This window comes from Schistocerca serialis, chromosome 1 (genome assembly GCF_023864345.2).
Source record: "Schistocerca serialis cubense isolate TAMUIC-IGC-003099 chromosome 1, iqSchSeri2.2, whole genome shotgun sequence".
Taxonomy (NCBI): domain Eukaryota; kingdom Metazoa; phylum Arthropoda; class Insecta; order Orthoptera; family Acrididae; genus Schistocerca; species Schistocerca serialis.
Genome location: NC_064638.1, coordinates 96,131,096 through 96,275,274, shown reverse-complemented (window position 1 = coordinate 96,275,274; position 144,179 = coordinate 96,131,096). Strand labels below are relative to the sequence as shown.

Genomic DNA, 144,179 nt, shown 5'->3' with positions numbered 1-144,179 from the left:
GATCCATTTCTCCAAGACAATCGGGGAGATGGACCAGTGTTATTTGGGAGAGATGGGCCACTCGTTTTAATGTGCGAGACGAGGAACACAATTATATTTAGCTTCCAAGTACGTGGAGTAATCCCACTGAATATGGCCGCAGTCCCACGCTATGCTTGTCGGAAGATACGCCTGTAGCAACAAATTAATGAGGAAGATCTCACACACTGGCCTCCGAACCACTTCAAAGCTCATCCAAAGACCTAATGATCCCAAGCACATCAAAACAGGAGAGCTATCTGCACAAGTAAAATTCCTTCACTGACACAACTTCGGTCTCCAACTAAATCTAAAATTACCAAGACTGCCATTTCAAAACTATCTAGTCTAAGCCAACACAAACTTTTCGAAGAAATTTCTACCGTTCCTTCTACTGACCAAATCATGATTTCTAAGAGGAAGGCAGCAACTGTATCCAAAGGTCTAAAGTCTGCTGAGAATATTGAAGCTGCAAAGAAAAAGAGGGATAATAAAAGGGAGGAAACAAAAAAAAGCCACAAAAAATCACCCAAGAGAATTACTTGTGAAGCAAAAAATAGACTGAAGAAACTAAAAAAGAAAAATACTGCAAGTAGCTCACCATGTTCATGGAATGCAGGTATTGTAGAAGATTACCAAAATAGCTTTGAAGAGTGGGATGAACATCAATGTCTTGGATGTTCTGAAATCTATTACTAAACTAATAAAAATGACGATTGGATTCAGAGTGTTTTCTGTTCACAATGGTCACGTGAATATTGTTCAACATTTGGTAATAAATGTAACTGCGGTGGTGAGAGAGAGACAGGCTAATGCTTCAACAAAACCCGCTCATTAGAAAAGTCAATATTCAGTCATGATTTATAATAATCTGATGAAACTGTCCAGACTAAAATAATTACAAGTATAATGCGTGTCTTGAAAGGAGGATATAAGATGATCAGCAACAAAAGCAAAACGAGGATAACGTAATGTAGTCGAATTAAATCGGGTAATGCTGCGGGAATTAGATTAGGAAATGAGACGCTTAAAGTAGTAAATCAGTTTTACTATTTGGGGAGCAAAATAACTGATGATGGTCGAAGTAGAGAGGATGTAAAATGTAGACTAGCAATGGCAAGGAAGGCGTTTCTGAAGAAAAGAAATTTGTTAACATCGAGTATAGATTTAAGTGTCATGAAGTCGTTTCTGAAAGTATTTGTGTGGTAGAGACACATGGACGATAAATAGTTTGGACAAGAAGAGAATAGATGCTTTCGAATTGTGGTGCTACAGAAGAATGCTGAAGATTAGATGGGTAGATCACATAACTAATAAGGAGGTATTGAATAGAATTGGAAAGAAGAGAAATTTGTGGCACAACTTGACTAGAAGAAGGGATCATTTGGTAGGGCATATTCTGAGGCATCAAGGGATCACCAATTTAGTATTGGAGGGCAGCGTGGAGGCTAAATATCGTAGAGGGAGGCCAAGAGATGAATACACTATACAGATTCTGAAAGATGTAGGTTGCAGTAGGTACTGGGAGATGAAGAAGCTTGCACCGGATAGAGTTGCATGGAGAGCTGCATCAAACCAGTCTCTGGACTGAAGACCACATACACATAATTCTGTATTCATTACAACATATTCCAAACAAAAGAAATTAATTTTAACTGACTATTTTCTTCGTGTATAGTCATCTTTATACAGTTATATTGTCGCAGTACACTGGCCTATCTGACCCATACACCTTTGGGCGAGATGGAGCACTCATGTATATTTTCATTTTATCATATAGCTTGTACGAGTATTTTAAGTCGTAGTGCCACTATTATATATTGTATATTTGTTTATCTGACATACTATACGAACATGCTGCCATTAATTTAAAAAATCAAAAATACACAAATTTTCTGCTGAAGGAAAAAAGTGGTCCAACTCGCTCCTACTTGCCCTAAATCATCCAGTTTTTATGAAATTTTAATCAGTTGTTTCACTGTGCACGTACATCATATCTACCGATTTTCATGTCATTCGGATAATTTCTTCGTGCGTCTGATTTTTTTTTTGGGGGGGGGGGGGAGGAGGAGGAGGTGGGGAACGGCTTAGAATGTGTTTACGCGAAACACACGACGATGGCGAAATGGACGAGTACCGGGTAATGGAACTGACTGCGGGTCACGTGCTCTTGTACTCGACAAGGAAAAAAGTAAAGAGAAATCGAGTTTTTAAATAAAGGAATTGCTTCTGAAATACTGTGAGCTGATACTAGGTATCTTACATAGCTTTTCCAGAACGCGGAAACAGGTTTTGAACACACCATTTAAAAGGAATTGTTCTGGGAATTGGCAAGACCAGAATCAATGGGGCGTGAAAAGATATGTGTAGAGAAATTGGACCAACAATAATAATGTCCTTCCCCAAATTTAAGGCTCTGTATGTAGAGGGTGTAACTGGTATAAGTGCAGAAATTTTTATACGTGATATCTGTATATTTCTTTCCACCCTGTGTTTAACAGTCTTGCTGCAAAGACATCACATAATTTACTAGCTGATGCTATCTTTGTAGTCATAACTGCACCACTAAGTGGAGGACCACGCCTGTAGGTATAGAGTAACAGTTCTACGCCCACGGATCCACACTTCGACACCTGACCTGCACTAATGGCTTGCTCTTGCCACGGAGATACTAACCAACCTAAAATCATAAGATTTGTAATACCTACAATTACGTTCGCAAATAACGTAAATACTGATGTAATGTTGTTCAGTACATCATCCTCAGAACAGAAATATCCGCACTTATATCCGTTACACCCTGTATTATTTTCTACGCTCCTTAGCTTTCGTCGTAGATGTACGCTCATTTTTATGGAATTCTCAGCTCCTGTAGGGAACAATGAAATTAGGTGTCTGCCTATGCACGGGAAATTTCGGACTGAACCGAGATAATATTGTTTCGCGTGACTTGGTGCCGATCACTTTCGGTGTAAGAAAGAAGAAGCATAGCTCACAGACAAGGATAGGTATTAGAATTATATTAATACCGTCAGCTGCTGATGGGCGTTTATATACATCAACGGGGACGGGTGAAAATTTGTGCCCCGACCGTGACCCGAACCCGGGATTTCCTGCTTACCTGGCAGACGCTCTATCCATCTGAGCAACTGAGGGCACAGAGGATAGTGCGACTGCAGGGGCTCTCTCGCGCACGCCTCCCGCGACACTCACATTCTCACCTTTTATGTCCACACACTACATTCGTAGTGTCCCACCCCAACGCACTCATTACTGGTGGAAGACGTTCTTACCAAGTCCCGTAAGAGTTCGGGGAACATGTGTGCATCCGCACAGAAGAAGAAGGTCATGGCCGGTATTGCCAGAACATGTCCGAAAGAACAGACACCATATCCATATAAGTATATAGTTCTGGCAATACCGGCCATGTGCGGATACACAAATATTCCCCGAACTCTTACGGGGCTTGGTAAGAATATCTTCCACTAGTAATGTGTGTGTTGGGGTGGGACACTACGAATGTAGTGTGTGAACGTACAAAGTGAGAATGTGAGTCTCGGAGGAGGCGTGCGCGAGATAGCCCCTGCAGTCGCACTAACCTCTGTGCCATCGGTGGCTCAGATGGATAGTGCGGTGTCACCGCCAGACACCACACTTGCTAGGTGTTAGCCTTTAAATCGGCCGCGGTCCGTTAGTATACGTCGGACCCGCGTGTCGCCACTATCAGTGATTGCAGACCGAGCGCCGCCACACGGCAGGTCTAGTCTAGAGAGACTCCCTAGCACTCGCCCCAGTTGTACAGCCGACTTTGCTGGCGATGGTTCACTGACTACAGACGCTCTCACTTGCAGAGACGACAGTTTAGCGTAGCTTTCAGCTACGTCATTTGCTACGACCTATTCAGTTACTATTGATATTGATATTGTGAATCATGTACCGTCAAGAGTGACGTTCATCATTAATGGATTAAAGTTAAGTATCAAACTACTTACGTCCGCTTTCAGAATTCTAATTCCTTGTCATGTTCCAGACCTCACGTCAGTATAGTTCTTCCCTCCTCAAGCCAGCCTGCGTGAGCTAAAACGCGTGCATTTCGGCCTCCTCTAGTAACACGGTGTTGGCTCTTCTGCCAACACAACAGACAGAGCGTCTGCCGTGAAAGCAGGAGATCCCGGGTTCGGGTCCCAGTCGGGGCACACATTTTCACCTGTCCCCGTTGGTATATATCAACGCCCATCAGCAGTTGACCGTATTAATATAATTCTAATTTCGTTCTAGAGCGCTGCAGGTCATCAATGGTGTCTGCTCTTTCGGACATGTCGGAAAGAGCAGACACCATATCCATATAAGTATAGGTATGGCCTGGCCATACAAAATATTCCCATCCTTAATGGAAAACACCAACGACACTTCCGCCATGCATCGGCAACTACCTGCGTTTCCTGCTTGAACAGCAATACTGCCCGGACATACAACAATATTGCCACACACAGCAGCCACATTGCAGCAATGTTGAGTGCAACAATACAGCGGCCACATATTGCCGTAAAACATGGCCCGTTTAAACGCACTTTTACTCTCAGTGTTAGTTTGGAAACTAAAACTGATGAAGCAATATTGTCGTGCATTGCAGCCACGATGGAGGACACTGATCGCAACACTATTGCGGCTACATGTTACCAGCGAATTATCGCCCGTTTAAAGGCACCTTTAATCACATATTTCGGAAATTAAAGTTTTTAATAATGTCACGAATGTTGGACCCATCTAAATCAAACTACATACTGAAGCAACGTAACCTTGCATCCAGTTAAAATTGAAATACCTAAAACAAAGACGCGCTATTACAGCACAGTCTATGGAATAGGTAGGTGGAAAATGGCTGGAGAACGCAAAGTAGCGGTCCCGGTAGCTGTACGGCCGGCGCCTGCTGAACCAGCGCGTCGCAGACCCGCGTCAACGGCCGGCTGCCACAAAGCGCTCCACGCTCCGTGCTGTGCGCAGTGCGCTCTCCTCTCGCGCCGCGGCGGACAGGGGACGCCACCATCCCTCCCCCCCTCTTGTCTCCCCCCCCCACCACAATAAGGCTGGGGATGCAGCAGCGCCACCCTGCACCCCTCACCCCTCACCCTCCACCCTCGGCGGTGTCGGGTTTCACCAGCTGCCGCTGCCTGCCGCCAAGCCAGCAGCAACGGGATGCGCCGCTGCAAGCGCTCCCAGCCTCACCTACACGCCGCGGGCCCCAGCTTGCTGCTGACACACATCCAGTCCCGAGGACTGAATACGGTCCTAGAGTATAACAAGATTCCCAGTCACATCACCCATGTCGAGGGTACTATTTAGACAAATGAATACAAGGTGCACAACTTTGAACATGGCTGACGTTTGCAGCAACCATATACACAAATTTGAAAAATATGCAAAAATCTGCCAACCGGTTGCATAGGTTTTCTATATACCTTGACCAGATTTCGTCACCTCTAAGGGTGACTTCATCAGAAGGTAAGGTAATTACCTAAAATGAATATGTCAGATTAAATATTTCAACTAATAAAAGTTTACATTAATGTAAACGAGTGTAAAACAAATAGTACTTACATGAAGAACATATCGTCAAAGACGTACACTGGTTTAAGAGCTGAGTTGCTCAAGTCATACATCAAAATATAAGACATCACCAGTATGGTGTGAGGAGACTGACTGTGTGGCAACTAGTCATGCTGTCAAGTAAACGTAATGTGGGGCGTGCCACAAGCGGGCCACTAGCAACGTGAGCAAAACAATTTTGTATGTTACACATTTTCTGAAGTAAATCATACGTATAGCCAATATAGCTTTTAACAAAAATTAATTTTACAAATTATTGAGTAACATTTAAAAATGAGCTTCAAACGGGATAAATCAGTACAAAGTTCGCTACGTTTTACGTAGCACAGGTAGAACCAGAGTTAAATACGAATGGAATTACAAACGTAATGAAGAACATAAGTTCATTATATGACACAAATTTGAAAAGAAAGCTTGCATAACTAGGGCACATAGGTCGACTGGTGTGTTAGTAATGAGCGTAACTTAACAGATGGAAAATAATGTTTCTGAAAAGGAGGAGATAACCTGGATTATAAGTATCATTTTAATGTTTGACTTTTTGAAGAACATTATGTATGACTTGAGTAACTCAGCTCTTAAATGACTGTACATCTTTCACGATATGTTCTTCATGTACTATTTGTTTTACACTTTACACTTTCATGTACTATTTGTTTTACACTCGTTTACATTAATGTAAACTTTTATTATATAAGATATTTTATCTGACATATTCATTTTAGGTAATTACCTTACCTTCTGATGAAGTCACCCTTAGAGGTGACGAAACCTGGTCAAGGTACATAGAAAACCTATGCAACCGGTTAGCATATTTTTACATATTTTTCGAATATGTGTCAATATTTGGAGAGGTGACAGTAATTATAAAAAGAACAAAAAAAGTTCAATAAACATACATCCATTATAAATATTAGTAGTCTGCATCATACTGGAATTACCGTGATAGCTTTATACCAGCCGGCCATTGTGGCCGAGCGGATCTAGGCGCTTCAGTCTGGAACCGCGCAGCAGCTACGGTCGCAGGTTCGAATCCTGCCTCGGACATGGATGTGTCTGATGTCCTTAAGTTATTTAGGTTTAAGTAGTTCTAAGTCTAGTCCCATGGTGCTTAGAGCCATTTGAATCATTTTTAGCTTTACATCCACGCATCGTGCACCTTGTATATCACATGGTCATTTAAATTGTAATTTATTTTTACGTTCAGCACCTTCCCCTCTTTCACGTCCCGCCGTTCTGTGAACTAGCTCCACTTTCTCTAGCGCCATCTCGCTCAGTTTTTGGATACCGCGGCCACTGCAGTTTTTCTCATGGCTATCTGCATAGCTAGTTCAGTGTTCCTTATGGCCGTACCCACATCGCCTCCAGATAATAATATCGTATGCTTTTACTGGAGAAATGATACAGGTCGGATTGTAGCCTATCGCGATTGCGGTTTATCGTGTCACGACATTGCTGCTGGCGTTTGTCGAGATCCAATTACTGTTAGCACAATATGGAATCGGTGGGTCCAGGAGGGTAATACGGTACGCCGTGCTGGATCCCAACGGCCTCGTATCACTAGCAGTCGAGATGGCAGGCATCTTATCCGCATGGCTGTAACGGATCGCGCAGCCACGTCTCGATCCATGAGTCAACAGATGGGGACGTTTGCAAGACAACAACCATCTGCACGAACAGTTTATCGACGTTTGCAGCAGCATGAACTATCAGCTCGGAGACCACGGCTGTGGTTACCCTTTACGCTGCATCGCAGACAGGAGGTGTACTCAACGACGATCCTGGGTGCACAATGACAAAACGTCAGATTCTGTTAACAGCATACTGATGGTCGCATCAGTGTTTGGCGACATCCCGGTGAACGCACATTGGAAGCGTGTATTCGTCATCACCGTACTGGCGTATCACCCGGTGTAATGGTATGGCGTGCCACTGGTTACACGTCTCGGTCACCTCTTGTTGGCATTGACGGCACTTTGGACAGTGGACGTTACATTTCAGATGTGTTACGACCCGTGGCTCTACCCTTCATTCGATTCCTGGAAACCCTGCATTTCAGCAGGATAATGCACGACCGCATGTTGCAGGTCCTGTACAGGCCTTTCTGGATACAGAAAATGTTCGACTGCTGCCCTGGCCAGAAGATTCTCCAGATCTCTGACAACTGAAAACGTCTGAACAATGGTGGCCGAGCAACTGTGTGGTCACAATACGCCGGTTACTACTCTTGATGAACTGTGGTATCGTGTTGAAGCTGCATTGGCAGCTGTACCTGTACACACCATTCAAGCTCTGTCTGACTCAATGCCCAGGCGTATCAAGGCCGTTATTACGGCCAGAGGTGGTTGTTCTGGGTACTGATATCTCAGGATCTATGCACCCAAATTGCGTGAAAATGTAATCACATGTCAGTTCTAGTATAATATAATTGTCCAATGAATACACGTTTACCATCTTCATTTTTTCTTGGTGTAGCAATTTTAATGGCCAGTAGTGTAGTTACAAAGTGCTGCGCGGTTTGAGGCGCGGTATCACGGTTTACGCAGTTCGAGTACTCCCTCGAGCTTGAGTGTATATCTTGTCCTTAGCGTAAATTAGTTTAAGGTAGTTTAAGTAAAGTGTAAGTCCAGGGACCGATGACCTCAGCAGTTTGGTCCCTTAGGAATTCACACACATTTTTAGTTGCAGAGTGAAGACCAACAGTCAATATTTGGTCGAACGAGTGGTTTGTAATTCAGTTCTTTCTTTCGTATCAGTTTCTCAGGATTCATCCAGTCAACCTCAGACTGGCACTCTCTTTTTCTAGAACTAGTTTTATGTCTACATTCCACTTTATTTATTTTTATTTTTTCATTAAGTCCGTTTCTCACATAGTCTGTTCATTAAGTTTAACATAAATAGTAATATTTGGAACCAAGCGTCGTCAAGTCGCGGGATCACTGAGTAAACAAAATATAAGCAGAATACACCAAAAAATTATAAAGTTCCAAGTATAAATACAAGCAAGCCACCTGTGCAACGTAATTAAATACCAAAACAACAATATCTAATTGTTGGGACTAAGTCGTAATTAATTTACACCGAAAAATTCGCGATCCCGACAAAATCGTCAACGACTCCTACCCTCACCCGATTGTCCGTCCTGGTCGCCGCACTTGGTCACACCCCGCGTGAGTTGGTACGCTGTCATCAAACTACTTCAGGATCTTGGCCACGTAAGACAGATATAATGCTTGAAACTAAGCTCATGCATGACTATGTAAAAATGTGATAAAAATAAATAGGTAACTAGATTCTTTAATAATGTTAGGGTAATTAAAGCAGATTGGTTTTCATATTTTATATGCAAGGTGACAATTATTGAACTATATGAAATATAATCGTCATAACTCCTGAAGGTTTGCGTTGGAAGGTTCAAACTGCACGGTCGGCCGCAGGGCATGACGAGAATTACCATGCGCCGTATGGTTTGCGTTACCGACAAAGCCCATTTTCATTACGATGGGTTCTTCAGTACATAAAATTGGCACATTTGCGGGACTGGGAATCCGTATTTCGCGACTGAGAAGTCTCTCCACCCTCAAAGGGTGGCAGTGTCGTGTGAAAAGTCGTCACGAAGTAATCGGTGACTACCGAACGGTACGTGATGGTTTTGGAACATGATTTCATCCCCATTATCCAAAGTGACCCTTATTTCGACAAGATGTGGTTCATTCAAGACGGAGCCCGACCCTATCGAAGCAGGAGGGTGTTTGATGTCCTGGAGGAGCGCTTTGGGGGCCGCATTCTGGCTCTGGGATACCCAGAGGCCACTGGTATGGGTCTCGATTGGCCGTCATATTGTCCAGATCTGAACACATGCGGAACCTTTTTGTGGGGCTATATTTAAAGACAAGGCTTACTGCAGTAACCCGAAAACCACTGCTGAGCTGAAAACAGCCACTCAGGAGTTCGACAGCATCGATGTTCCGACGTTTCAGCGGGTCATGCAGAATTTCGCTATTTGTCTGCCCCACATCATCGCCAATGACCGCAGGCGTATCGAACATCGCACAACCTAAATCCGAATTTCTGCAGAGAAGTTTACATGTTGTAACTAGTTTACGTTACTTCACTATACAGGGTGTCCCAGCTATCTTGCCCACCCAAAATATCTCTGGAACAATAACAGCTATTGGTAAACGACTTTCACCGGTATCAATGTATGGCTGGGGCCCATTAATGTACATATTTGGAAACATTCTAAAACGAAAACATATGTGTTTTTTAACACAAACTTATGTTTTTTTAAATGGACCTACTGTATTTTTTCTTCAGCAATCCACAGCATGACAAAGCACATACACAATGGCGTTGATTGCGTCGCAATATTCCCATTGCATCCCGAGATATTAAGACGCGAAGTTGACGCTTGAAACACCCGACATGCGCTGCTAGCGCACGTCCTGAGGCTCAGGCGTGAACCCCATGCTGCCCGTAATCGCGATGTGATTGACATGTGTAATCACACCTCCATACTTATCAAGAGGTCCGAAACGAATAATACGGTCAGCTGCCATCAACTCTCATAATCACATAATGGTGAGCCTCAGCCCTACATTGATACCGGTGAAAGTCGTTTTCCAATAGCTGTTATTGTTCCAGAGATATTTTGGGTGGACAAGATAGCTGGGACACCCTGTATATTTTGAAGTGTGGATGCGAGACGTCCAGGACTGGAAGATACGATACCGAACAGAAGAGACTTATGGCCAGCAATAATGAAAGTGACATGTTCTATAAAGGACAGCTGCTGTTAATTTCTTACTTTTTTCTAATTTAGCTAACTGTCCCCCAGCGAGAGGGTAGCTGGCTCGAAATATTACTACTTATTAAACTTTATAGAGTTTTTGCCTTTTTTTTAAATTTTCAATTTAAGTTTTATGCTCTTTCTCGCTTTCATTCCTTGCCCTTCTCTCATAATCAGACACACACACACACACACACACACACACACACACACACACGCAGAGAGAGAGAGAGAGAGAGAGAGAGAGAGAGATGTAGCACGTGTTGACGTACAAGTTTGCATGTTCTAGTAACCCCATTGACGAAAATATGATATGGAGCAGAAGGAAGACAAGGGACGTGGGAACGTCGGACAATTAGGCCACTGCTGTGGGAGAAGGGCACCCTGTTATGGGGGAAAGACCCCAGCTGGCGCTAACGAGGTACGTCGACCTGGCGCTGCGTCAGAAGCCGTATGCATGTTTTTTAATCATTATGCAGCCCCCAGCGTACCTACAACTGCCCAGCTGACGAACGCCGCTCACCTTGTTCCTTCGAGCTACACATTTTAAAGCTAGAGGTCGGTTCACGATTAAATACTTACCAATCAGTAAAATTAACAGTCTCTCACAAAAGGCAGAACGACAAACGATGCACCCACTGCTTGGAGTTTTGAAGTTGGTTCTTCGACCTTCTTAGAATCACTATGAAATAATAAATAGCGTATCCATTTTTGTGGTGTTCATTTACTCTCATAACGGTAGGCTTTCACGGCCGGCCTCTTCATTAGTTGAAAATTCTGGGCTGAAAGGCCGTAGCCGATCTGTAAAACTTCTTCCTGACGTTTCGTTGCCAACTGCGAGCAACATCTATCGAGGTGATTCAACGACTGGCCCCCAGGCCGTGGAGGTCCCGATTATATAGAGCACATCTAGGGCAACACCATACGTCACGTGGGGCCGACTGTAATTCTGACTAGCGTCATTATTCGCGATTGAAGGTAGTCGATCGTCACATCGTTGGTACAAAGTTGACCGCCTTGTCTTGTCAAACTTTAAGCCTTCCTGTTTCTGAATCTCTATAGCTTCCCTATACATACGGGCATAATAGTGCGTTGTCCTGGCTAGCACACTCGTATCACTGAATTTTATTACATGATGACTGTCTTTAAAAAGAAGTTCCGCTACAGCAACAATATGTTCCGATAAGGAACACCTGGGGTGTATAAAATTCCGAGTAGCTGTTGGAAGGTTTATATTGGAACAACGAAAAGAAGTGTCAATATCCCTCTTAACCAAACACAAAAGGAATTGTGGACTAGGACATACCGACAAATCAGTTGTAGCAGAACATCTTTTTAAAAACGGTGACCATGAAATAAAAAGCGTGCTAGGCAGGACATCGCATTATTATGCACGTATGTATCGCGAAGCTATAGAGATTCAGAAACACCACAATAGTTTTAATAGAAAAGAGGAAGGCTTAAAGTTAGACAAGACATTTCAGTCGACTTTGCACTGTAAGTAGGCTGTTTAGGTTTTTTTTATTGGTAACGCCACCTCTGTATGAAAATCACTGGCTGTGCTGTGTGCAGTCTGTGTCTAGTTTGCATTGTTGTCTGCCATTGTAGTGTTAGGCAGCTGGATGTGAACAGCGCGTAGCGTTCCGCAGTTGGAGGTGAGCCGCCAGCAGTGGTGGATGTGGGGAGAGAGATGGCGGAGTTTTGTAATTTGTCATGAACTGCTATATATATTATGACTATTAAGGTAAATACATTGTTTGTTCTCTATTAAAATCTTTCATTTGCTAACTATGCCTATCAGTAGTTAGTGCCTTCCGTAGTTTGAATCTTTTATTTAGCTGGCAGTAGTGGCGCTCGCTGTATTGCAGTAGTTCGAGTAACCAAGATTTTTGTGTGGTAAGCGATTTGTGAAACGCATAGGTTAATGTTAGTCAGGGCCATTCTTTTGTAGGGATTTTTGAAAGTCAGATTGCGTTGCGCTAAAAATATTGTGTGTCAGTTTAAGCACAGTCTTGTATAATTGTTCAAAGGGGACGTTTCAGCACCAACCATGAGACAGCCGATTAACTTCAATCGAGAATAATGACGTTAGTCAGAGACAGACTGACAATCGGCCCCACGTGACGTATGGCGGCTCTACGTAAACAAGACCTCCATGGCCTGCCAGCCAGTCGTTGACTCACCTCGGAAGATGTTGCCCACAGTTAGTAACGAAAGGTCAGGAAGAAGTAGTTTTACAGATCAATCACGGCCTTTCAGCCCGGAAGTTTTAACTAATGACGACTCTACTCTAAACACCTATCATTACCGTCATCTGCGCTTAGTTCAACTTCACCACCCAGGGCTGATACTTGACGAAGGAAAGTGCCTGCTGGCTCGAAGGATACGAAAAACCTTTCCGGTGTGGTGGCGGGGAACCTCCCCGCCATTCATCCCATACAACTTTACTTTTACTACCTCGATCCTTGACAACGGTTTCAGTTCGCCAAGGGTTTCTTCGGGTGCGACATACCTAACTGAAGCCGTTAATTGGGATTAGCTCCCACAGTGTTATTAAACTGCTCGGATGTTTATCGATCTGTTTCAGCCGATGTTTCAAATAGTGCTAGATATTTTCGATGGGATTGTTATGGGATTTCGCAGGTCAGTCAGGAGTGCCTGAGTGTTACTTGAACCAGGAACGTATGCGTGGGCCCTGTGAACACGGCTGTGGTCACGTTGTAAGAACACACAAATGGTTACGTTTCAGTACGTAATTTCACTGGCGCATGAAGCAGATAAACTTAATCATACTCCAGACCGATATAATGTTCATGTAACTGTAGAGTACCTGATAATGACTGATGGTGACAGCATACTGCCGAGACGGGATGCTAATAACTATCGTTAAAAAGTTACTGTAGCATAAAAAAAATTATAATCGATTTTGCTGCATCCATCTATATCTACATCTACTTGGTTACTCTGCAATTCACACTTCAGTGCCTGGCAGAGGGTTCATCGAACCATTTTCATACTACTTCTCTGCCATTCCACTCCCGAATGACGCATGTGAAAAGGGAACACTTAAATCTTTCCGTTCGAGATCTGATTTCTCTTATTTTATTACGATGATCATTTCTCCCTACGTTGTGGGTGTCAACAACATATTTACGCATTCGAAAGAGCGAAAAATGTGATCCAACTAAAACATTCATATTTCTTTACGTACTACACGAATATGTAATAAAAATGGGGGTTCCTATTTTAAAAAACGCTGTTGATATCCGTTTGACCTATGGCAGCGCCATCTAGCTGGCCAACCATAGCGCCATCTGGTTTTCCCCTTCAAGCTAGACGATTTTCGTTTTTTGTAGTTTTTTCGTTTGACGCTTATTTCGTGAGATATTTGGCCCGGTCACGATCAGTGGACCACCCTGTATATGTATGTGTGTGTTTGTGTGTGTGTGTATGTGTGTGTGTGTGTGTGTGTGTGATGGAGAGAGAGAGAGAGAAATAAAAGAATGATAAGAGTGCTTGAAGTCTATTGATTTTCTTTTTTATCGAGGGGTCCTTCTGCCGTCAGTCTTCTGCAGACATATCTCTAATTAAGGATATTCCAGGTGTTCATGCGGCATAGGATCTCTTTAGGCATCCTCATTGCAAGTGTATCTTGAGGGTAGTTGTTACTGGGGGCAATAATCTACACGCTTTTCACAACTGAGGTGGCTGGCTGTAGTGGCTGAGCGGTTCTAGGCGCTAGAGTCTGAAGCTGCGCGACCGCTATGGTCGCAGGTTCGAACCCTGCCTCGGACATAGATGTATGTGATGTCCTGAGGTTAGTAAGATTTAAGTGGTTCTAAGTTCTAGGGGACTGATGACCTCAGAAGTTGTTCCATAGTGCCCAGAGCCATTTGAACTATCTGAACAGGTGACGTGCCAGTCACAGGCCGTATCAAGCTCTAACAGAATGCATCCAATTTTCGCGCTACACGGAGGCTTTCAGAAGAATATGAACACCCGGAACATTGGCCAACACCTCACGCAACCACTGGGGCCCTGGTGTAGTTTTGACCAACTCCTCATACAATGACTGGGTCCTGATGTAGCTCCTCTCTTTCAATGATGATAAAACTCAAACCATTTCATCAGCTGTCGGTACATCAAGCCATCCCACACCACATCCACGTCTATGGAAACACAGTACAACAGAACTGAGTATTACCTGCAATGTAGGACATACTACGTGCATGTAGAGCATTGAGTCTCTTTGCACGCCACCATTTCTCGTGTGCGTAGTTGGAAGTTGGTAATGGGGCCAATTCTCTGCACACACTTCATATCTGATCGACGAATCACAAATTGGTCACTCGGTTAAGGAGAACTAGGGAGTAGCGGGGCTGGATGGTCTCCAGCGCCTCTGTCTGCTGTTGCACTCAACAACTACGATATCAGAATTCCTCGGTGTTATCCAGTACGTCACCACTGTCATGTGAGAAGAAACTCAACAGAGTATCACACACGAATCTCTTAAGGCGATTTCACAATCTTTCAGTGTGACTGGCACATCACCTGCCACAGGATATCCCCGCAGGGCACCTGCAACAAGTCTAAGCGGTCCTTCTCAGTGAGCGTTTTCGGGAGACGGCAGTATTCTTTTATGAAGAGCCAGGGCACACCTGGAAGCGTCATATACAGTCCCTTGGAGACAACCCAATGTAGTGCAAGAAAGAGGTGGCCAGATCTATTGAAATATTCCAGCCGGGAAACGATAACAAACTTGCATGAAAAAACTTTTTATAATCAAGATCGTATTAATTAAATTTAGTGTTGACGACCAATTTCGACAGTTGAAGTTACTATCCCCTAATATAAAAAAATATTATGTTCCATTATGAGTTTGTCACTCATTATGGTGGATAATATACAGCACATTATACGTAGGTGGGACATCCCTTTGTGTAATGTGCTGTTTATTCTCCACGATAACGACGACATGGTATGAGTGACAAACTCATAATGGATCACAATATTATAACCAACAATATTTTGAAGATCAGAAGATGACAGCTTCAGCTATCCAGTTGTCAATAACAAATATTGATGAACTTATTTTTGGCTACAAAGTTTTTTCTGGTGAAATACTGATTGCTCTTTCCATTTTCTCAATATGAGAAACTTCAATTGAGCATGCAAATCCTCGCACACCACCGAGGGCGCTGCCGCTGCCGGACACCAGACACCGCCGCGAGCGCTGCTCTCATCTCCTTGTGTCTCGTGCGCCACGCCTCTCGGTCCCCACGCTCCAGCACTTTCTACACCACAGATCCAGCACCTTTTGTTTATACATCTCAAAGAGTTTTCTGCAGTCATTTAGTTGATCTTTAAGCTCTCCCTAGAAATTTCTTCCCCATTTTAATTACACATTTTGCTGACTTGTAGAGTTTCATGATACTTCTTACATATCCTTTTTTTTAATTATCCTGGCCACAGCAACTCGAACAACGTCTTTAGTGGCACCGTATCATATGCTTTCTCAAGATCTATGAAGAGCAAATGTCTACTTATATTTCTTCCAATATCGTTTCCATAACCTGTCTTAGGGTAGAGATGTCATCTACGCGTGATCTGCCTCTTCTAAAGTCATTTTGTTCTTGCTCTTCATTAACAATTTTCTCCATTGTCGATTTTAAAATCTTTCCATACAGCCTTCTAATTCAACTTGTCACACTTAACTTAAGCCGTGACAATTGCTTCACACTCTTTTGCTTCCATTTTGGGGCTTAGATATGCTCTGCTTGAATTTACTCCCCATTCCTCATACATATTTTAAATAACATGCTCAGATGTTTATACATAATAATTACGCCATGCCTCCCTGACGCTGACGGTACATTTCCAGGACCTGGGAATTTCTTGTTTTCGTTAGTGTAGCTGCCTACTGTAGCTTTTCGTGGTTCTCTCTCTTCTCCCACTTTCTTGTCTCGTACTCTGTACTTTCTTCTGTTGGCAGACCTTTAAGATGCAAAATGCTTCTCTCATTCTATCAGGTTGATAATCCGAAAGTCTACTCTTTCATTCTCCTCTTTCTATACATTGCGGACATTTTCCATGGTGCCGTCACTTTTGTGGCACTCCCCTCCCTCGTCTCCCATGCTTCTACCGACTTCCATGCATTTATCTTCCCAGATTTAATTTTTCCTTTTATAGATGTCCTTTTTTACTTCCGTATTCATTCTAACAAACAGAGTTCAATCATGTTTGTCCTTTGTTCTCAACCGATTATTATACATCACCCTTTTACGTTAATCTTTTCTTAAATGAATTCAATCGACTACTTTGGTCGCCACTTTCCATCTTCTGTTTGCTACCCACATGCAGCTTCGTGTATGAACTTTTAGTTCCTTGCTACATATGCTTCGCCGTTCCTTCTTCAAGGTACCACAGTTTGTCTGCTAACTGTAATTTATAAAGAAATTGTGCAAACTCTTGTTTCAAAGAATCTAAGTTGTATTTCATAGTACGCACTGCCCTCACGGGAAGATTTGCCTCTTTATTTTACTTTGCCCCTTAGATGTTATTCCCATCTCCTCATCTAACAAGAAGTGAACTGGACCACGTTCTGCACTTCTGCAGACTCTGATAGTATTGTCGGAATTTTTATTTTCAATAACACAGTTTATTATTAACTTGATATTTCTGGAAGAGCTCTGCCTTGTATACGTGTCTACTTGTATACGTGTCTACTTGTATACGTGTCTACTTGCGAGGGAAAACATCATTTAAAATTTTCAGTTACAATGTCTTTCATATATCAACTAATATTCTCCATTGCCATTTACTGCGTCATTACCGTATCCACCCACTACTCCATTTACGATAGCTATAACTGCTTTTGCATTAAAATGTACCATTAAACTTTTTCTTTGGGGAAACATATGGTCTCTAGTACCCTTGTTACTTTATCGTAAAACCCATCATTAACTGTACTGTCATCGTTATTTGCAGGTGCTTCAGTGCCAACAATGATAATTTTGTGGCCCTATTTTGAGATTTCCAGTCATAATCCCTTTATCTGTTTCCTTCCAGCATTTGGTATCTCTTCTACGTTTCTTATGGACTGCTATTGAAATCCCTCTCTGGTTTCTATCCTCCTTTCCAATCCCACTGTAAAAATATATTTAATGTGCTATATTTTAATTTCCCTTCCCCTTCACCTTTGTTTCGCTGAGAACAGACACAGATCTAACATGAACCTCCTTGGTTCCTGGAATGCTTCCCTTTTCCTTTTGCTCGAGCCATTCATATTCCATGATGTTATTAACATAGTCCTTTTCCGTATACTGTAATATTTCCGAGGCTTTGACTGAGAAAATATGTTATAGAAGTGTTGCGGAGCTGGCCCAACGATTCAGGCCCCACGCTGGAGGACCAGGCAATATTTCGGGTTGCCCTCGCCTAGGCAGACCCTCTTCCTAGGGCTTCGAGCTCTGCTCGCCCGAAATACTAGAGAGGAGATATCAGGACCGGATGAAGGAAACACGGGACGCCTCGTAGCCCTACAGAGGCCTGGCCGGGTTGGCAGACCCTGCCAGCAGCTACGCTACTGCCGGTATGGCCCTCCTCTTCAATTAAACACGCAAACCTTTCGCCTGGATGCATAGTGCTACGGTAAGATGTTGTCTCCTGAGAGGGGGAGACAAAACACAATGACAGGAAGAAATTCTCGTGTTTGGACGTGCCCATGACTACACAGTACATGATGTGCCCCGATTTGTTGATGTAACAACTGCTCATAGTGTCTACAAGGAATGTCGATCGTAAAAAGATCCTAACGCACAGAAACCGGAGATTAGTATCATGCCTTGTCAATAACAATCGGATGAAACCCGAAGGCATTTATGATGTCAGTTAATGCAGGCCCTAGCGAACATTGCGAAGGGAACTGCATGGTATGGATGTTCGCTGTCAGGTACCTCGCATACAGCACGTGAGTTTACGGGATTAACTGTGGTGATTGCGAAAAATTTTATGGAGGACAGATAAGTAGATCTTTCAAAAATCGTTTTGGAGAGTATACGTATGACAACAATAAAGACTGTACAAAAAGGCATCTGATACGAAAGAACTTAGAATTACTTAAACCTAACTAACCTAAGGACATCACAAATATCCATGCCCGTGGCGGGATTCGGACCCGCGAACGCAGCAGCCGCGTGGTTCCAGACTGAAGCGCCTAGAACCGCTCGACCACAACGGCCGGCTGGAGCAGTCTGAAGAAGAATACATGGACCAAGGACGCTGGAGGAGGCTGATTGGTGAGGCCAAAGACCGAGTGCGGTTTGTGCGGCCAACGCAGTAAGTAAGCAACAGCCTACCACGCGCTTACATCTTGCAGTGTTAATCTCTGAAATATGTTACGTAGACAAACGTATTCCCAGAATTTCATTACTCTACATAAATTCTGTTTTGCTGTAGCGACATTTTTCAGTCAGTGTGTAATGGGTATTGTTTTTTTAAATAGAGTATTTTGTGTTATTATTCGAGCCCTGCTAAAAGTACAAAGAATTTGGCTACTTTCCCAGAGTATTTTCTATTTGTAAATTGATACTTGGCATGTTTAATAAATTGTTGTTAAAATTGACCCACGACTGCACAACCCCCTGTCCGAAACCCACTCCACCTTATCCCACGCATCACGCTTTAAGTCATCCGCTCTAAATCCCATAGTAATTGCCGGGGACTATTTGGATTGGCGATCGAAACATCATAGTCAACATCAACCCATTCCGGTAGCTCTTACGACATCTAATGATGAGTGAGTTTCAGCTGGATACGGCATAGGTGAAAAAATATGTGAACTCTCTTCCAAATTTTGGCCATTGTGAAGACCAGTGTCGGTCATACAATGAATCAGAAAGACGTCTGCTGGGACTGACTAACTTTTTTGTTGGTCGTACCTACATAGCTTTTCAGTGCAAAGTACTTGTTAATTTCGCGGACAATCCCCAAGGATCTACATCTACATGTACATCCATACTCCGAAAGCCACCTGACGGTGTGTGGCGGAGGGTAACTTGAGTACCCCTATCGGTTCTCCCTTCTTTTCCAGTCTCGTATTGTTCGTGGAGAGAAAGATTGTCGGTATGCCTCTGGGTGGGCTCTAATCTCTCTGATTTTATCCTCATGGTCTCTTCGCGAGATATACGTAGGAGGGGCAATATACTGCTCTATACCTCGGTGAAGGTATGTTCTCGAAACTTCAATAAAAGCACGTACCGAGGTACTGAGCGTTTCTCTTGCAGAGTCTTCCACTGGTTTATCTGTCATCTCCGTAACGTTTTCGTGGTTACTAAATGATCCTGTGACGAAGCGCGCTGCTCTCCGCTGGATCTGCTCTCTCTCTTCTACCAAACATATCTGATACGGATCCCACACCGGTGAGCAGTATTCAAGCAGTGGGCGAACAAGTGTACTGTAACCTACTTCCTTTGTTTTCGGACTGCATTTCCTTAAGAACGAATCTCAGTCTGTCATTGGCTTTACCGGCGACTAATTTTATACGGTCATTCCATTTTAAATGGCTCCTAATGCCTACTGCCAGATAATTTATGGAATTAACTGCTTCCAATTGCTGACCTGCTATATTGTACCTAAATGATAAAGAATATTTCTTTCTATGTATTCGCAGCACATTACACTTGTCTACATTGAGATTCAATTGCCATTCCCTGCACCATGCGTCAATTCATTGCAGATCCTCGTTCATTTCAGTACAATTTTCCATTCTTACAACCTCTCGATATACTATAGCATCACCCGCAAAGAGCCTCAGTGAACTTCCGATGTTATCCACAAGGTCATTTATATATATTGTGAATAGCAACGGTCCTACGACACCCCCCTGCAGCACACCTGAAATCACTCTTACTTCGGGAGACTTCTCTCCATTGAGAATGACATGCTGCGTTCTGTTATCTAGGAACTTTTCAGTCCAATTACACAATTGGTCTGAAAGTCCAGATGCTCTTACTTTGTTGGTTAAACGACTGTGGGGAACTGTATCAAACGCCTTGCGGAAGTCAAGAAACACGGCGTCTACCTGGGAACCCGCGTCTATGGCCCTCTGAGTCTCGTGGACGAATGGCGCGAGCTGGGTTTCACACGATCGTCTTTTCCGAAACCCATTCTGATTCCTACAGAGTACATTTCTAGTCTCCAGTAAAGTCATTATACTCGAACATAATACGTGTTCCAGAATTATACAACTGATCGACGTTAGAGATATAGGTCTACAGTTCTGCGCATCTGTTGGACGTCCCTTCTTGAAAACGGGTATGACCTGTCCTCTTTTCCAATCTTTTGGAACGCTACGCTCTTCTAGAGACCTACGGTACACCGCTGAAAGAAGGAGGGCAAGTTCCTTCACCTACTCTGTGTAAAACCGAACTGGTATCCCATCAGCTCCAGCGGCCTTTCCTCTTTTGAGCGATTTTAATTGTTTCTCTATCCCTCTGTCACCTATTTCGATATCTACCATTTTGTCATCTGTGCGACAATCTAGAGAAGGAACTACAGTGCAGTCTTCCTCTGCGAAAGAACTTTGGAAAAAGACATTTAGTATTTCGGCCTTTAGTCTGTCATCCTCTGTTTCAGTACAATCTTGGCCGCAGAGTGTCTGGACATTTTGTTTTGATCCACCTACGAAAATTTGTTAGGATTTTCTGCCAAGTCAGTACATAGAACTTGCAGTGTAGCCAATAAGGAAATGAATAGGAAGACAATGCCAAATCTGCGACTATATTCATGAGATATGCATCCGAGTGGAATCGGATAGGACGTAAATAACGCCAAGGCGTCGGCCCGAGGCGTACGTTTCTCTGTCGCTGCGGAACAAGGCAGTGGGCGCTACCGGTGTTTGGCAGGACGGAGGCAAATCGCCGACCGCTTCTCCGGTATCGGCGACACCGTTCGGCTTTTAGGGGACAACCGTCCGCCTGCCTCCTGCATCCCGCCGACGCTATAGGGGAAGCGGGTAGGGATCGCCACCGGCAGTGTACTGATAGCGAGAGACACGATACGAGCGCCCGGTGCAGAACATTCTACTGCACACTGCACAGTGCTGACACCTCGACCCGGATTACGACGTTTTTATACACTGAGGTGGCACACGTCATGAGATAGCGATATGCACATAATCAGATGGTGCAGGGATCGCGTACACAAGCAATAAAACGGCGGTACACTGGTAGAGCCGTCATTTGCACTCAGGAGATTCATATGAAAAGGTTTGCCACCAGACTATGGCCACGCGACGGTAATAAACGGAGTGTGAACGCAGAGTGGTAGTTGGAGCTAGACGCTTGGGACATTCCATTTCGGAAATAATTAGGGAATTAAATATTCCAAAATCCACAGCGTCGAGAGTGTGCTGAGAATACCAAATTTCGCGCATTTTCTCTCACCACAAACAACGCAGTGGCCGACGGCCTTCACTTAACAACCGAGAGAAGCGGCGTTTACGTAGAGTTGTCAGTACTAACAGGCATGCATTGCGTGAAATAACGGAAAGAATCAGTGTGCGGAGTGCGATGAACGGATCCGTTGGTGCAGAGTGGCGAAATATGGCTTTAATGGGGTATGGCAGCAGACGACGGGTGCGAGTACCGTTGCTAACAGCACGACATCGCTTTCAGCGCCTCTCCAGCCATATCGGTTGGACCCTAGATGACTGGAAAACCGTGGCCCAATTGCTAATAGCTGTTGGTAGGATTCGAGTGTGGCACCGACCCCAGAAAGCCATGAACCCAAGTTATTAATTAGACACTGTGCAAACAGGTGGTGGCTCCATAATGGTGTGTGCTTTGTTCATATGGAATGAGCTGGGTCCTCTTGTCCAACTGAGCCGACCATTGACTGGAAATTGTTATGTTAGGCTACTTGGAGATCATTTGCATCCATTCACAGACTTCACGTTCCCAAAAAAAGATCGACTGTTTATGGGTGACTATGCAAGCTGTCACCCTAGACGACTGGAAAACCGTGGCCTGGTCAGAAGACCAGATTTCAATTGCTAATAGCAGTTGGTGGGATTCGAGTGTGGCACCGACCCCAGAAAGCCATGAACCCAGGTTGTTAATGAGACACTGTGCAAACTGGTGGTGGCTCCATAATGGTGTGGCCAGTGTTTATATGGAATGAGATGGGTCCCCTTGTCCAATTGAGCCGACCAGTGACTGGAAATTGTTATGTTGGGCTACTTGGAGATCATTTGCAGCCATTCATAGACTTCACGTTCCCAAAACAAGATAAAATGTTTATGGGTGACAATGCAAGCTGTCACCCTAGACGACTGGAAAACCGTGGCCCTGTCAGAAGACCAGATTTTAATTGCTAATAGCTGTTGGTAGAATTCGAGTGTGGCACCTACCCCAGAAAGCAATGAACCCAAGTTGATAATGAGGCACTGTGCAAAGTGTTGGTGGCTACATAATGGTGTGGGCTGTGTTTATATAGAATGAGCTGGGTCCTCTTGTCCAATTGGGCCGACCATTGACTTGAAATGGTTTTGTTGGGCTACTTGGAGACCATTTACAGCCATTCATAGACTTTACATTCCCAAAAAAAGGATGGAATGTTTATGGGTGACAATGCAAGCTGTCACCCTAGACGACTGGAAAACCGTGGCCTTGTCAGAATACCAGATTTCAATTGCTAACAGCGGTTGATAGGATTCGAGTGTGGCACTGATCCCAGAAAGCCATGAACCCAAGTTGTTAATGAGGCATTGTGAAAACTGGTGGTGGCTCCATAATGGTGTGGGCTGGGTTTATGTAGAATGAGCTGGGTTCTCTTGTCCAATTGACCTGACCGGTGACTCGAAATTGTTATGTTGGGCTACTTGGAGATCATTTGCAGCCATTCATAGCCTTCACGTTCTAAAAAGAAGATGCAATGTTGATGGGTGACAATGCAAGCTGTCACCCTAGACGACTGCAAAACCGTAGCCTGGTCAGAAGGCCAGATATCAATTGCTAATAGCTGTTGGTAGGATTCGAGTGTGGCACCGACCCCAGAAAGCCATGAACCCAAGTTATTAATTAGACACTGTGCAAACAGGTGGTGGCTCCATAATGGTGTGTGCTTTGTTCATATGGAATGAGCTGGGTCCTCTTGTCCAACTCAGCCGACCATTGACTGGAAATTGTTATGTTAGGCTACTTGGAGATCATTTGCATCCATTCACAGACTTCACGTTCCCAAAAAAAGATCGACTGTTTATGGGTGACTATGCAAGCTGTCACCCTAGACGACTGGAAAACCGTGGCCTGGTCAGAATACCTGATTTCAATTGCTAATAGCTGTTGCTAGGATTCGAGTGTGGCACCGACCCCAGAGAGCCATGAACCCAGGTTGTTAATGAGGCACTATGCAAATTGGTGGTGGCTCCATAGTGGTTTGGGCTGTGTTTTTATGGAATGAGCTGGGTCCTCTTGTCCAATTGAGCCGACCATTGACTGGAAATTGGTATGTTGGGCTACTTGGAGATCTTTTTCAGCCATTCATAGACTTCACATACCCGAAAGAAGATGGAATGTTTATGGGTGACAAGGCAAGCTGTCACCTTAGACGACTGGAAAACCGTGGCCTGGTCAGAAGACCAGATTTCGATTGCTAATAACTGCTGATAGGATTCGTGTGTGACACCCACCCCAGAAAGTTACGAACCTAAGTTGTTGATGAGGCACATTGCAAACTGGTGGCGGCTCCATAATGGTGTGGGCTGTGTTGATATGGAATGAGCTGGGTCCTCTTGTCCAATTGAGCCGACCATTGACTTGAAATTATTATGTTGGGCTACTTGGAGATCATTTGCAGTCATTCATAGACTTCACATTCCCAAAACAAGATGGAATGATTATGGGTGACAAGGCAAGCTGTCACCTTAGACGACTGGAAAACCGTGGCCTGGTCAGAAGACCAGATTACATTTGCTAATAGCTGTTGGTAGGATTCGAGTGTGGCACCGACCTCAGCAAGCCATGAACCCAAGTTGTTAATGAGGCACTGTGCAAACTGGTGGTAGCTCCATAATGGTATGGGCTGTGTTTATATGGAATGAGCTGGGTCCTCTTGTCCAAATGAGCCGACCAGTGACTGGAAATTGTTATGTTGCGCTACTTGGAGATCATTTGCAGCCATTCATAGCCTTCACGTTCTAAAAAGAAGATGCAATGTTGATGGGTGACAATGCAAGCTGTCACCCTAGACGACTGCAAAACCGTAGCCTGGTCAGAAGGCCAGATATCAATTGCTAATAGCTGTTGGTAGGATTCGAGTGTGGCACCGACCCCAGAAAGCCATGAACCCAAGTTATTAATTAGACACTGTGCAAACAGGTGGTGTCTCCATAATGGTGTGTGCTTTCTTCATATGGAATGAGCTGGGTCCTCTTGTCCAACTGAGCCGACCATTGACTGGAAATTGTTATGTTAGGCTACTTGGAGATCATTTGCATCCATTCACAGACTTCACGTTCCCAAAAAAAGATCGACTGTTTATGGGTGACTATGCAAGCTGTCACCCTAGACGACTGGAAAACCGTGGCCTGGTCAGAAGACCTGATTTCAATTGATAATAGCTGTTGGTAGGATTCGAGTGTGACACCGCCTCCAGAATGCCATGAACCCAAGTTGTTAATGAGGCACTCTGCAAACTGGTGGTGGCTCCATTATGGTGTGGGCTATGTTTATATGGAATGAGCTTTGTCATCTTGTCCAATTGAGCCAACCATTGACTGGAAATTGATATGTTGGGCTACTTGGAGATCATTTGCCGCAATTCAGAGACTTCACATTATCATAAGAAGATGCAATGTTGATGGGTGACAATGCAAGCTGTCACCCTAGACGACTGGAAAACCGTGGCCTGGTCAGAAAACAAGATATCAATTGCTAATAGCAGTTGGTAGGATTCGAGTGTGGCACCGACCCCAGAAAGCCATGAACCCAAGTTGTTAATGAGGCACTTTGCAAACTGGTGTTGGCTCCAAAATGGTGTGGGCTGCGTACATATGTAATGTGCAGGGTCCTCTTGTACAATTGAGCCGACCAGTGACTGGAAATTGTTATGTTGGGCTACGTGGAGATCATTTGCAGCCATTCATAGACTTCACGTTCCCAAAAAAGATGGACTGTTTATGGGTGACAATGCAAGCTGTCAACCTAGACGACTGGAAAACCGTGGCATGTTCAGAAGACCAGATTCCAATTGCTAATAGCTGTTGGTAGAATTGGAGAGTGCTGGCCAGTGTGGCCGTGCAGTTAAAGGTGCTCCAGTCTGGACCCGCGTGACCGCTACGGTCGCAGGTTCGAATCCTGCCTCGGGCATGGATGTGTGTGATGTCCTTAGGTTAGTTAGGGTTAATTAGTTCTAAGTTCTAGGCGACTGATAACCTCAGAAGTTAAGTCGCATAGTGCTCAGAGCCATTTGAAGCATTTGAACGAATTCGAATGTGGCACTGACCCCAGAAAGCCATGAACCCAAGTTGTTAATGAGGCTCTGTGTAAACTAGTGGTGGCTCCATAATGGTGTGGGTTGTGTTTAAATGGAATTAGCTGAGTCTTCTTGTCCAATTCAGCCGACCAGTGACTAGAAATTTTCATGTTGGTCTACTAGGAGATCATTTACAGCCATTCATAGACTTAACGTTCCCGAAAATAGATGGAATGTTTATTGGTACAATGCAAGCTGTCACCCTAGACGACTGGAAAACCGTGGCCTGGTCGGAAGACCAGATTTCAATTGCTAATAGCTGTTGGCAGGATTCCAGTGCGGCACCGACCCAACAAAGCCACGAACCCAAGTTGTTAATGGGAGACTGTGCAAACTAGTGGTGGCTCCATAATGGTGTGGGCTGTGTTTATGTGGGATGAGCTGCTTCCTCTCGTCCAATTGAGCCGACCATTGACTGGAAATTGTTATGTTGGGCTACTTGGAGATCATTTGCAGCCATCATAGACTTCACGTTACCAAAAGAAGATGGACTGTTTATGGGTGACAATGCAAGCTGTCACCCTAGACGACAGGAAAACCGTGGTCTGGTCAGAAGACCAGATTTCAATTGCTAATAGCTGTTGGTAGGATTCGAGTGTGGCACCGACCCCAGAAAGCCATGAACCCAAGTTGTTAATGAGGCACTGTGCAAACTGGTGGTGTCTCCGTCATGATTTGGGCTGTGTTTATATGGAATGAGCAGGGTCCTTTTTCCAATTGAGCTGACCATTGACTGGAAATTGTTATGTTGGGCTACTTGGAGATAATTTGCAGCCATTCATAGACATCACATTCCCAAAAAAGAGATGGAATGTTGATGGGTGACAATAAAAGCTGTCGCCCTAGACGACTGGAAAACCGTGGCCTGCTCAGAAGACCAGAGATCAATTGCTAATAGTTGTTGGTAGGATTCGAGTGTGGCACCGACCCCAGAAAGCCACGAACTCAAGTTATTAATCAGACACTGTGCAAATTGGTGGTCGCTCCATAATGGTGTGGGCTGTGTTTATATAGAATGAGCTGGGTCATCTTGTCCAATTGAGCTGACCAGTGACTGGAAATTGTTATGTTGGGCTACTTCGCCATCATTTGCAGCCATTCATAGAATTCACGTTCCCAAAAAAGATGGAATGTTTATGGGTGACAATGCAAGCTGTCACGCTAGACGACTGGAATACCGTGACCTGGTCAGAAGACCAGATTTCCATTGCTAACAGCTGTTGGTAGGATTCGAGTGTGGCACTGACCCCAGAAAGCCATGAACCCAAGTTGCTAATGAGGCACTGTGTAAACTGGTGGTGGCTCCATAATGGTGTGGGCTGTGTTCATATGGAATGAGCTGGGTCCTCTTGTCCAACAGAGCCGACCATTGACTGGAAATTGTTATGTTGGGCTACTTGGAGATCATTTGCAGCCATTCACAGGTTTCACGTTCCCAAAAAAAGATGTACTGTTTATGGGTGACAATGCAAGCTGTCACCCTAGTGGACTGGAAAACTGTGGCCTGGTCAGAAGACCTGATTTCAATTGCTAATACCTGTTGGTAGGATTCGAGTGTGGCACAGCCCACAGAATGCCATGAACCCAAGTTGTTAATGAGGCACTGTGCAAATTGGTGGTCGCTCCAAAATAGTGTGGGATGTGTTTATATGGAATGAGCTGGGTCCTCTTGTCCAATTGAGCCAACCAGTGACTGGAAATTGATATGTTCGGCTACTTGGAGATAATTTGCAGCCATTCATAGACTTCACATTCCCAAAAGAAGATGCCATGTTTATGGGTGACAATACAAGCTGTCACCATAGACGGCTGGAAAACCGTGACCTGGTCAGAAGACCAGATATCAATTGCTAATAGCTGTTGGTAGGATTGGAGTGTGGCACCGACCCCAGACAGCCATGAACCCAAGTTGTTAATGAGGCACTTTGCAAACTGGTGGTGACTCCAAAATGGTGTGGGCTGTGTTCATATGGAATGAGCTGGGTCCACTTGTCCAATTGAGCCGACCAGTGACTGGAAATTGTTATGTTGGGTTACTTGGAGATCATTTGCAGCCATTCATAGACTTCACATTCCCAAAAAAATATGGATTGTTTTTGGGTGACAATGCAGGCTGTCCACCTAGATGACTGGAAAACCGTGGCATGGTCAGAAGACCAGATTTCAATTGCTAATAACTGTTGGTAGAATTCGAGTGTGCCGGCTGGTGTGGCCGTGCGGTTAAAGGCGCTCCAGTCTAGACCCGCGGTGACCGCTACGGTCGCAGGTCCGAATCCTGCCTCGGGCCTGGATGTGTGTGATGTCCTTAGGTTAGTTAGGTTTAATTAGTTCTAAGTTCGAGGCGACTGATAACCTCAGAAGTTATGTCGTATAGTGCTCAGAGCCATTTGAACTATTAGAACCAATTCGAGTGTGGCACTGACCCCAGAAAGCCATGAACCCAAATTGTTAATGAGGCACTGTGTAAACTAGTGGTGCCTCCATAATGGTGTGGGCTGTATTTAAATGGAATTAGCTGGTTCCACTTGTCCAATTGAGCCGGCCAGTGACTGGAAATTGTTATGTTGGGCTACTTGGAGATTATTTGCAGCCATTCATAGACTTCGCGTTCCCGAATAAAGATGGAATGTTTATGGGTGACAATGCTAGCTGTCACCCTACACGACTGGAAAACCGTGGCCTGGTCAGAGGACCAGATTTCAATTGCTAATAGCTGTTGGTAGGATTCGAATGTGGCACCGACCCCAGAAAGCCATGAACCCAAGTTGTTAATGAGGCACTGTGCAAACTGGTGGTGTCTCCATAATGGTTTGGGCTGCGTTTATATGGAATGAGCTATGTCCTTTTGTCCAATTGAGCCTACCATTGACTGGAAATTGTTATGTTGGGCTACTTGGAGATCATTTGCAGCCATTCATAGACTTCACATTCCCAAAAAAAGATTGAATGTTTATGGGTGACAATGCAAGCTGTCACCCTAAACGACTGGAAAACTATGGCCTGGTTAGAAGACCAGATTTCAATTGCGAATAGCTGTTGGTAGGTTTCGAGTGTGGCACCGAACCCAGAAAGCCATGAACCAAAGTTGTTAATGAGGTACTGTGTCAACTGGTGGTGTCTCCATAATGGTGTGGTCTGTGTTTATATGGAATGAGTTGGGTCCTCTTGTCCAATTGAGCCGACCATTACCTGGAAATTGTTATGTTGAGATACTTGGAGTTCAATTGCAGCCATTCATAGACTTCACATTCCCAAAAAAGAGATGGAATGTTTATGGGTGACTATGCAAGCTGTCACCCTAGACGACTGGAAAACCGAGGCCTGGTCAGAAGACCAGATTTCAATTGCTAATAGCTGTTGGTAAGATTCGAGTGTGTCACCGACCCCTGACAGCCATGAACCCAAGTTGTTAATGAGGCACTGTGCAAACTGGTGGTGGCTCCATAATGGTGTGGGCTGTGTTTATATGGAATGAGCTGGGTCCTCTTGTCCAATTGAGCCGATTAGTGACTGGAAATTGTTATGGTGGGCCACTTGGAGATCATTTGCAACCATTCATAGACTTCACGATCCCAAAAGAAGATGCAATGTAATGGGTGACAATGCAAGCTGTCACCCTAGACGACTGGAAAACCGTGGCCTCGTCAGTAGACCAGATATCAATTGCTAATAGTTGTTGGTAGTATTCGAGTGTGGCACCGACCCCCGAAAGCCACGAACACAAGATATTAATCAGGCACTGTGCAAACTGGTGGCGGCTCCATAATGGTGTGGGCTGTGTTTATATGAAATGAGCTGGGTCCTCTTGTCCAATTGAGCCGACCATTGACTGGAAATTGTTATGTTGGGCTACTTGGAGATCATTTGCAGCCATTCATAGACTTCACGTTCCCAAATAAAGATGGACTGTTAATGGGTGGCAATGCAAGCTGTCACCCTAGAGGACAGGAAAACCGTAGCCTGGTCAGAAGACATGATTTCAATAGCTAATAGCAGTTGGTAGGATTCGAGTATGGCACCGCCCCCAGAAAGCCATGAACCCAAGTTGTTACTGAGGCAATGTGCAAACTGGTGGTGTCTACATAATGGTGTGGCCTGTGTTTATATGGAATGAATTGGGTCCTCTTGTCCAATTGAGCCGACCAGTGACTGCAAATTGTTATGTTGGGCTACTTGGAGATCATTTGCAGCCATACATAGACTTCACGTTCTCAAGAAAAGGTGGACTGTTTATGGGTGACAATGCAAGCTGTCACCATAGACGACAGGAAAACCGTGGCCTGGTCCGAAGACCAGATTTCAATAGCTAATAGCAGTTGGTAGGATTCGAGTGTGGCACTGTCCCCAGAAAGAAATTAACCCAAGTTGTTAATGAGGCACTGTGCAAACTGGTGGTGGCTCCATAATGGTGTGGGCTGTGTTTATATGGAATGAGCTGGGTCCTGTTGTCCAATTGATTCGACCATTGACTGGAAATTGTTGTGTTGGGCTACTTGGAGATCATTTGCAGCCATTCTTCGACTTCACATTCCCAAAAAAAAGATGGAATGTTTATGGGTGACAAAATTCAAGCTGTCACCATAGACGATTGGAATACCGTGGTCTGGTCAGAAGACCAGATTTCAATTGCTAACATCTGTTGGTAGGATTCGAGTGTTGAACCGACCCCAGAAATCCATGAACCCAAATTGTTAATGAGGCACTGTGTAAACCGGTGGTAGCTCCATAATGGTGTGGGCTTTGTTTGTATGGTATGAGCTGGGTCCTCTTGTCCATCTGAGCCGACCAGTGACTGGAAATTGTTATGTTGGGTTACTTGGAGATCATTTGCAGCCATTCATAGACTTCACGTTCCGAAAAAGAGGTGGAATGTCTATGGGTGACAATGCAAGCTGTCACCCTAGAGGACTGGAATACCGTGGCCTGGTCACAAGACCAGATTTAAATTGCTAATAGCTGGTGGTAGGATTGGAGTGTGTCACCGACCCCAGAAAGCTATGAACCCAAGTTGTTAATGAGGCACTGTGTAAACTGTTGGTGTCTCCATAATGGTGTGGGCTATGTTTATATGGAATGAGCTGGGTCCTCTTCTCCAGTTTAGCGGACCAGTGACTGGAAATTTTTATGTTTGGCTACTTGGAGATCATTTGCAGTCATTCATAGACTTCATGTTCCCAAAAAAAAATTGAATGCTTATGGGTGACAATGCAAGCTGTCACCCTAGACAACTGGAAAACCGTGGCCTGGTCAGAAGAACAGATTTCTATTGCTAATAGCTGTTGGTAGGATTTGAGTGTGGCACCGACCCCAGAAAGCCATGAACCCAAGTCGTTAATGAGGCACTGTGCAAACTGGTGGTGTCTCCATAATGGTTTGGGCTGCGTTTATATGGAATGAGCTATGTCCTTTTGTCCAATTGAGCCTACCATTGACTGGAAATTGTTATGTTGGGCTACTTGGAGATCATTTGCAGCCATTCATAGACTTCACATTCCCAAAAAAAGATTGAATGTTTATGGGTGACAATGCAAGCTGTCACCCTAAACGACTGGAAAACTATGGCCTGGTTAGAAGAACAGATTTCAATTGCGAATAGCTGTTGGTAGGTTTCGAGTGTGGCACCGAACCCAGAAAGCCATGAACCCAAGTTGTTAATGAGGCACTCTGCAAACTGGTGGTGGCTCCATAATGGTGTGGGCTGTGTTTATATGGAATGAGCTGGGTCCTCTTGTCCAATTGAGCCGGCCATTGACTGGAAATTGTTATGTTGGGCTACTTGGCGATCATTTGCAGCCATTCATAGACTTCAAGTTCCAAAAAAAATATGGAATGCTTATGGGTGACAATGCAAGCTGTCACCCTAGACGACTGGAAAACCGTGGCCTGGTCAGAAGACGAGATTTCAAATGCTAATAGCTGTTGGTAGAATTCGAGTGTGGCACCGACCCCAGAAAGCCATGAACCCAAGTTGTTAATGAGGCACTATGCATATTGGTGGTGGCTCCGTAGTGGTTTGGGCTGTGTTTTTATGGAATGAGCTGGGTCCTCTTGTCGAATTGAGCCGACCATTGACTGGAAATATTTATGTTGGGCTACTTGGAGATCATTTGCAGCCATTCATAGACTTCACGTTCCCAAATAAAGATGGACTGTTAATGGGTGGCAATGCAAGCTGTCACCCTAGAGGACAGGAAAACCGTAGCCCGGTCAGAAGACATGATTTCAATAGCTAATAGCAGTTGGTAGGATTCGAGTATGGCACCGCCCCCAGAAAGCCATGAACCCAAGTTGTTAATGAGGCAATGTGCAAACTGGTGGTGTCTACATAATGGTGTGGCCTGTGTTTATATGGAATGAATTGGGTCCTCATGTCCAATTGAGCCGACCAGTGACTGCAAATTGTTATGTTGGGCTACTTGGAGATCATTTGCAGCCATTCATAGACTTCACGTTCTCAAGAAAAGGTGGACTGTTTATGGGTGACAATGCAAGCTGTCACCATAGACGACAGGAACACCGTGGCCTGGTCCGAAGACCAGATTTCAATAGCTAATAGCAGTTGGTAGGATTCGAGTGTTGCACCGACCCCAGAAATCCATGAATCCAAATTGCTAATGAGGCACTGTGTAAACCGGTGGTAGCTCCATAATGGTGTGGGCTTTGTTTGTATGGTATGAGCTGGGTCCTCTTGTCCATCTGAGCCGACCAGTGACTGGAAATTGTTATGTTGGGTTACTTGGAGATCATTTGCAGTCATTCATAGACTTCACGTTCCGAAAAAGAGGTGGAATGTCTATGGGTGACAATGCAAGCTGTCACCCTAGAGGACTGGAATACCGTGGCCTGGTCACAAGACCAGATTTAAATTGCTAATAGCTGGTGGTAGGATTGGAGTGTGTCACCGACCCCAGAAAGCTATGAACCCAAGTTGTTAATGAGGCACTCTGTAAACTGTTGGTGTCTCCATAATGGTGTGGGCTATGTTTATATGGAATGAGCTGGGTCCTCTTCTCCAGTTTAGCGGACCAGTGACTGGAAATTTTTATGTTTGGCTACTTGGAGATCATTTGCAGTCATTCATAGACTTCATGTTCCCAAAAAAAAATTGAATGCTTATGGGTGACAATGCAAGCTGTCACCCTAGACAACTGGAAAACCGTGGCCTGGTCAGAAGAACAGATTTCTATTGCTAATAGCTGTTGGTAGGATTTGAGTGTGGCACCGACCCCAGAAAGCCATGAACCCAAGTCGTTAATGAGGCACGGTGTAAACTGGTGGTGGTTCCATAATGGTGTGGGCTGTGTTTATATGGAATGAGCTGGGTCCTCTTTTCCAATTGAGCCTACCATTGACTGGAAATTGTTATGTTGGCTACTTGGAGATCATTTGCGGCCATTCATAGATTTCACGTTCCCATAAAAAGATGGAATGTTTATAGGTGACAATGCAAGCTGTCACCCTAGACGACTGCAAAACCGTGGCCTGGTCAGAAGACCAGATTTCAATTGCTAATAGCTGTTGGTAGGATTCGAGTGTGTCACCGACCCCCGAAAGCCATGAACCCAAGTTGTTAATGAGGCACTCTGCGAACTGGTGGTGGCTCCATAATGGTGTGGGCTGTGTTTATATGGAATGAGCTGGGTCCTCTTGTCCAATTGAGCCGGCCATTGACTGGAAATTGTTATGTTGGGCTACTTGGCGATCATTTGCAGCCATTCATAGACTTCAAGTTCCAAAAAAAATATGGAATGCTTATGGGTGACAATGCAAGCTGTCACCCTAGACGACTGGAAAACCGTGGCCTGGTCAGAAGACGAGATTTCAAATGCTAATAGCTGTTGGTAGAATTCGAGTGTGGCACCGACCCCAGAAAGCCATGAACCCAAGTTGTTAATGAGGCACTATGCATATTGGTGGTGGCTCCGTAGTGGTTTGGGCTGTGTTTTTATGGAATGAGCTGGGTCCTCTTGTCCAATTGAGCCGACCATTGACTGGAAATATTTATGTTGGGCTACTTGGAGATCATTTGCAACCATTCATATACTTCATGTTCCCAAAAAAAGATGGAATGTTTATGGGTGACAATGCAAGCTGTCACCCTAGACGGCTGGAAAACCGTGGCCTGGTCAGAAGATCAGATTTCAATTGCTAATAGCTGTTGGTAGGATTCAAGTGTGGCAGCGACCCCAGAAAGCCATGAACACAAGTTGTTAATGAGGCAATGTGAAAACTGGTGGTGGTCCCATAATGGTGTGGGCTGTGTTTGTATGGAATGAGCTGCGTCCTCTTGTCCAATTGAGCCGACCATTGACTGGAAATTGTTATGTTGGGCTACTTGGAGGTCATTTGCAGCCATTCATAGACTTCACGTTTCCAAAAATAGATGGAATGTATATGGGTAACAATGCAATCTGTCACCGGGCCACAAATGTTCGCAATTGATTTGAAAACACTCTGGACAATTCGAGAGAAAGATCTGGCCAGCCTGTCAGACCGCCCAATATAAATCTAATCAAACATTTATGGGACATGTTAGTGAGGTCAGTTAGTGCACAGCCACCTGCAACACTTTCGCAATTATGGACGACTGTAGAGGCAATATGATTAGTATTTCCGCTGGGGACTTCCAACTACTTATTTGGTCCCTGCCACGTCGAGTTTGTGCACTACGTCTAGCAAAAGGAGGTCCGACACGATATTGGGTGGTATGCCACGACTTTTATCCCCAAAGTGTAAACAATAAAATTGATCGTTTTTGTTTTGTGGCTGACTTTAGCTTATTTATTTGTGTCTTGTAGATGCTGCCTTTGAGATCTTTATGTGATAGTTTGCAACTGAATTTTCATGTTGTGTTTGCTGGTATTTTTCTCCTTTATTATGTGTATCTGTTGGCAGAACGATTCTACTGCCGCCAACACACATTTCTCGTAAGGAACGCGAGTATAAGAGGAATTACGGCTCATACGGGCCACGCGGAGTGGCCGTGCAGTTTGAGGCGCCATGTCACGGACTGCGAGGCCCTTCCTGCCGGAGGTTCGAGTCCTCCCTCGGGCATGGGTGTGTGTGTTGTTCTTAGCATAGGTTAGTTTAAGTTAGTTTAAGTAGTGAGTAAGTCTAGGGACCGATGACCTAAGCAATTTGCTCCCTTAGCAATTCACACACATTACAACAGTTTGGCCCATATTGAGGCATAAAGACTTTCCTTTTTTTACCCGCTCTAATCACAAGAAAATTATTAATAGTGGCACAGTATACCCTCCATCACACACCACGCATTGGCTTTCGGAATATTTAGATGTAGATATGAATATTATGTGTATTATCTGAATTATCCAAGTTTTTAAGTATGTATGTCTTCCACACGCATATTTTCTGTGCTTTACCCAGAGAGATTATTATCTACATTTACATTTATACTCCGCAAGCCACCCAACGGTGTGTGGCGGAGGGCACTTTACGTGCCACTGTCATTATCTCCCTTTTCTGCTCCAGTCGCGTATGGTTCGCGGGAAGAACGACTGTCTGAAAGCCTCCGTGCGCGCTCGAATCTCTCTAATTTTACATTCGTGATGTCCTCGGGAGGTATAAGTAGGGAGAAGCAATATATTCGATACCTCATCTAGAAACGCACCCTCTCGAAACCTGGCGAGCAAGCTACACCGCAATGCAGAGCGCCTCTCTTGCAGAGTCTACCACTTGAGTTTGCTAAACATCTCCGTAACGCTATCACGCTTACCAAATAACCCTGTGACGAAACGCGCCGCTCTTCTTTGGATCTTCTCTATCTCCTCCGTCAACCCGATCTGGTACGGATCCCACACTGATGAGCAATACTCAAGTATAGGTCGAACGAGTGTTTTCTAATCCATCTCCTTTGTTGATGGACTACATTTTCGAAGGACTCTCCCAATGAATCTCAACCTGGTACCCGCCTTAACAACAGTTAATTTTATATGATCATTCCACTTCAAATCGTTCCGCACGCATACTCCCAGACATTTTACAGAAGTAACTGCTACCAGTGTTTTTTCCGCTATCATATAATCATACAATAAAGGATCCTTCTTTCTATGTATTTGCAATACATTACATTTGTCTATGTTAAGGGTCAGTTGCCACTCCCTGCACCAAGTGCCTATCCGCTGCAGATCTTCCTGGATTTCGCTGCAATTTTCTAATGCTGCAACATCTCTGTATATCACAGCATCATCCGCGAAAAGCCGCATGGAACTTCCGACACTGTCTACTAGGTCAATTATATATATTGTGAAAAGCAATTGTCCCACAACACTCCCCTGTGGCACACCAGAGGTTACTTTAACGTCTGTAGACGTCTCTCCATTGATAACAACATGCTGTGTTCTGTTTGCTAAAAACTCTTCAATCCAGCCACACAGCTGGTCTGATATTCCGTAGGCTCTTACTTTGTTTATCAGGCGACAGTGCGGAACTGTATCGAACGCCTTTCGGAAGTCAAGGAAAATAGCATCTACCTGGGAGCCTGTATCTAATATTTTCTGGGTCTCATGAACAAATAAATCGAGTTGGGTCTCACACGATCGCTGTTTCCGGAATCCATGTTGATTCCTACAGAGTAGATTCTGGGTTTCCAAAAACGACATGATACTCGAGCAAAAAACATGTTCTAAAATTCTACAACAGATCGACGTCAGAGATATGGGTCTATAGTTTTGCGCATCTGCTCGACGACCCTTCTTGAAGACTGGGACTACCTGTGCTCTTTTCCAATCATTTGGAACCTTCCGTTCCTCTAGAGACTTGCGGTACACGGCTGTTAGAAGGAGGCAAGTTCTTTCGCGTACTCTGTGCAGAATCGAATTGGTATCCCGTCAGGTCCAGTGGACTTTCCTCTGTTGAGTGATTCCAGTTGCTTTTCTATTCCTGGGAATAGCGAAAGTGTCCAAAAGGAGAACACTGTCCCTTACGTTAGAAAACTCACCACATTCTCTTCTATAACTTAGTGAAAACCACACTTCGACATATTCAGTCATTCTGTGTATATTGGGCTGGTCGTCTCTAATGTCTCACCTCTCACGCCCCGCCAGGCCTTTCACATGCAAGGCAGATCATACGTCTCATCAACGCTAACGACTTACTGTCTTATGACTTGAGCATATTTAGCGAGGGAAAATTATTGTCTAAATGCATCAATTGCGACCATGTCTCCCTCATTCGTGAGAAATAAGATCGAGTGGGCGTAACTGCACACTGTCTTCCTCGAATACAGGTTCTTTAAATTTTCCCAACAGCGACGTTTTAGAAGAACTTGCCTTTCTCCCAGAATTGCAAATTTAAGCCTCTGACGCCTCTGTCCGATTTTTATGCGTGCCATCTTCTGTTACAATTGTATCATCGCGTTTCTTCATTCGTTCGAAGTCTGATGATATACTCATTTGATAAGGACTACATATGGAGAAATAGTAGAGTGTAATTTGTCGTGCCGCGAATCATTAGAGATGCATTGCAATTTCTCACACCTATTGCAATAAATTAAGCCTGCCATCCAACTTCGCTGCTTCCGCGGTGCATCCTGTTTCACAACGCTGTTCATCGTTAGCGTTAAATACTTAAACGATCTGATGGACTCAGTAAGTTAATATCAATCTCGTAATAGGATGTTACCGGATTCTTTCTCCTTCTTTCTGACATCCTATTGCATTTATCCATTATTAAAGACATCTGATACTCATTACACCATCTCTTTTTAGATTTCACTCCGACTGCTCAACAAGAATACCTTTTTTATGTAGGCAACAGACTGGACAGTGAACCATTTGGGAGTACTGTTCACTCCCATCTAACTCATCGTATATGCATACTGTCAACGTTAGCGGTCCTATAATGCTTTTAATGTTGCTGTCAACCAGTCGCTGTATTAGGTTCTAACAGTCAAAAATTCTTTGCTCCACCTTATACCTTTTTAGATTCTCATCATCATCGTAATTTGATGATCAGTTGACAATATCTGCAAGTGTTAAACCCCTTTCTCAAATCCTGTGAGTCAGAATCTGTCTGTTCACCAGCATGTACTGTTTACAGCATAGGGCGTGCCACATAGATTCATCCGATCTTTTAGGACCGTTGATATCATTAAAAATATCGGGAATCAGATACATAGATACTTAAAAAATATCATTATCGTCACTCGACAATTGATAAAAGTTATCGATATATCGATTGAAAAAGTATTGGCCTACTGGTCTATAAAAATATCAGCTGCACATTTTAAATATGCTGCCGGTCTTAGAGCTGTATATTTAAGTATTGATTTGTTATTAGATATTCTGTACATCAACACTCTATCAGCCTGCTTCACCCCCTTAGAGCAAGAATTGAGAGGAAAACAATGCACGTTCGTGCTTAGCGATAACGAAAATGCCACAATGGTAACTGCATGTAAGTGCCACAATAAAAATGTGTCCCATGCGTCCGTCGTTCCGTTTCGTCACAAATCGAATTCGTCAGGAATACTTCCCCGTTTTTTAATTCCTGCAAACGCCAGCGAACTGGTTTTGCGACATCAACATTGCGTGGTGTAGTTGTAGTTTCTGTTGGTAGCGCCAACCTGCCACCGCAAAGACCAGTCATGTCATTTAGATTTTTTGGCTTCAGCCACTGTTTTTGAAGAATGCCAACGTAAAGAAATAACACACTATCTGCGTTAAAAATTGTTTTTATCGCAACAGACGTGTTATTTCTTCACAACGGAAATCTGGTTGTTCCATTCACGCCGCCACCTGTCAGTGCCTCAAGACTTCTTCTTTGTGCCACCTATATTTGTTTCACACAGTTAAAGAAAGAGACTGGATATAATGAGATCTCAAAAATTCGTAAGACTCCTTCACGCAGTGAAAGTAAAATTATGTTGCACTAAAACTTGAAAAGCACGATTTCAAATTTTTGCGAAAAATATAATATAATATCAAAATATCGAATTCGACATTGCCATTTCTATATTGATATACCGATATATCGGTGAAAAAAATTTCATGGTGTATATCGGTTACACCAGTGAATATTATTGATGAATCGATAATACAAAGACATAGCAATTCAACGTTCCATTTCTATATCGATATAACGATATATCGGTGAAAAATATTCGTGGTTTATATTGGTTATTACTGGAATACTTATCGTTAAATCGATATATCGATATTTTATCAACTTCCCTATTGTCATGTCCATGAAATCAGACAGAAACGTCAGTTAAATTGTACGATGGCACTTCGAAAAGCAAGTTGCACATTTTCATCACAGGCTACATACCCTATATGAATGTTGTACTACACGTCGAAATGACTCAGACCCATGGCACTAGCCACTGCAAACAACGAGCCGAACGTTCTACCAAACGTTCGGTGCCCGGCGAAAGAAATTCCCTCCTTCGTCAGACTTCTTCGAGAACTGTCTTGTGAACAACGTCGTCGTTGGAAAATCTCTTTCCCATCGGATGTTCTTTCAGTTTGCTAGAAATATATAAATCGCATGTTCCAAGACGCGGCCTTCCCGATCAGCAACATGGACGTCTGTGCGACCTTGGTCAAATTATCGACACCATTTCACTGCGGCTACACGCCACATTTCATTTGATCCATACACCCCCAGAATTTCCAGGTGAATCTGGGTGCAGTTTAAACGTTTTGCCCACAAGAAATGTGCTCTACGGGCGTACTTAAACTTTGGAATATGTTTCCAGTTACAACTCGATTTCAGCAGCACACTTTCACGCACCGTTATCGGTGCCGTAGCAGAACTGTGTCAGTAGGAAACCGGTAACACGTACGGTCTTGTGACAACGCACCACTCTTGTTCAATGGTCTTAGCATAGGAGGGCGTGAGTAACTTACTTGCTGAAGTCCCTAGGTAACTTATACATAATAGTACAAAGCTTTTATTTTAAAGGGACAACTCTCTGTTACAGTGGCATATTGTATGTTTTACATCTTTGCAGATATAACATTGAGTTACCTTTTACAGTTACGTTTAGGTTCAAAGATATCATTTAATTAACATAAATGCTCAAAGAATCCTCCACCGAACACTCGACAAACATCCAGACGATGCGAGCACGTCTGGAGTTTTGCATTAGCTACTGATGTACGTTACAGTTCATCCACAACTGTTGGAAAGAAAAATATATAGACGGAGTCTTCCGCTAAGCCCCACACAAATATCACATACTGTGACATCAGGTGACATTGTAGGTCAATGGTGCTATGCTAGACCCGTACGCCAATTACGCTGTAGGAGGTCCAGTGCCGTACTCTCTGCTGAAATCACGCATTTGTTACTGAAATGCGCAATTGCGCCCATTGAAGCAGAGAACGCAAAATATGTTTTGCTGGTGTGTTGTCTCCAGATCGACTCGATGCACTGTGGGTATGGATGAGCGTCTGTAGGAATCACGCTGACACACTTACCACATAAGCCGGGAACCTACGGCTACGAATAAAGTAAACTACGTGTTACACTCCTCGTTCTGCTTGAAAGGATTTATTTTTCTCCAGTACTGTCGTAGCTGCGATGACACTTTCTCTAAGAGTGGAGAAATTTAATCCATGAAGGATAAATACAACATATGAACCATCTGAAGTTCCCAGATTGCAGGTATAGTCTTGCCCAGTGGAGCTACTTCGATGGGGAACCACTATGTGTCTGTGTGGAATGTCTAACCGGACGACCTGCTATTGACATACCGAAACCTCAGCACAAGCTGTACCCCGCTGGATATACAGCTAGCTAATGATAAGGTCATTTCTGTAGCCGCTTATTGAACAAAAGATATTTTAACTTTAAATTCTATTACTGGTTACTTATACAAAATTTTAAAATATTGTGTTCCGGACACCAGTTTATTATAATTGACTTAAACTAGATTTTAATGTGTGGTGTTCTGAATACTGAATAAGAATTGTCTGAGGCAATTGAAAACCTAGAGAAAACAAGGAGCAGGAAGTGATAAGATGCCAGGTCACAAAAACTGGAACCCGAAAAGACTATTTTTTTAGGCGTATTCCCAATAGTTATTATGTACTGAGAAACTGGTCTGAATGTAAGCAAATGGATAACACAATTTTAGAATTAGAAATTGAACAGCTTAACTTGAGATATCCAGCCATTCAGTTTCATACTGCTCCTGTGGTTCTGTTTCAACATAGATTAAATTAAGCAAAGTGTAAACGAAATCAAAAAAACCTTGCAATTAATCAGTGTCCCGCAACAATAAATCCTACAGTAATAAACATCAGTTACCAGATCAGGACAGGTAATAAGCCACTACGGAGGAAAATAGTGGAAACAAATGGGCATCGACAAAAGATGTGTTAATAAAATTTAAAGAACGAAGCCCAGTTGGCTTCGGCGGCAAGTTATAAAGTTAACCCTGAGTACAAAACCCAGCCCAAAGAAAACTGATTAATTAGAAACCGTGCTCTAACCTGATAGGTAGAAAATGTATAAATAACATCTGAACGAGAACGCCCTCACTGATTCACTTAAGACAGGAAAATTTGCGTTTGCACTGAGAACACAGTAGGTTACAGAAGCAACTCATACAGTATTTATAATTTATCAACAGGGTCTAAAGCCAATAGGCACAAAATAACAGTGACGTAAAAGAAATTTGTAAGAGAAAGTTATTACTTTCGGTAAATTCCTTTTAAATAACACTGGGGTTAACTAAAGCTCAAAACACACATTATGAAGAGCACTGCGGCACAATGGATAGCTCCTAGTAGCAGGTCTTACAGTCCTCACATTAAGGTACTCGCCAAACAAGTCCATACGGCTAAGCCATTCCAATTTGCCCGTGGTTTCTGTAGATTCCAAACAGCAGACCGTCTTTCATCAAATCTGAGCGATGTGGTTCCTAGGGATGTAAACTGATACACTCCTGGAAATGGAAAAAAGAACACATTGACACCGGTGTGTCAGACCCACCATACTTGCTCCGGACACTGCGAGAGGGCTGTACAAGCAATGATCACACGCACGGCACAGCGGACACACCAGGAACCGCGGTGTTGACCGTCGAATGGCGCTAGCTGCGCAGCATTTGTGCACCGCCCCCGTCAGTGTCAGCCAGTTTGCCGTGGCATACGGAGCTCCATCGCAGTCTTTAACACTGGTAGCATGCCGCGACAGCGTGGACATGAACCGTATGTGCAGTTGACGGACTTTGAGCGAGGGCGTATAGTGGGCATGCGGGAGGCCGGGTGGACGTACCGCCGAATTGCTCAACACGTGGGGCGTGAGGTCTCCACAGTACATCGATGTTGTCGCCAGTGGTCGGCGGAAGGTGCACGTGCCCGTCGACCTGGGACCGGACCGCAGCGACGCACGGATGCACGCCAAGACCGTAGGATCCTACGCAGTGCCGTAGGGGACCGCACCGCCACTTCCCAGCAAATTAGGGACACTGTTGCTCCTGGGGTATCGGCGAGGACCATTCGCAACCGTCTCCATGAAGCTGGGCTACGGTCCCGCACACCGTTAGGCCGTCTTCCGCTCACGCCCCAACATCGTGCAGCCCGCCTCCAGTGGTGTCGCGACAGGCGTGAATGGAGGGACGAATGGAGACGTGTCGTCTTCAGCGATGAGAGTCGCTTCTGCCTTGGTGCCAATGATGGTCGTATGCGTGTTTGGCGCCGTGCAGGTGAGCGCCACAATCAGGACTGCATACGACCGAGGCACACAGGGCCAACACCCCGCATCATGGTGTGGGGAGCGATCTCCTCCACTGGCCGTACACCACTGGTGATCGTCGAGGGGACACTGAATAGTGCACGGTACATCCAAACCGTCATCGAACCCATCGTTCTACCATTCCTAGACCGGCAAGGGAACTTGCTGTTCCAACAGGACAATGCACGTCCGCATGTATCCCGTGCTACCCAACGTGCTCTAGAAGGTGTAAGTCAACTACCCTGGCCAGCAAGATCTCCGAATCTGTCCCCCATTGAGCATGTTTGGGACTGGATGAAGCGTCGTCTCACGCGGTCTGCAAGTCCAGCACGAACGCTGGTCCAACTGAGGCGCCAGGTGGAAATGGCATGGCAAGCCGTTCCACAGGACTACATCCAGCATCTCTACGATCGTCTCCATGGGAGAATAGCAGCCTGCATTGCTGCGAAAGGTGGATATACACTGTACTAGTGCCGACATTGTGCATGCTCTGTTGCCTGTGTCTATGTGCCTGTGGTTCTGTCAGTGTGATCATGTGATGTATCCGACCCCAGGAATGTGTCAATAAAGTTTCCCCTTCCTGGGACAATGAATTCACGGTGTTCTTATTTCAATTTCCAGGAGTGTATATTAGCATTACACAGTTTCCCGCATATTCAATTCCGGCAGTTACTTGTGGCGTCCATATCCTAAACACTGTCAGCACCTGCCGTTGGATGACCGTCCTCCAGTTATCGATGACTGAGAGTGAACTCAACTGGGTTGCCATTAAGACGGCGCGCCCAAGAGCACGCTTCGCTCGCAGTGGGACGCGAAAGACAGTTTATATCGCACTTTCGACATGTCATCAAAAAATGTCGGTAATGTATATCATAGAAATTTTAATTTATTAATGATTGCTTATTTCTATGATTAATTTTATGCTTGACGTGATGGCAGACGAGAGACATTAACTAGCTAGTAATGATACGTAGACGTTGAGGTTTTTTTTCGGATCGTTATTCCATTACATTCCCGAGTTAATAATTTTCACCAAGCTGACATCTTTCCTTAGAAGTAAGCCCTCGCTTGATGCCTCGCTCATGAATACATCAGAGAGACGCTTTCAGGAATTAGGAAGTCTGCAGCTTGTCGTCTACGGCGCTGCCACCTAGATCACGGGATTCCGGGAGCGGTTCGTGGGCGGATCAGAGATTTTCTTCGCTGGGTGTCTGTGCTGCTCTAATCATTTCAACTCATCTGCATCACCAAGATGCGTAAGTTTCCCAAATGACGTCAAACAGAAGACTTGAGTCATGTGGCCAAACCGACTCAGACGGGGCTGCTGACCAATAGTGTCATACGATCATCTGAACACTTAGGAGACGCCAGCGTCTGGTAAACTAACGGCACATACTATTATATATGAAAATATTCATTTCTACAAAGCATGGAGATAACATTCTTACCAAATTCAAAAACTCAAAATTCTTCAACAGTCTTAAGCCAGTTCTAATTCAATAGATTCAAGATGTGTCAGTGTAAATACTCGTAATTGCCTATAAATCTGTCAGTTCCAAGAATATCGATACAAAACCTCGGTAATCGATATAGACTCGCATGCTACAGTCCGCCATCTTGTGTTGTATGCATTATGTTTACGTGTACGTCAAAGCGATTTGTGCAGTGAATTACGTTGGAAGTCAGTGACGAAATACAATGTGCAATACTGCAAAGTTAATCAACAGCTCCGCCATTATACCAGTGATGCAACTGAAGCAGCAAGATGATGAAATCGTAAGCGTTCAACTGTCATATAAAAGCCTTTCACACTATTTTTGTAACACATATCTGATGCAAATCTATCTGCATCCTATACAGGCTGTGGTATCATGCATAGTCAAGCACAAGGAATAAAACCAGCAGAAGACATCGCTGATTTCGATTTCCAGTCATTCACAGTCCCCCTCCTCCCCCCCCCCCCCCCCAAATGCCACACCAGCCGCTACAGTAACAAACAATGGACAAAGACTTCTGATCTAGTTTAAGACTGTTTATTTTTAAGTGACAATTCTCTGTATGTATGTATATATGTATGTATAAACGCCTGAAGATGAACAAAACATGTTCGAAGCGCGTTGTATTATGTTAGATTAAACATAAAATAAGAAAGTGACTGGTAGCAGAAATTAAAAATATATAAACACTTCCCATTGACCTGGAATCCCATTGGCCTGGAAACAAGGTTTCATATTACATCCAAAGGAAATAAATACGAAAATTGTTAATTTGTAATTTCATCATACGAAAATAATTTCTTGTTGGTAGTGGTCACACTGTCTGTCTGCCATCCGTGTTTTATAAACCCTTTTTCTCGGGAACGAGTTGACGTAGTAAGTTGAAACCAGACAGTGAGGTGTATAGTCCCTTGGTGACGTAAAAATGTTAAGCTCCTAAGCCAAACAATCAAAAGATACGGCCCTTTATGTCACATATTTTGATACTCGCAAAGTCGCTCATTAAAACCTGTAGGGTACTCCCTCCTTGACGCAGAATCATGAAATTTGGCCAAAAGAATGGTTTCACAGTACAAGTAGAGCAAGAAACCCAGAAAATCGTTAATTTGTAATTATATCACACGGAGAAATTTTCCTTTCATCATTTGCTGTCCGAATTGAAAGCCTTGTATTTCCAAAGTCTTGGAATTACTAGAACCGATATCTTGTCAGTATCAGTGTTGATAACAAGCAATAGTCGTCGAAATCCTCGATTTCGGAAATGGATGAGCGGTCTGTACACATAATAAAGGTTGATTTCTGTATACGTATATGTTCCATGACCTCTTGTATATGATGTTTCCTTATTCACCGTGTTTTGTAGCCCCTTAATCAATGATCTTATAGTAATATTTTATAATTTACTAAATGTGTGAAACTAATCGTAAATGTATTTGTGGGTATCTGTGGAAGAATTTATCTGTTTAATTGAGTTTGTTAGTGACTGATCTTTGAGTAGAGTTTGCTGTCAGCTTGTACCCTTAATTTTAATCCTGTTTGGCCACCATCGCTTGACCAGCCATGGGATCAAGATCAATTAAGTAATAGGAAAAGAAATTTACGTAACGGTTAGTACAGCGAAATGGTGTGGTGGGGTGCCCATTTAGGACACACCATCAGGCACAGGTACTGTATCAAAAGTGTTCGAGCTTAAAATTGTGGTTTAGCATCCGCCAACAGATGGATGTTAGTGTCAGTGTACGACTTTTCTTTCACTCTTTTTATGAGCACGAGTGCCCTAACCCTTTTTCGCCAGTTGCGGCTATTCGCAGAACAGAAAGTTTAAATGCACTACCAAAGGAAGGGTTAACATAAAGCGCGGAAATTCGAACCGAGGGACAAGTATGAAGTCAACTGTCTCAGGTACAGCAAAGGAGCGGCACCGGAGGAGGCGAAGAGTACGAATATGCAGCGTCACGTCTCATTCAATTACGGACCCATTGTGGCGTCTCGCGAAGGGCGGACGCGGCCAGAACCGAGTCCACCCCTGTGTTGTAACGGAACACCGCCCGGTTCCCCATTCACGGCGTGGGCCGCTCATACACACACGCATTCAGATGATGTATTGTTCCAGCAGTGTTGCCCTCAATCTTCCAATGTATTGCGCCAACAAGCCGTTGTGAACGTGCCTATTATTTCTCCACTGTAACGTTAGACATTTTCGCTTGCGAGTATAATCGTTTCCACCATGGACTAACACAGTCAATAAAACTCTGCTACATTTAGAAACTACTGGTCTCTTCTCGCAATGGTTCTCTAATTGAGACCCTCTGAGACAGCAGATGTGTATTACATATTTCTCTGGAGGAATAAGAGGGTCTTAACGAGGCCAATTATAAATTTGTGCGTCGAAGAAATTATTTTCCAGTCCCACGATGATAAATATTTTTCTTTGCTTTAACTTTCAGTCTCTTGGTGGGGATTTGGGAAACGTGAAACCGTCTCCCGGGCGGAAGGGTTAAACTTGAAATTCATAAATTTAAATAAAGCCAATTACATCGCATTTATTAAAAAGCGGAGAAACTGTGAGGCTTCTAAAAGAGATCCTTAATTGAGTAAACGGGAAAGAATAATTTATTTTTTTCCAAATAACAGGGGTTGGGGAATCAAGTTAAAGATCGTAGACTTAACGAAATCTGATATTTTTTCGCTTTTATCATAACGGGAATTTTAGAAACACATCGCGAGTGCTCGATAACACTCTTATCCTAATTAAGCAACCAAAAGAGAAAGTTCTTGGCCGTCAGAGCTACACAGGGCGTCTGAGTTAAACTTGTAATAATATAAAATGCAATAACGTCAGAAGTAATGAAGATGTTTATTGACGGTATGTTGCTAGAGGTATGGTAACTAAAAATTATTTTTGTACTCCTAATACTCCTCAGTAGGCGCACCATTAGTTGCATAATGTCTGTGCTTCCATAGAGCCAAGCAATCGATGGACTACTTCTCCCAATCCAGCGATCTGGGAACTAATGATGATCCAAGAAATCCCTCATTATGTTCGCAAAATGGCATGGCACGCCATCTTGTTAAAATATCATGTTGCGAGGAAGTTATGTCCCAGCATACAGCTCCTACATGCCTATGTACGTTTCTTGCATTAATTGCAGGCCTTGCAAAGAAGAATGAGCCTATAACCCTGTCCTTCAACAATCCACACTATACATTCACTTTGGTAGACACACTGCGAAGGGTGGTTCAGTGCGTGTTTACCGTGTCGGAAGTGTGGAATGGAGCCTCGTCCAACGAACACACGAAATAGAGGAACGCCTCCTTTCCATCCATTTTTGCCACAATTGCCTCGGCGAACGCCATCCGTCGCTGCCTGTCCTCAGGCTTGATTTTGTGACGAAGTTGCAATTTGTACGCCCGTAGGCGCAGCACTTTATGGACGAACATCATTTACTGTCGAACGAGGCAACTGTAACTGCCTGCTTGCTTGTCGGATTGACTTACGAGGACTCCGATGGATGGACTTATGGATTAATTCAACAGTAGCCTCTCGAACTGCGTGCTTGGCGATGACGGGATCGAAAATAATCATCAAGTTTAGTTTCCCGAAACCGCGTGCGCCATTTCTTGATTATTGTGCAAGTGGGAACTCAGTTTGTCGTAGTCCTTAGTCACGTCAAAAATGACGTTGTGCTATTGTAACAGGCCTTAGCTCCGCTAGAGAAAGTACACGGAATACCTTTTGCTCTGGAGTCCACATGGCTAATGTTGCGTATTTAGATTACCAAAGCAGTTACATGCATGCCGAGACGGTATCAACTACAGCGCAAGTAAGCACAGAAATGTTTTTGCCACTCTTGTAGAAGAAAGCCGTCAATAAATATCTCAATTACGTCCCGTGTTATTACATTTTATATTAATATATGATTAATTCGGACACCCCGAATTTTGCAGTTCCTAGAAGTTTTCATTGTACTTAAAAAGCAAGTTGTTAACAAAATTTAATACGTTGCCTTTTAAATAAATAAAAAATTATAGTCTGATTAGGTTCATTCTCTGTATAGTTACATCTTAAAAGTTCATATTGATTTGTATTTGTGCTTAGGCCTTATACGAAACTCTGCAAATCGGTTTGTTGCTATTGTGGTGCCACCTGGTGGCATATTATAATATTTGCATGTTTACTATCCAATCTTACCGTGTACACAACTTTTAAGCGAGTATGAGCATTTTTATTTGGTGCACTGTGCATGTTATTTTATACAATGATTGTTTTATTTTTCACACCTTGGTATAGGTATGCCATGAATGTTCTTGTAATGTCTATTTATTATGTGACACAAGTTGCTGAATCCGTGGACAAGATTCTTTGAAGTGTAGTGGATAAGATACGTTACGGATACATGTTATGTTAAAAATAGTGTGTAGATATCTCTCACCCAGTTTTGAGCGTAGTCGGTTTATGCTTTACAGATCCGAAGATGACAAGAAGTTTGCCGAAACCGGTAAACTGAATAAATGCTCTACTAAAGCAATAGTGGCATTTTGAAGTTTTTTACTTCTGCTTTCATATATAGGGATTACCTGTATCAGCCACGTGTAAATTTCTATCACATTTGCTTTCACAGTATTTATGTCGTTCTCCGACGTGCGACTACCTACCGACCAGACTTGGCGCAACCACGAGAAACTGTGAAGATGTCCAGCGCGCCTGTGGATGAACCGTTAGGAACGGAAGAATTTCATAAGCCACAACCATATTATCAGAAATATTTACCAGCAACTAAGACACCCACTCATGAAAACCTTCATTAAGAAAATCGATGTTTTTGAGGTGATGGTTTAAACTACACGACTATCCTTCGAAACAGATCGTCGCAAGTGGGCTAAGGAGTTGGGTTTGACGACTGGGAGCCGTAAATGAAGTATCAGTAGAGCAAATACAGTACATTTTGTCCAGCGTTTCCAGGTAGTGCATCGTAGACGAGCAGACGTGCCAGGTAACCTATAACCAGCGGAAAAATGTTCCTATCTTAGCACAAAGGCTAATATGCTCCTGTTTTAAAAGACTCTGAAAAGTCATTCTGCCTTCCGCAGCACTTTTCAAAATTTTCCCAAAAAATTTAGCATGTGAACATATTCGCGCTCTTTTTAGCATGAAACTCACGTCTGACTCCCACAAGCTCCCCTAACTGTAAATCGATCACTCCTACTGGCCCATCGCTTAAGTCGCTCATATCCTTCCATTCCCACTTCCCCATTCTCAATCATTGATACAGTCCAACTCATTATCTGTTTTTATCCCCGTCACTCTCTCTTGTCTCACAGCCAAAGTCTCCTTCATTCCGCTCTACTACTATTGCCTCTTCTCACTGTCTCCTTCTTGCTCTCTCTTATTGCTACTAGCACATTCATTCCTTTCCACTGCTGCTGCCTCTTTTCACGGTCACTGTCTCTCTACTATTCGTTGTCACTGTCATACATTCTGTCTCTGTCCTATCACTGTCTACTGTGTTCCACTGCCACCGAGTTCCTCTTTTTCTCTCACACTACTACTGTCTCTTTCCCTCTTTCTACACCACAACCAGTGTCTACTATCTTCCAATATTTATCACTTTACATCTCTAACCCACTGTCTCCTTTTCTCTCAGTATATAAAACCGCGTATATGTTCGCATGCCAACATTTTTGGTAAAATTTTTAAAGACGATGAGGATAGAATGCGGCAGCTGCTACCCCACTTTCAGTCAGTCTTTTAAAACAGAACATATTAGCCTTCTTCGTGCTCCAATACGAGCATTTTTCTGTTGGTTCCCGCGTTTTCGCAGCTACAGTAGGAAAAACCACTCTTATGAAAAGAACTTCATGGGTCGTTAGAATTCTGATAATTTGCTTGTGTTCAATTGAAATAACAAAACTAATTTTACACCTCAACCGGAGTTTACATGCACAAAAATTTTGCTTGTGGTTCAGTACTACGGCAAGGGGTTCTCAGAGGCCTACTGGTGATGATAGAGATATTTCATACCATGTTTCTGCGTGTTGTGTCATTTTCGTCTCAAGCCGGATTTTACATGCGTATTTTTACCAGTAGGAAAACGTTGAAACTCCGTGGCTCGGAAACCGATAAAGATATCAAGAAAATTTTGAAGATCATTCGACATCGGGATCTTCGGAATATGTCGTAAAAGTTTCAGCTACTTGCCCTCTAAAGCCATGTTGGAATTCACGACTAGGTTTTTGGTAACCAAAAACCATGTTTTCACTTTTTCGGGAGCCGTCCATTAACTAAATAGTTCCTTAGTGCCTTAAGGCGCACCACATATAATGCAAAAACAGCCAACCGAGTTGCTCCATTTGCCTAAGCTCGAGGAAATGTGTAATGCTGAAGCTTCCATCCTGTACTGTAGAACAGTTACAGTAAAGGTTCCTCTACTCCCGAGCGTTCACAGCAAATGAGCTACAGCGAATGAGTATTCTTTTTCGTATAAATGGGCGTTGAGCAGCGTTCGTGAATGCTCCTCCGGCATTCGCGAATCATCAAAGGAAGCTCGCGTTCGCTCCGATTCCACGCTCACTTTCTTGTAAACAGCGCAGAGAGCATTAGCTTCCGTAGTCACTCGCTTTCCATACGCGAAATTCAGACTCGTCGTTGAAAGGGGTTGACAGATGATGCTTCTCACTGAAGAATATCGGTCCCGGAGATGCCTGTGGGATCCGAGAGAGCCGCAATTTAAACTTTTTTAACAAAAGGACTGAAACTTGGCATGAAACTGCGGAGACATTTTTTGATTCGCTTGAGGAACCGCATAAGAAGATGATATACCTGCGCCATACATATTTTTACTTGCGTCATACGTATCTTTACTCGCATCGTACAGTAGTATATACTGACTTAATACAGTATTCTTAAGTATATGTACGTATATATGTATGTAAATATCAGTTTTAATATTCACTCCTAAAAACTGCAAAGCAAATTATCAATTTTGGCATGTCATTTCTACACCGAAGAGCCAAAGAAACTGGCACATCTAACTAATATCGTGTAGGGCACCTGTGAGCACACAGAAGTGCCGCATCACGACGTGGCATGGACTCGACTTATGTTTGAAGTAGTGCTGGAGGGAATTTACGCCATGAATCCTGCAGGGCGGTCCACAAACCCGTAAGAGTACGAGAGGATGGAGATCTCTTCTGAACAGCACGTTGCAAGGCATCCCAGATATGCTCAACGATGTTCATGTCTGGGGAATTTGGTGTCCAGCAGACGTGTTTAAACTCAGAATATTGTTCCTGGAGCCACTCTGTAGCAATTCGGACGTGTGGGGTGTCGCATTGTCCAGCTGAAATTGCCCAAGTCCATCGGAATGCTCAATGGACATGAATGGATGCAGTTGAGTAGACAGGATGCTTATGTACGTGTCACCTGTCAGAGTCGTATCTAGACGTATCAGGGGTCCAATATCACTCCAACTGGACACGCCCCACACCATTACAGAGCCTCCATCACCTTGAAGAGTCCCCTGCTGACATACAGGGTACATGGATTCATGAGGTTGTCTCCATACCAGTACACGTCCATCCGCTCGATACTATTAAAAACGAGATTCCTCCAACCAGGCAACACGTTTCCAGTCGTCAACAGTCCGCTGTAGGTGTTGGCGGGCGCAGGCGAGACGTAAAGCTTTCATTATGTCGTGCAGTCGTCAAGCGTACGCGAGTGGGCCTTCGGCTCCGAAAGCCCATATCGATGATGTTTCGTTGAACGCTTCGCACGCTAATACTTGTTGACAGCCCAGTACTGAAATCTGCAGTTTTTTGCGAAAGGGTTGGACTTCGGCCACGTTGAACGATTCTTTTCTGTCGTCGTTGGCTGCTTTCGTGCAGGATCATTTTCCGACAGCAGTGATGTCGGAGATTTAACGGATTCCTCATATTCACCGTACACTCGTACGGGAAAATCCCCATTTCATAGCTACCTCGGAGTTGATGTGTTCCATCGCTCGTGTCCCCGCGTATAGCACCACTTTCAGACTCACTTAAATCTTGATAACCTGCCATTGTAGCAGCAGCAACCGACCTAAGAACTGCGCCAGACACGTGTTGTCTTATACAGGGTGAGTCACGAAGATATGCAAATATTTTATTATGTTATTCTACAAGTGAAACTAAAGAAAAAAGTTCATGTAAACATAGGCCCGCAAATTTTTAGTTACAGAGTTAGGGCTAATAAAGATTTTGCCTAGAATTTAGCAACATCGCCAATATTAAGGCATCGCAAAACCGCGTAAGGTTAAAGTAAAGCGCGATTTCCATTTATTTTGTTGTTATTGGTCTGGTGAATATAATAAAACATGTCCTACACGTGTATCTGCAGTAGTTTTCCAGAACATCCAGAGAAGCAAAGATTATTATACAAGTAAATTTGTTTATTTTCTATTAAGAATGTAGAAACGTTTGTGGCATTGTTGGCAATCGTTAGTGAGTTGTTTCAGTCGTTTGCTAACCTTGAAACGAGTTAGTTTTCTGTATTGTTCAGCAACAGTGTATTTAAGTGAAACCACATAGTAACTGTTGTAGTTTGTAAATTATTTATGAAATAGGGATGCCTTTCAAATTTACTACAGAGGAATATGCCGATATGGTGTGTATTTATGGCAGATGTAATGATAGTGCTACGGCTGCAGTTAACGAATCCCTCGTACGTTATCCAACTTGGAGGATTCCGAACGCACGAATCATTAGCGGAGTATTTCGAATGTTACGAGAGACAGGTTCTCTACATAGCGTTCATAATCAGTACGAGCGCTCGATATGTGAAGACGATGATGAGGATATTATAGATGCTGTTCAACGTAGTCCGGGTATCAGTACACGAGGTATCTCTCAACGATTAGACATTTCACAATCTAAGGTATGGCGTACATTGAAGCACAATAATCTGTTTCCTTACCATAAACAAAAAGTGCACCATTTACATCCGGAAGATCCTGCCCTTCGATTGGGGTTGTGCAACTGGTTAAATACTAAGCGGTGGTTACACTAATACATATTATTTACTGATGAGGTACAGTTTGTTCGAGATTGTATAAATAATTATTGTTTATGAGGACGAAGTCAATACGCGTGAGGCATTACTTGCTCGCATTATGAATCAATAGATGAATTAAGATCAATCCTGTGAAACTGAAACGAGCAACAAAAAATTTTGTTCATACACGTGCAGCTAAATGCATAGTACTCGGTGGAGATATTTTTGAACATTTACTGGGAATGTATTTTGAAATTGTGTGTATACTGTACAACTTCCTTAACACTGAGCTTTGTTTATTCCGGTTTAACATGAATTCACGTGTGCTACGGTATTAATAAAAGCGGATTATCTGACACATTCATACAGTTTCAGTTAAAGTTATTATCATCATTTTTCCAAGCTTAATTTGTGTACAACTTCTCTAGAAAACTTTGTGCAATTGTCTGGAATTTAAAAAACAAATTGGGCCAAGTAGTTAATAAATTAAAAATTTTACGAAATTGCGTCTTTGCTTCCCTAGATGTCCTGGAAAAGTTTGCAGATACACGTCAGTCCTATGTTTTATTAGATTCACCAGATCAATAACAACAAAATAAATGGAAATCGTGCTTTGCATTAACCTCGTACAATTCTGCGATGGCTTCATATTAGCGAAGTTGCTAAATTTCAGGCAAAATCTTTTATCAGCCGTAACTCCGTAACTAAACATTTGCGGACCTATGTTTACATGCACTTTTTTTCTTTAGTTTTACTTGTAGAATAACATATTTAAATATTTGCATATCTTCGTGAACCATCCTATATAGGCATTGCTGACCGCAGCGCTATATTCTGCCTGTTCACGTATCTCTGTATTTGAAGACGCATGCCTATCCCAGTTTCTTTGGCGCTTCTGTGTATATTTTTACTTTACATTGAGCGCTTCGGATACATCCCAGTAGCCTTCAGAAACTATGAGATATGGCTGTTGCTGAAACATGAAATAGATAGGCAGAACTGATTTTACTGTCTCTGCTTACTAAGAACACAAGAATAAATGCAAATCTTTCTTCACCTGAGACTGCTCGTGTGTAGCTGATGCCCTGCTTTGCGATTTTCCCCTAAATCAGAGTAAGCAGCCAGTGAAAATCACCCATCGTTATACGCGCAAAATTGTGAAATAGGCGTAATGAAGTCGGGAGCCATAAATCAGTGACTAGTGCACTACCATCAGGTCAATTGCGCATCTGCAAATACACAGAAATCCACAATTTCCTTTTCCTTTGCTGCTTTGTTTGTTTGTTTCTTATTGCTTTTTTTTTTTTTTTTTTTTTTTTTTTTTTTTTTTTTTTTTTTTTTTTTTTTTTTTTTTTTGCAAACTGTGCAACCCCCATACACAACAATCCTGTCAGGAAATCACAGATTTTCATCCAGATTATTGCGTTATGGTAGTATTCTACTGGATGACGTCTGTGTATTTAAGTTTAGCGCCAAATAAACGAAAATTTAGCGTTCGCTTGTTATTGCACGCTGCATACCTGATCGGCAGTGTTCTCTTTCGCTCGTCTAGTGTAAACGCTTGCTCGTGAGTACAAGAGAATGGTGATGAACAATAGTGAATTGTTCGCCGTAGTGCTTATTCGTTTGTGTTCGCTCCAGTGTACAGGTACCTTAAGACAATCCTTCCGTTGGGTACACGAATGCATAACTGATTGACCAACTGATATAGTATATCAGGTGTAGATATACAGGTGTTTGTGCTCCTGCTAGACAGTTAACAGGAATTCCTGGAAAGGCTACGGCCCAGGTTACTAGATCATACATTATTTGCAAAGTGATTCAGATTTATTAAACAACTTTCTTTTTCAAAAAGGCAATAACAGCCGAACTCCATGAAATAACTCTTTAGAAATAGCAAAATGATACCGCTCTAACTCAATGATTTTAAATTACAGACCCAAGAAATAAACGGTCCTGACAAATTTAATGAAAAATTTTGCACTCAAATGTAACGAAGACTAGCACAAATTTAGTAACAGGTAAAAATGTTCAAGTAAATTTGAACGTCCAAGCTGCCGATATGATTTTAAATTATAAATTAAATACCGTCTTTTGGGAGAGCTGACAAATTTAAGAGACAGAAGGGTCAGCAAATGGCCCGGCTGACTAGGCAAAATTTGATACAGAAAGGGTACCACTCAAAAGGGATCCAAGCCAAAACACAAAATAAGAGAACTCAAAAGATTTACGCCAACGTGAACCAGAGAAGAAAAGTCTTAAGCAGTAGTCACCGTGCCGCACAGTTGCTTCACACAATGTAACGGTAGCGGCGAATGCGAAATGCTGTCCAAGTAATATTGCGGCGCCGGTACGTTCACTTTTCTCAGTCCGGCCAATTGTACGCATAGATTGCAGAAAGAGTAGCTGAACCATCAGGCAATAGCAGGGCACTCGTAAAGTAAGTCATGCGACAAGAAGAGGCCCAGAAACGCCAACAGGTCAATTAGCACGATAACACACTATCAGCAAATAGCAGGCTAAATAAGCAAATCCAGAACAATTTACAACAACCCCGGCAAACTTGGACTAAAAGATTGCACTAGGAATTTAAAGAACAGTACAAAACATTGGAAAGAACCGAGAATAAGCATGTTAACATAACCAAACTACAAACATAGTTTAAGAAGATTTTAAACAAGCATCTGAACTTCCCTTCCGGGTTGAAATGCTGCTTCCATGAATAATATAGGCCAGATACCATTACAAGACGGCACGCAGACCCAATCAGGCTCCGAGAATCAGGTAAGGGTTATCGCCTTACAACACCAAGTGAGCCAACACAGAAAATTTTACAGCTCTCAGGCAGTGCATCCGGTATTCTAACGGATCTCTCCAGATCAGAATCTGTAACACTGAGATGTAAAATTTACAATCCTCAAACCACTCACAGAGGGAAATCACAAGAAAACGCAAACACAGGCTTGTACTTCACAAAGATTTATTATACAACGGTAATTCTTAAAGTAAGGTCTTCTAAGCCCGCCCGGTTGGCCGTACGGTCTAACGCACGGCTTTCCGGGCGGGAAGGAGCGCCAGTCCGCGGCACGAATCCGCCCGGTGGATTTGTGTCGAGGTTCGGTGAACCGACCAGTCTGTGGATGGTTTTTAGGCGGTTTTCCATCTGCCTCGGCGAATGCGGGTTGGTTCCCCTTTATTCCGCCTCACTTACACTATGTCGGCAATTGCTGCGCAAACAAGTTCTCCACGTACGCGTACACCACCATTACTCTACCACGCAAACATAGGGGTTACACTCGTCTGGTGTGAGACGTTCCCTGGGGGGTCCGCCGGGGGCCGAGCTGCACAATAACTCTGGGTTCGGTGTGAGGCGGCGGAGGGGTGAAGTAGACTGTGATAGTCGTCGTGGGGTTGTGGACCACTGCGGCTGCGGCGGGGACGAAGCCTCTCCGTCATATCTAGGTCCCCAGTTAACATACATACAATACAAGGTCTCCTATTTTTATATAAGTACATAGGCCTGTTTATTTCTACAATGGTTTACATCAGATTACAGCTTGAACATTTAGCTATTTTTCGAGATAATTGTGGTGTCACCGCCAGACACCACACTTGCTAGGTGGTAGCTTAAATCGGCCGCGGTCCATTTAGTACATGTCGGACCCGCGTGTCGCCACTGTGTAATCGCAGACCTAGCGCCACCACCAAGGCAGGTCTCGTGATACGAGAGAGCACTCGCCCCAGTTGTACGAGAACCTAGCTACCGACCAGATGTACGAAGCCTTTCTCTCTCATTAGCCGAGAGACAGAATAGCCATCAGCTAAGTTAATGGCTACGAACTAGCAAGGCGCCATTAGCCATACAGTGATTGTACTTAAAGTCTCCTGTGTATCGTCAAGATCGATGTACCACAATGATTGAGTAAAGTTAAGTATTAAACCTGCTCCGTACTTTTCTTCCTAACATTAATTACGTATCCTGTTCCAGTACTTCACGCCCGTCTGCGTTAGTCTAGCTTGCCTTTTCAGCCATCTCAACTTCACGGTGTCGGCCCAGCTACCGACACAACATTGGCGACGAGGGAAAAGAGTTCTTTCTGATTGCTTACATTTAATTGTGTCATGGCTTCGCCACATTCTCCAGATGTACTGTCCGAATTTTATCGCTTGCAGAATCAGCAGACGCAGGCGTTATTGGATGCCCTTGGACAGCTCGTCCAGGGTCAACGTGCGCTGCACACCGATGCGGCCGCCGCCGCTTCACCGCTACCACAGCCACAACCTGCCGTTGCACCGCCTTTTAGGCACTACGACCCGAACCAAGAAACCTGGCACGAGTGGTCCCGCCAGTTTGCGTTCCACCTCGCTGCCTACAGAATTCAAGGTAATGAGCGGCAGCCGTTTTTGCTTTCTTGTGTCGGTGTGTCCACATACCGTGTGATAGTGAAATTGTTTCCCCGACGCGACGTAGCAACTCTGTCCTACGAGGAAATTTTGTCTGCTTTAGATGCCTATTTCAAAGAAACAGTTAATGTGGTTGCAAAACGGTATACGTTCTTTCGTACAAAACGTACGGCCGGTCAAACTAATAGGGAGTGGGTAGCAACATTGCAAGGACTTACTAGGGACTGTGCCTTTGAATGTGACTGTGGTCTTTCTTATTCAGATACAATGGTGCGTGATGCAATTGCACAGAACGTTTCTGATGTTCGCATACGGGAGCAAATTTTGAAACTAGTTAATCCCTCCCTTCAACAAGTGATAGACATATTGGATAGACAGGACACACTTGACTGTGCTCAGGAATCTTTTGAAACTTCGCCAGCCGTGTGTAACATTAACCGGCCCGCTGGACGCGCTGCGCGGCCCGGTAACCGGGCCTCGCGCACGTCCGCACAGCTGCCGCCGCGCGCTAAGCCACGTGTGCCGCGCCAGCCCACAAATGTAGTGAAATCGTGCCCGCGGTGTGCTACTAGACATTCGCGTGAACATTGCCCGTCACGCCAAGCTATTTGCTTTTTCTGCAATAAGAAAGGACATGTTCAAATTGTTTGCCAGAAAAAGCTCAGATCAGACAATCACAATCATTCCAGGCCCTTTGCTTCGCGCCGGAATCGAACCAAGGACACTCAGGCTCGTGGACCTTCGCCTATGGACATTCATGTCGTTAATTCCGCTTCGTCCAGTGACACTTTCTCTAACAGTAACTGTGTTCGTCCCACAAAAACTGTGCGTCGACGTCGCCGGAAATCACGTCAATTAGCAAGTGATTCTGTACCAGTGTCTGTTCCAATTGCACAAAACAGTCGCTCTTGTCGTCAGCAGAACAATAAACTTTTTGTGGACTTAGACTTTGAAGGCACAGTGCTACCATTCCAGCTCGATACCGGAGCTGCAGTTTCATTGCTCAATCACGACACGTACAAACAACTGGGCAAACCTCCGTTGCGTTCCGCAAATGTTAAGCTAACTACATATTCCGGACAGACAATTCCTGTGTTAGGACAGTGCAGCCTTATTACAACATACAAGGGACAAACAAAACTTGTGTCATTTTACGTTCTTCGTTCTTCTTCTGCAGTGAACTTGTTTGGTCTAGATTTATTTCAGTTGTTTAACATGTCTATTGTAAATCAGGTCCTATCAGTGAATCAGACTGTGCCTACAGACAGTGTTTCTAGTGTATGTGTAGAATTTGCAGACATTTTTGCACCGGGCTTAGGTTGCGCTAAAAACTATGAAGCACATTTGGAACTGGAAGGCAACGCGCAACCGAAATTTTTCCGAGCGCGCAATGTTCCCCACGCATTGCGTCAGGAGGTCGCAAGAACATTGCACAATGTAGAATCACAAGGTGTGAGTGAATGTGCGCAATGCCTCTTTCATTTCAGCTCCGCTTCATCGCTTACGCCGTAAAGGTGTTCCGTCCGTCTGGACGACGGAATGTGAACGCGCCTTTCGCCAGTTGAAATCGGCGTTGCTTTCTAATACTTGCCTTACGCCATTCGATCCCCAGAAACCCCTTTTGTTGATGGTAGATGCATCGGATTTCGGGATCGGTGCTGTGCTTGCGCACAAAGTTGGCTCCCATGACCGCCCTATTGCCTTTGCGTCCAAATTGCTCTCGTCTGCGCAAAGAAATTATTCACAGATAGAGAAAGAAGCTTTGGCTCTCGTGTTTGGTGTTACTAAGTTCCATGATTTCTTGTATGGTCGTCACTTTACCATCATCACAGACCACAAACCTTTGACATCGCTTTTTCATCCGACCAAGCCTGTACCTCCACGTACAGCGCAGAAATTCATTCGCTGGTCTATTTTCCTCTCGCAGTACCGCTACGATATCTTGTATCGGTCCACTGCTAAGCACGGAAACGCCGATGCGTTGTCCCGTTTGCCTGTTGCTGAGGATAAAGCATTCGATTCTTCCGAACTTGCTTGCATGTTCATTGATTCGGAAACCGATGAAGTGGTCGAATCGTTTCCGATTGATTTTCGTCGTGTCGCTACAGCCACAGCTGCTGACCATGTCCTTGCTACTGTTTTACGTTTTGTTGCTACGCAATGGCCTTTGTCAAAGTCTCGGATCGAGGATCCGTTGGTTCGCCGATTTTTTGCTCACAAGGAGAGACTTTTTGTTCGACGTGGTGTTTTGTTGTTGCGTTCTGATAATGATCAGTCCAGAGTCGTGGTCCCACGTTCGTTACAGTCCTCTGTTTTACGGCTTCTTCACCAAGGACATTGGGGTATAGTGCGAACGAAACAACTTGCTCGTCAGCACTGTACTTGGTTCGGAATCGATGCTGCGATTACGAATATGTGTTCTTCGTACCCGGCGTGTGCCGAACAACAGTCCGCGCCGCCGCGGAAAGTCTTTGCGTGGCCAAAAGCCACTTCCCCTTGGCAACGCTTGCACATTGATTTTGCTGGTCCATTCTGGAATGCTCGATGGTTGGTTCTGGTCGACGCCTTCAGTAATTTTCCTTTTGTTGTCCGGATGTCTTCCACGACGTCCTCCGCCACCATCCAAGCGTTGTCTGCTATCTTTTGCATTGAAGGTCTTCCGCAGACTATTGTTTCCGACAATGGCCCACAATTCATGTCCGCAGAATTTCAGTCATTCTGCCAGGCCAATGGTATTCAACATCTGACATCCGCGCCGTTTTCGCCTCAGTCCAACGGTGCCGCTGAACGATTGGTCCGGACTTTCAAGTCACAAATGTTGAAATTGAAAGAGTCGCATTCTCGGGAGGACGCATTGTTGCTCTTTTTGTCTTCGTATCGCTCTCAGCCCCGAGATGGTCGCTCGCCGGCTGAGTTGCTCCACGGTCGTCCTCATCGCACCTTGATGTCTTTGCTGCATCCGCCGCATCAGGTTCCTGTGCAGCGGCAGACTCCTGCTTTTGCTCCAGGCGACGTTGTATTTTATCGCACCTATCGAGGTTCACGGCGTTGGCTCGCAGGGCGCATTCTTCGCTGCCTCGGCCGCGCGATGTATTTGGTTTTGGGGGCCTCTGGTGAGGTGCGTCGGCATCTCTATCAGCTGCGCCTCTGTCGTCGCTAGGGTTCTGCCGCTCCCCGTCTGCTTTCAGCGACGGTGCCGTCCGGTCAGCGCCCTGGGGACCCATCTACTGGCTCGCCTCATCCCCAGGTGTTACCGACGATGCCTTCCATTTTGCCCCATGGCGACGCGCCGCCGCCGCCGCAGCAGCAGCAGCCGCCGCCGCCGCCGCTTGTTCTCCCGCCGGCGCCGCCCGCATTCGACGCTTCGTTGCAGCCGCCAAGCGCCTCCCAGGGTCACGCGCCGCCGATCGCTTCCCGTGACCAGCTGTCCTCCGCCATGGAACTCCCGCCCGCTCCGGACCACATGACGTCATCGCGCGTCGGCTACCCCGACGCAATGGAGGTTGATCCTTCGGTCCCTCCTGTCTCTTTACGGGCGCATACACCGCATGTTGACGTGCACCCTGGACTGGTTTTTCAGGCGTTTCCTAGCTCCCCTCGGACCGAATGGCCGGGTGCGGGTGGCACTGCCTCGCCTGTTGTTAGGCTCCCCACCTCATCGCATACGTCAACATGTGGTCCTCCCCACGGCGGGCGGAAGCCTTATCACACGACCGTTCGCCGATTTGCGGGGGAGGAATGTGGTGTCACCGCCAGACACCACACTTGCTAGGTGGTAGCTTAAATCGGCCGCGGTCCATTTAGTACATGTCGGACCCGCGTGTCGCCACTGTGTAATCGCAGACCTAGCGCCACCACCAAGGCAGGTCTCGTGATACGAGAGAGCACTCGCCCCAGTTGTACGAGAACCTAGCTACCGACCAGATGTACGAAGCCTTTCTCTCTCATTAGCCGAGAGACAGAATAGCCATCAGCTAAGTTAATGGCTACGAACTAGCAAGGCGCCATTAGCCATACAGTGATTGTACTTAAAGTCTCCTGTGTATCGTCAAGATCGATGTACCACAATGATTGAGTAAAGTTAAGTATTAAACCTGCTCCGTACTTTTCTTCCTAACATTAATTACGTATCCTGTTCCAGTACTTCACGCCCGTCTGCGTTAGTCTAGCTTGCCTTTTCAGCCATCTCAACTTCACGGTGTCGGCCCAGCTACCGACACAACAATAATCACCATTTCTGTCGATGCATTTTTGTAGACGCTGTGGCAGTTTTTGTATGCCCATGTCATACCAGTTCGCCGCCATGCTGTTTAGAAAGTTATGAACCTCTTCTTTCACTTCGTCATCAGAGTTGAATCACTGGGACCACAATTAACGTTGACAGGTACTGTGAGACTCTGAGAAAACTCAAACAGGCAATTCAGAACCGGAGAAGACGAATGTTGAGCAAGGGCGTGCACATCCTCCATGACAACGCTCGCCCACACATCGCTCGGCAAACCGTTGCTCTCCTCCAACAGTTTCAGTGGAACATAATCACCCACCCACCCTATATTCCTGACTATCACCTGATCCCTAGGTTAAAACAACATTTGGCCGGAAAGCGATTCAGCTCCAACGACGAGGTGAGAGAACAGGTTCATAACTTTCTGAACAGCATGGCGGCGGGCTGGTATAACATGGGCATACAAAAATTGCCACAGCGTCTACAAAAATGCATCGACAGAAATAGTGATTATGTCGAAAAATAGCTAAATGTTCAAGCTGTAAACTGATGTAAACCATTGTAGAAATAAACAGGTCTATGTACTTATAAAATAATAGGAGACCTTTCTTTTGGGATTACCCTCATACATATCCCCAAAAACAGTTTTATAAAATCTTTTACAAAACCGGCCTTCCAATAGCCACCACTAACAAATTATACACATCCCCAAAAACAGTTTTATAAAATCTTTTACAAATCCGGCCTTCCAATAGCCACCAATAACAAATATAATTGCAAGAGTAAATGAAATGAAACAAGTTACGTAAATATACATCATTTATCTAAATAACAAATAGCCCCAGATAAATATAGATGCATAATTGCCCACAAATTTAACGGGAGTTTACCGGGGCTATATACCCATTGGTAAAACAAGCAACAGCACAGAATATTAAATAACTAATTTTAAGTGAAAGAGAAAATTCCCCAAAGGGAACCTTAGACCAATAAACAGATCATAGAACAACGGAATTCCACCGATTATATAGTGACATATTCCACTTAACCTGCTCGTGAAATCCCTTTCAAGTATAACAACAATATTTAGGCAGAAAAGACAGTTACCATAGTAGTCGGTTTAAGCTCCACGCAACAGCTGGCACACCCCAAAGGACGACCCACTCTAATACATGAGTGACAAATCTTTCAAGAGCAGGGGACCCACAGCCCGAACACATTAACGGAAGGAATCTCCAAATAATTACAAGAGAAAATACTCCACTTCTGTCAACTATTGGGGCGAGCAGCGACTGTGACAGGATGCAGCCAAGTAGCGCTGGGCGTCGCCAAAACGTAGCTGGCCGAGCTAACGGCGTCCGAACGTATTTCAATCAAAGCGTCGCCCCCTGTATTGGTCAGTTCGGAATTGATTGTGCCCGCCGCTCGTAGTACACTTTCATATTAATAAAAAACAAAGGACGGACAACCAAACTAAAAGAGACAACACAAACGCTCTTATCTCAGAGCCCTCCCCCCTTTAAATTTAATACCCTTAACACATGCAAGATCTCAAACAACTAGCATGAGAAACTATTATCTTGATCGTGTTGGGACAGCAACCAGCCACAAATTTACTTTGAGTTCCTTTATTCAAAGGAAACCGTTACCGGTCTCGAATCGTTGCGATTCATCATCAGACGGTTTACACGCTTTCTTTCTACATTTGGTGTGTTTTTTTACAGATTAATTGTCCTAAAATATAAATAAAACACAATTACAAACACGCCACACACAGATGGTTGCGTTGCAGATTTTTGTTGCATGTGACTTACGTGAAACGTCGGTTTCGAGTGATTGTTTCTATAACGTTCATCCAATCGATGTAAATGCATTCCCACTGCATCCTCGTTGTTGCACACGTAATAGTTCTCACTGTACACTTTAAATTTGTCACTGAGTTCATTCCAACCACGCACCACATGTTTTGGTACATACAAAGAGCTTACAAACACATGGGTGTCACAGATGCTACGATATATCGTAACTTTTGACGATGATGTCCCATGTTTGGAGAGGATCATATATTCTTTTCCAAAACTGTAATGTCTTTTACACTAGAGTAGAGAGATAGGCAGAAGTTTTGAAATTAGACATAAAGAACATATTGATGCCCTAAGACTTGGTAACTTGAACAAATCAGCATTTGCAGCCCATATTGCTGAAGAAAACCATTCAGTAGGTAACATTGAGGACAACTTAAAGATTTTACATCTAACAGAAAAAGGGGCCACTATGAATATATTAGAAGAATTAGAAATACACACACACAAAAACAGCACCCCAGACTATATCCTTAACGAACAAACAGAGTTGGCTAACGCCCCTTTCCTGAAAAATTTCCAAAAATTACTTTCCAGCCTCCAAAGCAAAAAATAATATTAATACACCTGTCTGCAGATCAAGTAGAAAATTTATTGTTACTATAATTCTCATGCTGCCAAATGTAATAAAATAATGCACTATTTTACCTATACAGCTCTAAATATATATAAAATACTTTATAATTAAATTAGCAATAACAGATTTATACATATATATTAAAAAAAAAATCTATCTCTCTACTCTAGTGTAAAAGACATTACAGTTTTGTAAAAGAATATATGATCCTCTCCAAACATGGGACATCATCGTCAAAAGTTACGATATATCGTAGCATCTGTGACACCCATATGTTTCTAAGCTCTTTGTATGTACCAAAACATGTGGTGCGTGGTTGGAATGAACTCAGTGACAAATTTAAAGTGTACAGTGAGAACTATTACGTGGGCAACAACGAGGATGCAGTGGGAATGCATTTACATCGATTGGATGAACGTTATAGAAACAATCACTCGAAACCGACGTTTCACGTAAGTCACATGCAACAAAAATCTGCAACGCAACCATCTGTGTGTGGCGTGTTTGTAATTGTGTTTTATTTATATTTTAGGACAATTAATCTGTAAAAAAACACACCAAATGTAGAAACAAAGCGTGTAAACCGTCTGATGATGAATCGCAACGATTCGAAACCGGTAACGGTTTCCTTTGAATAAAGGAACTCAAAGTAAATTTGTGGCTGGTTGCTGTCCCAACACGATCAACATTTGTCTTCAAAAACAGCCACGGTCTCCAATATGTCATCATATGACAAAATTGCATCAAACTATTATCTTCTTACACCTCATAATTCTTACAGACAGATCCCAATAACAAACAACGTCTGGAGAAGTTAACGGTCTGCGAATCAAGAGCATAAAAACGCATAATACAAGATAGCAAAGTCACGGCCCCTGCAAACGGTGACCGCACAAAAAATCATAAGTAACATTACAAGCGCACTGTTTTAACACTAAACGTGGCCTGTGCACTATCCTATAGTGACTCATGGAGCCTTCACGCTACTCGCTCTTAGTGCTCACGTCACTGAGCAGTGTTTTACACTCTTAACATCACTAATCAACATATACCGGAAACAAATTCCTTATTCCCGCCACGTTGAGGATAATCATACACAAATCACTCTTGCCGGTTGTCAACACAAATTACTATCAGATTGATCACAAAACACAACTTCAAAGAAAAAGCAGGTGCCCACCGTTAGCAGCAGCAGACGACGAGCATACACATAGCACACATAGGCGTCCGGCATCATGTAGTAAATATACACACTTGCTAGTGCATTGGAGGCCGTCACCACCAGCCCGCCGCCGACACACTCCTCAAATCATAACACGGCGTCGTGAGCAACCAACGCTCCGTCGTATCGGTCACTCCAAGACTCGCCAACACAGCAATGCCCAAGCATCGGGCAAGCACAAACACTAGGGCCGCGTAGCGGAAAACCAAGAGAGTCATAGCCGGAGGCGCCGAGCTTTAATAGCGACCAGAAGCGGAAAACCAATAAGAAAACGCGCGTGGCAGTTCGAACGGGATTACTAGATAAGAGAACCACTGGTGCCAACGACTCCGCCAGGGCTCAAACATAATTAATAAAGCGCATTAATCATAAATGTTCATGGCACCTGCGACCACCGTCACATTCCCATTGCTTGCACATTTGACGTCAGTAATAATGTCAGACATCATTTGACAAGGAGAAGCTCTATTAAACCAAACAGTAAAAAAATCCATCACCACAATCGTCACACTCGAGGATTACAACCAAGTTACTTTTTAGGAAAGCAACACAGGGCGCGCAATGAACACAGAGTTGGACAGGCTCAAACAGTATGTGCAAGCGATACAGCTCCCATTATGGCGGATTCAAACTTCCCAGAACACACAAATTCGCAACTCAGGGAAGAATCACATAGGGCAGGGTAGTAACAACCAGCTCACACAAACTGAGCAACTTTTGTGATTCTTGAGTTTCTCCCGGCGTATTTGATAATCAAAATATCCACGGGTATGCTGCCCGTCTATAGTGTCCAACGGGCACCATATTTCGGCGATCATACATGTCGCCATCATCAGGTGAACTGACGGACTGAGCTCCTGTGAACGTGCCGGCACGGAGATCCGTACGCTATGGCTGCTCAGAGGGAACTGGGTTCGGTCGCGGCGGCGGCCGATTTAAATACCCTCCGCCCGCGGTGCGCTCCCTCCGCCGTCCGCGCCCCGCGCCACGGTAGCGAGGTGGAACAGATTGCGACGGCGTCTGAGATGACGTCGGTGTGATGGCTCTGTCCGCCGTGGTCGTCACAACTATACGTTTGCTCGATTTACTCTTGATTAACCCGATCGCTGGTTCCCAAGCCTTGCTAAGATTATAGCCACAGTCACGGTTTATGAGGTCGTCATTGGTGCGAATTTCGATGGCCTCTCTAACAACGCTGTCCCAGTATCTCGACGTCTGTACCAGAATCCTCGTGCGGTCATACTCCATGGCGTGGTTTTCCGACAAACAATGTTCAGCGACCGCCGACTTGCTCGGATACATCAGTCGAGTGTGCCTCTGGTGTTCACGGCATCGATCCTCGACGGTACGCATCGTCTGACCAATATACGACTTGCCACATTGACACAGAATCTGGTACACGCCGGCCTTCCTCAAACCCAGGTCATCTTTGGCGCTCCCCACCAGTGCACGAGTTTTATTTGGAGGACAAAACACAGTTCCGACCCGGTGTTTCTTCAGAATGCGGGCGATTTTCCCCGAGAGTGCGCCTGTGTATGGAATAAATGCAGTGCCTACCTAATCAAGAGTAAATCGAGCAAACGTATAGTTGTGACGACCACGGCGGACAGAGCCATCACACCGACGTCATCTCAGACGCCGTCGCAATCTGTTCCACCTCGCTACCGTGGCGCGGGGCGCGGACGGCGGAGGGAGCGCACCGCGGGCGGAGGGTATTTAAATCGGCCGCCGCCGCGACCGAACCCAGTTCCCTCTGAGCAGCCATAGCGTACGGATCTCCGTGCCGGCACGTTCACAGGAGCTCAGTCCGTCAGTTCACCTGATGATGGCGACATGTATGATAGCCGAAATATGGTGCCCGTTGGACACTATAGACCGGCAGCATACCCGTGGATATTTTGATGAGCAACTTTTACTTGCTCAACATACGAACTGAGCAACTTGCTCCACACTGTCCTGTCCGCCAGTACTCGAACTGAGCAACTTTCAACTGCCCACCTGCAGGTTCCTTTGCAAATACTCTTATTCAGGGAATTAATTGAACTTATGTAAACAAATACATATGTTGCAAATAGTTTTATTCAGGAAATTTATTGAACTTATAGAAGATGAATTAAATTTTTGTAGGAAACACACTTTAAAAAATGCAACAAGTCAATTTCGCCATTTCTCAATTGCACAATTTTTCTATCGATGAATATTTGTCTCTTTCTGGTTCTCTTGTCAGTTTTTGGTAACAAGCTACAGCCAACACTGTTCAGTCGAATGTAAGTGTCTGTTTGCACTCTTCTCAAAGTGCTCACAAAATTATAAATGTTAGGATGAGTTGATTCAAAAAATGAATTAAAACGAGAATGAAAGCTCTCGCATGCATTCGTCGTTCTCCAAAGTGCAGAGGATTCGTCTGCCCAAATAGAAGGCGACAAAGATGCATTTTCCTCGTCAATATAATTTTCCAATAGATAGTCGGAGAACTGCGTCAGTAATGGATCTTCTGGCATGATACTCATAAGATCACAAAACGCATTTCCTACGTCTTCATGTTCTACGTACGTTAAAGAGAAGCAATTGTGAAGCCATTTGCCTTCTTCACACTCTTTATCCTTGTAAACTGTGCCATGTCCAAGTGTCTGAATTTTACGCCACCTGTTAAAGAAAGAAGAAAAAAAGATTTTATTACCTACAATTTTCAATACAACTGAGGGGAAAAAAATTCGAACGACTGGTTTGCTAGTCATTAGCGCCAATCAATGCCTATTCCAGTATGCAACTTTTACTCATTCACATAATTTCGTGAGCAATGAAGTTTTATGGAAAATACAGGTTGCTACAATTTATCACCAGACGGCTTTCATTTGAAAACTGATGAAAGTTAAGTACTTAATGCATATCCATAAATACTATCAAACTTCTCGTAATATCTTCTAATCAGTGCATTGTAACATTTACTGATGCAAGCAGTCAGTATTTGAAAACAAATACAGAACTAATGGCTTTTATTAGTGTCATGTAACAAACGTAGAATGTAAACCCAATATTATACAATATTTTTTAATAAGATGAATGGGCGCATTTTTCAGATTTGTTGCTACAATTCGGTGGTGGACCGTTAACAAAGAAATAAACTCAATCATCCAGTTTTCTGCGATTTGGTAAATACCCTTAAATAATCATTCGATAACACACTATAGAGAACTATGTGTTGACCTTAACGTCTGAAAAGAATATGTGGTCTTTTCAGAAAGAAAAACAGTCAACACTGCATAGAGTCCCAAGCGAAACTATACAGTGTTAGTATAAGATAAAAAAAAAAGATGGGTAAAAGAAAGCAAACTTACCAAGCTTGAGACGGATGAAACCGGCAGCCAACTATTTCACTCTCGGGAAAGATTGAATTAACAGCTCCGTGGATTGCTGCCTCAAAATCAACCACGAACATTTTTGGTTCGAAGCACATTCCTTTGTTTAAATTTTCTTGTTTAACACAATCCAGAGCACTGACGTACGTTGCCGTCGTTTTATCGTTCAAAAGACAGGAAACCAGTGGATTATACATCCATATCTGTACCCATGAATTGTAAATAATTGCAAGAACAATTCTGGAGGATAATCAGATGTGCCATCCATCAGAACTATGTCCTTTTCACAAAAATAACGAAGACTTGACAACGTTGAAATAATTATCAAACCTGAGTCAGGATCATTTTTCAATACAAATTCCTCATCTTTTATTGTCTTCGTCTTAATAGATTTGACCGCCAGGTGTACCTCCTCTGTTGATTTTGGCAATTTCGGATGGCACTTAAGCCTTGTACTGACAATACTGTTTCTTATGTATGTTACACCTCGATGAGTCAAGATGTTGACCAAATGGCTCTGCTGCTCCACCTTCTTATTAATGAGTTTTGCCGGTCGCTCGTCGATATCAGATATAGCTTTCGATTTTATTGTATTCGACACTGGTTTTCATCCTAAGTCTTGCACTAAATATGGATCACGACTATGATTTCCGCCGCACCTCGACAAAACATGGTCATTCCTTAATGTAAAAAATGTTGCATTGCAGTTATTATTAGAGCATCTTCAGCCCCGCCCGCCAGTAGATTTCACCTCCCTATAGAGTCTAAAGGTGAAATTTTTGTAAACAAGGAATATCTGACCCCTTTCACTAAACATTGTCTTTACACTGTCCTCCATGTTCGGTATAACTCTCCTAAGACTTTAACAAAACTTAATGCTGAAACTCGCCACTACGTGCTCTTCACGGGCGGACACGAACAAAGCAGCAGAAACAAGCGTACTGGGTCTAGGGAGGCGCTGCCGGTTGCATCTCTTAGGTGGGCAGCCCCAGGTCTGCGCTCTTCTACATGAAGGGAAAGTTTCTCAGTTCGTGTGCGGGGATTAGTGAGGCTTAATCTGGACCGCGTCTATGTTGCTCAGTTCATGTCCGGCTGTAACAACAGAGCCCGCTAATGTCACCAAACAAGATCACACAATGGTCCGACAAAAGGTAACAGGTGCCCTTTCATGGCACCGTAGTCAGCTGCTGATAATTAAAGTTGTTCCCTTTGCAACGGTTCCCTCAGAGCGCATCGGTCAAAACAGCGGTAACAGACCGTGATAAACACGTTTCCTCCAAACGACGTCCTTCCTGCACGTCTCCCGCTGATTGACTGACCCATTAGTTGCCCGCATTTCAAACCGGAAGACGCGACCCAAGAGCGCCACACGGCGACCAGATGCGAAACGAACCGGAGATACGATCTATAGATGGCAATCGACATGAGCCGAGACGGCTCAGTGTTAAAACCGAATAAATCTGCAGTAGCTGTTTATTTTCCAAGTCGATTAGAGACTCTCACAACCGGTTTCGTTTCGCAGTTTTTAAATTGCATCTTCTGGTGTATGTAATGCTATGTCATATGGTACAGGGAGCTGTTACAGAATACCACATAATAACAGCTGGCAAGGCTGGGCAAAGTTCACAGCCTTCAGTTGATGAAACCATCATTAAAAATGAATTTCATGACGTTACCCATTAAAATGTTCCTGTGGGCCTGAGTGAAGCAATTGACGATGGTGCTCGTAAGGTTATCCAGAAAAATATTTGGTGCGGAAGCCGACAGGCTTCTGTGTAGGGTCTGTATACTAATTTCTAGGATTCGGAAAGTTATGACGACAGTACCTGTATATTTACCAAATCATTCAAACAATTACAAAAATCCATGGAAGCTGCAATATTAATTTTCTTTATTGATGACTAGTTTCGAGCTCTAAGCTCTTTATCAAATCATCCACTAGTGGACGATTTGATAATGAGATAAGGACTCGAAACTAGTCATCAGTAAAAGAAGTTAATATTGCAGATTCGACGGCTTTTTGCATAATTTTATATTTTTATATGTGTCTTTCACAAATATAATAGTAATCGTAGCGGCTGAGGAAACAAGCTGCGATGCGTCCACAGCATGTTGCCGTAGCGTGTGTGGTGGTCGCCGTCCGGGTAAACCTGTATACGAGATGTGTTCAAAAAGTTCCAGAACTTTGTCCACAAGATTTTTGTGCACCTACCTGTTACCTATTACGAAGAGTCTCCTTCGGAATACTCTCCTCACAATTGATACACCGACCTCAACGCTGCAAGCAGACTTGGTTCGCTTCTAACTGAATCGCGCGAAGCACCGTCTGCGAATTTTCTTTTATCTCGTCTGTAGCTGCAAATCTTCGTCCTTTCAGAGGAGTTTCTGGCAATAAGATGAAGTCCGCAAGGGCCAGGTCTGGAGAGCACGGAAGACGAGGCAGCAGAGTGATTTAGTTTTTTGTCCAACAGTCACGCACCAACATGGATGAATGTGCGGGTGCGTTATCGTGATGTAAGAACCATGAATTGTCTCGCCACATTTCAGGCTGTTTACTTCTCACATTTTCTCGCAGGCGTCGCAACACCTACCGATAGTACCATCGATTAACAGTGCGTCCCTGTGGCACGAATTCATGATGATCTAATCCTTCAAAGCCAAAGAAAGCTGTCAGCGTGTCTTTGACATTTAACCTGAGCTGACGAGCTTTTTTGGACGATGGAGAATCTTCCCCCACGCATTGTGAAGACTGGACCTTGCTCTCAACGTGATATCTATAGACCCACGTCTTATCACCAGTTATGATTCTCTTAAGGAACATCTCGTTCTCATTTGCGAGGTCCAAAAGCTCTTCACTGATTGCGGATACTGTGACAGCAGTGATGAATACAGCCACTTGACGGATGGCGGGGGGGGAGGGGGGGGGCGGTGGAGGGGGGGGGGGGGGTGGACAAGGCTTAAAATTTAAGTGATAGCGTTCTAAAGACGTAGCAGCTCTATTAATATTTAAAAATTTTCCTGAATAGCTAGTATATAATTAAATAATATGTAGGTTAAGTACTAAGCTGTTAGGCTAAGCCTAAGTTAATTATATTAAATAATAAAACTGCAAACAAAAAAACGCACATTTACATCAAACTAATAGATCGAGGTTCTTTTCCAGCATATCTCTTTATGACGTCATTAACAAAACTTTCTGTTGGCTCGTCGTCCCCTTCAGTTGAAATCTTCACACAAGCTTGGAGCGTTTCCCGACCCATCATATTCTTTAATTTTGTCATCGCCCTGTTCATTGTACTAAATGACCTTTCCACACTGCAAGTCGAAACGGGAATGCACAGTACACATTCAGCGAGTGTCCGTAGTGCTTCGTAGCCGACGTCGGCTCTCAGAATGAAAGAAGCAACATTAGAAGACGTATCGTCTGATTTATTACTAACAAATATACCTAAATGAATGCAAGTCTGCAATAACAACGTCGACGTTTGTAAGTCCCAAAATCAAGCACAGTTCTTTACAATCATTACCACTAAACTCTAGAAATTTTTTAAAACTTTCAAAATATCCACTTAGTTCTACCACTTTTATTGCCTTCTCATCAAACCGTTGCTCAATTTCATCAATCATACTTTCAACAAATTTCCTTGCGCTTTTCATAGCTTGAATCTGCCCCTTTACGTTCGTGAATAGCACATCTTTAACTTCTGTTGCGTCCTCCTGCAGTTTTTTAATTTTGTTAAGAGTTTCATTTTCTGCACTACGTCCATCGCAGTCACAAAGACAGTCGATGTGTCTTCAATGTTCCCGAGTTCCAGAAACAAGTAGAGGGATTTGCGAAATTGTAAGTGATTGTCTTTGCAAAACTTTACATAAATCTGAGAGTGCATTTGACGTATCGTCTAAAATCACTAAACGTACAATGAAACTGGAATTCATCATTTCTAACAAGATTCCTCCAGTTAAACTTGTTAAATCCGCGCCGTCCTTGTGTATACGTTCATATGCCATTATAATGGACTTGTAGGTTAGGAAAATAGCATGAACTGTGCGATAGGTACTTAACCATCGGATGTAAACAGATTCGGGTATTTTTAAAACAGGTTGCTCTAAAGCACACTGAATTTCATTCAAAACATTTTCTCGTTTGGAAGAACCATGAAAAAGTTTGCAAATGTCTTTAACAACATGTAATGTGCGTTTTATAATGGGGTGTTTATTCCTAGTGTTGGTGGCAGCATTTGACAAAACATGTGCTCTACAGTGAATGTATGGCAGCTTATGGCCCTCCTCTCTGACAACCGAGCGCGGACTCCTGAGATCGAACCACTAAAATTAGCAGCACCGTCAAAAGAACAAGATAATAATCGGTCGTAAGAAAGCTTTCTTTTCTTTAGTTCAGTATCAATTGCTGTAAATATGGATTCAGCTGAAGTGCTTTTCAACTCAACGAGACATAAAAACCTTGCCTTCACTTCAAACGATGGAGACGGTGCAACATATAGAACTACTAAAGACTGTTCACTTTGGTTGGAAACATTTGTAGATTCGTCTGCCATAAATGAAAAATATTTGTCATGGAGAAGTGTTCCATCTTGAAAATCTAAAGACTCCCAAACAAGTCAACAATTCTGACGCAGTATACTTACTAAGATATGTGGACGTTTCGCTCTGAAATTTTAACCACTTTTCTAGATTAATGTCGCTTTTCAGTACTACCTTACGAATTAGAGGTTCATATTTTGTTGTGTGTGGTATTTCTTTCTTACTAAGGAAATGCAGACTTCGAATTAACGATGACAATGCTTGGCGGTTTAAAGCTTTTTCATTTTCATTTTGCTTAAATATCTGTGTATGAATTGGAGCGTTTAATCCCTGTAATCAACAATATTAAAGTGCAACGGCTCTTGCATGTTTTTCTGAGTTGGCGTGCCTTTCTAGTTTTCCCGTGCTTCCGGTAGCTTTTCTAAATTTAGTGAAAGGTACAGAAATGAACACTCCTCCTGTCTTCTGTAGAGCTTCGATATCGTTTTTTAAATGCATTTCACACAATTTGCAGAAAGCCCCGCCCCGCTCGTGATCAAAGTACAACCAATTGTACTTACAGTCCCATTTTTGCTGATACTTAATCTCACGTTCAATACTTTGTTTAGAACTGAAATTTACGGATGGGCCAGAAATAGCACATTTATGGTTTGAAAACTGTGGAAGGGAAACTGAAGACTTGGTAGACCTACGCAATTCATCGTCACAATCACTAGCACTTCTTTCAGTAGACTCACACTCATCTTTGTCTTTTGCAATACACTGTCTTTTATTAGAAAAGAAAGAAATTAAAGTTTGTTGTTTTGACATTGTATTTCGGCACTAACACTTCTTTTTATGTTATAAACTAATGAAGACTGCATGTAGTACACTACATAATCACATCACCCTTCCATAGTAACTTGTCGACTGACTGTTACAACCCTACAACAGTTTCAACAATCAATTGAATTTTTATACAACAATGAAAGCTTAGATTATACTCGTAGAGCAGCGTTGCCAAACGTCCCACACACGGTGGAATGTACCGCTTCTTTAGGCAAAAACTCTGTATCCCCATTGACACTGCGAAAATCATTGTCAAGTGTACACAAATATTTGGTTTGAGCTTTGGACTCATCGATTAGGAAAAATCTATATGGCTATTAAATCTAGGAAATATTCCCAGTAATGCAATGAAAAAATTAAAACAATCTTTTATAATGTCAGATTCTACTTCCAATTCCGTAGCAATACCTGGCGAGGTGTTTTGCGACATTAGGTTTATTCTAAGGGCAAATAAAGTATAGATACGAGTGGCGGATAAGAATAAAGTTCGCAGCGAGGGTGGGCTGCGTAGCTAAGGGATTAGCTTACACATTAGGCCGATTGGAGGTGCGGTGAGGGAAGACATGAGAGAGGAAAGGCTGACTTATTCCACAATCGGCGTTGCCAACACACCTTGCAAAGCTTAGCTTTACCACACACTTAATATAGAGCAACTGCTAATTTGTTGGTGTTGGCAATAATAATAATAATAATAATAATAATAATAATAATAACAGAAAATTGACGCTAAGTGTTCCAAACCGAACCGGTAAGTAACGAAATCAAACTATAGGGACCAGACCGGCCGGAGTGGCCGAGATGTTCTAGGCGCTACAGTCTGGAACCGCGCTGCTGCTACGGTCACAGGTTCGAATCCTGCCTCGGGCATGGATGTGTGTGATGTCCTTAGGTTAGTTAGGTTTAAGTAGTTCTAAGTCCAGGGGACTGATGACCGCAGATGTTAAGTCCCATGGTGCTCAGAGCCATTTTTATAGGAACCAGGCCGCCACCTATTGTGTTACACATTCATTTTGCTTGTAAAAACTGCATGCCACCGCGACTTCTCCATAGCTGACTGCAAACTTCGTTAGCAACAGCTGCTGGCGTAGTTTAAATTTTGTCACAACGGTACGAGTTAACAGACCAGGTGATAATTTTTATGTTTCACCACAACTATATATATGAATTTCTCGGGGGTGAATTTCCAATTTCCGGGGGGGACTTTCCCCCCCGGGTCACCCCCTGAATTCATCACTGTGTGACAGGATTTCATGGCATGATGCAACTGAAATGCTCTTCTTCAATCCCTCCTATAGCCTGTCTTCGAATGGCACACACAGTTTCTCTGACATTCTTGACTTGAGCGTCGTCGGTAGACGTCGAAGGGCGTTCTGAACGAGAGTCGTCTTTAACTTCCGTCCGGCCATTTTTAAGCCGTGCGAACCATTCATAACACCGAGTACGGCTTAAGCACTCATCACCGTAGGCTTCTTGCACCTATTGGTGCGTCTCTGTACAGATTTTCTTGAGTTTCACGCAAAATTTAATGTAGACGCGCTGCTTCTCTAACTTTGGTATTTCGAAATTCGCAAGCTATACGACACAATAGCTGACAGACATACAACAATGGAAATTCTGGCAGTTACACATTAAACAATGGCATGTGCAGGGATTACAACCGCATTTTGCTCCAATACACCACTAGCGCGGAATTACGAATGTTGTGGAGTGTTTTGAACAGAACTCGTACTTGCACCTGATATACTGTATGAGTTGGTCAATCAATTGGACGCTAAACCAAGGGCTATCCAGACCACTTCCACTTGACCCTACCTGTCTGTCACCAATGACACCTGAGGTATGAGCCCCAGAAAAACACCGTTATAAGAACCTTGCCGGTGACGGGCAGTGGTGTGAGCCTCTAGACTAGAGTATGCGAGCGTGTAACGTGCAACAAGGAAAACAGAGCGGGCGCAGGACGCATAAAGCGGTGCGTGGCGAGTGGGCCGCTCGTTGACTGCCGCGCCACTCCTCTCGAGATGGATGTGGGGAGCGCCATTGTGCCGGCCGCTGCCGACAACAAACAGAGCAGCCACTGCCGCTCCTGGTCGCCATTCACTTGTCACCGGCTCCGCGGGGGGCCGGCTCGGTGTACGGTTTCCGCCGCGGAGCATTCAGCGCCGCCGCTCTCAAGTGGGGGCGCGAGCTGCTAGCTGTTCTTCTCCTCCCCCTCCCGCCGACGTCGCCGCCGATTCCCTACGTCGAGGCGCTGAGACACGGGGACTAGTCGTCAAAGGAAAGGCCCACATACCGAGGAAGGCCTTCCCAAACGCCGACCAGTCACTGACAGAAAAAGGAAGATTAGCGTTTAATAAATATGAAGCGCAGGGGAGCTAAGACGAAATGGCTACAGGAAAAATGTGAAGGAATTGAAAAAGAGATGATTGTCCGAAGGACTGAGCACACAGAGAAGTCAATACAGCCTTCGGTAAAATTAAAAGCAAAGGCGGTAACATTAAGAGTGCAATGAGAATTCCACTGTTTAATGTTGTACAGGATGGGCGTATGGGCAGGCGGTGGGAAAGAATAGGGTAATTTTTAGATAAAGGCCATTTATTGGCGAAAGCGTGTTAAAAAGGGGTTACATAGGCCTAGGGAGGTGAGGGTGAGCCAGAGCGTATAGTTTGGCGAGACATAGTTCACGAAGTTGTTGTCTGCCAAAACTAAGTCCACAGCGCCGCAGCACCCGGGAGAAGCGGGAGATGTTCAATGCTACAGGGCGCCCATCCGACTCGCGGGTGAATACAAGAGAGCGGGCCCGGCGACGGGCGGCCGGGTATATTCGACGCACCACGCGGCTTCCTCCGCCCTGATTGGTCGGGATCGAGAAAACCGTGCGGCCGGCATGGAATTTTCCAGAGCGTCGCCTGCTAAGCGACGCCTGGGGCGGCGTTACCTCGTCAGCAAGTGCGGGAGGCGCGTTGCCAAGGTGCCCGTCCTTGGTGCTGACTTCCTGTTACTAGTCCGCGGGACGAAAGAATTTACGGCAGCTAACACTGCCGGCCGTGGCTTGGCCGCAAAGGAAAAATGAAGTTACCATTTGAAAGCTCATATAGTAAAATAAAATCTCCTACTGTCTGGCTCATCCTTCACACTGTAGATGAGAGAGCGGATAGGTCGAAATAGAACACTGAGAGCCTCTATGAGGCGGGGGCCCCGTCTGATAATTTGATAGAAAAAGGATCAGGGATCGACAGGGAAGAGATGGGGATCCAGTACTAAAATCAGAATTCAAAAGAGCTTTTGAAGACTTAAAATCAAATAAGGCAGAAGAGATATACAACTTTCCATCGGAAGTTTTTAAAACCAATATGTGGAAGTGGCAACAAAATCAATATTTACCGTTGGTGAGTAGAATTTATGAGGTTGCCGACATCCGTCAGACTTTCGGAAAAACATCATCCACACAATTCCCAAGATATCAAGAGCCAAAAGTGCGAGAATTATCGCCCAATATTTTTAACAGGGCCGGCCGCGGTAGCCAAGCGGTTCTAGGCGCTTCAGTCCGGAACCGCGCTGCTGCTACGGTCGCAGGTTCGAATCCCGCCTCGGGCATGGGAGCGTGTGATGTCCTTATGTTAGTTAGGTTTAAGTAGTTCTAAGTTCTAGGGGACTGATGACCACAGATGTTAAGTCCCATAGTGCTCAGAGCCATTTGAACCATTTTAACAGGTCATGCATCCAAATTGCTCGCAAAAATAATATACAGAACGAAGGAAAATAAAATTGAGGATCTGTTAAATAATGATCATTGTAGCTTTAGGATAGATAGTTTTGTATCCCTCCTGGACAGGCGGCGTGTGGGTCTGCTCCTGTAAACTGCTTCTGTAATATAGGCCGAGAGTGAAGGAAGCGAGTAGGAGCAGGAGTGGTAAAACACTTCGGTACTGCGTGTAACTAACACTTTTTTACTACATTCAAAAATATAGGCATACATGACTTTGGCTAGGATGAAGTGTGGAGCCGTAGTCCGTGTCGGATCAAAGTCTCAATAGCAAGCTACGGCGAAGCGATGTTTCCAGGCCGTCTGCTTGTAACGCCGGAAATGCATATCCTCCTATTTCCATCTATTGTACTATAATTTGTTTTCCTTATTTTTGTTACCTGAATATATGACATTTCTGTGTCTTCACATATTGTAATTGTTTTACTATTTGTATATATATACACTCCTGGAAATTGAAATAAGAACACCGTGAATTCATTGTCCCAGGAAGGGGAAACTTTATTGACACATTCCTGGGGTCAGATACATCACATGATCGCACTGACAGAACCACAGGCACATAGACACAGGCAACAGAGCATGCACAATGTCGGCACTAGTACAGTGTATATCCACCTTTCGCAGCAATGCAGGCTGCTATTCTCCCATGGAGACGATCGTAGAGATGCTGGATGTAGTCCTGTGGAACGGCTTGCCATGCCATTTCCACCTGGCGCCTCAGTTGGACCAGCGTTCGTGCTGGACGTGCAGACCGCGTGAGATGACGCTTCATCCAGTCCCAAACATGCTCAATGGGGGACAGATCCGGAGATCTTGCTGGCCAGGGTAGTTGACTTACACCTTGTAGAGCACGTTGGGTGGCACGGGATACATGCGGACGTGCATTGTCCTGTTGAAACAGCAAGTTCCCTTGCCGGTCTAGGAATGGTAGAACGATGGGTTCGATGACGGTTTGGATGTACCGTGCACTATTCAGTGTCCCCTCGACGATCACCAGTGGTGTACGACCAGTGTAGGAGATCGCTCCCCACACCATGATGCCGGGTGTTGGCCCTGTGTGCCTCGGTCGTATGCAGTCCTGATTGTGGCGCTCACCTGCACGGCGCCAAACACGCATCCGACCATCATTGGCACCAAGGCAGAAGCGACTCTCATCGCTGAAGACGACACGTCTCCATTCGTCCCTCCATTCACGCCTGTCGCGACACCACTGGAGGCGGGCTGCACGATGTTGGGGCGTGAGCGGAAGACGGCCTAACGGTGTGCGGGACCGTAGCCCAGCTTCATGGAGACGGTTGCGAATGGTCCTCGCCGATACCCCAGGAGCAACAGTGTCCCTAATTTGCTGGGAAGTGGCGGTGCGGTCCCCTACGGCACTGCGTAGGATCCTACGGTCTTGGCGTGCATCCGTGCGTCGCTGCGGTCCGGTCCCAGGTCGACGGGCACGTGCACCTTCCGCCGACCACTGGCGACAACATCGATGTACTGTGGAGACCTCACGCCCCACGTGTTGAGCAATTCGGCGGTACGTCCACCCGGCCTCCCGCATGCCCACTATACGCCCTCGCTCAAAGTCCGTCAACTGCACATACGGTTCACGTCCACGCTGTCGCGGCATGCTACCAGTGTTAAAGACTGCGATGGAGCTCCGTATGCCACGGCAAACTGGCTGACACTGACGGCGGCGGTGCACAAATGCTGCGCAGCTAGCGCCATTCGACGGCCAACACCGCGGTTCCTGGTGTGTCCGCTGTGCCGTGCGTGTGATCATTGCTTGTACAGCCCTCTCGCAGTGTCCGGAGCAAGTATGGTGGGTCTGACACACCGGTGTCAATGTGTTCTTTTTTCCATTTCCAGGAGTGTATTTATGCATTTATGTCGATGTATAATTGGTTTGTTTCGTAAATATTATTTGTATTTTTACGCTGGGTCTTGCCTAGGGAAAACTGCTATCGAACGATTACATCGATAGGTCGTGTGAAGACTCAAAGTGTGTAGGATCTTTGGTAGTGTTAACTCTGCCGCGTGGAGCGCGGGCAGAGCTGTCGGAGTCTGGCTGGAGTAGCGAGTGGAGTAGGTGTGTTGTGTGACGCTCCCGCGAGTTGCCGCGCTTTCGGGGTTTGGCAGCATGTAATTGCGCTCGACTCGCGATGATAGTTTCTGACATGGTGTCGCGGACGGGAAGCATTAGCTGGCGCACATCAAGAGCCCGTTTCGCCTGGTGACCGTGTCGAGAAGAAGGCGCGCCAACATCCAGCTTCTGCAACAGCGACGGCCGACAATGAGTGACTGTCGCCACCTCCTCGATCGACGGCTTCAAACCTTCAATCAACCAACAAGGAAGACTAAAAGCACGTAAAGTTTCAGAACTGTATGGCAGACCTCAGCTTTTCAAATTGTTCCATTTGCCTCGCTAAATTACAGCAACTTAGCATGAACCTTTGTTGCTCATTGTCCCAATTGCATTGCCAAGCAGGGTCCCTTCCTTTTCCGAAATGAACCCGAGTGTCGTTGAAATTCAAACGCCAGCATAATTCCATTTCACTGCTTTAATTTCAAAGTTCAATTTAAGTATTCATAGTTGGCTACAATAGTTAGATTACACAAGCACAAATTAAGAGTGCGAGTTTTGCTACCGTATTTTAGCTTACCTGTGACTGCAGCTCAGCTTGGTACGTACTAAATTTTACTATTGTTAATTGTTCAGAATCGTTTAATTCAAGTTCAAAGTTAAATCTCTTCTTTCTAAATTGCGTAGATTCAAGTTGAGGTAGTCCAAGACTAACTGTATTTCGATGTGCTTCAGAAAGAAAGCTCACTATTAACTTCAGTCACTAAATTAACTTTCGATTTTCCGGTTTCATTAATTCTTTTGCTAAATTAAGTGTAGCGAAATTTATTACTTCTGACAAACTTTCAGTTTTCACACTACACGTGTCAACCTTCAGTTGCCACGCTTCTAGTGCTAATTATATGTGTAATAACCTTTCTTTTTCATTTATTATAGTAATTGTCCATAGGACTGGCGACTGTAATTTCCCCCAAATCTCAAATATCTAATTACCGCTAGTTGATTGTTAACGTAACGGCGGCACATTTACTTTCTTTATTAACTTTATCCCTATTTCAAAATTAATTTCCACCAGTTTCACTTGCATTTTTCCTTTCATTTAGATGTAACCCTTTCCTCCCTCTTTACCGACAGGTTAACTTCGGGTGACGATTGCTTTTCCAAAATTACCATTAGGTACACGCGGTTTCATTTTTCACTGTCATTAAGGTCGATAAGTGAGGGGGAGGTTACATGCTCTTGATGAAATGGGGTGAAATCAAGACGGCACTCCCTGAGCTCCACAGTGTCGGCCAGAGGGCGCTGTCGTGTGCGCAGTTAGTCTTCTCTCGTAGTGCCAACTTACGAGAGCGGATGATAACGGAAGCAAGAGTGAAGGAAAGGGATTTGTCGGCCTAGCAAAAAGCGTTGTACAATGTAAAACGGTGCAAGATGTCCGATATTCTGAAAAAAATAGGGATAAACTATAGGGATAGATGGGTAATACGCAATATGCACAAGTACCAAGAGGGAACAATTGGAGTGAAAGATCAAAGACGCAGTACTCGGATAAAAATATAAATGTCGTGTGACTACGGCCTCCCGTCGGGTGCAAGTCTTTCGATTTGACGCCACTTCGGCGACTTGTGCGTCAATGGGGATGAAATGATGATGATTAGGACAACACAACACCCACTCCCTGAGCTGAGAAAATCTCCGACCCTGCCGGCAATCGAACCCGGGCCCGTAGGTTTGACATTCCGTCCCGGTGACCACTTTTTTTTTATCGTTGTGTTTGGTTGTTGCAGACGTCACATGACATCCGTTCAAGTTCGTTTTTGTTGATCCTTCCACTCAGTTTTTTATTACAGAGGCCAACCAGCTCTCTGACCGAACTCGCTGAGCTACCGTGCCGGCAACACTCAGCTGCCAGGGACGGACAGTACTCGGATTAAAAAGGTGTAAGACACCCCCCTACTGTTTAATCTACACATCGAAAAAGCGGTTATATAAATGGAAAAAGGTTCAGGAGTGGAATTAAAATTCAAGATGAAAGGATATCAATGTTTAACATTCGCTGATGAGGTTGCTATTCTCAGTGAAAGTGAAGAAGACTTGCATGATCTACTGGATGGAATGTACAGTCTAATGAGTAAAGGATATGGATTGAGAGTAAATCGAAGAAAGATGAAAGTAATGGAAAGTAGCAGAGATGAGAACGGCGAGAAACTTAAAATGAGCATTGGTAATCACGAAGTAGGTGAAGTTAAGGAATTCTACTACCTACAGAGCAAACTACCAGTAACGGAAGGAGCAAAGAGAACATAAAGAGCAGACTAGCACTAGCAAGAAGCGCATACCTGGCCAAGAAAAGTCTACTAGTATCAAATATAGGTCTTCATTTGAGTAAGAAATCTCTTAGAGCGTACGTTTAGCATTGTGGGGTAGTGAGATATGGGCTGTGGGAAAACCGGAACAGAAGAGAACAGAGGCACTGCAGATGTCCTGCTACACAAGAATGTTGAAAATCGGGTGGACTGATAAGGTAAGGAAACAGGAGTTCTCCTCAGAATCGGCGAGAAAAGGAATGTGTGTGAATCTTTGACAAGAAGAAGGAACAAGATGATAGGAGATCTGCTAAAACATCGGGGAACAACTTCCATGGTACTATAGGTAGAAGTAGAGGGTAAAAACTGTAGAGGAAGACGGACGTTGGAATACATCTAGCAAATAAGTAGGGATATAGGTTGCAAGAGCCACGCTGAGATGAAGAGGTTGGTACACCAGAGAAATTCGTTGCGGGCCGCATCAGGTAAGTCAGAAGAATGATAACTAGAAAAAAATAAAGAAAGGTTTACTGTCTGATCGACGGCGAGGGCGCTACAGACAGTGAACAAGCTCGAGCTGGAGCTAAGTCAGGAAGGAATCACCGTCGTGTCCTTCGGAACGCAGCCAACCAGGCGTTTGTCTTAAGCACGGAAAACCTTAATTTGACGTGTGATATTATGCTTTCCCGGTGAGTCGACTGTTCGTATTGCTCTCAGATGTCCAGCCAGGTTCACACGTTTACGAAACATGATATTGCGACAGATATGATCTTCAGACGATACCTGTAGAATAAGCGTCTTCGTTACATAGCACCTCCTTTATATTCTCCTCCCTCACTTTCTCCCTCAATCCCTCCTTCCCCACGCCGCAACAGGCCGAGTGATTGCGGGACGCGATCGCTGAATGGTTAAGGCATAGTAACCTGATCAGTGAATCATATCATATTAACCTACTCTTTGTTACCAACGATTACGTGTTAACGATCTCATTTATCCTGGGGACGCATTACACGTGAGGTGCCTATTTGCTTTCATCACTCTGAGTGAAACGCTTAGGGTTCTGTCAATTTCAACCAACGTGCTGCCTTCTAAAGATGTCCACTGCCCACACAGCAGCACGTAGGTTGCAGATCCGTCGTCTTGAGGCTGTAATGAACTGTCAAAAAGGAACTGGTTTTACCTTCAAAACAAACCTAAATAACTGGTTCGTTCACTATTTAGGTATGCCACAAGTATTTGTCTAATCAGAACACGAGAAACTACAAGTTACATACTAGAACAAGTCACATGTTATTAATATGTCTACAATTTTCATCTCGTGACACCAGTAATTGATTACATGTTATGGATTTTTAAAATGAACTAGTTCTTATTCCTGCAGGAAATTAAGAGCTGACCGACCGCGTCAGAAAACATGTCTGTCCATCTTCCGATATGATTAACGCTTTACTGAATTAGCATAAAATTGACATACAACTGTCCGCGTTAGACACAGGTCTGTACCCCATGACTGCCTCTTCTGATCATATTAACGCTTTACGAAATTTGCGTAAAATTGAAATATAACCGTCCGCATTAGACAGCACATCAGTTACCCATGGCTTTATCCTTTCGATATGATTAGGCAACACTGCCACTTCGCTTGGCAGCCTGGTCAAGGCAGAGCTCCGAAGACATACGAAGAGCTTCGTCAGTCTTTTCGTTTAGCTTTTATTTTTAGCTTTACTTGTAATTCTGACTTTCTAAATAAGCGGTCGATAGCTTGCTATTCAGACATAAGCACCGTTATTAGCATATTAATGAAAGAAAGTTAGCAATTTGGCTCGCAGCCTCTAATCGTATCAGCCAATCACATTGATAATCTACAACTCTGGTGTTCTTTCCCAAGAGAAAGGTGCCATCTGATACTGGTACCTCACACCACTAAATACGTCGTATACATAATGCTGCAACCTGTATACTGCTATGAGGAAACACTCTTGGTGGTAAAGCCAGAAATACCACACGGTCTTCAGTGATTACGCCACGCTGCGTCGGGTGCGAAGTCGCCCTCGGCCGACGTTGTGACGTCAGATGGCTGAACGCTGGGTCCCACGCTTTACTGAGAGTCAAGCCACTGTTTTTATTGACCAGGCTATCGGCCACTTGTATTTCAGTAGCCTCCTTTTCAACTCAATGCGAAACCACGTCTGTTTTTGCACTAATGTTTGTTCATATTTCATTGAACAGCTACGCAGTGTTCCGCAACGCACATCTTGTTATTTGCTTGAGTGCCTTCCTTCTTCGACTGTCACCACAGTCTGATCAACGTAGGCCTTTTCGCTTTTAGAATGCGGTTGGGAACTGGTTTATGGAGCCACGAGTCGTCCTTCAACGTACCTAATAGTGCAACCGTTTCCAGAGATGGACGGGGAAAGCATTTAATGTTACCTCGAGCCAAGATTCTACCGATTTTGTTCGACACTTTGCCGGAGTACCGCAGAAATACCGTTGTCGTATCCTCCTCACCACGTTCTATTTACAAAACCTGTACCTTCTGCCTGGATTTGCCTCGCGCCGTACCGTTTTCCTTGAAAGCTACTTAAGATGGTTGAACCCCTCTCGTAGGCTTTCTGCGATACTGCACGGCCCTGTGAACCAGTCTAGTAGCAAATCCTCACGCCATGAATGATGACGATAGCTGGAGGCGTGGAGACAGATATTACAGTGGATGACTCTCCTCTATACTGTGTGTCCAGTAGTGCCGTCCGCTTTGCGCTTGACTAGAACGTCCGAAAAGGGGAATTTGCCATTCTCTTCCGCTTCCACCATGGATTTGATTCTGGGGTCCAGAGAGTTCAGATGTTGGAGAAACTCCAGAAGTGTTTCAGTCTCGTGTGGACACACCGCAGTTGTATTATCAACATATCTGAAGCAGAATGTGGACGTCATTGCAGCTTTTCCCAGAGATTATTCTTACTCCTCCTGAACAAATTTGCCACAATCGGTGACATAGAGTAGCCCATGGCGATGCCATTCGTTTATTCATAATACTTACCAATGAAGAGAGAGAATGTAGGTATGACGACAAATTCGAAGACGTTAGTTATTTTAGGGCTGACATTCCCCCAGATTAGCTTAAGGAAATGAGAAAGTGGTACTCTGATGAAGAGGCAGACCACATTGAAGTTCACTACAAGCTCCTGGTTACGCTCACAGCCGTTGAATGAAATGTACAGTGTTCTTGACACATGTTGACATCTGCCGATGTTGGGACTTTATACTACCGTTAGATGTTTGGCCGGCTGGTACGTAGGTACACCTTTGTCTCTTAGAACAAGTCGCAGAGGAATGTCTTGTTAGTGAAGTTTTGGTTAGCTGTAGAGCATTGACGGCGCTGCAGCCAGTTGTCAAAGCCGTTAGACTGGCGTAAAAGTTCGATGGTCCTCCTTTTTTTATTCCAGCGGAGTATATCTGGATGGCCAGACACGGAGTTCAACCACCATACTCCCGAATGTTTCATCAAGAGTCCCCTACTCATTTTCCACTCCGCTTAAATGGCATCAGCGAGTCATAAGTGTTCGCAATACGTATTACCGGCGTCGTACTGGCTGTGAACTCTCCGTACGAATACACTAATATCGAACGACTGAGGAGCGTATCTAAAGGCATGACGCAGAAATGCATGGAACGCTGATATTCCTCTCTAATAACAATGTCTACAAGCGGAGCGCTGTCAATAGAGTAGGAACCAGGTACTGGGCACGGAGATACCCACAGCATTAGAGCTGCATTTGACTTCTCTGAGCCAGTGGGCTGTAGTTTCCAGCACAGAAATGGATTACTGAGCCTTGAAGACATGCCAGACAGCTTCGCTGGCGTGATTCATACAGAAAACTGTACTTCGGCGTGGCCCTTTGTAGCGCCTGTGGGGAGTTCGACGGTCCTTCGCAAAACATGTCCAGCACGTTGAATATGAGGTGCAGCATCTACAACTCTACAACGTATCTTATGGTCTGTTACGGATATCGGGTATCACTATATATGGAACCAGATACAATTTAAATGTGTTGCACTATTACTAAAAACAAATGAGGTGATAAACAGCAAGAAAATAATTTTCAAACCTGTTTCCAACTTCCAAATTAAAAACACTAAAGCGGTTAATATAGTGCCCTATAAAATAAGTCATTATTGCAGGACACAAAAATCTGAATTTCAGCGACAAATGCTTTATCATGCAGAGAAAGGGATCAAAATGATGTCCTAGAAGAGAGAAAATTTTATTTAATCTGTTTACAAACCAATGAGATACACTCATCAGCGAGCAAACTAATCCACAAAAGAGAATGTTAGTCACATACTGCATACAGCTAATGAAACTCAAAGTATTAGCTCCATTCGTAGTTTTCACATGGACAAGTACGATTAGTTATATTGTCTCTACTTTGGGTGAAGTATTGAGCTTTCGAGTGTTCCCATTTTGTATTTCCGTATCTTTTCGATACTTTTATTCTTATTCTGTTTAGTTTTATCATTATTTTCATTTATATGATAAATATGCTTCCATAGTTCTTTGAAAAATATAGTCTTTCATCTTTATTCTTTGGTAAGCCTTCTATTTCCACATTTTTTACTCCTCGAATCCACTGATTATCTGTGAAACCATCACAAACAGCATAACCTGTGAACAGCTACGGACGGTAGCCCATCGTCTGAAAACGTGATCATTTCCGTGCATGTGGCACTTTATTTTGGGTACCTACCTAACTCTTTCCGTTAACCTACGTGCACACCACTGTGTTTTCGTAAATGTTGTAAGCCTGCTATTCCTTATGAAACTCAAAGTGAGTGTTCATACAACATTATGATGCCGGTTTCTGCCGTGAAATATACCCCCTCTGACACTGAATAATTAAGACCCATTAATAACGCGACCTGGTTTCGAAAAAATTGAGTTCAGCGATGACAAAGGTTAAGGAAAGCGCAACGAAAGGGGCTGGGGGTAATAGTTTACTCGTATGTATAACATTAACTGCAAACTTCACACTACACGGCACTGAAGTAAAATAAAATCGACACTACAATCTCGATTTGTGCAGGACGAACGTGTTTGTCATCTGTTGCTTATATTACCTAATAACGTGATGAAATCATTAATTTATGATGACGTCGTCTCCGCCACCGTATAACTCAAAGAACTCCACTACCGATACCTAACCTATACCGCTGAAATGTAAGTACTACAAGCATATACAGCGCAAGCACAGAAAATTGCAGAATAAATGAATGCGGCATGTTTTGTGTGAGACAAATCTTAAGTACTCAAGCATGGAGGTAAGTTACACGAGGTAGAATTTGCATACAAAAGACGGAATAAGATAACGAATTCGCGAAGCCCAAATCTATAAACAAGCCAGTGTAATACATGAACACATACTGTACTCGAAGTCAACCGTTATGGTAAAGGACAGAACATCTAACGTCCATTGCGAATACCATGACACAAAATTACGTAAAAATAACTTTACAAACTGTTTAGAAAGCTTCGCAAATTGAGAGAATCTGCTTGGCAGTTGAATTCACAGGCAGTTAACTCAGGGACGTACACCGATTACGATGGGTTCGGAGCGACTGAAAACGAGAACAAGGTTATGCACGGCAAGTCCACATGCGAAATGCAATGCGAAAATGACACAATTTTTAGCTACCTTCAATACTCTCGCTGTATCAATCATGTGAATGCAAACCGAAAGTTTGCAGCTTGCTGGAATCTCACCGTTCTGTTGAAAGGTGCTGGTCAAATGCGCCAGCATCAAATACGCAAGAACAAGAGTCTGAACTGCTTCTAGTCTGGTGTGCTGCCCGGAACGAAAGATGAGACGAAAGATGTTTTCGTGTTTCAAACTGCATGTGGTGTCTAATCAAACAGATTTCTGCTCTTTCCTGTTGGACAAAAATGTACCTCTCTCTCGGAGCGGGACGGCTGGCAAATCGACAAGTGACGTACGAATACCGCGGGTCTGCGAAGCACGAAAGGAGCTCGTGACAAAGCGATCGCCTTTCAGTGCGGTGCTCTTTTTATAAGGGTAAACACTAGATAATGGATTTTTAAGCCCAAATTAGTTGTGTAACGATAAGAAGCTGAAATAAGTACAGTAAAGAGAAACAAGTCGGCTTAATACGGTAAGATTATGGCTGTTGTTCTCACTAGTTATATTCGTTACATAATCAGTATCAGCTATTTGACATTCTACTCCATCTCCGCCCCTCCCCCTCGCCTCCCTCTCTCTGCACACACACACACACACACACACACGCACACACTTTTCCACGCATCATGGTCGCCAGGAGTCCACATGCCTGTTGCTTGTACGCGTTTTGTAACATCATCTACCACTATCCATTAGATGGGCGTCTCGGTCCTTTCGTATTTCTTTCAATGCACGTAAGAACTCCCTACACCCATATTCCATACATTCATTCACATTGGTACTAGTCGCCAAAATTCCGGTTCGTTTTCGTTACAGTCTGTTCCATGATCCATTAGTCTGTTTTACTGTCCCTCCTCGTAGTTACGCACTGGCTTTTTGGGTGCTCAACAATTCAGTTACCACCATTTTAAATAAAACGGGCTTACATCGGCCGAACAAACGTACGTAACTCTAGAACCTAGAACTAGAATGCTGACATCAGAATTTTGGAATGCGTTTTATTCTCTGGTGTTATATCGTTCCTGGAGGCCGGAAATCTCCTCTGTAGGAATTAACATGGATTCCACAGATAGTGTGAAACCTAGCTTGATCTGTACTTCCACCCAGAAGGCACTAGACACTACATATTTGTGTAGTATCCTTCACCTCTGCAAAGCGTCAAATAGAGTTTCAGTGTAGCCCATTGTACAAATTACGAGTGTACAGTTTACCAGATCAGATTTGTGATTGCATTAAGTGTTCCACTGCAAAAAGAACACAGGATGTTATTCTTATCGGAAAAGGATAGTGAGACTTGAATTAGGTTCGGGCGTAAACCAAGGGAATATTATAGCGGCGTTACTCTTTACAATATGAACTGCGAGGTGACAAAAATCATAGGGTAGCGATATGCACATGTACAGATGGTGGTAGTATCACGCACACAAAGTATAAAAGGATAGCGAATCGGCGGAGATGTCATTTGTACTCAAGCGATTCATGTGGAAAGCCCGCTACGGGAATTAATAGCCTTTGAACGCGGAATGCTTGTTGGAACTAGAGGCATAGGACATTCCGTATCGGAAATAATTAGGGAATTCAATATTCCGAAATCCGCAGTGCAAGGAGCGTAGCGAGAATTCGAAATTTCAGGCATTACCTCTCACTAAGAGCAACACAGTGGCCGACGGCCTTCACTTACGGACCAAGAGCAGCGGCATTTGCTTAGAGTTGTCACTGCTAACAGACAAGCAAAATTGAGTGAAATAACCGTAGAAATCAATGTAGGGCGTAAGACGAACGGATCCGGTAGGACAGTGTGGCGAAATTTGTCGTTAATGAGCTATGGCAGCAGACGACCGACGCGAATGTTTTTACTAACAGCACTACATCACCTGAAGCATCTCTCCTGGGCTCGTAGGCACGTCAGTTGGACGCTAGACGTTTGGAAAAGAGCAGCGTGGTCGGATGAGTCCCGATTTCGGTTGGCACGAGCTCCAGGCGAGTTTCGAGTGTAGTGCATATACCACGAAGCAATGTTCCCAAGCTCTCATCAAGGCTCTGTGGAAGCTGGTGGTGGTTCTGTAATAATGTGGACTGTTTTTATATGGACTGCGTCCTGTGGGTCCTGCTGAATCGATTATTGACTGGAAAGTGTTATGTTCGGCTAATTGGAGACCATGTTCATCCATTCATGGACCACACGTTCCTAAACAATGCGCGATGTTACCGGGCCACAGTTGTTAGCACTCCGTCTTCAGGCCACGAGTGGCCTACCGGGACCATCCGACCGCCGTGTCATCCTCGGTGGAGGATGCGGATAGGAGGGGCGTGGGTTCAGCACACCGCTCTCCCGGTCGTAAGATGGTATTCTTGACCGAAGCCGCTACTGTTCGGTCGAGTAGCTCCTCAGTTGGCACCACGAGGCTGAGTGCATCCCGAAAAATGGCAACAGCGCCTGGTGGCCTGGATGGTCACCCATCCAAGTGCCGACCACGCCCGACAGCGCTTAACTTCGGTGATCTCACGGGAACCGGTGTATCCACTGCGGCAAGGTCGTTACCCTAGTATTAAGAAAACAGTCTTAATCGCGTTTTTTATTTATTTAGTGCCGACCGGTTTCAGCCCATCTCAAGAGCCATCTTCAGGGCGAACGTATGGTCGACTGGTGGTGGCGTCACGTCTACGAAGGGGTGGCAGCCACCAGCAGTCGACCATATGTTCGCCCTGAAGATGGCTCCTGCGATGGGCTGAAACCGGTCGGCACTAAACAAATAAAAAACGCGATTAAGACTGTTTTCTTAATACTAAGCACAGTTGTTAGAGACTGGTTAGAAGAACATTCTGGACAAGTTGAACGAAGGATTTGGCAAGTGAGACCACGCGGCATGAATCTCGTGGGGCTAGGATTCTTATAAGATAGAATTTGTAGATGATATTGAGAATATACAATAAAGAGCAACGTATTTGGTTCCGCTTAGTAAGTGTGAAACTACAGTGGGAGACGCTACAAGAGAACCGTTGTGCACCACGATGTGTTTTTCTGTTAAAATTCTGCGAGAGTACGTTTCTCTCACGTATGTCTTTCGAAAAGACCACGAAGAGAAATTTAGAGAAATTCAAGATCACACGGAGGCTTACGAACAATCATTCACCCCGGGCACCATTTACGGTTTGAACAGGAAGCAGTGGAACGACTGGTAACAAAGTACCCTCTACCACACCCAATAACGTGGCTTCTGGAGTACAGATATAGACCTAGTATTGTAATTAAGTAGATCATGTTAGTTTTGTTGCACACGGTATTTCTCACGCTGACCTCCGTGATTTCGTATTCATCCTTGTAGATTTTCCCCAATAATTTCCAATCTAATACCGCAGTCTGTTCTGAATTTTGTGGTAGGAAAACCCTACCGGGCGTGTGTGCGGCAGAATTACAACTTGAGGGTAGAGCCCCAACCGCATATTGTTGGGGTCGTTGACGCAGAAAGGACTCTCCGGAGCATCATTGAGTCTCCGCTCCCTCCTCGCTTGTCGCAGGCGACGTCTCAATAAAGGGCCGCCTTACCGCCGGGCCCAATCGCTCGACAAAGCGATCCGGTATAGTTGTCACCTATTGACAGCGGCGGCAGGACGCGACAACGAGGGATCCCGCAAACAGGTCGCGTCTCAAAGGCATCGGCACGCCCCGCTCTTCTGCGCTCCTGGGAAGCCGTGAATCTGGGGGACGCTGCCGGCCCAGGTGCGGACGCCTTCTCTGCGGGCCGTCGGCTGCGCTGCTCCGAATCCAGACTCGGGGCGGGGGGCGTGAATGCGGCCGTGATTGCCGGCATTGTCGAAGTGGCGGCAGGTGAGCTCTACGCCAATTACCGCCAGTTGTGCGGGCACGAGCGCCGGGAATAAACCACCGCGCCAAGTGGACCGCATCGCCGACACTGCGCGGACGCGCTTAACAGGGAGGCGCGAGGATTCACACCAGACGCACGCACACCAACGGAGGTTTCAGTCCCCTACTGTCAGGCCGCTGGAGGTTTACGCCTAACGAAAGAAATGGATACTAGGGGACAGCGACAGGAGTGTAATCGTTCCCCTGAAGTGAGGGATTCGTTGGATGTTTACTAAGGCTTCCATGCGCACTAAGCACAGCAAAACTATACGAGAACTATAATTTGTTAATTTCTGGTACCACTGTCTGATGGCCGGCCGCTGTGGCAACTCATACAGTATTTATAATTGATCAACAGGGTCTAAAGCCAATAGGCACAAAATAACAGTGACGTAAAAGAAATTTGTAAGTCCGGAACTGCGCTGCTGCGACGGTCGCAGGTTCGAATCCTGCCTCAGGCATGGATGTGTGTGATGTCCTTAGGTTAGTTAGGTTTAAGTAGTTCTAAGTCTAGGGGACTGATGACCTCAGATGTTAAGTCCCACAGAGCTTAGAGCCATTTTAACCATTTTTTGAACTGTCTGATGTGGTCCGACTCCCGATGGAGACATCTGTTTGTTTCGAGGGGCGTTCAGTAAGTAATGCAATACATTTTTTTTTCCTGAAAGCAGGTTAGTTTTATTCAGGATTCCAGTACAGCATACTGCTTACCACTCTTTTGGCTACCAAACCCTGTTCTTCAATATAATCTCCGTTCAGTGCGATGACCTTATGCCACCTTACTAGGAGGGCCTGCATGCCCGCATGGAAACCAAACTGGTCGACGTCGGTGCCAAATAATCTCCCAGTCATCTACGTACTGCTTCCGGTGGAATGCATCCGGCATTGGGACAAACATATGGAAGCCGTAAGGTGCAAGATCCAGTATGTAGGATGGATGAAGAAAAACTGTGCAACGAAGTTCTGTGAGCTCCTCTCGGGTGCAAAGATTTGTGTCAGGGCTTGGATAAGGAGTTCTTTTACAGTTTCATGGTGACGAACGAAGTGAAGTCGTTCCTTCAATTTCCTGGGGCGTAACGCAGTACACTTCAGAGCTCATCGTTGTACCGCGGGGAGGATATCTACATCTACATCTACATCCATACTCCGCAAGCCACCTGACGGTGTGTGGCGGAGGGTACTTTGAGTACCTCTATCGGTTCTCCCTTCTATTCCAGTCTCGTATTGTTCGTGGCAAGAAAGATTGTAGGTATGCCTCTGTGTGGGCTCTAATCTCTCTGATTTTATCCTCATGGTCTCTTCGCGAGATGTATGTAGGAGGGAGCAATATACTGCTCTACTCCTTGGTGAAGGTACGTTCTCGAAACTTCAACAAAAGCCCGTACCGAGCTACTGAGCGTCTCTCCTGCAGAGTCTTCCACTGGAGTTTACCTATCATGTCCGTAACGCTTTCGCGGTTACTAAATGATCCTGTAACGACGCACGCTGCTCTCCGTTGGATCTTCTCTATCTCTTCTATCAACCCTATCTGGTACGGATCTCACACTGGTGAGCAATATTCAAGCAATGGGCGAACAAATCTACTGTAACCTACTTCCTATGTTTTCGGATTTGCATTTCCTTAGGATTCTTCCAATGAATCTCAGTGTGGCATCCGCTTTACCGACGATGAACTTTATATGATCATTCGATTTTAAATCACTCCTAATGCCTACTGCCAGATAATTCACAGAATTAACTGCTTCCAGTTGGTGACCTGCTATACTGTGTCTAAATGATGAAGGGTCTTTCTTTATATGTATTCGCAGCACGTTACACTTGTCTACATTGAGATTCAATTGCCATTCCCTGCACCATGCGTCAATTCGTTGCAAATTCTCCTGCATTTCCGTACAATTTTCCATTGTTACAACCTCTCCATATACCACAGCATCATCCGCAAAAAGCCTCAGTGAACTTCCGATGTTATCCACAAAGCCATTTATGTATATTGTGAACAGCAACGGTTCTACAACACTCCCCTGCGGCACACTTGAAATCACTCTTACTTCGGAAGACTTCTCTCCATTGACAATGATATGCTGCGTTCTGTTATCTAGGAACTCTTCAATCCAATCACACAATTGGTCTGATAGTCCATATCCTATTACTTTGTTCATTAAACGACTGTGGGGAACTGTATCAAACGCCTTGTGGAAGTCAAGAAACACGGCATATACCTGGGAACCCGTGTCTATGGCCCTCTGAGTCTCGTGGACGAATGGCGCGAGCTGGGTTTCACACGATCGTCTTTTTCGAAACCCTTGCTGATTCCTACAGAGTAGATTTCTAGTCTCCAGAAAAGTCATTATACTCGAACATAATACGTGTTCCAACATTCTACAACTGATCGACGTTAGAGATATAGGTCTATAGTTCTGCACATCTGTTCGACGTCCCTTCTTGAAAACGGGGATGACTTGTGCCCTTTTCAAAGCAGAGTAAGCCCTTCAGAGTCTCAGAAGACGGTCACCGTGACTTTACTGGCTGAAAGTATGGCTCTGAACCTTTTCTTCGGAGGTGGTGTGGTGCCACCCCATGTAATGCTGATTTGTTCCCGGTTCGAAGTGATGAACCCATGTTTTATAGCCTGTGACGATGATCTGCAACAAATTGTCACGATCAGCTTCGTAACGCGCAACCAACTCCGCACAGATGGTCCTTCGTTGCTCTTTGTGGTCTTCTCTGTCAGGCGGCGAGGAACCCGGCGGAGCACACACTTTTGAGTACCCCAACTGGTTCTCCCAATAGACATGTCCAGTTGAGCGGCTAGGTGTGTGATTGTCATCCGTCAATCATCTCGAATGAGAGGGTCCGCACGTTCCAATATTGCAGGAGTCACAGCTCTCTGTGCGACCGGCTGGCACACGGACAGGTTTGCGCGACCTTGTAACCACGATGACGGACTACTCGCCCAACGACTCACAGTACTTTCGTTCACTGTCAGGTCTCCACAGACACTCTGCAAAACGAATATCTGCGATGTTATGATTTTCCGCCAAAAGAACTCAAAGATGACTCTCTGCTTGGAACGCACATCCGTTACAGACACCAGTTTGAATTCTACAAATAGCGCTGCCACCTATCTAAAGCTCGTAAACTGTAGGAGCTGAAGCGGGAATATTACACGATGTTCCACACCAAATTCTGCAGATTTTCAACAGAAAATTTCAGAGAAAAAATGTGCTACATTATTTATTGAATGTCTCTCGTAGATCCAACCCTCTAACCTTCAGAAGCGGAAACAAAACCGGCCGGGCTGGGACATAAGCTCTGAGAAACTCATCGGCAGAAACGAGCACCGTTTTAGGAAACAGCGGTCATGTGAGTCACAGCTGGCCCTCTTTGTGCCTGATATACAAAAGGCTCTAGATACCGGCTCCAAGGGTTGATGCCATATTTCTCGTCTTTCGAAAGGCGTTCGACTCAGTTCCGCACTGTCGTTTGCTCCAAAAAGTGCGCGCTTACGGTCTATCCGATGACATATGCGGTTGGATAGAAAGTTTCCTAACAGACAGAGAGCAGTATGTCGTCCTGAATGGGGTGACTTCAACAGAAACAAGCGTAACTTCAGGTGTGCCCCAGGGTAGCGTAAAAGGTCCGCTGCGTTTTTCGATTTACATAAACAATCTGACTGATGCTATTGACAGCGGTATTAGACTGTTTTCCGATTATGCTGTAGTCTACAGGAAACGAAAATTGTCAACAAATCAATGAGGATTTCAGGAAATAAATGCGTGGTGTAATACCTGCAGTTCTCTCTTAATATTAGTAAGTGTAACCTACTGCGTATAACAAGGCGAAAATCCTCATTAATGTATGAGTACAAAATAAATGCCCAGTCTTTGGAAGCGGTAACATCTGGCTGTGACTATTCGAAATGATCTCAAATGGAATGATCAGATTACACAAGTAACGGCCAAGGCGAACTCTAGATTGCGGTTTATTGGTAGAATCCTGAAGCGATGCAGTCCTTCAACAAAGGAAATTGCTTACAATACGTTAGTTCGTTCAGTCTTAGAGTATTGTTCGTTTGTATGGAACCCTTACCAGTTGGGTCTCATTCAAGAGATTGAAAAGGTCCTAAGAAGAGCGGCAAGATTCGTGACTGATACATTTAGCCATCGCGAGAGCTTTGCAGATCTCATAGAAAGTTTGAAGTGGGATACACTTGCAGATAGACGACGCGCTAAACGGAAGGGGCTGCTCACTAAATTCCGAAATCAGATCTTCGCCGAGGATGTAGAGCATATATTATTACCAACAACTTTCAAATCGTGCAATGATCACTATTCAAAGATAAGGGAAATTAGAGCTTGTACTGAGGCGTTCAAACAGTCGTTTCTCCCTCGTGCGATCAGCGCGTGGAACAGAGGGGGGAGGGGAGAGGAATATGACTTTGGCGCGAATTGTGCCCTCCGCCACATACCGCTTGGTGGCTAGCGGAGTACGTAAATGTAGATGTAGTGGGGAATGACCGATGATGAGCAATGCGATTCCGAAAGAAACACTGGACTACACGATGATTAAAGTTTTTTTGATTGTTGTACGGAGTCATAGTACAAAATACTTTGATTATAAACTTAAAACCAGCGTTTCGACAGTACTGCAACAGCCTACCTCAGGGCAAGACTGGTTTTGGTGGAGGGATGGTGGCTCCATTTATTGTAGACGGTCGCTGTCAATACCTAGCTGTAACTGTACCACATTTTGCACGATTGCCCCTAAAGAAAGTTGATGGGTACTTGGAGCGCCTTTGCAGGCGCAACGGCTACAGTTACCGACTGGATGAAGTCTTTGGATATTCATCTATGATGGGAGCGTTGCTGCCTCTGTATCAGTGGGTGCCGGGTTCGATTCACGGTCGTGTTGAGGATATTCACCGTCCGGGCACTGGGTGTTTGTGTTGTCCTCACCATTTCAGCATCATTCATGAAAGTGGCGAGATTGGACTGAGTAAAGATTTTACGGGTGGTGATAACCGCGCAATTGAGCGCCTCACAAACCAAACATCATCTATGATGGGATATACCAAACTCAGCCACTTTTCGATTTTCCCACCTCTCCAGCTTTCGTTATTATCTAATTTGGTTCTTCCAGCTAATGTAATCTTGCTTTCTAACCAGCAAGATTCTTCGGACAGCCGAGTTATTTCACTTCCTATGTCGTACTTTGTCCATCTTTGACTTTCATAACAGATGAGTATTTTGCTCGTGACACAATGCATCATTCTCACCATTGATCCCTTGAATAAAATCTATTCTATGTAACAGCTCCTCGGCATCATCCATTTTTGAGCCATAGTAGCGAAGCTCAGTACTGATGCCCACTCTCAACCTACATTTACTGCAAAAGAACATGATGTGCTTAAAGCAACCGCACATTCACTGGAATTCACTTTATATTTCCATTTCCATTACAATCTCCTTTACTTTCGGCCAAAGAATCAGATATCATAGTTAACAGCTGTTATCGTAAATGTACCACAAAAAATGTATTGATCTTAAATCATTTATTTATTAGCGAAGCGTTTTAAGCCTCTTCGTCAGGTATGAGGACATACACATCTCATAAGTATTATGTTATGTGTCCAAAAGTCGTGGGAATCCGCTGGATATATACACTGATGAGTCAAAATATTGTATCCACAGCCCACCTCGAGGTTGAACGCCTCCTGCTGGTGTTGCAGGCACATGATGCAGCGAGGAAAGAACGTAAGTGGAAGAGAGGCGAGTGGGCACTCATTATAGCGAAGATACGGGCCGCAAATGCGGAAATCCACTGATATAAGCGGTTTTGACAAATGGTACATTGTTGGGGCGCTGCGGCTGGAAACAAGAATCTCTGAAACGGTGAAGCTGGTAGGCTGTTTGCGTACTACTGTAGTGAGCACCTATGGAAGGTGGTTGAATGATCGTAGAATGACGCGTAGGCCGTATGGTACTGCACATCCACGTCTCATCACAAAACCTACAAATCGGGGAATCCCCCACTACGTAATCCAGCCATCTGTGGCGTACCTGACGACCGAGTACAATGCTGGTGCAGTTACACGTGTTTCGGAGCGCACTGGTCGAAGACCATTACTGAACATGCAGCTCCACTTCAAATAACCCCTACGCGGTTCTGTGTTGACCCAACGACATCGTCAGTTACGGTTGCAGCGGGCACAGCATCACTGAGTTTTCACCGTGGATCAATAAAAACGTGTTGCCTATCGAATGACTCACATTTATTGTTAGACCAGGTCGATAGTAGAGACGTTACACGCCGCCATCCAGGCGAATGGCTGCTTGGAATGTGCGCCGCGCCACAGATGCAGGCCGGTGAGAGCAGGATTATGCTATGGGGTGCATTGAGTTGGAGTTTTGAGGACCTATGGTGGTACTCGAAGACACCATGATGGCAGTAAAGGAGTCGGCAAGGTACAGCGAGCCTTCAGATGGAATCGCCTACACGATGTAAGAATGGCGTATTTGCGACTCGGCGTCATGATGACGTTGACTATAAGCTCTTCATCACAACACGTAAATTTTAAACATTCAAGAATTCTGGTAATGACATACATCCACAGGCTTGGTGTCATGAATTTTATCATTGTTTTCCTCCTAATTGGTCATTAGAGTACAAAAAAAGAAAAATGAGCAAAAAATTGTACCATATTTCGCGTGTAAACCGTTTATTGAGAAATAATTTGCTTTCTGACTTAGTCTTTGTCATTAAATTTTTCGCTTGAAATTACTATTACGCTTTGTCACACTTCGCATGCAGCGATGTTTTGAAGTTAACTATCTAGTCAAGAACCTGTGGAATTTATTAAGACAGTGATTTTAAGGGTTCACTTTTATAGGGAATTGACGACACAGTCTTACTGTAAGTATATTTTTGCTTGTCGGTTGCACGACTACGCCACGACCATAAGGTTCACATTCTTGGAACATATACTGCTAATGAGATTTTAAAGCAACAATTTGTTTACTTGAAAAAATATTTTTTTATTTAAAGTTATTTCTGAGAGGTCACAGATGACAGAGTATTTGGTTTGTTTGACAGCTACACGTTTATAGTACGACGCTACTTAGGTGTGACACAATCTTCATTTTTGCTTTTATGCTATATCTGTTTTACGTCTGCACAATCTCACATAAATACGTTACAGTACAGTACTTTCAAGGTCACGGCAATGGATGTAGTAACTACGACATTTATGCTCATAGCATTTTACTTCTGTATATGACAAGTTAATTACATTGATTTTTGGAGAAATTGGTTTATGAGAGACGATAACTACGACACTTGTCACGTTTTACTACTGTGTGACGATAGAAATTATTTTACATCAAGAACTATAGTTTAACGTTGCATGACACGTATTTGAGTGATTACTTTTTCAAAAATATTTTTGAACTACAATGATACAGAGAATGTTTTCAGTGATACATTTCGTCCCGCAGTTTAATCTGTAAGACCTGAGGTATGATTACATTATCCATTATGGGGGTATGCCTACCTCGTGTACTATGCGTGTGGCAAGCTCAAAGAGCCCTAGCTAATATGGTATTTGCTTATTCAGTTTTACACATCGCTACCATATTTCTCTAACACAGAACTACACAGCTACCTGGTCATTTAACTGAGAGGAATAAACTCCCTCACGAGGGTACGCCTTCTTTGTGTACCATCTGTGTGGCAAGCGCGCGGAGCCCTAGCTAATATGATATTTGTTTACAGTTTTACAATTCGGTGCCATGTTTCTCTAACACAGAATTACACAGCTATCTGATCATTTAACAGAGAGAAATGGATATTTTTAACGCGATAAAACGTGACGTTAAGAGTCGTTGTTGTTGTGGTCCTCAGTGATGAGACTGGTTTGATGCACGCCTTCTTTGTGTGGCAAGCGCACGGAGCCCTAGCTAATATGATATTTGTTTACAGTTTTACACTTCGGTGCCATGTTTCTCTAACACAGAATTACACAGCTATCTGATCATTTAACAAAGAGAAATGGATATTTTTACTACGTCACTGACATGTCTATGTAATTACGTAGTTGGATTACTTCGAATTTATGAAACTGTACTTTATCTGCATTTTGTGAACTGTTCACATATATTTTCTGAACCATTGTGATACTGTGAGAGATTTGAGTGATATGTTTTGTATGGGATCATGATTTTTGAAGTAAGTTTGAGGGAGGTAAGACTACTGTAACGAGCAGAGAGCATTTTTTTTAGTGGTTTTGAGATTATTGGAGGATGCTACGACGATTCTGAGATCTTATCATGATACTATTATGGCAATGATGTGTATTATGATGTTGAGATATGTTTATGATCAATAAAGTGATGTTATATGAGGAATTTGATTATGCCATCTGTTTATTATGACGAAATATTGAAGAAGTATTGATGGCTAATTATATGTGTTATGATGCGATGAATAATGAGTAGGGGTTAGGGACTCTGGTTTGTGGAAAAGAATGTTGGGGAACCAAGAATTGTACTTTAAGAGTTACGAACAGTGACTATGTATGTGAATGTGAGTACCACAATGCTGACAGAAGTTTTTGTACACTCTTATTGATGAGATTTCTTTTTTACACACTTCTCCTGTAATTTTTCAACCTGTGAAATTTTTCATTTGTATTAAACTGTCGTTGTAGCTGACACTGTCGTCGTAAATTTTCGGTAAAGAGTATATGTGACCTTGACATAAGGCTCTGCTGCGCCCAGCTGCTCGCTAGCCTCCTGGAAAAATCCATTGTTGTGTTGCCTGTCAGCTTTAATGGCGTCGCTTTCGCCGCTTTTAAGCATACTGCACTCCCTCAAGTGCTCGCACAACGGTAGAAAAGAGAGACCGTTGACCTCGCTATTGACATTTCTTTGCAGAACACACCACAAACGCGACAGACTATTGCTTCGAAACATATGATTCCACTTTGGAGTTAGTACTTTGTGCTACTTATTGAAACACTTATGAATTGATGAGAAACATTCTTACATTTACGCACCTGATTATGACAGGTGTATCTCTACGAGAGTTGAGAGAATTTCTACTGACTTACAAAATGCCACATTGGTCTGTAACGATGTTTTTATTTTTGCTTTGTACATAGTTGCTTATTTTATTTGAGATTTGGGTTCTAGCTGCCCTGCAGCGTTGGTTTTATAAAATAAAATTTAATACATATGCTAAAGTCAACACTTTCTGTCAACAGATCTATTAAATTATAATATTATGAACCACATTCTTAAAAAAAAACAGCACTTGGAAATGATAGAACAATAAGAAGGAGAAGGGACTAGTAACAGGAGTTGCACACATGATTTTCTTTTCAAGGACTTGGTAATTTTTTGTTAGAATAAGTTGTTGTGGTGCACCACTCTAGTGTTAAGATGTGACATAAAATCATTGCATTTGTCATGGGAGTTTTGATGATCACAGATGCACATATGATATTGCAACCTTCCATATATGTTTCCCTTATCTGCATTGCTGTCTTTACTGTAATATTTTTTCTGCCTGTGCTTTGTTATGTTTAGGCACAAGTTAATGCTTTTGCTGCTGCTATTTGTCAGGCAATGTCCTACTGAATTTCACGTTGTATTACTGTGCTAAACCCGTTTTACCACTGATTTATTTTTCTTGTTTGCTGCATATTGCCTTATATTAGGTGTAATGTTGCATTTGCTTTGCTAATTTAGATATGCTGCTGCTTAGCTTTGCCCATTTGCATTTATGCCTTTGTTGTTTGTGTTAATTTTTTTGAGCTGCTGAATTGCCTCGTTCTCTAGTTTATGTATCTGAGCTCAGTAGATTAAAGTTAGTTTAAGAGGGGGTATGTTATGTAAGAAAATGAGTTGTGGTAAGTTGGGAAGAAATGCATTGAGAATCTATAGGAAAAAGGTTTGGCCAAAGAGTATTGTATAACGAGGTATAATTACTTTGAAAGAGGAAGTGAACAGAGATAAGCAGGGTATAGTGACAACAGGTTTAGATTGGATTTTCTTGGAAACGAATTATGAGGTAAAAAATTTGGAAGTATCAGCACTGGTTGAAAATGTAAATACAGGAAGCGTGCTTAAATAGGATTTTTTTGTGGGAACAAATGTTGATGTAAGAGAGATAAAAGAAGTTTTGGTTGGAAATGAAGTAGTTTTGGCTAAAAGTTAAGGTATAAAATGCTCACCACGAGTATTGCAGTGCTAAATGTTACACAGGAAAACAGATCCTGTCCTTTCCTTTTGTGTTATTCCGCTATGTTTACGTGTACCCTTATGAGTCTGTCTTCTTCCTGTATCTGTGTGTTTACCCGATAAGATAAATTTGGTAGATTTTTTTTCTTCTTATACTAAGCTGCATTCATTAAGAAGAGGAATACTGTTATCCTCAAATCTAATCTGTTTTTATACCACATTCTTTACTTTGGAAAGATGCTCAGTCATTATTTATTCCGTTGTGTTTTCTTTTAATTCTCATGTGTAAAGTTAATGGTTCTAAGGACATTCTCATTTTTCATTTATCCACTTATGTCATAAATCCTGTAATACACATAGACACGTTTCTTGGTATTTTTTTGCAAAGCTTGTATTACTACAAATGTTATTTGTATGTTCTTTACTGTAATTATGTTTTCTTTACCTTGGTAATTGTATTCCTACGCTGCAAAATTGTAATTTTATAGACACCAGTTTTCCAAGTTAGCCAATGAACAGGGATTCCTTTCACTGCACACATTTGTATATCGATCATACTATATGTATAAAATCTCAGAGGTTAGGTAACTGTGTTAGTGCTTGTACGTGTGTTGACAATTCAGCAAGGGACTGGTTAAGAGCATTGCTGGTTCTAAGGATATTACAAAAAATTTTGCGAGTGTACAAGTGGTGGTTCATGGACTTGCTACATTATCCTCAAGACTCTTCAATTGTGATTGTGCTCCTGCACAGTCGCAACGGATGGCTGCTGGCCATCTCTACAAGGACTTCAGTGGGTCTGCATCTCTGGTGGCCCATTAGTACCATAATCTCTACAATGAATACTGTGAGTCTGCTCTGTGGTGACCTACCAACTCTACCAATATTCTTCAAGACTTCGACTGACTCTGCTGTGGGTCTGCTCTGTTGTGGCCCATTACCAGTTTTCTCAACTGAAATCTTCATGTCAAGAGTCAGCACTGTATTTCCATGGGGAGGACAAGACTACTTCTTCAAAACTGGCTGGTAGTCCACTACGTATGTGTGCATTTCTTTTGCTGCTCAGCCTTTGTGCACAAAACTGTCATGGACTTCTTTTCTGATGAATGATTAGGACTGTCTTTAGGAACTGTGAGGATAATTTTTGCTTTATTGATCAACATTATATTACTAATTGTGTGGATCTGATCTATTTGATATTGTTAATATAAAAATTTTAACAATTTAGTATTGGTCACTGCCCAAACCACTTTGTAAAATTTTTTGAGGGGAGCAGGGGGCTATGTAAGTAGCCTCTTCATATGTTAATATGTTGGCAGCGCTTTAGACTGCATTAATATCACTGACAGCGCTGTGCGCCCTCTGTAAAGAGACTCTGTGGCTGGAAGGACTCGCAGTTAGAAGTTAATAGCAGTGATGGAGGCTAGGAGTGTTAGCGGGAGCGTACGATTTGACGTGTGTCCTTTATGGAGATTTAGTACTGGTTGGACAGGGACTGTAAAATGATGATTGATGAATTTGCTAATGCTTCGATAATGGAATTATTGACGGTTATATAATTTTGGAACTGGATGTCACATGATTAAGGTAAAATCTGCTAAATACATTGTTTGCCCTGCAACAAAATCTATCCTTTGCTAACCACATGCCCATTAGTAGTTAGAGGCTTTCGTAGTTAGAATCTTTTCATTAAGCTGGCTGTATGCTTGCTGTATTTGCCGTAGTTCGTGTCATGAAGATTTTCTGCGAGGTAAGTGACTTATGAAATGTATGGGTTATTGTTAGGATTTCTTCTAATTCAGGGCCATTTTTTTGTGTTAGTTGCTTGAGCAGTTAGTTTGCGTTATCCATGTAATCCTTGTATATTGTGGGCAAGAAATGAAAGGAATAAGTTTGAGTTGTATTCGTCAGGGAAAATTCTGTAGGTCAGTGATATGATAAAAATCAAGCAAAGAGACAATAAGTTCAATTTCCCTCAGAAGTTTAAGAAGGTTCAGTTTCATTCAGCAGTTTCAGAATTAAACGTAGAAGTTTCAACATGAGCAGGAGAAAATGCTGAGTTATTTTCCGAAAAGTTCCATTAATGGTTACACGTTTCACTCCATGGACCAGCTGAGGTCCATGAACGGGCCGTTCTAAGTACATCCGAAATTTCATGATCAAACATCTCTTTTCCAGGAATACAACGGCTGGGTGATCTGAATATGCTCACACAATATAATTAAGAAAATAAAAGAACATTAAGTGTTAATTAATTGTAATATGAACGGCGAACGTTGATCATAAACATAAAGATGGAAAAGGAAGTTTGGGTTTAACGTCCCGTCGACATCGAGTTCACTAGAGACGGAGATAAGCTCGGATGGTGTTAAGGGTGTGGAAGGAAATCGTCTGTGCCCTTCCAAAAGACAAACTATTTTATATTCCAGGCATCCTCTGCTGTTCAAAGGCATGGTGTTAGGAAGACTCTCTTGGTCGTTCCTGCGGGCCACTTCTGCCTTATCCTGCACTGAGCTGCCCTGCTGTCACACTGATGCAGGCAAATTTTAAAGAATGGGGCACGTCTTCTTTACCTCTCGCTCGTCATAGTATTCACGATATTCTCTGAGTAGTAAATTTTGACTGGGAGCGACGGGTATGCCTATAATCTTTTAACGTTGTTCACCTGATTATACGCCATAATGTCGCGAAAGTGGTCATGTTTTAATAAACAACAATTTTAGCAGCTGTAAGCCGAATCCTTCCTAACATCATGACTTTCAAAGGGACCATCGCGGCATTTGTCTGGAGCGATTTAGGGAAATCACAGAAAACGTAAATCTGGATGGTCGGACGCGGATTTCAACCGTCGTCCTCCCGAATGCGAGTCCAGTGACCAATACAGACGTACAGTAAAATTCTAAACTGACATTATTATGAAATTAAGTGAAATTTAAGCTAGTTCATAAAATAATTGCCATTGATATAACAGTGGACAAATTGTGAGGCAGTTCTAACTCTGTTCTGTAACACAGGGATACAGTCTACCTGCAATTTAAAAAAAAGTACCTTTTAGTATTCTTCCTAACTACAGTGCAGTTTTCATGCACCCCCTTCCTACATGCCATGCACTGATCATGTCTTCTACTGATCGAGTTTGACATAGCTCACGAAAGCAATCATTACTGTTGGTGTTTTTAACTTGTTTCATTTGACTCACTATAGGTAGCTTTCTCTCTGAGTTAGATAGAGGTTTGGCGCTAGGTCCTGATTGCACCTCGTGTGGAGAATTCATCAATGTTAAAGCTTTTCGCATGCCTTTGTCTTAACCTGGTCTTCAGTGAGGTGGCAGCTTTGCGAAAAGAAAAATGGCTGCTAATGAAAGAAGCAAACGACTGGGTCAAACAGCGTATTTTATTGTGCCCTTTGCTGTGACTTGTTGTGTTGCTGAGGTTTCTAGTCATGATATTGAACCTAACGCCCCTTCCATCACTGTTGGTGGTGGTGGTATTGTCTCTCTCGCTACTGGTAACTATTTTTTGGATAGATGGGAGTGAACTGCATTACAGGCAGAAAAGTGATGATTCTTAAAGGCATCTCTATCCACCGGCCAGATTCCAGAACGAGAAAGTACATTAACTGTTGTCTCTGTAGCTGCTGCCCTCCAATACGCTTCTCCAGAAGGTGCTGATATTACACGTTCTGGATGTGCTCGTAACCAGTTTCCCATTTCGTTTACGTAGTAGCTGCTTAAGGTTTGTAGAAAGATACATCTAAAGGCTGCATCCGGAATTTTTTGTCTGGATTGTATGACCAACAAGAAGAAAAAGAACCTTATGCTCCTTCGATGGTTTTACATAAGCAATGCAATTTTCCAGAGATTTCATAAAAAAATCTTTGTTACACTAAATATAATTTTGTAACTCAACATCTACATCTACACGGTTACTCTGCTATTCACACTTAAGTGCCTGGCAGAAGGTTCATCGAACCATTTTCACAATACTTCTCTACCGTTCCACTCTCGAATGGTGCGTCGGAAAAAGGAACACCTAAATCTTTCTGTTCGAGCTCTGATTTATTTTATTATAATGATCATTTCTCCCTACGTAGGTGGGTGTCAACAAAATATTTTCACATTCGGAAGAGAAAGCTGGTGATTGAAACTTCGTAAATAGATCTCGTCGCAAAGAAAACCACCTTTGTTTCAGTGAGGTGTGTGAAATCTTATGGGACCTAACTGCTAAGGTCATCAGTCCCTAAGCTTACACACTACTTAACCTAAATTATCCTAAGGACAAACACACTCACCCATGCACGAGGGAGGATTCGAACCTCCGCCGGCGCCAGCCGCACAGTCCAAGACTGCAGCGCCCAGACCGCTCGGCTAATCCCGCGTGGCATTCGTTTCAGTGACTGCCACCCCAACTCGCGTATCATATTAGTTCTCCCGCACCCCTATTGCGCGATAACACGAAACGAGCTCTCCTTCTTTGCACTTTTTCGATGTCCTCCGTCAATCCTCCCTGGTAAGGATCCCATACAGCGCAGCAATATTCCAGCAGGGAACGGATAAGTGTAATGTAGGCTGTCTCTTTAGTGGGTTTGTCGCATCTTCTAAGTGTTCTGCCAACGAAGCGGAGTCTTTGTTTCGCCTTCCCCACAATATTATCTACATAGTCTTTCCAATTTAAGTTGCTCATAATTGTAATTCCTAGGTATACAGGGTGTTACAAAAAGGTACGGCCAAACCGTTATGTGGACATGTGTCCGGAAACGTTTAATTACCATGTTAGAGCTCATTTTAGTTTCGTCAGTATGTTCTTCCATCGACGCACAATGGAGCACGTTATAATGATTGCAAACGGGATACTCTACCTGTGCTGCTAGAACATGTGCCTTTACAAGTACGACACACCATGTGGTTCATGCACGATGGAGCTCCTGCACATTTCAGTCGAAGTGTTCGTACGCTCCTCAACAACAGATTCGGTGACCGATGGATTGGTACAGGCGGACCAATTCCATGGCCTCCACGCTCTCCTGACCTCAACCCGCTTGACTTTCATTTATGGGGGCATTTTAAAGCTCTTGTCTACGCAACCCCGGTACCAAATGTAGAGACTCTTTGTGCTCGTATTGTGGACGGCTGTGATACAATACACCATTCTCCAGGGCTGCATCAACGCATCAGGTATTCCATGCGACGGAGGGTGGATGCATGTATCCTCCTAACGGAGTACATTTTGAACATTTCCTGTAACAAAGTGTTTGACGTCACGCTGGTACGTTCTGTTGCTGTGTGTTTCATTCCATGATTAATGTGATTTGAAGAGAAGTAATAAAATGAGCTCTAACATGGAAAGTAAGCGTTTCCGGACACATGTCCACATAACATATTTTCTTTCTTTGTGTGTGAGGAATGTTTCCTGAAAGTTTGACCGTACCTTTTTGTAACACTCTGTATAGTCGAATTGACAACCCTTAGATTTGTGCGATTTATAGTATACCCAAAAGTTATCGGATTTCTAGAAGAGTTTAGTATCAGTTGTAAAAGATTTAATTGCAGTTATTGTTTAGAGTATGGAATATTTGTACCTTAAATTATATTTATGTATCTATCAGAGGAACAGGAATGGTGTCTTGCACATATTTCTTGCCAGTAGAACAAATTTTAAACCTGTATGTATAGATTATATCCCTAAGTAACTTAACGTTGTATCCATGAATGGACCGCTAGACCACCATAAACAGTCCAATCTGAACCCGACGCTACATCAAATAACACAATTTTAGTCATGGATTGACGTCAGGTCTTCGTTGATACCCGCGATTTTCAAACTAAGATGGTGGCATGTTTCTCGAATGGTGAGTCGCTTCAGCATAGCCACAAGGCAGCGGTTATCGGCCAAATAAAAATACATCGATGCTCGATCCTTGGAACCAGTCCACTGACAGCAACCTTACCCCATTTGGCCAACGACTAATCCTTCTCGCTGTGCATTGCGCGAAGGTGAATTTGATATGCTTCAATTGCCGATACGCGCAGTGAAATTCATGGTGGTTATCTTTACTTAGCAACGTTGAAATACTCAGCCTTTGTGATCGTGATACGCGCAGGCCCTGGAAGAGCAATGATATCGAGGAGGCTGTTTAAAAGCTCGGCGTGGTGGCGGGCGAACAATTTCGGGAGCAGGGAGCAGCCGCAGGCTCTATTAACGACGCACAAGGGAGCCGGCGCTACCCTGCTAATGAAGGCCGCGGCGGCGATTCAGGCCGGCGGCGCACAAACGAAGCTAATCACAGGTAGCGGGTGACGTCACGCCGCCGGCGGTGGGATCCGCGCTGGCCGTCAGCGTGGCTCCCGCTAAGGGACCCGCCGCCGCTCCACATGCTCCAGGCCCGGGTTGTTAGGTGCACGGTAAGGGCCATACGCATACCATAATTTCAAAAGTCCTGTACGGGATATGATTCTAAGTGAAGGATTATAGAAATTCTTCCACGATCTTATTCTGTTACTCGCTCCTGTGAACGGGAACGCGTTATGCAGATCTTGGTGTCACTCGCGTCCATCTAGAAAAGTTTTTACTGAGTTTAACGACGGCGATGTTGGCCTGATACATTCGACGATGCCCTTTGGCTACACTGACTAAAGGATTCTTCTAAGAAATACCAAATTAAGATAACCTGAAGATGCCTAAATAAGGCGAAACGCGTCGCTGAAAAATAAAAAACTATAATTGCAACCACGACTGTTTTTAACCAATACTGAAGGATTATCGCGGAAATATGATTATTTTTGGTTTTTACTCTATGAGCGAGAAACTTCTGCGAAACAAATCAGCTCTTCGTACATCATTAGATTACTATGAAGAAATTACGAAGAACGTTGTGATATTCCTGGCTGTGGCCGCCATTATTTGATCTTGCTAAAAGCTCGCCTTGATGCAGCTTCATACACGTGAAATAGCATATGGTACAAAAGTGGAGTGATGCACAAGCAGCAGATGGCACAGTATGTACCATTCCCGTGGGAGAGTCCGTCAGTTGCACTGAACGTTCTTCTGACTGGTCGGCACATTCGGATGTTAGGCGCCAAAACGCCTAACTTCTCTTATTAATTATTTATACACTTTTCATTGTACACTCATGCTCATAAATTAAGGATAATGCTGATATATGGTGAAACAACGCTCTGGTGAGCAGTCTGCGGGCTTAAATCACCATGACCATGCGGTGCATTTGACCTGCTGTCGTCGCACGGTGGCGCTGGCACCTGTCCACATACGCAGAGGTGTGTTGGTGCATGTCAGAGTACGGTGCAGCGAGTAAGTGTACAGACGTTTTCAGACGTGCTAACGGTGACTGTGCGTTGAAAATGGCTCAGAGAACACATATTGATGACGTTATGAGGGGTAGAATACTAGGGCGACTGGAGGCTGGTCAAACAAAGCAGTCGTAGCACGGGCCCTCCTTGTGCCAGAAAGTGTGACCTCAAGATTATGGCAACGATTTCAGCAGACAGCAAACGTGTCCAGGAGCTACAGTACAGGCCGTCCACAGGGTACAACACCACAAGAAGACCGATATCTCACCATCAGTGCCTGCAGACGGCCACGGAATACTGCAGGTAGCCTTGCTCGGGACCTTACTGCAGCCGTTGGAACAGTTGTCTCCAGACGCATAGTCTGCAGACGACTGAACAGACATGGTTTATTCTCCCGCAGACGTTCAAGGTGCATTCCACTGACCCCTGGTCACAGCCATGCGGCTTTTCGCGGATGATGCTGTAGTAGAGAAGTTGCAGCATTAGAAAATTGCAGCGAAATGCAGAAAGATCTGCATCGGATAGGCACTTGGTGCAGGGAGTGGCAACTGACCCTTAACATAGACAAATTTAATGTACTGCGAATACATAGAAAGAAGGATCCTTTATTGTATGATTATATTATAGCGGAACAAACACTGGTAGCAGTTACTTCTGTAAAATATCTGGGAGTATGCGCGCGGAACGATTTGAAGTGTAATGATTATATAAAATTAACTGTTGGTAAGGCGGGTACCAGGTTGAGATTCATTGGGAGACTCCTTAGAAAATGTAGTCCATCAACAAAGGAGGTGGCTTGCAAAACACTCGTTCGACCTATGCTTGAGTATTGCTCATCAGTGTGGGATCCGTACCAGGTCAGGTTGACGGAGGAGATAGAGAAGATCCAAAGAAGAGCGGCGCGTTTCGTCACAGTGTTATTTGGTTAGCGTGATAGCGTTACAGAGATGTTTAGCAAACTCAAGTGGAAGACTCTGCAAGAGAGGCGCTCTGCATCGCGGTGTAGCTTGCTGTCCAGGTTTCGAGAGGGTGCATTTCTGGATGAGGTATCGAATGTATTGCTTCCCCCTACTTATACCTCCTGATGAGATCACGAATGCAAAATTAGAGAGATTGGAGAGCGCACGGAGGCTTTCCGGCAGTCGTTCTTCACGCGAACCATACGCGACTGGAACAGGAAAGGGAGGTAATGACAGTGGCACGTAAAGTGCCCTCCACCACACACCGTTGGGTGGCTTGTGGAGTATAAATGTAGATGTAGATAGCCCGTAAAGCCTGATGTCAAGAAGACAGTACATGGTCATTGAAACTATGTTCATGGACGAGTCCAGGTATAGTCTAAACAATGATTCTCGCCGGGTTTTCATCTGGCGTGAACCAGGAACCAGATACCAACCCCTTAATGTCCTTGAAAGGGACCTGTATGGAGGTCGTGGTTTGATGGAGTGGGGTGGGATTATGATTGGTGCACGTACACCCCTGTATGACAGAGGAACTGTAACAGGTCAGATGTATCGGGACGTCATTTTGCACCAGTATGTGCGCCTATTCGGAAGTGCAGTGGGTCCCATCTTCGTTCAGATGGATGATAACGCACTGCCCCAAAGAGCTGCCATCGTGGAGGAGTACCTTGAAACGGAAGATATCAGTCGAATGGAGTGGCCTACCTGTTCTCCAGACCTAACACCCATCGAGCACGTCTGGGACGCACTCGGTCGACGTATCGCTGCACGTCTTCAAACCCCTACGACACTTCAGGAACTCAGACAGGCACTGGTGCAAGAATGGGAGGCTATACCCCAGCAGCAGCTCGGCCACCTGGTCCAGAGTATGCCAACCCGTTGTGCGGCCTGTGTACGTGTGCATGGTGATCATATCCCATACTGATGTAGGGGTACATGCGCAGGAAACAGTGGCGTTTTGTAGCACATGTGTTTCGGGACTTACAGATCTGTGTCGTGTGTGTTCCCTAGGTGCCTATGCGATTAGCTCCAGTTTTGTGTAGTGCTACGCTGTGTGGCACCACATTCTGCAATTATCCTTAATTTATGAGCATGAGTGTATTTAACCCAGTTTTCAGTATGACAATCTGTCATGGTTACCCTACGAGTCTACCGTTTTTGTTTATTAAATTTCACTAGTTTTGAGAAACATAAGAGTAGTGGTACTACAACCGAAGTGCTTCGGACACCTTCGGGTCGCTTTGGCGCGCCTGGGAGACTAAGTACTGCGGCTGCGCTAGTCAGACTATTTTGGGCGTTCTTCAGAACCGGACGGACATGTCGTACTCTATATCGGAAGTTGTCAAATGGTTCAAATGGCTCTGAGCACTACGGGACTTAACATCTATGGTCATCAGTCCCCTAGAACTTAGAACTACTTAAACCTAACTAACCTAAGGACAGCACACAACACCCAGTCATCACGAGGCAGAGAAAATCCCTGACCCCGCCGGGAATCGAACCCGGGAACCCGGGCGCGGGAAGCGAGAACGCTACCGCACGACCACGAGCTGCGGACGGAAGGTGTCAGAAAAGTTACTGTACTACTAAGAAAGCTACGTCGAGTGTTGAAGAAGACAGTGTAGAAAGTGATATTTTAAAATATAAACAAAAAGGACACCTTAAAAACAGGTATCGCCTACCATCATTGTCAGTATTACAGATATTGCCCTCTGAAGATACAGGGACGAACCTTGGCGAGTGGCATCCCACAAAAAAAGCACAAACACAGGTTCAAATTCGAGATGACAGCATAGCAGCCTCCGCCGAAGAATATCCTACGGCCGACGAGCTGTCTTCTGTTCTGTGGACAGAAGTTTAGAAGACGACAGGTTGGTGGAAATAACGGCTAGGGAATCTTATTCAATCTCTACAGATCTCTCCAGTTTCCAGCTCTGACTTCCAACAAGACAAAGTATATTTTATAGCGTGTGCAACATTGAACTACACTCACGTTAAGGTTGTTTGACTTTAAGCACCTTGTTGTGCAGTTGAGATTCATTTTAGCGTTGTGTGTATATTACTCTTCAGCTTAATATTTAAATATTTGACCAACAGTGGATTTCTGATTGGTGCTTGCTGTCGTGTATGATTTCGCAGTACACCGGCTGCTGTGCTGTGAGCTGTTTAATAATTTTCCTCAGCTCTTCGGTACGTAGCGCACCTTTCAAACAACATGCAAAATTAACATTTTGTGTTTATTTGTGTAATTTATTAAGCGTATGCAATGTCAAGAAGTGATAAAGATATGTGCGGTGTTTCTACGGCACAGGGAAAGAATACTGAGAGAGGTGTGATGCCAGGAGGTGAGGAACATCAGCACAGGCTTCAACAATATCGCACGGCATGCGAAGACGATCCTGCGTTTCGCTCATGGTTAACAAAGGACCGTAATAATTCCTATGAGGCAAATTGCTAACGCTGTAATAATTGTATAGCAGCTAGTCTAGCTGTATTAAAGAAACACATACAGTAAAAAAACACATTAATAAAATGAATGATATCACTGAAAAATAACGTGGAACTTTTGAAAAGTTCTTATCTAAAGCCACGTCAACATCCGACAAACAAACTACGAAGCCGACCTTAAGAGCGCTGCGTTGTTTGCACCTCATGATATTCCTTTTGATACAACTAACCATTTGAGAGCTATGTTAAAACATGCGTTTCCTGATTCCAAGATAGCACAATATGTTATTATGAAAAGGAGCAAAATCACGTGTATTATAAGAAATACTACTCTATCTTCTCATAAAAATAATGTCAGTTCCAAACTTCAAAGGCTAAAATTGATATTACCAATATTGTTTCAGTCAGTTCTACTTGCAATGTTGTGTGCTGTTATGTCTCAAATAATGGCAGTGTCTGTAATTAAGGAAACTGGGACTATATTGTGTGAGAAACTCACTCATGTATTAGTACAAGATATTATTCCATTAGAAAACGTTTTGGTTCAGACGGCGCATATGGTAGGGAAACACAATACAGTATCGACCCGACTAAAGATTCTTCCTATAATTACATTAACAAAATTCATTTGTTGTGCAGTTGACTCGTTTGCCAATGACAGAGGCAAGACACTTACTAGTCATTGTGAGAAATTTTCAAAAGATGTACGTAATAAGTTACAAACGGTAATGTCAATTCAATTTCAAAAATATATGCAGCTTAAAGTACATGAAATACTACATCCAGCGCAGAATTACTGACTTCCACTTCTTTCTGTTGTCGAACCAATGTTGGAGCAGTACGATGCATTAATTTTTTTTGTTGATCAATGAGCAACAGAAAAGATTTAATAAATCCGAAGAGATCCTAAATTTGCACTGTAATCCATTTATTAAACTGTATATCCAGTTTCTAAAGCAGATTTGCCCAAATTTAATACAATGAATGCTTACTTCCAATCTTCAAAATTCGCAGTTCCAAATGGAAAAAATCTTTTGAAAAGGTTATGTTTACAAAGAATCTCTACATACAATAATTATTGTGGATCCTGTAGAGGCTGCAGGTGAGATAAAGGCTGCAGGTGAGACCAGGTTTTTGGACGTTAACAACATGTATTCGGGTATAGAACTGGAAGCAATGAAATCAAGGGATGTTTTGGCCATGCCTCATCTTACAAGGGAAATTAGGGAGAGATGCCGCAACTTCTTATTTCATGGATATAAACGAATTCAGATGTGGTGTAAATCTAATGATCCTCTGCTAGAACATTTATCTGTATTATCTCCAAAAAGAGTCTTGTCTCGCTCGGAGAGAAAAGTTACACCACTTTAACAACACCGACAGATCTTCTTCCACGGCTTAAACCATTTGGAATGCAAAACCTAGATGATGAATGGCGCTCTTTGCCCTTGGCTGTGGTTCCAACACGTGTTTCTTCGGTATCAAAACCTGACAGATTTTGACACGAGGTACATAACAATAATATGCTGTTTATGAACTTATAAAATAATTTTCGTTTGATTTCGTATATGAAAGAAAAGAGTTATGTCGTGCTTTAAATGTATATAGACAGCGACCTAATTAAAGCACAATGTATATACAGAGTCCGCCAGAAAAATGTATATACACTTCAAGGAACGAAAAGTATTACTTTTGTGTTTATTTTACATTTAATAATTGATAACACATGTTGTACAACCTTCAGTTTAGCACATGGTTTCTTTAAAAGTTCAAAATGTTCACCGCTGGCGGCTATACACATAACAGAACGACGAGCGGTCGCCGCAGCTTCGTCAGTCAATGTTACAGTGAAGATCGCTGCACATCTCGCTGTAACCTCCTGGCGAAGTTCCTCCAGCTTGTGTGGCCCACGTCGATAGACGTTATCTTTCACAGTTCCCCACAAGTAAAAGTCCATAGGTGTTAGATCTGGTGACTGTGGAGGGAACTTAATGGGCACTCTTCGTCCATTTCAATGCCCCGGAAAATTGTCATCCAGGAAAGCTCGTACGGCTAGGTGGTAGTGTGGTGGCGCCACATCCTGTTGGTAGAGACCTCTTCATCAGTTCCATAAAGCGCACGTATACCTGGCAAAATTCATGTGCGTTACATTTCAGGTACACTTCTCCAGTGACAGTAGCATCAAAGAAGAAGGGTCCAACTAACCCCCAAGATGACACTCCACACCACACATGAATCCCTGGTAGACTGACCGCTTTATCCACATAAACATGCGGGTTTACCGTTGTCCAGTACACCCTGTTACGCCGATTCACGGTTCCATTAAGTTTAAGTTGTGTCTCGTCACTCCACACTATTCGTCACAAATTGTTCGTCATCAGTTACCGTTTGCTGATACCATTCGTAAAATTGCATTCGGCTGTCAGGATCGTCATCATTAATCGGCGTGCAGTAATCGTGGAATGTAAACATTCCACTTTGCGGCTTTCGCAATATTTCGTACACTTGTACTGCTAACCCCCACTTCACGTGCACATTGCGTAGCAGACTTCTGTGGAGAATTAACAAACGTTTCCAACGCGAGAGCCGACGAAGCAGGACTTACAGCTGTACGCGGTCTTCCTTATTTTCCTTTGTGAATATCACAAATCGTTCCATGAAATTCAAACTTGCCAATGATGCGTTTAATTATTAGCGGGTTGTCGGTTCTATTTCAAATTCCCGCCTTCACTGACGTTGCACTTCAACGGTATTATCAAACCTGAAAAACCACTTCACAATACATTTTCGTTGCTCGAATGTCAAGCGTGCTCCAGCCATTTTGTTTTCACAATACCAAGGTGAAAGTACTAACATCTGTTGAGCCAAAGCCCATACTACAACACACTCGTAACTCAAATCTAACGACAATGTCCATATCTCGATAGAGCCTGGCAAAGAGTATATACATTTTTCTGGCGGACTCTGTAGTTTTCAGATAGGACAAATCTCACCCGATGACAGTGTGCATTTATGTGGTACTTTAGCTGATTTTGGCAGGACTATCACTTCATCATTCCACAGCAGAGTGCGAGCGAGTATTCAGGTAAGATAAAAATCAATATTGTTAGAAGATTATAAGCTGTTTAGTTGTTACTGTTACCATGGTTATCGGCAACTAGTAAAATTATTTAATGAACTAGGAAAAATGGAAGGTGAGACACCCCAGTTTTTGAATTTTCAACATTATATTCTGAAATTAATTTCCTTTATAGAGTTTTGTTTTTAGCAAGATATTCAGAATGAAAACCTAGTTGAGAAACCGGCTATCTTTGTCTACAATCAATGGAACTCTCCTGGCATCGCAGTGCATACGGTGGCTGCTGCACTACATTACAGCCGCCCAAGTCTGACTGAAAGAATGACCACAGCTCAATTTTACCCATCTTAGGACGTAGATAAAAGTGATGAGTTTCCAACTATTTGGAATTCAGTGACAGTGAACAGATTCATCCAGGCAAGTGCAAAAAATTCTAGCAGTGACAGCGTTTATTTTAATTGTATTTTGTTTTAAATAGTTTTCATTTCTTTGTAAGTATGGAACATAGGTCAATTAATAATATCAGCGTAGGCCGAGATGGTAATAGGTGGGCAGAGATTGAAAAATAAAAATGAATGTGATGTGTTGGCAGAAGAGGCAACACCGTGTAGCTAGAGGAGGCCGAAATGCACGCGTTTAAGCTCACGCAAACTGGCGTGATGTCTGGAACAGGACAATGTAATTAATATAGCCAATAAGGTACGTTGTTGCTGGAATACTTAACTTTAATCCATAATTGGTGTACATCGCTCTTGACGGTACATTAATAACAATCTCAATATAAACTGGTAATGGCGCCTTGCTAGGTCGTAGCAAATGACGTAACTGAAGGCTATGCTAACTATCGTCTCGGCAAATGAGAGCGTATTTGTCAGTGTAGCATCGCTAGCAAAGTCGGCTGTACAACTGGGGCGAGTGCTAGGACGTCTCTCTAGACCTGCCGTGTGGCGGCGCTCGGTCTGCAATCACTGACAGTGGCGACACGCGGGTCCGACGTATACTAACGGACCGCGGCCGATTTAAAGGCTACCACCTAGCAAGTGTGGTGTCTGGCGGTGACACCACAGAATGATACTTTCAGTGGTGGTATGATATTTTTGTAGTCTGTTGTATGATCCGTTTGCAGTGACTTCGCCGCGTGGGATTAGCCGCGCGGTCTAGGGCGCTGCAGTCATGGACTGTGCGGCTGATCCCGGCGGAGGTTCGAGTCCTCCCTCGGGCATGGGTGTCTGTGTTTGTCCTTAGAATAATTTAGGTTAATTAGTGTGTAAGCTTAGGGACTGATGATCTTTGCAGTTAGGTCCCATAGGATTTCACACACATTTTGACATTTGGCAGTGACTTCCTAACAACATTGCTCCGGACACCGCCTCTCTTCTTTAATGGAGGTCACCAATGTTTCATTTCGAAACATTCATGTGCCGGAACGCACCTCTTCAAAAATATAACTATTCCCCTCCTCATCGACCTCGCCAGCCATAAAACTCACAAGTTCCGATATTTGAAAACTTGTCATAAAATTTACAATTACAATTAATTTTTACAAAATACTATTCCGAAATTGAGGATTGTGAAGCATAATTTCTTGTTACCGAACCAATAAAAGCACAAGGCTGTAATAAACAACAGATGTTTATGACACACCGTGTTACGAACCCTCGCAAGAACGCCACGTGCAGTGGCGAATTATAGCATGCAAATAATTACAGAAACTAAAACAATCTTGTGATAAGAATTCCCTACATGCAGATTAACTAAAAGCTGTACACAGATATCGGCTGCCGTCATTTTGAGAGGAACTGATAAACTGTTCAATATGGCAGCGGCCATTATAAAGATTCAAGTTGAAACACAGCGTCTTCTTGATCTTGGGGCGCGCACGAAAACAGGCCGGTGGTGAACTCCGGCAATGGATGGTGAAGCTTTGACAATGCCAGACACTCGCGCTGGGGAAACGTCAGTAAAATCATTAGGTGAACGTCGACCGAAGGACCCGTGACAGAAGCCAATAGGCAGTTTTTCAGTGTCAGTGAAGCTCGTGGCTCACCAAAGGTTGCCCATTCCTCGTCTACGATGTTGCAGAATCAGACCTGTCACTTTTTGAACATCTACTGGTGTGAAACCAGTAAATGGACGACCAGGACTGTCGCCATCAACAGTTAATGTTCGCCCGTTTTTGAAACACTTACATCTGTCGTAAGTCATGTGTTTCCAAAGCTTCCTTTAAAATTTGATGCCTTTCTGCCGAGGTTTTCCTAAGTTGAAAACAAAATGTCATATAAACACGCTGCTTTTACAGGTGATCCATCGCAGGTCAGCAAACTCATGAAAAGACGATATTATAAATATGCTAACCAATAGCTAATCAGATGACTCAGGATTCTGCCATACTTATCTGAGAAGGATGTATGGGAGACATGCAGTGGTATTTCAACGTACACGTAATCATATGAGCCCAAAATTCAAGTTTCATGAACTTTCGAGAAATTTTGGGAACAATTGTCTCAAACTACGACGTGTTACCAGCACATATCATTTTCAGAATACAAGGAAACACTCACTGCAGTTAGTGCTACGACACTGAATACTTTTTGTGTATTTAAAAACAAAAGAAAAAGTGTGGTGTCACATGGCAATACTAACCCACGGGCGTCTTTTCATTTGGCAATCGAATTTTTCCGTCAGACCCTGACAACCGTCGTGTGGGATCCAGCGGAGCCAGTGGTGCACGCCCACTGAGCCACACCTCCAGCGGCTCCGTACCACGAGTGCCCTCTGCCGCCACAATATACCGGGTGATCAAAAAGTCAGTATAAATTTGAAAACTTAATAAACCACGGAATAATGTAGATAGAGAGGTAAAAATTGACACACGTGCTTGGAATGACATGGGGTTTTATTAGAACCACCCCATACTGCTAGACGCGTGAAAGATCTCTTGCGCGCGACGTTTGGGGATGATACGTTCTCAGCCGCCACTTTCGTCATGCTTGGCCTCCCAGGTCCCCAGACCTCAGTCCGTGCGATTATTGGCTTTGGGGTTACCTGAAGTCGCAAGTGTATCGTGATCGACCGACATCTCTAGGGATGCTGAAAGACAACATCCGACGTCAATGCCTCACAATAACTCCGGACATACTTTACACGCCGGCCAGTGTAGCCGTGCGGTTAAAGGCGCTTCAGTCTGGAACCGCGTGACCCCTGCGGTCGCAGGTTCGAATCCTGCCTCGGGCATGGATGTGTGTGATGTCCTTAGGTTAGTTAGGTTTAATTAGTTCTAAGTTCTAGGCGACTGATGACCTCAGAAGTTAAGTCGCATAGTGCTCAGAGCCATTTGAGCCATACTTTACACTGCTGTTCACAACATTATTCCTCGACTACAGCTATTGTTGAGGAATGATGGTGGACATATTGAGCATTTCCTGTAAAGAACATCATCTTTGCTTTGTCTTACTTTGTTATGCTAATTATTGCTATTCTGATCAGATGAAGCGCCATCTGTCGGATATTTTTTGAACTTTTGTATTTTTTTGCTTCTAATAAAACCACATGTCATTCGAAGCATGTGTGTCAATTTGTACCTCTCTATCTACATTATTCCGTGATTTATTCAGTTTTCAAAGTTATGCTGACTTTTTGATCACCCGGTAGGATGACGGGCGGCAGCCACAGAGTCCACTTGCACTTGGAGCCTCTTCGCTACGTGATGCTACGCAATTGCCGCCTATTCGCTGCTCCAACACCGTAGTTCATTCTTTTGTTCAGAGAGTGTATTGCCCGTTCATCTTGTGATGGCTGGGCTCTATTTCTTGCTCCATTATTTGTAATGAGCCTTTTCACACTTGCAGGAATACAAGTTAAGTAAATCTTCTGTTTGTTGTGTTAACATAATCACTAATCATTTCTGTTCCTGACCAGCCCTCCTACGATGACAGTAGCTACACCACTCTGTAGTCCACCTCCCCTTACCGTTACGTACAAAGTCGTACACAGCAAAAAGCTTTACTGGTCGAGCAGGAGATCCTGCACTGATCGTTTACTTATATGTATTGAAAGGGTCCTGTAGTCCCCTGTCATTATCATTTGCTTTCCAGTGATACAGAACTCTCTGGAATGTGTGAGTGAATGACTGTAGGTTTGTTTCATTTTTCGATACGGTGGTTTAGTCTGCTGCAGAGAATCAGCGGTAGTCGTACAGAATGGCCAACCCTTGTAGTTTCCAGGTGGGCAAAGAGGTTTGCTCCCCTTGCGTGAAAGTTGCCCGTGTTAGGTTGGTGGCCGAAGCCTCATCTCTGGGTTTTCCTGGTCACGGGGTCTTGTTGGAGACGTTGGAGTGTGTGAGACGTCCAGACTGCTTCCAGCTCGCCGAGGGTCTGCAGCCGAAGTCTGTTCGAAGAAGAGTGAGTTGATTTAACCGCGTGGGGTGTTGTCTCATAGCGAGAGGGGAGCTGTTGGTATTTGGCATCGCGTTTCAACTTATAAAGATTGTTCCGTTGGATCGCAGTAAGGTATGCAAGTCATGTGCAGACTTTCAGTTTGATTCCTAATGCAGACTAAACTTTGATCCGTAAGAAGAACATATCACAAAGGTGTTGCATATGTTGAAGCGCCCTCGGTTCAGTATGAATGTTTGTGTGCCTGCAACTGCGTGTGTATGCATTCTAATCTTTTCCGAATTTTGGTAATTTTTGCGTCTTTGTGAATTTTCTTTCTCTCGTTACTCTAGGTCCGTTGGAAACCATCCACGTGGTTTAATATTAAGAGTTTGTTGGCCCTCTGCCATTGTCGTTTGTGTATTCAAATGGGTCCACTGTAAAATGTTAATTGTTCGTGACTGCGTGGTTTGATGTTACTAAAATTTGCCTCTGCAAACTATGTGGGCACACGAGTCTGTTGTGAAACGTATAGCGTTTCACAAGCAGTTGTACTTAGTTACCAGACAACAGCAGTTCTATAGATGACTTACATCAATTTTTTAAGGAATAAAAAATTTTACTTCCAATCTTATCCAGTGTACCGATGTTACGTCTGTGTTACCTACGCCATTTACCTTGTAGTTTCCTAGCTGGCCCATCCATAGCGTTTCCATGTACACAGGTCCAATAATTCGTATTCCATATTTATTTAAAACAAATGCTTTAGAATAGATCTTGTTTTCAGTTATGCTGCTGCAAGCTGCTCTCATGCACAGTGTTCACGCACTCTTTATTTCAATATTTGATTCACGTGAACAATATCTGGATCATATTAATAATCACATGCCGTTCTCATTGAATGACTTTATAATGAATGTTCTTTTATGAGTTTTTCTTATGAATAAATTAAGTAATTTTCCGACTTAGCCCAACCTCTTATTTGTCGTGTGGCTAGAGTTGGTGGCGACCCAATCTTTTACGTTGACTTCAATGTCAGATAGCATTTTGTTATTTAAAGTGCGCTTCACGCACCTTACACATAGCTTACATTTACTCACGCTACTTACAGTATCTTCCCTGACTTGATCCGTACCTAATTTATCAGACTATATTTAACCGGGTAAAGGGGGAGTTGTTTGGAGGGTTCCATTCACTAAGAGAAAATGTTAAGCTTTTCTTCGAAGGAGATCCGTTTGCCCATTCATATGTATGTAAACGACTCGTTTACGTGCCGCGTGGGCTAACAGTTGTGGAGAAAACGGCGAGGGTGGGCGTTATCACTACCGGATACCCATTATTCCATCTTCCCATTGTTCGCGACCAGAAAATATGATTACAGTGCCGTAGATTTCCCATTACGGTAATCACGACTTGCGTGGCTACGAAAAGACTTAAACGCCTGTCATCTTTGTGGAGCGCCCCGGTCGTAGCCACACATGGCTGAAACGTCGGACGCAAGAGGCTCGTTCCAGTCTAATATAACGCGGACTTATTCATACCGGCCAACGACGGGCCATTTATCCTTCATCGTGGAGGCACCCGTGGTTACGAGTGCTGGCCCCGCATAATATAATGTATTCGGTAGGAGTATCGATGAGCGCTCGCCCGATTACAACGACTGTCTAACGTTTCGCCGGCCTGGCCGCGTGTAATTTTCATAATTTTTCAATTACCTTCGGCGGCGCGGCTACCGTCGTACGACGGATGCGACTCTCGCCGGATTTGAATAATGTAAACCTCCGGGCTTAATGGGCCTCATTTGAGTTTTGATTTAGGACTCGGCCTCTGCGGGACCCCCGCCACTAATGTAATGCCGTAATTACGTTGTAATTTAAAACAACTTGCGGGGAATCATGTCAAACACGGGAACACGTGTTTTTGTGCCCTTATACGACGCGCACGGGAGCTGTGTCCCATTTCAGAACGCTGCCAATTTCGCTAGTCCCCGGAGGCTTTTATCGTCTTTAGTTACCATATAAAATATCAAAAAACCCAGGTATCGAGACGATAATGAGGACTAATAATGCGGCATTAAATGCCTATCTCCTTCGGGTGTCAAATTATGTCCCATTTGAGAATTGGCGAAGACTTGTCAGTAGCCAGATGCGGGCAGTGACCGCAAAGGTGTGTTCCACGAGTCGTGCGAAACGGATTGTTGGCAGCACTTTACAGGTAGACCAGGACGCCTGAAACTTTATGACTGCGGGACCTCACGCAACAGCCAGTTCCCATATCCTTCATATTTATAGGCTTTGAGTCTCACTTCCTGGATATCAGTTTCCTAAAGCAGTACGGCACAATTCCCTAACAGCTCGAAAACCGCCTTTGAAAATTAAAAGATTTCTAAGCGCTTTTCAGCACGACACATTACTAATTTCAGACAGTCAGTCATTGATAGATGAGTGAACTGCGTATTAGTTTTGAAATCGTGACGCCGTTGGTTCGAACCTAGGTAGTAGTTTTTTTTCAAACTTTTGTTTAAATTGTATATTTGTTATCACGTGGGAATGTTAATTAAGAATTACTGAGTCACAACTCTTTCGAAAAATGTTTTTTAAATTTTTAATTAATTGTCCTAAGAAAGTAAATTTATTTCATACGGACATGGCAGATGCCTTATTGTAATATTAAAAAAATTACATACATATGTAATAAGGCGCATTCTCCGGAAATAAAGCGTCTTTTATTTTCTATTACAGCGTTTACATTTTAAAACCAAATTTTAGTTTTCAGTGAATACATTTTCATGAATAGTAATTAAAAATGTAAAAGAAGTTATTTCATAATAAAATAATGATACAATATTTGCTAACAAATACATAAAGCATATAACATTTGTTTATAAACGTAGGTATTACCTGGAGTCGAACCAGCGTCTTCACCATCACGCTATTTTAGTGCTACACAAACTCCTGCCGACAATAACGTTAATAAGTCAGAGATGTTTTGTACTCAACTGTGCTCGGAATCTAATTTTCAACCCAGCAACAATTCTTTCGTAGATTTTTATTTTTAATTTTTATTTATTTATTTATTTATTTTTTATTTCAGAGCTGCGGCGCACTGCTTTCGGGAACTGATATCCGCACACTGAGCTTAATAAGTATGAAGAAGTGGGCCAGCCGGTAAAGTGCCCTTATGGGACCACCACTCCGAAACGAGATCACGTATAAGCCAATACTCGTAACAAAGCTTACTACCCTACTGAAATACAGATAAAAAAAAAAAGTAAATTGGGACTCCCAATATTACAGTGCTTAAAGATAAGTAATATTTAATTAACTCTCGGGGAGATGAACTCACCTGGCTTTGCAGGCATTCTAATAGATCAAACAACATGAAATCAATGAGACAGCTGGTGCTGCTCATGTGTAAAAATGCTTTTTGTACTCTGTTTGGTGTTAGCCAATAAGCACCATAAGTCGTGCTCTAAATCCATTCTGTGTTTTGTTTCCATTGTTACCATCATTCTACATTTATATCTACAGATGTACATACAGAGTGTGAACGATAGCTGTTTACAGTGTACCACAGTAGTTGATACGGAGCACATGTGGTCTATCAAGCCGGGAAGCTACCTCATACTGATCTACAAAAACCATCTAAGGCACAGTGCTTGCGCGTCGTGGGATATTTTCAAAATTCTCTATCTCTCTCTCTCTCTCTCTTCGCGCAAACTACTAGTGCTAGAGGAATAATGAATAGGACCTTTTTTGTACGAAATTTAATCTCGTACTGAGACGTTTTCACCAGAGGATGCGGTTTTCGAGTTATCCAAGAGAAATGTGCAAAACAGACCTGCGAATGTACCCCCGTCCACATCTCCCCCCGCAAGGATTTTTAGCATTTTTTTCATGGAACTCTCTTCGTGACTACCTGATTTATTTCGCATGTTCCACCTTCTTTGACCTCCATTGACTGGGTTATTACGCCAGTTACTAAATGAAAATACTGAATTTACCTCATTAAGCCGGATCCTTGCCGCTTGAGCTGAGACTGGATAAGATGATGTGGGAAGCAGCTTCACCTTCCCATAGGTTTTCGTCGTATTGACAAAATGCTTTTTCGTTCTATGCATTTCAGGATATATGGATGGTGCTTTTTGCTACAATAAAATATTGTCTATGTTTACTTTTCTGGTTCTCATTGCATTTTGGGCTGTAAGGTTAATCAGCAGTAGTGCCCACGTGTGTTTTGCATTGAAGGTTTCTGTTGGACAATTGCCGTTTGACATATCAACAAAAAGTATTAGCACTTTGTTCATAACATTGCAAATGCATTCAGAGATACATAGATGCTGGGGTTTTCAAGCAAGAGATGCCATTGTTTACTTTGCTAATGCCCAGTGCACCTTAGAGAGTACCGTACATCAGCAGTAGTGTTGATGTCTGTGTTTTGTAACAAGTTTTGATGGATTTAGATGAATTTAGTGTTGTCAGTAAGCAAGCTGCATGCATTTTCATAAATTATACAGATAAATTAGAAATAAAAATATTTACTTCAAATGTTCATTGTGCCTGTAAAGTGTGGTAGGTATATCGAAGTTCCGGTTGTAGAGATGTGGAAAGAACGTTGCTTACTTTGAACAAATCTTGACGACAAGTACATTTTAAGCTTGATCTGCAATAGTGACCATATCATTCAAGAGGTATGGTGAACTGGGTTTTGCAAACATGAGATGTTGTCAGTGCTTACTTTACTGTGTACTTTAAACCGTAAGCTACATCTGCAGTAGTGTATGTGTGAGTGTTTTGCAACAGATTTGTGTGTATTTAAATCGAACTACGAGGTGCGACAATAAAGTAATGAGACTGATGTGAAAAAATGTTGCTTACCGTTTTAGTCAAGTTTAGTGTTGTCTCCTTCGAAGTAGTTCCCTTCTGATTGCGCACACTTTTTCCATTGCTTCTGCCATTGATGGTAACATTCATGGAACTCATATTCTGTAATATCCTCCAAGACTCTCGTCACAGTTTTTTGGACATCTTGTGTTGTTTGAAAATGGTGTCCCTTGATCGCCGTTTCGACTCTTGGAAATAGAAAAAAGTCCCACGGAGCGATATCTGGTGAATAAGGTGGCTGTGGTAATACTGAAATTTGTTTTGAGGTTAAAAATTGCTGTACTGACAGCAGTATGGGATGGTGCAGTATTGTGATACACAAACCAATTATCAGCAGTGTTCAAAATGGTTCAAATGGCTTTGAGCATTATGGGACTTAACATCTTAGGTCATCAGTCCCCTAGAACTTAGAACTACTTAAACCTAATTAACCTAAGGACATAACACACATCCATGCCCGAGGCAGGATTCGAACCTGCGACCGTAGCAGCCCCGCGGTTCCGCACTGCAGCGCTAGAACCGCACGGCCACCGCGGCCGGCTTATCAGCAGTGTTGTCACGGACACAAAGAACTCTTTTACGAGGTCTTTCTAAAATTTCTTTGTTGTAATACTAGTTAACTGTTTGTCCAGGAGGCACCCACTCTTTATGAACAATTCCCTTGGAATCAAAGAAGCACACATGCATACATTTCACTTTTGACTTTGACATGCGAGCTTTGTTTTGGCCTGGGGGATCCCTTTGAGCACCATTGCGAACTTTGGCGTTTTGTCACTGGATCATACTGAGGCCGGCCGGGGTGGCTGAGCGGTTCTAGGCGCTATAGTCCGGAACCGCGTGACCGCGACGGTCGCAGGTTCGAATCCTGTCTCGGGCATGGATGTGTGTGATGTCCTTAGGTGAGTTAGGTTTAAGTAGTTCTAAATTCTAGGGGACTGATGACTTCAGAAGTTAAGTCCCATAGTGCTCAGAGCCATTTGAACCATTTGATCATACTGAAAAAACCAACTTTCGTCACCAGTGATAACATGGCTCAACAATTCTGGATTGATTTCCGATTGCTCTAACAGATCGGCTGCCACATGTTTTTCGTGTTTCTCGCTGTTGTGGTGTGAGATTTGTGGGGACCATTTTTGCACAAATCTTTCTCATACCAAGATCTTCAGTTATTACTAGACGAACCGTTTCTCGATTAATGTTCAGTTCTTCTGCAATTATTTTCACGGATAATCTACGATCAGATCGTATGAGTTCACGTACCCTGGCCAAGTTGACATCCGTCCATGAGGTTGATGGTCGTCCACTGTGGTCTTCATCTTCAACATTCGTTCTGCCTTCACTAAACATTTTATGCCAATGAAAAACTTGAGCTCTTGACATAACCTCCTCTCCAAAAGCCTTCTGAAGCTTACTGTAAATTGTTGTCGCGTTTTCACCCAATTTAACGCAAAAAGAAATGGCTTACCATTGCACAATATTATGCACTTCATTTTCCGTGACGAGAGACACAAACACATGTTAAATTATTACAGTAGAACTCACGACTGAGCAGTTGCATCGATGTTGCGCTTGGACTACAAGCAGCTTATAGACTAAGGTCAAAGATATGTTGCCTACGCAATCCTGCAGGGTTGCCACATCTTGCAAAGAAAATCAGTCTCATTACTTTACTGTCGCACCTCGCATGGTGCTTAATTAATCTATAATTAATTTAAGTAGTGTCAGTAAGCAAGCTGTGTGCATTTTAATAAGCTATACAGACAATTTAGATGTGGGAATATTTAATTTCAAGGTTCACAGAGCTTACAAAACTTTGTCAGTATTCAAAATTTCATCGATAACGACTGCTACATAACCTAAAAGGTTTTATTAGTCGTGCCAATATGCATGCTGCTTGTATTTTAATAAGTAATAAAGACAATTTAGATGTGGGCATGCTTACACAATTTGAGAAATAATACAATTTAATTTTTGTAGTGGACTGGCCCGACAGCCAATCCACTATGACGGGTAGCCGAGAGGCACGCGTTTAAGCTCACGCAGTCTGGCGTGAGGTCTGGAACAGGTCAGAGAAACAAGACTAGCAAAACAGGAGGTAACTGGTAGAATACTTAACTTTAATCCATAAGTGGTGTACATCGGTCTGACGGTACAGGCATCACAAGTTAAATATCTATTGATAATGGCGCCTTGCTAGGTCGTAGCAAATGACGTAGCTGAAGGCTATGCTAACTATCGTCTCGGCAAATGAGAGCGTATTTGTCAGTGAACCTTTCCTAGCAAAGTCGGCTGTACAACTGGGGCGAGTGCTAGGAAGTCTCTCTAGACCTGCCGTGTGGCGGCGCTCGGTCTGCAATCACTGACAGTGGCGACACGCGGGTCCGACGTATACTACCGGACCGCGGCCGATTTAAAGGCTACCACCTAGCAAGTGTGGTGTCTGGCGGTGACACCACAATTTTACTGCAAAAAACGAATTTCCATACAGATCTATAATTATACCTATCTGCAACCTGAATGTGTTTTGATAAATAACTTTATTTCGCTTCCAAAGGTTTTACTTTCAAGGTAACGACTCTGTCATCGTCTTTGGCGATGTTTCACCGCTGTCACTGTATTTGATCATGTTGGCTGTGACTCAACAGAAGTTTCTCTTGTGTATTGCAGTTTAAGTAGTACTTGTAATAAAAATACTGCATAAAATGTTGTTTGAGTGTGTTGTGCGTCCGAGTGTGTGTGTGTGTGTGTGTGTGTGTGTGTGTGTATGGTGGTTTTACATCGTGAAACTTTTAGATGTTGATGTTATTTAGTATTTTATTACAGGAAATACAGACTGGACATGTTTTAAAAGCCTTGTTATCATAGTCCTGGTTGGTAAACGTTTTAGAGAGCCTTGTCACCACAGATATGATTGGTAAACGTTTTAGAGGGTTTAGGCACCACAGTACCGATTGGTAAATATTGCAGCTCTCATCGAAAGTTGGTTCTGTGCTCAGCTTCGATTAGGCCAGTCATTTGCAGTAAAAATCAATGCCATCGATTTTTTTTTGGTAATACATTATGTTTTTCCCTCCTAAACTGGTGCTTGTTATGGTGAAACATTACTGAAAACCTTGTAAAAACGTTAAGTGACGACGGTGTGCTCTATGAACTACCAATAACATTTCCTCAAATTGAGAAACGTATTTCAAATGTGGAAAACCACTTTAACACTGGTCAAACCTCGTAAAACAATTTAAATGTGTACATATTTGCGAGTTACACCAAGAGGAGGCCTTAATAATGGAACTAATTATATTTCTCCAGTAATTGATAATAATTCAGACAGGCTATTTCTTTGTGTGCTTGTACGCTTACTGTAGTACTCGTATTGTAGTCATCCTGTATTTCTGGAGTTGTAAGCCTGGTCAGATGAAAGTTACGACATCGATCGTTAACGCCTAACCTGTTTTGTCAGTTATCTGTTTAGCACGTTATATGCAGCTATTTAGGCATTGAAACAGCTTGAGGTACTTACTTCATGCTTCACAATTGTGTTTTAGGCAGCAATTTGTGGAAAATAACACTGAGACTTGACGTAAACACTGCACTTTTTGCATTACTGGCGCATTTTCCCATAGATTTTAGACGCCGAAACAACGTTGTGACCCTTGACAAGCATCATAGATGAGGAAAATAAATGATTTCAGTGACTGTTGTGTCTCAAATCAAGACTGGTACAATAATAGAAACTTTAACATTTACAAGTGCTGTCATATGTTGGTGAAATGAAATATCGTGTAGCTAGGACCTCCCGTCGGGTTACAACGGACGCATGGTGCAAGTCTTTCTAGTTGATGCCACTTCGACGGCTTGCGTATAGATGGGGATGAGATGATGATGAAGACTACACAAACACCCAGTCCCTGAGCGGAGAAAATCTCCGACACAGCCGGGAATCGAACCCGGGTATGGCATTCTGCAGCGCTGACCATCAGTTACCGACAACAAGCAAGAGGAACATAAAACAGCAGCTGTTTTTATTTCTTCCAAAACCACATATTTTTAATTCATCAGTTTCATCGCATAAGTAAATTTTGATTTTCAACTACTTATGGGAAGTATGTTTGATAATCGTTCTCATGTTCTGTGGCGAATGCTGTACAGTTTCCAGTGAAATTTGTATATTTGAATGACGATACAGCCCATAAACAATTTTTTGTACTCAGGAATGAAAACAGTTGACACAACTTTTTTTCCAGCTGTCGTTATTTTATGCAATTCAAGTAATGGTTACGAATTTTTTAAATGTTTATGCTTTGACGATGTGGCAATACTGCAAACGTAACTTTTTAATAAATAATTCAGGTCTTTCAGATATTTTTGAGCACAACCAATATGGGCACTGTGGGGCTACATTGTCTTTGACTCTTTCTTTTTAATGGTGGCCTAAATAGTAGGCTCTGCGTGGAGGAGAAGGGAGGGATTGGAAACCAAAACTGAGCTAGTTCTGCCATGTTTTAAAATGTATTTAATTATTTTATTTATTTGTATTATGTTGGCACTATAACACATCAAATATTCCGTGATAACCAAATTTATTTGACCTTCTGTCACTCAAAACAAAACTTAAGTTCGACTACACAACACTTCGCTGGCTGTAGCACCAAGGAGAAATCAGAGTCACTAGTAGAGAATACAAATCCAAACTGCTGCCAACCAGTCGATACCGATGCGTCGCAAGTTTCCAGCCAGGGAGGCCACAGTACGGTTCGGTCGTCGTGAATCCAGCAGCCGGGTAATAACACAGTCATCGGCGAAGATTGAACTGGTTAAACGGGCTCAGGGAGCTCGCTTAAATCCGCAGGTCCGGCCAATCAGAGTGTTGGTAGATGGCGCCCTTGTACGATTGCTCACTCTGGTGGCAAGGGCAGCGCCGCCAGGTAATCCGTATCGACAGTGGTGTGAACGCTGCCGCTAACCCCGCGACGACGCGTTCACTTGCGCCAGTTGTTGACATCGTGTGCGGCGCCAACGGTACTCGCTGTGTGCCGCGCGTGTGGTGCTGTGCGGCGGCCGATACGACAATTTGTTGAAACTACACATGGCTGATTGCTCATTTTAATACGCTGCATGCACATATTAATGTACTTGAGTGTACAATGCTCTGAGAACGCAAAAGAAGAAGAATCAATGACAACAAAACGTCAGTAATAATAAATGTACATGCAAAACATTTTGCCACACCAAAATCACGATTTTTAAAAAGCGAGGGCTGTGTTACCTTGCAGATGAAATTCAAATTTAGATAGTTTGGTTTGCAGTTGACAAGTTACCAGTGCAGGAGACAATACAGATGATCCTGCAAATCCATATGATATAAGCTCACGGTAAGAAGAAAAACGAACAAAAACTTTCTTTATTTTGTATCCCGCCTGGGAGGCGGCGCGTGTGTAGGAACAGGAACAGGAAAAGGTCCTAATCTCTAGGTACTGCAGATACAGTTAAATCACCTTTACTAGCCGATAAATATATGCAAACATATTACATAACTTGCAAGGTGGTGCGAAGTTGAAGCGAAGTGTCCTGGCTGGCTGCACCTGGTGAAATGGGCTGAAGCAGTCGCGGAGCTCGTAGACCTCGATAGCACCGGCTAGAGAGCGCTGTCGTCTGTGTCTCTCGCAGGGCCAACTTGAGAAACTATTCTGTGGCATCGTTACTATCGATACCACACCTTAGGCCTCACTTTGTCAGATAAGCTACAACCTAAAATATGTTCACTTTTTACAATTTTCAATAAACAAAACTCACTGATGATGGCGCAGAGGTGCCGAAACATGTTGGGTGACAAGAAAAGAACGGTGTTTTTGCGTAAAAGGGGCAACCTATATCCAGTAATTTAACTGCAGACACGGGAAGAAAGACTAGAGCTGTAGATCCAAAAGATGAACATCTTAGGTTGTGCTTACTTACATGTAGGTCACATTTGATATAAAGAGGTAACATTTCCGAGCATAATACCAGGGTAATAGGTTCTTATGAGCTCCCAGGTTAAAGTTAAGCGAAGGAAGACTTCATAATCGTTAGTCAGACTTCACAATGTGTGCGCGCGACGTTAAAGGGTTGGCTGAGGGGCGTCGGTGGGCCGGACTCGCGCCTCCTTTGTTTTCGCCCGCTGACAGCCGCGCGCCGCTAACAGCCGCGCCGCCGAGATCAAAGCCGGGAAAGCGGGGGCGTGAGCTACGTCTGGAATTAGGCGCCTCGCGGGCGAGCGTGGGCGTGCGGCGATGGCGGGCGGCCCGCGCGCGATAGCGCTGGGTGTGGCCGCGGAGCACACCCCCTGTAATTTCGCCGATAACAATTTCCTCCACTTTGTGGCCGCTGCGGACGGGCGCAGATTGAAAACGGCCGCCGCCAGAACGGAAACTCGTGCCTGGCGAGAACTAGGCGCGGCTGCCGGCCCGCGGTTGGCGGTCGGTGGTCGGCGGCTCGCCGCAGCTCCACCCCCGCTAATTGTCGCACTAATTCCGGCCGCTCGTGACGTGTTAATTAGGCACGGGAGCCTCGGTTTTTCCCTGTGAGCCGCCCGTCACTGGCGCGTCAGCCTTGATTGCACCGGGAGTCGCCCATTAGGCGCTAGAATTGCCCACTCTCTCCGCCTGGTACATAGATCGACGACTATTACGTTCTAATCGTTCTCCCACTTAAACCACCGAATTTCAAGTTAAAATTACGTCAGTGCGTCTCTTGGGAAAGAAACTTAAAGTACCTATACTTCTGAATTCATCAGACCTTTATTCAACTTCTTTTCTCTTTTGTAAACTTCGGTAAAGAAGGATACCTACTTCTACACTTGTGGTATCATCTGTAGGTGTGGAAGTATCACGAGACGCGCCACAGATATTACTATCATCCAGGTTCAATTTTTATGTGATACGTGAATCCGAGCCTAATACACTGCACAACAAAAGTTGGAATACTACCGTGAAATGTAGTCTACGATACTAGAGGCCTCATTGACCTAGGCGCTTAGCCGGCCGGTGTGGCCGAGTGGTTCTAGGCGCTTCAGTCTGGAACCACACGACCGCTACGGTCGTAGGTTCGAATCCTGCCTCGGGCATGGATGTGTGTGATGTCCTTAGGTTAGGTAGGTTTAAGTAGTTCTACGTTCTAGGGGACTGATGATCTCAGATGTTAAGTCCTATAGTGCTCAGAGCCATTTGAACCATTTGATCCTAGGCACTTAATCCGTTAACGAGTTACAGTCTATATACCGGAGGGTGTTTACTTCTGGCATGCTCTGCGGCCGTCTCCCAGTCGTGTAAACATACCGCAGCCGCAGTGACACGTCACGAGTAGTCCAGTATCAACAACAGCTTCATCCCGTTTGTGTTCAGCATTACAGTAACATGCCACGTAAAGGCAAGGTAGCGGTTTTACTTACAGCAGGTCATACAGAGCAAGATGTTGCCGATCGGCTATATGTCACTCGAAGTGGTGTATCTAAGGCGTGGAGAAAGTACGGAGAGGTGGGAAATGTGAACGAAAGACCTCGCAGTGGCCATCTTCGTACGACTACACCAGTGCACGACCGTTTCCTCCAACTGTCCGCTCGCTAGCGCCCAATATCAACTGCCGGAACTAGTGGAAATAACTTCTCCCGAGCAGTAGGGATTCGTATCTCAGACCAAACAGTACGCAGAATATCTTGTCAGGGTGATCTTCATTCCAGAAGGCCAATGAGAATTTTCGCACAGAACCTACGGAACCGATGCAACCGATGGGCCTACACTCTTGCACATCAACATTGGACCATCGCAGAATGGAGTAATGTCACGTTTGCTGACGAGACCATATTTTGGTTGGCTGCCGGACGCTGGACGTTTTAGGGTTTGAGGAGCGCTAGACGGCACCATGTACGCAGATATGTTCATGATATCCATCCGTTTGCAGGAGGAAGGGTAATGTTTTAGGTGGCTATAATGGACAATGGACCGCTCTTATTTCCATCTACGGCATTTTGACTGGTCCCCGATATCTCCAAGAAGACCTACAAACGATTGTAAAGCCCTACAGATGTGAAGTCGGTGATAGCTTCGTCCTAGTCGATGACAATTCAAGATCGCACTGTATCGTCATCTTCAAAGATGGAACGTCAACCTAATGCATTGGCCAGCACATTACCCAGACGTGAATGCAACTGAGCATGCAAGGAACCTGTGTGGCCATTGCACAGCGTCCAAATCCACGTGAGACTCTTCAGGACCTCGCTGAAGTTGCCATTGAGGAGTGGGGCCTGATACGCCAAGTTAAACTTGCAGAGCATGCCTTGCAGAGTGAAAGAACTCATCCATGTGCACGTAGGACATACTCACACGTAGAGACTGATAATCATCATCATGAATTTAAAAAAATGTCTCTGAGCACTATGGGACTCAACTGCTGAGGTCATAAGTCCCCTAGAACTTAGAACTACTTAAACCTAACTAACCTAAGGACATCACACACATCCATGCCCGAGGCCGGATTCGAAACTGCGACAGTAGCGGTCGCGCGGCTCCAGACTGTAGCACCCAGAACCGCTCGGCCATTTCGCCCGGCTCATGAATTAAAGATTTTCACTGTTTTTGCTTTCAACATGTACATTTAGGAGAGAGCCAACTTTTTTTTAACTAACCAAAATCGTTCTTGTTTTCAGAAGCAGTTATGTTTATTATGTTAATAAGGGATTGTACAAACCTGAATGGGTGTACCATAGGAAGTCATTGAAGCAAATTCTATGACATTCCAAACTTCTGTTGTGGTGTCCATATTTCCTCAGCAGAGCACTAGCAACGCGATTCTCATAGCTTCCATGTTTTAGTTGATTTCTTTCACCTTTTCACTAGGCTACCCAGAATGCAGCCACCGCATACGCTCAGACAGCACACTGTGGACACTTCGTACTTCGTATTGTCATCTGCTACGATTACTATAATGTTGGTGACAAACGTATACAAACCTAGCAGCTGTCACTAAGTTTGATTGTCAGTATAAGCTTCTTCCTTGCGGTCAATGATGGCCCGCAAAACATGTTAAAAATAATTTTTCAATGTATTTCGATACGTTACTTCTATTTATTTTCATCACTAACATTTGTTTTATTCTTCAATCACTCCAGGGCCCAATACTTTCCTGGACAACATTTACGAATTGCCTTTTGCTTGACACAGGCCGACAGGAATATATCTTAGTCGGTAAAGTGATGACAGTTTGTGATTTGAAGACAGGTCAGCCCCGTTTTTGGCTGGGGACTGTCCCCATCGCTTTTCGATTTTACTTAATGCTTCACTGTATTTAATCAAGGCTGCTTCACTGTTTTTAATCAAGGATCAGTTTCTGATACTTAATTAGACTGGACGTTCACCATCGATGACGATTTTTATCACCTGAGGAGGGCTGAGCACTTTGCTTCGTCACGCCAACTATTACCCTGCGGCATACTGTACCAACTCCAAGTACCATACGACATAGCATTCGTATGTAACGTTGTTTTGTTATGAAATCAAAAATCTTATTTGTCAAATACAACATCTACATAACTTAAAGAAAAAAGATTGGAGGTATTATTTTTTGATTGGTCATCGTACAATAGCAGTAAGGTTTCTAACACATTTCAGATAATTTTAAAACTGGGGTACGTAATTGACTCAAAATTCATACAGTACAATAGGTGATTAGATAGAGATATTGAAACTAGTAATATATAAAACTGAATGAAAAGTCCAATAGTAGGCTGCAGTTTATTTAAGTCGATTAGAGACCCACACAGCCGGTTTCGCAACTACAAAGCTGCATCTTCTGTTGTATACCTGTAAAGGAAATTTTATAAATTTATGTTCGGACAATGGGGGAATAACGTTATCTGAAATACCTGAAAGTGCTGAGCGAATAGGAAGAAAATATCAATGTCTGGTAAATTGTATAAACGTTGCGGCTTCCGTCGGTTCTCTTTTAAAAGAACGAACGTGGCGATTGGGTGGCACAAATTAAAATAGTTGCGTGATTTCCCATTCCCAATTAACAGGTACATTTGACCTTACCTGCTATGCGTCTGCTGCCTTCACCGTGGTCAGCACCGTACCTCATACCTTTTCTGCCAGGGTTTTCTGATTATTAATTAAAAATTTGTAGTAAGATCCTACATACCAACCATAAATCGGACATATCTGATCCAATATTACATAATTTCCATTAACACGCACAAGGAAATGAGAGGTAACAACGAACCTGCAATAGAAAACGTCTTGCTGTAGGACAAGACAAAGAGAACCATTTGTTGCAATGTAAACAAGCGTTTAGTTAACTCGTCGCTCCCTTGGTGAGAGTCGGAGTGCGTGTACACTGAAGGATAATTGGTAAATGCTATTATTCACGATAAAGAATAAATGAATCCGAGTTAGGGGCTGTATAAAGAACTATCGCGCAAGCATTGTTAAATTCGTCGCGCTTACCGGTCCATATGCAAACGGTTGTATTTCTGACGGTTCACGAACGAAATTACCGCGGTAGCATTATCTTTCATGCGAAACAGCACTAATCGGAATTGTAGGGTGAGTGGCTGCTGCTGAGAAAAGCAACCAGACACAAAGATATACAAATGGCGACAACGTCTGTGTTAGTGAACTCCAAGGACCTGCTCAAACTAATAATGCAACCAATTGAGGACGAGAGGTCCTCTCCCGTCACTTTTGTTGCCGAGTTTATTACAAACAAGCAAGCCAACGTAACCAGAACGACCATTAAGTTTTGTTCCGACCTGCAAAGCCCGGTCTCACGGTTCCGAAGTTCGGTCCCTTGACTGGTGGCAACTCGTCGAAAGGGGAGGGACAGAATGGCGTTCTTTCGCCACGAAGAAGCCGTGGTCTGGAATTCAAAATAACGGCTCCAACAGCCTTTGTAGCTGCTCACCATATTGGAAATTAATAGCCGTGTTTAAATCAAGACTCAGAAAATTACTCCGTCCCCATAAGACAATAGTCCTCTGCCTAGACAAGCCTACGGTGATATTATTTAATTGACCATTAATTTCATCTGCTTTCTGAACATTAATCGAACCGACCTTTGTGAAATATGAGATGATTTGTAAATCTACAAATAGCTTGAATCTACCACCAGAGAAGTAAAATGTATTTTGTTAAGACACTCTCTGTCTGCCAGAACGGTTGGAAAGGGGGCCATTTGTTCCTGATGCACACCTCATGGTAGGCTACAGAAAAGTCTCTGCTCTACAGATGAAATAATCATGAATTTGGCACTCTTCCATAAACTTTATTGTACAGCCCACATAATGTTCTGACATAATCATAAATACAAATGTCGCTTTGTGAAACTAGTAGCACCTTCACAGTTTCGTGCTATCCCTGTTATTCAACAGCACCACAAGGGTAATTATGACTGCGTCGGTAATCAACAATGTGGCTAAAAATATGGAAAGGGAAATGTGTGAAGCAGCCGTGTGACATCTTGGACTCTAAGGCTATTGAACCAAATATTAAAATAAGTCAGTTCAGAGTCGTGGATCGGCGCAGCCTGCTCAATGGAAGTCCACCTAACGTTCTAGTGTCTGAAGATGACCCTTAAGGATTGAAACCGGTCACTCTGATTTAAAAAAATTTGCGATCAACACTGTTTTTTAATTAACAAATATTAAAAGGCTTGGAAACTTCCCTAAACTGTAAGCCTATAATGCCTTTCATCAAGAGTCAAAATGAAAAGTTTTCAGTAGAATTAGCAATCTAAAGCAGAAATGAAGTGTATAGAGAAATCTTTGTAAATACAAAATTCTGTTAAGTTCCCGTCATCATTTCCAAACGTAGCCACATCAATAGCAATGATGGGTGAACAGCAGGTATTAGATTGTCCTTCCCGAAGCTTATATTTGAAAATAGTTGCAATGAGCCAGAGTTCTTACATTTTAACATAAGTATTAAATGGTTTAAGAGGGCGGAGTTGTTTGCTATAAAAAGTGGTTTAATGTCAAAGTAATGTACATTGCAAAGAATAAAAGCAAAGGAAACTGTGGTCATTAAACAGAAAACAGAGAGAGGCACACTAAAGGACAACAACTTAGTGATAAGTGAGCTGGTAGTATTATTGAACAAGCTACACCAGCTAGCAAGATTCTCTACAGATGTATGACACACCAATCTGTGTCCTGAAACAGTCCAGACAGCGTACACATACTCTCTCAATAAACATAACAAATGAGTCATTTGCACGACAGAACTTCCGAGAGTATTTAGAACAGGGAAATGCTCTGTCTCTGCTACAGAAAGGTAATACACAAGACACAGAAAACTGCAGGCCCATTTGCGTGCCATATCATTCTCAAAAATCGTATAATGAACTACGGAAGAAAGGTTAATGAATTACTTGAACAAATACAATAAATACAGTTTTGTAAGTGAGTCACAGTTTGAGTTCCAGAGTAGCAAAAGTAGAGAATCTACCATACTGTAATACACAAAAGTGACGAATGTTGCTCTAGACTAGCCCGTGCGTGTCACAGAGGTATTAGTACATCTTTCTAAGGCTTTTGGTATCGTTGACCATAAGATTCTACTAATTAAGCTATAACCATTCGGCAGAGGACGTGTAGCTAATGACTGGTTCCGAACATAAATGGAGATCACACGAACTTCAAATAAGACTACAGTTTTAGTGAAACACTTATCAGCATCAAATTAGCTTGATCCAAGAGATCTTCAGGCTAGAATACTTGGATCTCGCCATACATTTATCAATGACTTTCCCGGCAGTGGTGTTCTGATGGCAGTAATACTATATTCCCCGAAGAAACAGGAGAATTCCTTGTAGAGAAAACAAATTTGCCATTGGAAAAAAATTGTCTTTTAAGATGACAGTAACATTGTACTCACTAAGGAAACAAGAGAACTTCTTGTAGAGAAATCAAATGAAGCCCTCGTTGAAGTTTACAATTGGTCAATTTGCAATAAATTTCACTGAACTCCAAGAAAACAAATGACACGAATCTCAGAGGGAAACTAGATGTTAAATTAAATTTAAATGGTACCTCAACAGACATCACAGGAAACCCAAAATTTCTAGGAATGAAAATTGATTCTCAGTTGAAGTGGTGTTAATGCACACAGATATTTGCAAACAGGCTGTTATCAGGTAGTCATACTCTCAGAGCCCTCTCATCAGAATCCTGTCAGTAGCCAGTGTCTTTTTCTTGCATTCTATTCATATGTGCACCCCATCCTTAGCTATGGAATTCTTTCCTGGGCAACAAAACATGACGACAGTTTTGAAACTACAGAATAGATATAAGAATAATAATGCAAAACAGTTATCGACTTACTGTAAGGATCTGTTGAAAACATGGGGGATATTAAACACACCATGTGATCACATTTTCCATTTTTTATACATCACACTAATCTTGATCATAACCGCACAAACAGTTCATCTATGACTGTGGAACAAGATTTGGTTGAATCTACATTTACTACTAAATAATAAATATAAAACTCATTAGAACAGCATTTTCTACAAAGGAACGAGTTTGTACAACAAACTACTCAAAGAGGTTAAAGAGATTAGCACAAGACATATATTTAAAAAGATAGTCCAGAAGTACCTGTTAAGTAATATTACAAATTGAAGAATTGTTTACATAGCACAAAGTAAGTTTTCGGTAAAAAATCTAAGACAAGTCAGCAATAAGAACAACAATGATAATAATAATAATAGTAATAATAATAACAATAATAATGATCAAACATCTGTCACATCACAGTTTCTAATTAATTTTTTTTCTTTTTTTCTGGAAAAGTGTGCTCCAAAGTATTGAAGTGCATAATACTTGTATATTATTCTGTTTCTGAGATAAACAGTTCACTGTTTTGAAGGGATCCTGACTCAACGTTTTAGGCAAACAAATGGGAAGTTACAGTACACGAAATAGAAACGATGTATCTTCACCATGGTCTTGATGACAGCTGACAGTGTGTTTAATGTTACATTGTGAAATAATGTGTACTCAATATGTACACTGACTAGGTTGAGAAATGAATGCTGAAGGACTAGCTTTTTAAATTATGTAATAACTTCTTTGTAAAAAGTATTGCACACTAAGGATAAAGTAGATGACACTGTGCTGTTTTAAACGGACTGACTTTGTGTTTGGATGCATGGAGGTTTTGAAGACTACAGAATACTGAAAAACGTGAAGCTGATGAGATTCGATTCTGTGCAGGTAAGTCTACAGAAAATAAGTCACATTGCAGACAAAATACATTTAATAACATAAAAAAGCCAGTAACAAAGAGTGTGTTGTTGATCTTATGTCGGTTTCTTTCTTAATTTTAACAGTCACCAATTTGTACATACCTCTATGTAAGATAACAATGGGACTGAACAAATGTAAAAATATTAATTTCGTGGAGTTCGATATCTGCTACAACAAAGACTGATGGTTCATCTCTAAAATGAACAAGAATATGCATTGCAAAAAGCTGTTAATCGAAGTACCAGTGCTGAAGAAGTTTGATCATATGTTTGATGCTACAACTTTTTGCAAATGATAATGTTGCTGTCCTTGAAGTTTGTACTTAAAATTGAAAATAAGGTAACCATTACTAAAATTTGGATCAGGCTTGTAAGCTAAAACTAACAGTAAGAAAATTGTTATAAATAATTTACAGTTTATGTGTGTTGACTAATTTATTGCAAATTGCAATGAAAATATTAATTTTAAAATAAAAGTAATTGATAAAATGAAATTTTACTTCTTATGGTTCATAAAAAACACACAGTATTTTTAACTTTAAATGTCACCTACCTTACAAATTTTGTGTCGTAATGTTACAGTGACTTTCTAATTTTACTGTCAATATTTTAGCACCTACATGTCATACAAACAGAAACACATTTAAATGAAATTCAGTGTAATGTGTTAAAGCAGTGAAGATAAAGATCTGATGCTGTCTAGGATCTTGTAGAGCATTATTACCACATTTATCTCATGCTTCAAAAGCAATTAAAGAATTAATACAAATTGGAGGCCAAAATATAAATTGTATGTATTAAATAAAACAGATACGAGTCAAATCTGTCTGCCAGGCTGGGGCTCGAAATCTGGTACCTGTCTTGCTTCGACATTTGCTACCATATTCGGTATCCAAGCGTGTAGCAGCCATAGGCCAAAAACTTCAACTAACCACTACTTCACCCCTACAGTTTTTAATCCTATGAGATCCTCTGTGTAACTAGGAACATGTAGAAAGGAAATAATACCAAAATGGAAATCTCAATCGGTTTGTTTGCACATTGCCAAAAAGAAATATACCTAACTGGTTCCTAAGCCCAGCCTGGAACATAGTCTTAACCTATCAAAAACGTTCACTGCAGGGCATTCCCCTTGAAGGGTAACAATTTGTCATCACAGTATTAAATTTAGTTACATAGTTTTACGATTACTGCTACAAAATGGAACGAAGGTGTTATTTCTTCGCTATACAGAATAAATGAATCAGGCAACTGGTGTCAGATGTATTACAGAGAGGATAATACCAGAAAGAAGTCTGTGATGACACTAACAGCTTTAACCATTCGGCAGAAAACACAATACCATTGTATCTCTTAAATGAGTAGATGAATTGCACACTGACAAAAAACAAAAAAACAAAAAAATCACTGAATCCATACTGCGGAAAGAGGAATGAGAAATCTGGGAATACAGCCTTCCTCGGTGAATTTCATTGTTCAAACTTTCTGGCTTATCAGCTATCATGGTGTCGGTTGTTGCAATATTTCGATGAGTTTCCCACCTATCATCTACAGGTTAAGACGACTCGTCGAAAAGTCGCGACTCGGTTCATAACCTGAGAAGATTTCATAAGAGACTCTTATCATAGTGTGAAAGACGACCGTCCTATTTGATTTTCAGGTAGTTTTGGCCATAAATGTAAATGAAGTCTGAATTGGATAAATGTACTGAACCTCTTTAGCATTGATATAATTATATTTTTTGTAAGTCTGTGTTTTGAGACCAAAGATTTTTGAGTAAGAGAGTAGTAACAGTTCGTGTTGGACAATCTGGCTATGTATGTAGTTTAAAATGAATGGAAGCTAGCCTGCCGTGTAGTGGAAGATTTTATGCTAATATGTTTTTAGGAAAGAAAATAAGGTTACATTAATGGAAGAATGTCAAAAGTGCAGCTTTTAAGGTAATGCATTTTTAATAGTTTTGTAAATGTGTTGCTCCTTATTGTTAGAACACTGCATATGGTTGAAGTTTGCTGTAGACGGCTTGTAATGCAACATATGGTTTTGTCTTATAGTTGAAACAAATGTCAAGGGTAGTAATTGTAGACAGGAAAGTTGTTAAGAAATGTTTTGCTAACTTGTCTATTGCAAGAACTTTATGAAAAGGGTGTGTTGTTGTCATGACTTAATGAAGCGTAGTTAAACTTGGAGTCCTGCTCTTATTTATCAGTCATTAAGATTAGTTCCCCATTTTCATTTACTTTCATGACTCTGCTTGCATACTCGCATTGCACACCTCGAGCTGTGTCTGAGAAGCATTTTAGTGAAAATTAATTAGATAGTTCTTGCATTGCACATTGTAAGTACAGCAAATGAAATTTGAATCTTGACAGTCTCGTCGTTATCCTTACAGTGACAGGTGCAGAGCAGACGAGAGTTCCTTGCACAGAGGTAGGCCAACAAATATCATCAATATTAATGTCCACTGTAAGATACAATGATAGTCAGAGTGTCAGAGTCTATTGGTGAAAATGTTATCAGTATCAGTCCAGAAGCTTAATACCAGTAAAAGGTTCCAGTAAAGTGTTACGTTGCAAATTTTCAAGCAGTTTTATCAAATCGTCAGATGTGGCAATTTTTTATTACCATTTGCACATAATTACAGTAAGTTATGATACAATAGTTGTTTGCAAGACTGAAGATAAAGATTAGCAATATTCAGGGCGAACATTTTAATCTGAGTTGTTTGTTTTGCAGTCGGACAGCATACGTAAGTTTCAGTGAAAACGGACTGCTTTCTTGCAGGCGAATTGTTTAATGTAACAGCTGGTCTGAATTTTGCATCCCATAGTGTGTGTTCCACGTACTTCCATTCCAAACTAAATTATTACATAGTTCCGTTGCTCCCGTTCAAAATTAAATTCTCACCTAGTTCTGTTACCCTGCACTGAAATGTACATAATTCCATATCAAAATAAATTTTATACGTAACTTAGATACCAACTTGACATTTACAAACCTGAGAATAAGTTTTACAATGAACTTTCAAGTGTAATGCTGACTAAGCAAATAGAGCATTTTCAGTGGTTATTTTAAAGATATGTATACCACTAAATGAACTAAACAGGAATTCCATTGCAAATTCTCACTCATTGAATTTATGACGAAACTGTTGTAGCACATTTGGCAGCAGTAGCTAGTGTTGACAGGGTTAGAGGAAGTAGGAGGACAGGGAGGGCATCACTGCATTTTGTTAATGCTGGTTGACTACATCAGGGGCAAACCTAATGTTTGTTCCCCCACCCCACCAGTATTGGAACAGGGCCGGTACCATTCCAAAATACCGTCACCAACCCCCCCCCCCCCCCCCTCCCGCCTACGATTACGCGCTAGACATGAAATGTTTTCATAACACCGTCACCTTTCCAAAGCATCGTTAGTCGACAAGGTCGCACGCAATGTATCCGGCATGTGTTGACTCTCTAGTCTTTATTACCGGCGCGGGGTTGTGACATAGAGAGAGAGAGTTAGCGCCATCTCTCTCTACGCACGCAATGTATCCGGTGGGGTGGTGGAAATGGCTGTATCCAATACAATCCCTTAATTGAGTCACATGTTCGACTTCTACCAATAGGATTCAACTATCCTATGACCTCATAGTAGCACATATATAGGTTAAGTTCCGGGACCTCAGTCTTGGTCACTCAGTCAGCGGAAGACTAAGAAGAACAATCATGAAGCACCAGTCAACCTCCAGTGCAGTCACTCAGAACAGGATCAAACGGAAAAGTAAGTATCATATTTCACATTATTCTATCTCGTTCATTATCCTTATTATTCAATGTTTTCACTTATTCGCTAATATCTAATCATTCATCTTCTTTTTTCAACAGAGTCAAACGCAACCATGCTTAGCTCCGCAGACGCGTCCGAACCTGCATCATCATTAGCTTCGTTAACCATCTCATCCGGACCTACACCAGCGACAGCCGACTCATTTGATCCAGTAGCGACCACGTGGGATCCTGTAGCTTACATGTAGGAGCAGGACAAGGAGTTGCTGCTCTCTGTCCCACTCAGCAACTTGTGTGATGAAGACGCTCGATCTGCTCACCACACAACGAATTCAACCACTGGTGGTGTTAAAGATCAACTAAATGGTGGTCAGTACTGGATGCCTACATATAACTCATCACAATCGAACACTCCCGTGATAGTGCAACCACCGAGTTTAGATACTGTAAATAGAAAGAATACGTCCAGTGCGGCTACGCTATTCACCACGACATATAATTTAACCTCCAGTGGTTCCAAACGTGTGAACATTGCTATAGACGTCCATCATGTCTGGGGGATCCAAGCTATAATGGAGATTGAAAATATTTCCAAAAGTGTTAAAGTCCCGATTTCCGAGTTCGACTGGGCCGGGATCTGTCATGCAGGGCGCTACATCAATCAACAAATGACCACAGAATATGATCCAACTCATCCCCCACCAGAAATTCGTCTTGCCGATGTCACACTTTCCATTATTACTGTATATGATGACTGCGCCTTATGCATTACATCAGGTGTCGACAGCGTCTATCTAAGGCATCCGTCAGTTATCAAATTATTCAACCTAGACTCCTCTATACGGTTTGCTCTCGAGAGACTGAATCGTTGGGTTCCTAGCATAGAGGCAGCATGTAGTGATGTTAAAAACTCTCTACGTGTTAATAATATACATATTGACGAT

General features: G+C 43.3%; 1 pseudogene; it reads right to left on the bottom strand.

Annotated features, from left to right (window-relative positions):
* Positions 1-90,459: 90,459 nt before the first annotated feature.
* LOC126425149 (5S ribosomal RNA) lies at positions 90,460-90,577 on the bottom strand (annotated as a pseudogene).
* Positions 90,578-144,179: the final 53,602 nt, after the last annotated feature.